The sequence below is a fragment of the Carcharodon carcharias genome, chromosome 1 (assembly GCF_017639515.1).
Source record: "Carcharodon carcharias isolate sCarCar2 chromosome 1, sCarCar2.pri, whole genome shotgun sequence".
Taxonomy (NCBI): Eukaryota; Metazoa; Chordata; class Chondrichthyes; order Lamniformes; family Lamnidae; genus Carcharodon; species Carcharodon carcharias.
The window spans coordinates 123,279,221-123,384,704 of NC_054467.1; the positions used below are offsets into that span (position 1 = coordinate 123,279,221).

Below are 105,484 nucleotides of genomic sequence, written 5' to 3' on the forward strand. Positions count from 1 at the left end.
CGTGTCATTTTCCCCTTGGTGAGCAGGCCCCACCCCCAAATCGCCGAGGGGAAAATCATTCTGCAAGTTTTTGCCCCAAACCTTTACAAAACCCTCAGACCAATATCACTACGATTTGGCTGAAACTTGCAATCCTCAATATAGCTGGTCTGTCTGGCGTTGACTGTAGACCTGAGTCAAGGTGACAAAACTCGAACACTCTTCCAAGTGCAGCCCAAAACCTTAGATCTGCTCTTCATTTATAATAATTTAACTCAGACATGACAAAACATATTTCCTGTTGTTTCAATGTCCATTTAGTTGATTCCACGCAAAGTCCAGACAAATGTCATCAGCTCCTGATGGTTGAAACAATACAGGGTTTTCAACAAAAGACGTATCCAGACGAATATTATCAGTTCTCAGTGTATGAGCAATTCTCCTGCTGTTTGAGGTGGCACAGTAACAGCACCTGGCTCCAAAGTTAATGAGGGTTAGAATAACTCTACTTCCAGTATGATTGTCTGTGGTGGTTGAATAATTCCTTGAGTGTATTGTGTTGATAATATGTCCTTTGTGCCATTGTATTGGGTAATCAGACTCCTTGATTGCGTTAGTCAAAGTCCAAACCCTTTTGAAGAGTCAGTGTTTTCACTAAATGTCTGAATTAACCCCTTGCTGCCCAGCCCTATACTGCTGACTGCAGCTTATCTTTTTGAAATTTATGGTTCCAATCATGAGGTCAAAACATGTCTATGAGTTTGAAATTATGTTCCATAAATTTCCCAATTGAAGGGGATTTTGATGCCACACTGCTTTGTTTTGGCAACAAGTAACATATCAGCTATATATGCCACCACAAGGATGACTTCATAGCTGCAAATGATGGTTTCAACAAATTTGTGAACACAAAGTCCTAAGTTCAGCCCATTTGTTGATGCTTTAAATTGCCATAGTATCCCTTTCCATCTGAACTTTAGTTATTTTCTATGTTGTCTTGTACAGTGTAGCATGCATCTTTGAGATCTCCTTAGAGGCCATAAATCAGTCCTAGGTGAGGAATTGTACACCGACATCGAAAGTGTCCATTTTAAAATGGTAGTACTTTCTATGTGCCCTCTATCCCCTCCCAAGACTTTTCATACAATTTTATGTTGACATGGAATTGCATTGAACTACATTCCAGGTCTATATGTTTTCAAATACATCTCGTTACTGATTACATGTGCCACTCTTCACGCCAAGTACAAAAGGGAATTTCAGTAGTTGGCACTGAGAGTTCATAAACTCTGCCCTCACTTTTAAGACTGGTTGTGTATGAGCGAACAGGATCTCATATTATCAAGATCAAACATCGAACAGGTAAGTTCTCAATTAATCTTTCCATTTTGCTCTAGATTTCTTAGCTATCCCTTTTCGTATTACAATGTACATGTTGTTCATATGTACATACATGTTCATATGTAATGAAGTGATAGGCCTTGGCAAAGCTTCAATTGTAGCTGAGGCTTTGTTCCTATAATTTCACTCAACTACTTTATTAGTTATAGTGTTATTTTTCTTTTGGGGCTTTGAACATGTATGCAATATATAGAGTAACCATCTACTTAACTACTTTCATCATTTTTTTTTGTCCAAACAGTGAAGATCTTTTCAGACTAACTGGGTTTCTGCAACGCAATTAGAATTAAAAAAAAATATTTTAAGCTTTTTTTAAAAAAAACTACAAAAGACATCTATGCTGTAGGCTAAAAATCAGCAACTTAGCCTGTGTGCAGTTGAGCCCCAAGTAGGCTCAAGTCTCTGGTCTATAATCCAGTTGCGGAATGGTAACTTACTTTGAAGATATTAACTCTGTCCGTATTGCCTGTTAAGGGTCTCAAGTGAAATGATATCTGGCTTTTTTCCATGTATTTATAGTGGATTTGATTTGACAAGCATCTGAAGAGCGGAGGCCCTATACTACCTAGTGCAAAGGAGAAAAGTGGTTTCTTAAGGTCATGCTGGGCTACCAAGTAAACCCTCAGATACAAGGCAATGCATTGTACATAACCTCCAACCCTCACCTTAAAAAGGAGAAAAATGGGTAATTCCCACGTACCACTGTACAAGTGTTATTCATATTTACAAGTTTTACTTTTACACACATTTATTGTGACAGCTAATAATTAACAAAGAAAACAGTGCAATGTCAAATGCAATACACACCATCAAAAATGCTTAGGACAAAACAGTTATAAAACAATCTTGCAGTGCAAGAGCAAATTCAAATATTTTCAATTATTTTCCTAAGCCACATTTTTATTTTTAATAAACCCAATCTAAACTCCATCTGCATTCAAAATATATATTGTAGGCTAATGTACCCCATTTGCAACTGTTGCTTAATTGTAGATGGTCAAATTATTGTTTTCATCATTCTCATGAAAATAATCATGACATTAGCTCCTCAGATGTGCCTCAGAGTCATAACATAATTCCCTTTTAAAAGTATCCAGATGATCAACAATCATCCTTACAAAGAAAACTAAAAGAAAAAAAGTGAGAATAATGAAAGTTTTCAACATATTTGTCATGCACTTCTGCTAGTCACCTCTGAATTGAGCGAGCTTGCCCAATTTAAGGGGTGTCAGAAAGGGTGATTTACCACATCTGTCATGACCTTTAGTCCATTTTGACACTTTCTGACAAATCAGCTGTAACAACACCTTCACATTTTGCCAACATTTCCATTTCAGTTCCTGCAATTCCTTTCTCTTTCAGTAAGGTCTTGAGACACTTGTCCAGTTTCTTAATAAAAAGGTCCACATCTTGTTTTTTAATTCCAATAGATGATGCAGCATTCAGATAAGGGCATGGATAGCAATTCGTGTGTGACATAAATCCTTGGAAAGCGTATCCATTTATAATTTGTTCTGAGCCGACAGGAACAACTCTGAGACAAGAGAGAGAAACAATGTGGATCTGGCCCAAGCAAACATACATGTTTTGTTTGACTGAAAAAAAGCTGCACTGCAGACTGACTCCAAAAGCATAAGTAATTAAATTCAAAATTTAAATGATATAGCAATGAAGCACAAAAGAATGTAGAATAATTTTTTTAAAAGCCTTCTGCATTTGGGAAGGAGAGGAGGGTTTTTAAAATGACAAGCCTCAGTGTATGCAGCTCACATACCCCATACAGGCATTCATGATCCTTATATGAAAAAGAAGACAAAGCACAAGTCAATCAATAAGTGCATTAAGGGTGCCAATTACTCAGCAACTCACCTGGCTCCAGATACCAGTCTGGTGAAAAGCATAGATCCAAGCTGAGTGACAGCCTTATCATTGTGCTCATGAAATCTTTTCAAGGACATTGCTGAAATAAGTGGAAAAGCACGGAACAATATGAGGTGGTTGCATAGTAGGAGATACACATAAAGCAGACAATTTGTGTTTCAATACAAAACATACAGGTTAAAAAATATGCTACAAAAGAACAGAGAGTGGGCTTAAACTGACAATCAATGTCCTGCACACGTTGAGCTTTCAATCACAGCCTCTGGGAGGGACTGAATGAAAGTAACGCAATTTTCTCCAAACAATTGGTGAAATCAAATAATAAGTGAGAAAGAGTGTCATTGAAGAGCACTCTCATGGACCTGTTGGTTACAGTGCAACAAGAAACAGTACCTTGGCTCCAAGGAATATGTCTGATAAAGAAATTAGGAAATCTTCTGACTTAGTTAATTGAAAATCAGTGACCCAATCATGATATGTGCAACAATGATTTTTAACTACTGCTCGCTTATTACCCGCCTGAAAAATAAGTGAATGAAGATGGGGGTGGAAGAGGCACATTGGCTGCCTCACTGATGCAATTTTCAAGCAGGCCAGTAAATGGGTGAGCAGCTTTTATATCTGAATTAGATGGGACTCGAAATAATGTTCTGCTGAAAGAATTTGAACAGTTGAGAGCTAAATTAAAAAGCAGAACCCCCGAGATAATAATTTCGGGATTACTATCTGAGCCACGGGCAAACTGGCATAGGGTAAATAAAGTCAAGGGGTTAAATGCATGGCTCAAAGACTGGTGCGGGAGGAATGGAGTTCAGGTCATTGGACACTGGCACCAGTGGAGTAAAAGGGAGCTGTTACGATGGGACGGGTTCACTTGAACTGTGCTGGGACCAGCTGGTGAATTTAATCTTCATGTAGATTGGGAAAATCAAATCAGCAGAGGTGTATTCGGGACAGTTTCCTTGAACAATATGTTGTGGACCCAATGAGGGATCAGGCTATTTTAGATCTGGTAATGTGTAATGAGACAGGTTTAATAAATTATTTCAGAATAAAAGATCCCCAAGGAAACAATGCCTATAACATTGTAGAATTTAACATTTAGTTTGAGAGTGAGAAACTTGGGACAGAAACAATTGTGCTAAATTTAAATAAGGGTAATTACAATGGAATGAGGGCAGAGTTGGCGGGAGTGTACTGGGAAGGGGGTTTAGCAGAAAAGACGGTTAATGCACACTGGCAGATCTCTAAGAAAATAATTCATAACTCACAACATAGATAAATCCCAGTGAGGAAGGAGGATTCTAGGAAGGGGATAAACCAACCCTGGTTAACCAAGGAAGTTAAGGACAGTATCAAATTGAAAAAAAAAACATACAACATGGCAAATATTAGTGGTAAACCAGCAGATTGGGAAAGTTTTAAAAACCAATAGAAGATGACCAAAAAAAGTTATAAAGAGAGAGAAAATAAACTTTGAGGGTAAACTAGCAAGTAATATAAAAATGAACAAGAGCTTCTTTAAATGTATAAAAAGAGAGAGGCCAAAGTGAACGTAGGCCCCTTAAAGAATGCGGCTGGGGAAATAATAATGGGGAACAAGGAAATGGCAGAGGAGTTGAATGAATACTTTGCACCAGTTTTCATGGTAGAAGACACTAATAACATTCCAAAAATACTAAATAGTCAAAAGGCAAAAGGGGGTGGGGGGGGGGCGGGGGTTGGTTGAGGAAATAAATACAATAGCTATCATGAGAGAAAAAGTTTTTTTCCCATTCACAGGATGTGGGCTTCACTGGCTGGACTAGAATTTATTGCCCATCCCTGGTTGCCCTTGAGAAGGTGGTGATGAGCTGCGTTCCTGAACCGCTGTAGTCCATGTGGTGTAGGTACACCCACACTGCTGTTAAAAAGGGAGTTCCAAGATTTTGACCCAGCGAAAGTGAAGGAACTGCAATATATTTCCAAGTCAGGATGGTGAGTGATTTAGAGGGTAACTTCCAGGTGCTAGGGAAACTAATGGGGCTAAAGACCAATAAATCCCCTGGGCTTGATGGGTTGCATCCTAGGATATTAAAGGAAGTAACTACACAGATAGTGGATGCACTGGTAGTAATCTTCCAATTATCCTTAGATTCTGGAAAAGTCCCAGAGGATTGGAAAACTGCCAATGTAACACCCTTATTCAAAAAGGGAGGGAGACAAAAAAAAGGTAACTATAGGCTAGTTAATTTAACATCTGTCATTGGGAAAATATTAGAGTCTATTACAAAGGATGTAATAGCAGAGCATTTAGAAATACATGATATAACCAAGCAGAGTCAGCATGGCTTTATGAAGGGAAAATCACGCCCGGCAAATTTTTTTGAATTCTTTGAAGAGGTAACAAGCAAGATAGATAAAGGGGAACCAGTAGATGTAATATATTTGGATTTCCAAAAGGCATTCGATAAGGGACCGCACATAAGGCTACTTAATAAGATAAGACCCTATGGTGTTGGAGGTAGTATATTAGTATGTATAGAGGGTTGGCTAACTAATAGAAGACAGAGTTGGGATCATGGGGGACATTTTCAGGATGGCAATCTGTGACTAGTGGAGTGCCACAGGGATCAGTGCAGGGGCCGCAACTATTTACAATATATTTTAATGATTTGGATGATGGAAATGAATGCACTATCACCAAGTTTGTTGATGACACAGAAATAGGTGGGAAAGCAAGAGGTGAGGATGACACAAAGAATCTACAGGAGGATGTGGACAGGTTAAGTGATTGGGCAAAAACTTGGCAGGTGGAATATAATGTGGGAAAATGTGAAGATTTGCACTTTGACCGTAAGAATAGAGGAGCTGAATATTATTTAAATGGAGAAAGACTGCAGAAAGGGATTTGGAGGTTTTCGTGCATTTTTAAAAAATTCATACACGAGATGTGGACTTCGCTGGCTGGGCCAGCATTTATTGCCCATCCCTACTTGCCCTTGAGAAGGTGATGGTGAGCTGCCTTCTTGAACTGCTGAGGTCCATGTGGTGTAGGTACACCCACAGTGCTGTTAGGACGGAAGTTCCAGGATTTTGACCCAACAACAGTGAAGGAACGGCAATATACTTCCAAGTCAGGATGGTGAGTGACATGGAGGGGAACTTCTAGGTGGTGGCATTGAGTCACAAAAAGCTAGCATACAAGTTCAGCAAGTAAAAGGGCAGGCAAATGGAACATAGACCTTTATTTCAAAGTAAACCGAGTATAAAAATAGGGAACAAAAACAGAATTACCTGGAAAAACTCAGCAGGTCTGGCAGCATCGGCGGAGAAGAAAAGAGTTGACGTTTCGAGTCCTCATGACCCTTCGACAGAACTCTGTCGAAGGGTCATGAGGACTCGAAACGTCAACTCTTTTCTTCTCCGCCGATGCTGCCAGACCTGCTGAGTTTTTCCAGGTAATTCTGTTTTTGTTTTGGATTTCCAGCATCCGCAGTTTTTTTGTTTTTATAAAAATAGGGAAGCCTTGCTAAAACTATACAAGGCACTAGTTAGACCACACCTAGAATACTGTGAACAGGTTGATCCGGGTATGGAGGGATTTCCTTTTGAGGAAAGGTTGAGTAGGTTGGGTCTGCACTCATTGGAGTTTAGAAGAATGAGAGGTGACCTTATTGAAACATAGAAGATTCTTAGGGGTCTTGACAGGGTAGATGCTGAGTGGTTGTTTCCCCTTGTGGGAGAGTCTAGGACCAAAGGGCATAATCTCAGGGTAAGGGTTCACCCATTTAAGTCAGAGATGAGGAAGAATTTCTTCTCTCAGAGTGTAGTGATCTGTGGAATTCTTTACTGTGGAGGCTGGGTGGTTAAGTACATTCAAGGCTGAGATAGACAGATTTTTAATCAGTAAGGGAATCGAGAGTTATGGGGAAAAGGCAGGAAAGTGGAGTTGAGGATTATCAGGTCAGCCATGATCTCATTGAATGGCGGAGAAGACTTGATGGGCCTATTGGCCTACTTCTGCTCCTACGTCTTATGGATGTTGCTTAAATATGCAAATTGTTTCTGTGACCCCAGTGGCAATTTTCAGATGCAAATGAGTGGAGCATGTCCTCTTCATACCAGTCCTTAGAAGGCCGAACCAACAGTCCATAAAGTAACCCTGGAGTCTGCTCACACAACAGCCCAGGACCTCTGTTTATGTGCTGTGCCAGAAGGGGCCAGGTATGATATGAAATAAACACATAAAATGTTGGAAATACACAGCAGGTCTGACGGCATCCACGGAAAGAGAAACAGAGTTAACTTTCAGGTCATGATCTTTCATCAGAACTCAAATTTTGAAAAGATTACTCATGCCATTTGTGCATAACTATGAGCAGCAAGAACTCTTTCTTTTAAATTTTTGTTTTAAAGTCCCTTTACAGTAACATTTGTGTTTATATAGTGGGTTATTTCATTGAAAATGCTTTGTACAATGATTCAAACAATAATGTGCAGTGACTGTTGTTTTTTAGGCAAGTGTCTTTGGAGTCACCTCTTAGCAAACATTAAATATGTCTCTGTCATGAGTGTGCAAAGCTCTACCTTCCCCATATCTACGAGTGATTTGTAGATTGAGGGGAGGCGATGGCGTAGTGGTATTGTCACTGAACTAATAATCCAGAGACCCAGGGTAATGCTCTGGGGACCAGGATTCGAATCCCACCACAGCAGATGGTGTAATAAAAACCGGGAATTAAAAGTCTAATGATAACCATGAAACCATGGTCGATTTTTGTAAAAACCCATCTGGTTCACTAATGTCCTTCAGGGAAGGAAATCTGCTATCCTTACCTGGTCGGGCCTACATGTGACTCCAGACCCACAGCAATGTGGGTGACTTTTAAATGCCTTCTGAAATGGCACTCAGTTGTAACAAAGTCACAAAAAAGGAATGAAACCAGACGGACCACCCGGCATTGACCTAGGCATCAGAAACCACAACGGCAACCGCAGCCCTGTTGACCCTGCAAAGTCTTCCTTACTAACATCTGGGGTCTAGTGCTAAAATGGGAGAGCTGTCTCACAGGCTAGTCAAGCAACAGCCTGACATAGTCATCCTCACGCAATCATATCTTACAGATAATGTCCCAAACTCTACCATCATCATCCCTGGGTATGTCCTGTCCCAGACCCAGCAGAAGTGGCGGTACAGTGATATACAGTCAGAAGAGAGTTGCCCTGGAAATCCTCAACATCGACTCTGGACCCTATGAAGTCTCATGGCATCAGGTCAAAAATGGGCAAGGAAAACTCCTGCTGATTACCACATACTGCTCTCCCTCAGCTGATGAATCAGTGCTCCTCCATGTTGAACATTACTTGCAGGAAGCACTGATGGTGGAAAGGGCACAGAATGTCCTCTGGGTGGGGGACTTCAATGTCCATCACCAAGAGTAGCTCGGTAGCACCACTACTGACCGAGTCCTAAATAACATAGCTGCTAGACTGGGTCTGCAGCAGGTGGTGAGGGAACCAACAAGGGAAAAGGGAAAAACATATACCCTCCCAGAAACATGATTGGGTCCCCCTTGTCCTCACTTATCACCCCACCAGCCTCCGCATTCAAAGGATCATCCTCCGCCATTTCCACCAACTCCAGCATGATATCACCACCAAACACAACTTCCCTTCACCCCCCTTGGTGGCATTCCGTAGGGATCATTCCCTCCATGACACCCTGGTCCACTCCTCCATCAACCCCTACTCCTCAACCCCCTCCCACGGCACCTTCCCATGCGACTGCAGAAGATGCCCCTTCACTTCCTCTCTCCTCACTGTCAAAGGGCCCAAACACTCCTTTCAAGTGAAGCAGCTTTTCACTTGCACTTCTCTCAATTTAGTCTACTGCATTCGTTGCTCCCAATGCGGTTTCCTCTACATTGGAGAGACCAAACGCAGACTGGGTGACTGCTTTGCAGAACACCTTCGGTGTGTCCGCAAGCATTACCCAGACCTACCTGTCACTTGCCATTTCAACACTCCACCCTGCTCTCTTGCCCACATGTCTGTGCTTGGCCTGCTGCAATGTTCCAGTGAAGCTCAACGCAAACTGGAGGAACAGCACCTCATCTTCCGACAGACACTTTACAGCCTTCCGGACTGAATATTGGGTTCAACAATTTTAGATCTTGAACTCTCTCCTCCATCCCCACCCTCTTCCCGTTTCTTCCCCATCCTTTTTGTTTTTTCCAATAATTTATATAAATTTTTCTTTTCCCACCTATTTCCATTATTTTTAAATGTATTTCCACCCATTGTTTATTTCTACCTTTTAGTCTTTCCCCACCCCCATAGAGCTATCTGTACCTTATCTGTCCTGTCTTCTACTCTTAATTAGCACATTCGTTTAGATAATATCACCACCTTCAACACCTCTTTGTTCTTTTGTCTGTGACAGCTTTTGGTTATCTCCACCTATCACTGGCTGCTTGTCCCAACAACCCCTGCCCCCAACCCCCTTTAAACCAGCTTATATTTTACCCCTTTCCTATTTTTACTTAGTTCTGTAGAAGGGTCATGAGGACTCAAAATGTCAACTGTGCTCTCCTCTGCCGATGCTGCCAGACCTGCTGAGTTTTTCCAGGTATTTCTGTTTCTGTTTTTGTTTTGGATTTCCAGCATCCTCAGTTTTTTGCTTTTAAAACACATTTGGCCTCATCCTCACCAACCTGCCTGCCGCAAATGCATCTGTCCATGACAGTATCGGTGGGAGTGACCACCGCACAGCCTTCACATTGAGGATACCCTCCACTGTGTCATGTGGCACTACCACCATGCTAAATGGTCTAGCAACTCAAGACTGAGCAAACATGAGGCACTGTGGGCCATCAGCAGCAGCAGAATTGTAGTAGAACATGATCTGTAACTTCATGGCTCAACATATCCCCCACTCTACCATTACCATCAAGCCAGGGGGTCAACTCTGGTGCAATGAAGAGTGCAGGAGGGCATGCCAGGAGCAGCAGCAAGCATACCTAAAAATGAGGTGTCAATCTGATGAAGCTATATCAACACAGTACTACTTGCGTGCCAAACAGCATAAGCAGCAAGTGATAGACAGTGTGAAGCGATCCAACAACCAACTGATCAGATCTAAGCTCTGTACTCCCGCCACATCCAGTCATGAATGGCGGTGGACAATTAAACAACTCACTGGAGGAGGAGACTCCATAAATATCCCCATCCTCAATGATGGAGGAGCCCAGCACATCAGTGCAAAAGATAAGGCTGAAGCATTTGCTACAATTTTCAGCCAGAAGTGCCGAGTGGATGATCCATCTCTGCCTCCTCTGGAGGTCCCCAGCATCACAGATGCCAGTCTTCAGCCAATTCAATTTACTCCACGTGGCATCAAGAAATGGCTGAAGGCACTGGATACTGCAAAGGCTATGGGCCTTGACAATATTCCTGCAATAGTACTGAAGGCTTGTGCTCCAGAGTTTGTCGCGCCCCTAGCCAAGTTCCAGTACAGCTACAACACTGGCATCTACCCATCTATGTGGAAAATTGCCCAGGTATGTCCTGTACACAAAAAGCAGGGCAAATTCAACCTGGCCAATTACCACCCCATCAGTCTACTCTCCTTTATCAGTAAAGTAATGGAAGGGGGCATCAACAGTGCTATCAAGTTGTACTTGCTTAACAATAACCTGCTCATTTATGCCCAGTTTGTGTTCTGCGAGGGCCACTCAGCTCCTGAGCTCATTACCACCTTAGTTCAAACATGGACAAAAGAGCTAAACTCCCAAGGTGAGGTGAGAGTGACCAAGGTAGCATCTGACCAAGTGTGGCATCAAGGAGCCTTAGCACGACTGGAGTCAATGGGAATCAGGGGGAAAACTCTCCACTGGTTGGAGTCATACCTAGCACAAAGAAAGATAGTTCTGGATGTTGGAGGTCAATCAAGTCAGCTCCAGGACATCACTGCAGGAGTCCCTCAGGGTTATGTCCTCAGCCTAACCATCTTCAGTTGCTTCATCAATGACCTTCCTTCCATTATAAGGTCAGAAGTGGGGATGTTCACTGATGATTGCACAATGTTCAGCACCATTCGCAACTCCTCAGATACTGAAGATGTCCATATCCAAATGCAGCAAGACCTGGACAATATCCAGGCTTAGGCTGACAAGTGGTAAGTAACATTCGTGCCACAGAAGTGTCAGGCAATGACCATTTCCAACAAGAGAGGATCCAACCATCACTCTTTGATAGTCAATGGCATTACCGTCACTGAATTCCCAATATCAACATCCTGGGGGGTTACCATTGACCAGAAACTGATCTAGACTAGCCATATAAATACTTTGGCCACAAGAGTCGGTCCGAGCTTAGGAATCGTGCGACGAGTAACTCATCTCCTGACTCCCCAAAGCCTGTCCACCATATAGAGACACAAGTCAGGAGCGTGATGGAATACTCCCCACCTGCCTGGATGAGTGCAGCTCCTACACTGAAGAAGTTGGACACCATCCAGGACAAAGCAGCCCACTTGATTGGTACCACATCCACAAACATTCATTCCCTCCACCATTGACGCACAGTAGCAGCAGTGTGTACCATCTACAAATACACTGCAGGAATTCACCAAGGCTCCTTAGACAGCACCTTCCAAAACCAGAACCGCTACCCTAGAAGGACAAGGGCAGCAGTTAGCTGGGAACACCACCACCTGGAAGTTCCCCTCGAAGTCACTCACCATCCTGACTTGGAAATATATCACCGTTCCTTCCCTGTCGCTGGGTCAAAATCCTAGAATTCCCTTCCTAACAGCATTATGTGTGTACCTACACCACATGGACTGCAGCGATTCAAGAAGGCAGCTCACCACCACCTTCTCAAGGGCAACTAGGGATGAGCAATAAATGCTGGCCTTGCTCATGAAGCCCACATCCCGTGAATGAATAAAAAAAAGGTAGCTTAGAGCGGTATTTAGCATAGGTGACGGGAGTCTCACCGACTGGCTGCATAGCCAACAAGAGCCCTGGCAAGAATGCCAGTCAGGCACTTAGCTGGACAGTGAAGGGCCTTCAAGGATCAAGGACCCTGGAGGCCGAAATCTTGTCTCCAAGAGCTGCCAGTCAGAAGCTGGCAGCTGTGCATTGCTCAGCAGCGCTACCAGGAAGGCGGTGACTGCTGCTGATTATGCACCCCCGGGGTCCAGTCCACAGGTGAGTGATGGCGGGATGAGAGTCATGGCGTCAGATTCACAGGGAGGAGGAGGCAGTTTGAAAGAATGATCAGGAGCGTGGCTCTCAACAGCCCCCACCTTCCCAATACTGGGACACTCAATCAGCCACCGAGTGCCTGACAATGAGGGATTCTACCCCCCACCGCCCCCACCCCCACACCCACCGAAGAAGTCCACAAGCAGCCCCGACATTGTTTGCCTTTTGAGCTTCTGGCATAGCAAGTGCCCAGCCCACGATTGAGTGAATAACAGCGGCACCTGGATGAGGTCCTTAAATAAGCATTAATTGCTCAATTAAGAGCCTCAATGGCGGGAGTGCGGGAAGGCTGTCCACAAGCTATCCCACCCTGGACTTAATCTGGACAGAGGCAGGAAGATGGCGGGTCTCGACCCATCACGCTCCCACCTCATTAAATGCCCCCTTGCCAAAAGCACCCGGGGAGGGGGCGGCGGGGGGACATTTAATTCCAGCCTTAGCGTTGTCAGCACGCACCTCTCATAATTTTCCCAATCTAAAGTTAGTTGGCACAATGCAAGCGCACCAGTTAAGAATAACAAATGCCACTCAGTATTCAAGAGGGTTAATCAAATTAGTCATTAAATTAAATTGAGAGAACTAATCATGGTTAAGTTATAAATACAAAAACTATGTACTGCAATATTATGCTACAATGAATGTTTATATGGCAATTAAACTGGTATCTTGATATCATAAAACTATAATTACTTTGGGATAATGTTTATACAACCTAAAGCGAAAACAACATAGATGGAGCTTTTGTTCTATTATTGCTGTGTTTGGAAAAAAAATTAAATCAGTTTCTAGAAATGAATACTTGAAATAATAAAAATCAATGAAGGACTAGCAGCTGCAAAGCATCTCAAGTGTCTACTATAAAAAGGAACATTAGACCAGCAACATCCACTTCACCATCAATACTCTTGGTAACAGATGGAAATGCAAGGATATTTTGTGAGGAGTGGTGGGATGCCAACTACATACTAAAACTGAAAAAAAAAGTGAATTATAGTGAGCATCACGAGTGAGGAACAGACCAAAATCTCACAGCTCATCATGTTAATTCTGATCATACCAGTTAGACAATGTTCAAAAATTGAAAATATTTTCTGCTCACAGCTCCATTGAGGCAACATCTTCACCAAACATGGACATGTTTTACTGGCATGATGGCATCATAACTCTTCAAACAAATTTAGTGATCAATATTTAGAATTGGAAAATCTGGAGCTGAAAGAGTTACTTAAAAAGGGACAAGAGCCAGCTAAAATGCCTGCTCCCTGTGGTGTGGCTCCCACCTTCTTATTAAAATGACCAAGGAGAAAATGGGTTCAAAAAACAAATTTTCATGCAACATACTGTTAAAAAGCGGCAGATCCAGTCACATGATCCAATATACCCAATAATAGCATTTTCCTGCTTTACATTAGCACCGCTTTAACCTTCAAAAGCAGGAATTTAAGTCTTTATGTTGAATGACTGGGCTGCATCACAACACGAAGAACATCAGGTTCAAAACAAGTTCACTAATATTATATTTATCACTGATAATGCCTCATTGATTTAAGGTATAGATGAAGCCTTGGGGTTCAGGCAACATTCATAACTGTTGCCCAAATCCTTCAACTGCATTGCAATTATCTTGTAAGAATCACAATGAATAAATGAATGAAGGCCAATGACAGAGTGAAGCATCTGCTGAGCTAGGTTCTTGGGACTAGGTTTTTAGCCAGTCTGGTGGCCAAGAAAAGCACTATGTAAATGCAAGTCTTTCCTTTTCTAATCAAGGCTGCATGAAAATATGTGAAAATACTAACTGCTGTGTTTTACTGACCTCTAGTGCTGAAAGAAAAACAGAAAATGCTGAAAAACACTCAGCAGATCAGACTCGTTCTGCTGATTCTCAGGTTTCAAACCCAAGACTAAGGTCATGGTTTACCGGGCAGCAGTAATCCCTGCACTCCTATATGCTTCAGTGGCTTGGACAACCTACAGCAGGCATCTCAAAGCACTGGAGAAGTACTACTACCAGCGCCTTCACAAAATCCTCTAAATCTGGTGGCAAGAAAGGCGGTCTAACAGCAGTGTCCTCTCCCAAGCCAACTTGCCCAGCATTGAGGAGCTAATCACTCAAAACCAGCTCTGCTGGGCAGGATATGCCGTTCGTATGCCAGACTCCCAAAGTAGTTATTCTGCTCTGAGCTCGGTTGTAACAGGAGAGTCCCAGAAGTACAGCAGAAACCCTTTAGGGATGTCCTCAAAGCATCCCTGATGAAGTCAAACATATCTGCTGACTTATGGGAGATCCTGGCTTGTGACCGAACAAAATGGAGAAGTTCATTCGTGAAGGCACTGAACACATCGAGAGACTTGGTTGGGAACATGCAAAGGCAAGGTCAAGGCACTGGAGGGAGTGCACAAACCACTAAATAACCCACCTATCCAACCCTTCAAGCGCCACCTGCCCGACATGTGGCAGAGTCTGCAGATCACACATGAGAGATGCCAGCCATTTCAGAACCCATCAAATGGAATGGAAGAAATTGATCCCCGATCCTGAGGCACTGCCTAAGGAGGAAGGTTCCACTGAAAAATTATCGACATGAAACATTAATTCTGTTCATCTCTCCACAGATGCTGCCCAAACTGCTCACCATTCACCAGCATTTTCTGTTTTTATTTCTGATTCCCAGTATCCACAATATTTTTATTTTGTTCTGGTGCTAAAAGCTGTTCCTAAAATTCTGTCAGTACCTCCCTCAATAACTAGCTTAGCTTCCCAAAGGCTTAATTTTTCTTAAATCAAAGCTTATTGGTTTAGATCATCTGTTAATTTGAATTAAAATCATGCAAAATAAAGCTTTCTGAGCCGTTATGTTAAATTTGCTTAAGTTAAGTTATACAAAGGTTTTATTTTCTAAAAATGTTTAAAAAAACTTTTGAATTGACAGAGTTGGGTGAAAGTACACACAAATAATTACCTTTTTAAAAAACATATTTAAAAAAAATCAGATCTACCTAAAGATACAGGGTTATGCGATGTCTCCAGAAGCCTTTCACCATGAGCTTCAGACAACTTCTTTACTTCAGTAGAAAGGTAAGTGAACATTTCCTGCAATGATATAAATTACACCAGTGAGTAAACAAAAAGATTAACAATAATGACTGTTGAACATTTCTCATCTACATTAGTCGAGGGAATCAAAGGTTATCAGGGTTAGATGGGAATGTGGAAATCGAAACACAAGATGATCAGCCATGATCTTATTGAATGGTAGAGCAGGCTCAAGGGGCTGAATGGTCTACTCCTGTTCCAATTTCTTATGTTCTTATGAACTTCTATTCAATCACTCATATTGTGTACAATATCTTTTTCAGTTTGTATTCTTTTAATTTTTCAGCTTGGCAATAGAGACTGTGCTCATTGTGATCTCCAAGGTGAATGTAAAAAATACCATAGCATTATTTTGAAGAACAGCAGAGATGTTTCTCCTAGGTGTGCTGGCCAACATTTAGCCTTCAACCAGCATCAAAAACCACATTTCCCTGCATGACAACAGTGACTACAACCCAGAAATAATTATTTGACTGTAAAGCAATTTGGTAGAGCCCAAACCACTGTCTAAATGTTCTTTGAGTGGTTTTATTTTTCATTGGTCAAAGCACTGTACATTCACCTATTCCCAGAACTTACAGGTAAATTGTATCACTACAAACACATATACTATAGCTTTGTTCCCAGTGAGAGGACTCATATTAAACTGAAGAGCACATGGAGAGTTGGATTCCTTACAATTGTTGAGAGTTATTCATAACATAACTTTGCCAAAACTAGGGAACAGTATAAAGCACTAGCCAAATATCATGAAGCCTGGAAATTTACAAACAAAAATGCTGAAAACTACAATTTAGTGTTGATTAAAAAAACAGAAGAGTCAGCCATTTCGCAAACAGTTTACATACATAGCAACTATATTAGTAAGCTTAACATGTAGCAGAAGAAACTGAACAAAATTGTGTTGTAAAGTATGTATCCTTATTGATCCTCCCAACTTGTCAATACTGACATTTATTGCAATGTAAACTTAAGAGTTGCCTGTCTAACCTGATGTATCAATACATACATTTAAAAATAACTGGAAAAGGCTTGAAACCAGGCCTGTGTATCCATAGCTTACTGAATTGTCTAATTTCTGGACACCACATTTATAAATCTGAATACATTATTTATAACAATGCCACATAAATATATAGAAGTTATAAGAAAATATGCCATTTGGCCCATTAGCATTTAACTTTTTCCTAGACAATTTCATCCCCATTTCCTTCATCCACCATCATATTTGATGGGCCAAATGCCCTATTACTTTGCTGCAATATGCCATGATTCTATAATAGGGTGGCATTCATACATCATTAAATTGTTGAAAGATTGTCATTATCTTAATACATCTTTTCACTTGCCAATTCATATTATCTATATTCCCTTATTTCATATCTATGGATCTTGGTGACAAAGCAGTTTCAAAGACACATTGTTCTTATGACAGGATTCCCAGATACCACATTCGAGACTACAGTGCATCACAAAACAATCATAAATCTTTGCGTGCATAATCACCACTTCCATTGAAATATAGTCCAAGTACAGAATGCATATTAGACAGCTATGAAAATGAAAAAAAAATCCAATTCTGGAAAAGTTGTTGACTGTTTGCACTCGGTAATTATTTTTTGCAGAAGGTGGAATTTTGCCAAAGTCAAATGTTAGCTTCATTCAACTGGAACAAATGCCTTAACAGCTCTTGTACCACATATTTCAAGTGCAATTTTGAGTATTATTACAATTATTATTAGTAGCAATACCACTTGTCTGAGCTTCTCTACCATAATGCAGCTACTAAATATATTTAGTTAGCAGTTCCAAAACCAAGTATGCAAGATTGCAAATATTGTGCACAAAAAGAGTATATTTTTTCTTCTAATTGTTTGCCCAAAGTAGGGGCATATTGTACTAGTTTACACTAACTAGTTTAGTAATTTATATGAGTTGACCAAACTAAATGTCCACTTTGTTCAAATCTATAGAATGACAAAACCACCCTCCACTAACTGCCTTACACGCACTACAAAAACCAAAATATATGTTCTAGTAACTTTTATAACAAGATTAATCATAGCACTGGCCACGTCACATTCTCAAATTCACAGAATGTTAAAAACCTCAACTAAGGTACCATCCATACACTGAATGGTCTTTTCCTCTAGCTGGAATCATTCCTATGAATATATTTACTGCCAAGCCCATAAAAAAATCTTATCTTAATCAATCACTTTTTAGATTCATAAATCTTCTGCAGTATATTTCTAGCCAAGCATGTTCCTCACTGTAACTCTGTAACCAGTAATTATTTTTTTTTAATAAATATGCATTTCATTGCAACAGTTTATTGTTTCCACACTATTAAATCTCCATGAATTCTAAATAAAGAATGGTGGCTGTCTGACTACAGGACATCTGTGTAAATGACGTTGTTAATGAACATTTAATGAGACTTAGAAAATTAATCTAATTGTGCCATTTTATCTTAATAGGATCCCTCCACAAGCCAAACTGAATTGATCTAGTTTAAATAGGAGAAAGAAGATTGTTTATTATGGACAGTCTTTCCTGAATACAAATTAATTTAAATGCAAGGCCAACAAAAGAAAAACTCCCACAGTTCAATAAGAACGCAGAAAGCAAGCAAAGCAGGATGAGAAAAATAATACATAGATGTGCAAATATCATTGGATTTATCTTATAAAAATATATCTGCTGTGATGTACTGTTTTGCTGGAGTTTAGAACCTGCGTTCTGTGCTACAAGTTAATTGCAATTTAGAATTGCCAATTTCAATATCTCACGTAAAACAAAAGGTTTCCAGCGCTAACTTTTCAAAGGAATTGTGGGGAAAGGTTTCTGCTGTTCTGTGTAGAGAAATTGTAAACTTGCCTATAAAGAACATGTAATGAAACTATAAACAGAAACCTGTTGAAATCTTCCCGGCCAGTTTCTGATGAAAGGGGATCACTTTGTACAAATTTGGTAAAAACCTAAAGATGTCTTCAGTTGACTGAAGTCATAAGTCCACCTAAATGTAATTTCTAGCTCACCTGATGCTGAAAAGTCCTTTATCATTTTTGGTATTTTCAGGCTAGCAGCACTTCTAGTTCCTTCAGTTATGAAAGTTTGCTTAAGCGTGGCCCAAAGGATGTGTCTGTCCAGGTTTTGGAAAAGAATTAAGTGTTGGAAATCACTAGCAAGTCGGGGAAAATGAAAAATAAATGCTTTTTAGCACCTGCATAAGGAATGGGATAGCACTTATCCCTACCACACCAATAGATTTTCCATTCCCATAAAAGTAATGAAGTGGATATCAATGGAATGACACAGAATAAACGGATTCCTTTGCAAGCGCATCTGCTCACTAGCTCTGATCATAATGGCAACTGCATCTTCTCTCCTACCTCATCACTTATTGTATACACTGGGGTACAGTTTCAGAGATACAGTATAAAAGTAGTTAGAAATACACCTCAAAAGGTGTTAATTATTGTCACTATGGATCCCATTGGATCTTATCTGCCAATTATATTTAATATAATGTCGAAGTTATATAAAATGTCAGTTGCTGTGAAATGTTGACATATCCAGTTTCACCATTCATTAAGGAAAATTCTATTAATTGGTCATAAAATCTTAAAAATGGTATAAGGGATGATATTTGTACACCTAGTGGCGGCTACAGTGCCCCCAACCCATTACTGTGTCTACATTTGAACACGCCTGAACAGAGGCAGGCAGAGAGCAGTCAGCCAATGGCATTAAAAATGAGAAGCAGTGGATTACGGGAATATTCTTCCTTTGTGTCATCACTCAAATGAAACATCATGACATCAAAGCTGGAATTATTCCGCATACAAGGTCTACTCCCATCCTGCCTGCAATGAGTGCTTTTGAAGCATAAAAGCACAACAAAAGTGATAGATGTCCAGGTAGGTTTATGGGTCAAAGCAGTGAGCTTGCTTTTGACTCTGTTAAGCTTTGAAAATATGACACTGTATATGAGTCCATGTCCAAATGCAGCAAGACCTGGACAATATCCAGGCTTGGGCTGACAACTGGCAAGTAACAATCGCGCCACACAAGTGCTGAGCAATGGCCATCTCCAACACGAGAGAATCTAACCATCGCCCCTCGACATTCAAGGGCATTACCATTGCTGAATCCCCCATTATCAACATCCTGAGGGTTACCATTGATCAGAAACTGAACTGGAGTAGCCATTAAACTGTGGCTACAAGAGCAGGTCAGGGGCCAGAAATCCTGCGGCATGTAACTCACCTCCTGACTCCCCAGAGCCTGTTCACCATCAAGGCACAGGTCAGAACTGTGATGGAATACTCTCCACTTGCTTGGATGAGTGCAGCTCCAACAACACTCAAGGAGCTTGACACCATCCAGGACAACGCAGCCCGCTTGATTGCTACCCCATCCACAAACACTCACTCCCTCCACCACCGACAAACTGATGGCAGTGTGTACCATCTACAAAGTGCACTGCAGCAGCTCATATAAGGCTCCTTAGACAACACCCTCCAAACCCACAATCACTACCAACTAGAAGGACAAGGACTACAGATACATGGGAACACCACCACCTAGAAGTTCCCCTCCAAGACACTACACCACCCTGACTTGGAAATATATCACCGTTCGTTCACTGTAACTGGGTCAAAATCCTGGGACTCCCTCCCTAACAGCACCGTGGGTGTACCTAGACCACATAGACTGTAATGATTCAAGAAGGCAGCTCATCACCACGGGCAATTAGGAATGGGCAATAAATGGTGGCCTAGCCAGTAATGCCCACATCCCATGAATGAATAAAAAAAACAACAGCTGCAAAACTCAACAGAAACCTAATTAAAAAAGTCTCATTCAATTAGAATTCCTAAATAAAAATGAAGGGCGGAATCTTGTGACCTGCTCCATAGTGAGTTTGGAGGCGGGAGCATTTAATCAGGCGGGAGGGTGGCGGATGGGGACCTGTTGGATCCGGTGCCCTTGGTTTGCTGGGGCTAAAGGATCCAGGTTGCACACTTATTTCGGGGTGACCAAGTTGGTAGCAAGACAAAGATCTGTAGACCATTCTTAGAAGAAACACATTCTGTTTATTTACAAAAGGAACTCAGCAGCTACACTTGTGTGCTTACAACTCAAAACTCTGTCTTTCCTCTTCTGACTTGAACTCAAGACTACTCTGTTATTGGGCATCAAGATCATGTGATCTTACATTACAAGATTTGTCTTAAAGGTATATGACACATCAGATTACTACATCCCTCCCCTTTACTCAGAAACTCAATTTTTTTTTCCAAAATATTAAGTTATTTACACAGATCAAGAATTTACAAAGTCAGTCTTTCTGGGGGTTTCCTTATGCGTGTAGAACGTTTCAGCTCTACAGCTTCTGATGTTTGATCCAGGACTTCCTTAACTGTAGTCATCCAAGCATCTGGTTCTTCAGTAGGTACCTGTAAATCTGTTTCTTTGACTCTTTTCAGGTGCAGTTGGCCCTTCAGATGCATCTGTACCCGGTTGAATTCTTTCAACAGGAGATGTTGATTCAGTCACGAACACTGGTGGAATCATTTCTGGATATTTTGTTTCTCCTCTTCTTTTATGATCCATGTCTCCTTATGACTCGATCTTCGACTTTCACGTGGTAGGAAAGAGGTCCCATTAGTGCACTTATTTCACCAAACAACCATGCTGGTCCTTCTCTAAAATTTTTCGCTTTTTTACTTTCTCTCCTTTTTTAAACATTCTGTCACGACTGTGACAGTCATGTCCAATTTTCTGACTTCTCTGCCTTCTTTTGGCAATAATTAGGCTCAACCTCAATCGGAGATGGCGCTTCATCAACAATTCCGCAAGTCGTATGAAGGGTGGTTCTATAATGGAAAAGAAAACGTGCTAATTTAGTCACTATAGAATCTCCAGACAATTTCTTCATATCAGATTTGAAAATCTGAACTGCTCTCTCGGCCAGTCCATTCGAAGAAGGGTGGTATGGTGATGTTTTGACATGAATAATACTGTTGAGGCTTATAAATTGGTTAAATTCAGCACTCATTAATACTGTTCCACTGTCTGATATAAGCACTTCAGGTAGTCCATTGTTTGCAAAACTTTGTCATAGCTTCTCTATTGTAGAGAAAGATGTCAGTGACCTCACTTCATATATGGTCCGTCCATTTCAAATGTGCATCAACGATAAGCAGAAACATTGTTCCCATAAAAGGTCCCATATAGTCGATGTGTACTCGCACCCATGGCCTTCCTGGCCACTCCCAGGGGTGTAACGGAGCTATTGCAGGTAATTTTTGTGCTTATTGACACTGCATACAATTTCTCACTAAGTTTTCTATTTCTCCATCCATTCCCAGCCACCACATATAGCTATGAACTCTTGCCTTTATTTTGGAAATTCTGGGTTGTGCACTGTGAAGTTTAGATAACAATGGCTTTAGTCCTTTTGCAGCAACAATCACTTATACTCCCCATAATACCTTCCTGGCATTTATTTTGGTATCTTCTCTGGAAATGCGGTTTAATTTCATCAGATTCTTGTTTTTGTGGCCAACCATGAAGAACTTGATCCCGCACTTTGGATAAGACTGGGTCTCAAGTTGTCCAATCTTTAAGCTGTCCAGCAGATATCGGTGATGAGTCCAGGAAGTTCAATAATAAAATGAATTCTTGAGGAACTGGAACATTCTCATCTTTTACTTGCATGGGCAAACGACTGAGTGCATCTGCGTTTGCAATTTGACTTCCAGGTCTATGAATGAAAGCATACTCGTATGCTGCCAAGATCAACACCCATCTTTGCACTCTTGCTGAGGCCATAGGAGCAATAGCCTTGTCTTCACCGAATAATCCTAATAATGACTTGTGGTCCCCTATGATAGTAAAATGACGACTGTGTACATATTGGTGAAACTTAATGCCGAAAATGATTGACAGGCCTTCTTTTTCTATTTGCCAGCACTTTTTTTCTGCAGTGCTGAGTGTTCTTGATACATATCCTATAGATCGTTCTGATTCATCATCCATTCGATGGGGAAGTACTGCTCCCATTCCATAGGGAGATGTGTTACACGTTAATATCAACTCTTTTTTTGGGTCAAAATGTACTAGTAGTGTAGACGATTGTAACAACTGTTTCACTTCTGTGAAAGTTTCTTCTTGTGGCATTTGCCATGACCATCACTGGTTTTTCTTAAGCAGGTAATACAGTGGTGCCAGTTCTGTCGACAAATTAGACAACAAGTGTTCATAGTAATTGATCATCCTCAAGAATGGTTTCAGTTCGGATGTATTTCTTGGCACTGGGGTTTCTCTAATGGCTTTCACTTTTTATTCAACTAGATGTAGGCCTTGTGATTCCACCTTGTGACCTATGTAAGTTACCTCTTTCGCTTGGAATGTGCATTTATCTTTTTTCAACCTCACTCCAACCTGCGAAAAACATTTCAAAACTTCTTCCAAGTTCATCAAATGTTCATTTTCAGTGAGTCCAGTTACAAGAACATCATCCAAATAAACTACAATGTGGGGCAGTCCCTGTAATAAACTTTCCATGGTTCTTTGGAATATGGCACAAGCTGAAGGTGTGCCAAAATGTAAATGAGCGTATTGGTACCAACCATTTGTGTGCATTAATGATGACAAACTTCTGGGAGTCCTTCCCCAATTCCAACTGTTGATAGGCATGACTCATATCTAATTTTGTGTAGGCAGTTCCACCTGCCAGTTTAGCGTACAAGACTACAATTTTTGGTATGGTGTCTCAGTCCAATTTTGCCACTTTATTGACTGTTAACTTATAATCCCCACATATTCGAATGCTTTGGTCAGGTTTGAGAACAGGTACAATTGGAGCTGCCCACTCTGAAAACTGCTCTGGTTGTATCACTCCCAGTTTTACTAATCTGCCCATATTACATAAGGTGGAAGTTTGTCACCATTATGCACACAAGGGGTCTTGCCTTCATGAATTTTGGTGTTGCCTCTGGATCTACATGAACTTTTGCTTCTAGCCCCTCAATTTTTCCAAGCTCGTCCTTGAAAACTGAGACATATTTTTGTAGTAGCTCTGATAGCCCATTAGTTCTCAGCTGGAAGATTTCAGTCCATTCCAAATTAATTTCTTTCAGCCAGTTTTGTTCAAGGAGACTATGTCCCTTGTCTGCTACTACCATCAAGGGTAATTTCACTGTTTGAGCTCTGTAGTGTACTGTGACTTTACATATGCCCTTGACTTGTATGTTTTCTCCCATGTAAATTTTCAATTTGGCATCGGTTTCTTTCATATTTAGCTTACATTTCCCATGATTCAGGTATTTAAAAGTAAGCTCACCTATCCACCCTGGTGGCTGCACCAGTATCCACCTCCATTCTGATAGGTTCTGTCTGTTCTTCCTACCTTTAAATTATATAATGAATAGATATTAGAATCTAATACTTCAGGCTTTTCAAAGCTGTTAATCTCATTGGGTTTTTGCTTTTGTCTGGAAGTCTGCCTGATTCTATCTTTACAATGTCTCATGAGGCGTCCATTTCGATGACAGAAAAAACATTCAATCTTTTTAAACTGTGATTCACTACAAGGTTGTCTGCTTTCACTTCTGTTACCATTATGCCATGTTTTTGCTGCTAAGTTATCTCTTTTAATTTGTCTGCTAGCGGTGGCTGCTTCCTGCTTCTGAGTAAAGCTTTGCACTTTCGCACTCTTATTTGCTGAGGCTCCCTCCCCAACGTGGAGGATGGCACCATTTTGCACTCCTTGTATGGCTTCGCACTGCACCTTCCATGGCCAGTGCTATTTCTAGCACTGAAAATGCTACTTCTGAAAATGTAAATTTGTTCCAGACAATAATCTCTTATGAATCGCGTCTTCATTTATACTGCACACCAAACAATCTCTAAGCATATCATTGATAGATGTACCAAACTCACAATATTCAGTTAATAGTTTCAGACTTGCCACATAACAAGCAATTGTCTCCCCTGTGTTTCTATTCCTCGACTTAAATTTGAACAGTTGCATCACCACAGATGGCTTGGACTGGTAATGATCCTTTACGAGGTTCACTAAGCCATCAAAAGTTTGAGGCTGGAGTACTGGGTGCCAACCCATATTTTTCAATTAATCCATATGCCTTACTCTCACATGTGGACAAAAGGATCACGCGCCTCTTCTCCTACCCCGCAATGTCGTTCGCCTGGAAGAAGAATGTGAGGGGTTCAATAAATTGAGACCAGTCACCCGAAGTTGGATTGAAAGGCTCCACTCTTCCAAATTGCGGCATGCTTGTAGGGGATTACTTTGTCGATCGGAAAGGAAATTTTTCTTTACTTACAACTATCATGTGAGGTATGGCCCGATTTCAGTTCTTCTGATTTCCTTCGTTCTTTCTTGCTTTTTACCTTGTCTTTTTGTGTTTTTTCTTGCCTTTTTCTCCTGTTGCCAGTTCAGTGGATCCAGTGTCCTGGTTTGTTGGGGCTGAAGGATCTGGGTTGCATGCTTGTTTCGGGGTGACCGAGTTGGTACAGAGACAGAGAAGATCTGTAGACCGTTCTTAGAAGAAACAGATTCTGTTTATTTACAAAAGGAACTCAGCAGCTACACTTGTGTGCTAGCTGAAAACTCTTGTCTTTCCTCTTCAGAGTTTAACTCAAGACTACTCTACAGAGGTAGCCCATGCTACTCTGCTATTGGGCATCAAGATCATGTGATTTATAACATTTGTCTTAAAGATATATTACACATCAGGTTACTACAGGACCCGCCTTCCCGCCTGCACCTCAAAATGGTGGGAAAGCCCATGGATAACGTTCCCATCCTGCCGCCAATTGAGACCGTTAAGTGGGCAATTAATGGCCATTTAAGGGCCTCATCTGCCACTGCTGGTATTAAGCCAGCAGCAGGTGGGGAGCATGACAAGCAAACCAGGCATGCTTGTTTGTTGGCTCCTGCGAGGGGGTGGGTGGGAAATGGTGGTGTCCCTTGTTCAAAGGCACTGTGCCTGATCAAGGGACCTGACATTGGGAGGGGGGGGGGGGGGGTTTCCCGCTGAGAACCACCCCGCTGTCCTTGCTGCTACTGGCCTGTCAAGTGCCTGACTGGCATATGATGTGGCATGCCTTTCCTAGAAAAGGCACTGCAGGGCTGTCGCCTTCTCCAGCCAATGGCTAAGACCCCCATCGCTTCCATAAGATTTCGCCCAAAGAATGAAATCCCACATTTATCATTGATAGGTAAATTCATTGTTTAAATGTGTGCAGGGTATATGTTCACACAGATGCATATAACTGTCCAACATGGAAAGATATGGATTGCTCTGAGGCAATTAGTTGGCTTCTTGCCTTGCACAGTCACAAGTTACTTGGATATTATTATAAGCTTTCCTATATCTCTGACAGACCAAACTGGTCTAACTTGCACGTGTGTAGTGTTTTCTTTGTGCTATTTTCAGCATTTCGACCTGCAACTAGTCAGGCATCAGTGCACAGCTCGGAATGCTGTGAATGCAGTAAAGTGCTGTGACAGCTGCCATAAATCAGCAAACTTTGCAGTGCATTAATCTTTTTATTTGTGACAGTCATTTTTTATCGTGCAGAATTGAAGCTTATTTGCATCACATATACCATTATGCTTTTTGTTTTTAAAAAGGATCATTTAAACAGTTTACCAGAAATAAAGACTATTCAAATCTTTTAACGCTCCTCCTGACAGTTCTTCTCTTAAGGCTTAAGATGTTCATTCATTTGCCTTCTCATTTTCCTTTGAATTGGCTCCTGAAGGCAGAAGATCATGCTGCAAACAAGATACTGGTCCAAGTGGCTATCCTTCATGTCAGCTTGGTTAGTTAGAGACAAAAGCCATTTAATTATGAAGTAGGGAGGCTCACAACAAAGTACAATCCACCCCTTATTGAATGCAGACTTCCAGCTGGATAACAGTCAAGAGTTGGAATGCTGTACAGTTTCTTCAATCCTAGGCAAAACCAATTGCATGCCACAGTGTTGCCCCATAACCATATATTCTAGTCAGTCAAAATATCACTTCCTTTAAAACTTGGGTATAGGTATATGGTTTCACTGACTCTAATAGTGCTCTGAAGTGGCCATTTGTAAGACAGAAAACGAGATCCAGGTGGTTAGTAGATTGGGGAAGTAAATCAACACCTTCGGGGAGAAGGGGGAAAAGGTTATAAGCTGGTTAATTTCAAGATGGCCACCAAATGGTCTTATGAACACATTTAACATTTGAATTTGTACCATCATAATTTTGTAACTGGCTGTGGAATCCCCAATAGAATCTTATTGGAACTGCAAAAACTTGACATCTTGCACCTCACGTTTCTTTCCTTCCTTATTCCTCTTCTCATGAAGACACTAACTCCTTGTTTCCATGAGTCCCTTGGTTCAATGAGTCCGAGGTATTCTCAGTGCCACATCCAAGTGGCCATTTTGTATGTGACCCAGGACAGCACGTGTCGACAGGATAACCAACTGCACAACTTACAAGGGCGTTACAACTAAGCCTGACCCTGTCTTTGTCCCAACATCCACGCATGCCAGTAGAGGTTAGTGGAGAACTATGAGGGCAGGAAGCCTCAACATTGTTTTCCTCCTTAACCTAGAAGCAGTTATACCAATTGTAGTTCTCCTGCTGCCACTCTACCGAAGGTCAACCAGAACTAAGGGCCTTCCTCTTCTGTGTAGTTCAGTTGAGCCATCAGAGGAAGTTACCATTTAGTTCCCAACTGAACAGCTTGCAATCACTATCAATTGAGCATTTTGTTCTGTCTATTAATCTGAAACAGCTGCCAAGGACAATTTCTTTTCCCCAATAATGAATACTGATATGACAGAGCCATAGTGTTTCTGTAGGCACCTGTCTGGATTAATATATCAAAATAATTTCTGAATACAATTGAACATTCTTGCTAATATTTTTCCTGTAACAGTTCACAAATGCAACCACAAAATTTAAAAGGATTTATGGGATGACTAATCTGACTCAGCATTTCAATGCAATAAGACCTCTGCATTTGATGTAAATTTACCTGTTGGAACTGAAGTCTGATTTTAACGTGCAATACTCGTGCATTGTTCTAGAAACAAATGTTATACTACGTACCTCTATTGTGCTCATAGCAGGGAATAGGAATCAACCTGATGAATTGATTTCTATAAGCTTTTTCATGCAAAGCAGCCAAAGATATTTGAAAAGCCACCAATTAGTAAAGTTCAGATTAATGAGGTTACCTTCTACATAACACCCTGTAGTTGTTGTCGTAACTGTTTTTATAATTTAATTTTTACTGACAATGTTGCACTGATATAAAAGATAAGACATTCATAGTCAATTATTATTTAGCACGCAAAGACAAAAAGATTTCTTTTATATAAGTATTGAAGAAAGATTTTCTAAACTTTGAACAGGAAAAGAGATAGGAAATGGGAGATGCACAAGAATTTTATCATGTTTTTGTCTGATGCACTGACTTTCCAGAATGAATGTCCAAGGAAACAAGCATCACAGTTGCTCATGCTTATTTAACACCTATATGTGAATCAACCAGAAGATGATAGCAGTGGTGTATTGAGGTCTAGGTATCATGGCACTTTTCATAACCATTTCATGCAAGTTTCAGCTCAGAGTGTTCCCTTATAATCTGTGAAAACTCAGACTATAACCAGTTATGAATGATCAGAAACTGATCGAGTCAGACTCAACAGTACTAAATGGACAAAAGAAACACAACATCATCCACAAATTGATAATAATTATGCACAACGAGAAATCTATTTAAATACTGAAATACCATCATCATAATACCAGACAATGTATATTACTGTGGTTTGGTGAGTTATCGAATGCTACAGTACAGGAGAAGGCCATTCAGCCCAATGTGCCAGTGCAGCTCTTTGCTGGAGCTATCCAATTAATCCTTGCTCTTTCCCCTTAGCTGTGAATTTTTTTTCCCTTCATGTATTTATCCAATTATATTTTGAATGTCACTGTTGAATCTGCTCCACTACCCTTTCATACAGTGCATTCCGAATCACAACAACTTGCTGTGTAAAAAAAATTTTCTCATGTCATCTCTGCATTTTTTGCCAATCACCTGAAATTTGTATTCTCTAGTTCCAACTGTCCTGCCACTGGAAACATTTTTTCCTATTTACTCTATCAAAACCGTTCAAGATTTTGAATGCCTCTATCAAATCTCCTCTTAACTGTCTCTGTCTTAAGGAGGATAACTTCAGCTTCTCCAGTCTATCCACATAACTGAAGTCCTTTGTCCAAAGTACAGTTCTAGTAAATTGCTTCTGCGCTTTAAGGTCTTGAAATCTTTCTTAAAGAGAACTGGACAGGGTACTCAAGCTGAAGTCCAACTAACGTTTAATAAACATAATAAAATTTTTTTTTTTTTGGATTTCCAGCATCCGTAGTTTTTTGTTTTTATTTTTGTTTTTATCTAATGTTTAATAAGTGTTTAGCATAACTTCTAAAATAAAAGCAAAATACTGCACATACTGGAGATCCGAAATAAAAACAGAAAGTACTGGAAAATCTCAGCCGGTCTGGCAGCATCTGTCAAGAGAGAAAGAGAGTTAATGTTTCAAGTCCAATATGACTCTTCTTTGGAGAGAAGGCCTTAGCAGTCGCCTACAGACCCACCGGAACCCTACCAAACACTCCAGGTGATTAACATAGTCATTTTGCCTTGAAGGATGAACAAGACATGAGCTGATCTATTATCATATTTTCTCTTTACCCCGCTTTTCTCTTTTTCAGATTTCTTCTGCATTTTCTATATTCAGCTTGGTCCTCTACTATAGTATGAACCTTACATTTGTCGTAAGCCTTCCTTCGCTGTCTCATATTAACCTCTATTATTCAGTTTTCTAGGTAACTCTAGCTTTGGTTTCCTTGCTTTACCCCTGCAGTAACGTGTCTACTTTGTACCCGAATCGTCTCCTCTTTGAAGGTGTCTGATTGTTGTAAAATCTGTGTGCTAACTGTCAACACAAATGTTCATGTCCCCAAACATGTACATTCATCATTTTGATGAAGACAAAGCTTAGAAATTGATTTTCACTAGGCAGAGCCAAGGGAAAAAAGAGTTAAAGACCTATTACATAAAGGTTCTAAACTTGCTGCACAAGATGGACTCCCTCAACATAACATATATCAGTGGACCTGCACTGTAAAGCATTTTGAGGTGTCCTAATGTTGTGAAAGATGCTATATAAAAGCAATTCTTTCTTCCCTTCCTTCTTTATATAAACGTATGTTGTTGTTATACATTTTAAGATCCCCTCCCTCCGCCCCCCAAGATTCCTGAGGACCAGCCCAGTTTAGGCCCTTCTGCAGAATTTCTTTGGGTGCACCACAGTTGGAGATCCCTTTGGATGTAGGAAGAGTAAAATGATAAAACAGTCAAACTTGTTAATATGGTAATGTGGAACTACCATAATGTGGTAGTTCTACATTACCATGTTTGACTGTTTTATCATAAGGGAATCTTAAAATGTATAACAACAACTTGCGTTTACATAAAGAAGGGAGGGAAGAAAGATTTGCTTTTATATAGCATCCTTCACAACATTAGGACAGCTCAAAATGCTTTACCGTCAATTAAGTACTTCTGAACTGTAGTCACTGTTGTAACATAGAATATGTCACCTTAAGCATGGAAAATATTGCAATACATATTGCAAATACATATCAGAAGTGTAATCAGACAAAAATGGACACCAAACCAAAAAATGCGATATTCGGAAGAGTGACAAAAGTGTGGTAAAAACGTGTGGATCTTGTGGGGTTCTTAAAGGAGGAGAGTGAATTGAAGAGGCAAGGGATGAGATTCTTCATTCAGAGGATTGTGACTCTTTGGAATTCCCTGCTTCAAAGGGCTTGGGAATTTCAGTCAGAGTATATTCAAGGCTGAAATTAATAGATTTTTAGTGTCCAGGGAATGAAGGGATATTGAGATTTGACAGGAAAGTGGAGTTGAAATCAAAGATCAGCCATGGTCTTAATGATTTGTGGAGTAGACTCCAGCGGCTGTGTGGCATGTTCTTGCTGCTATTTCTAATGTTCTTAGATGTTAAGAGAAGGAATTCCAAGAGGGGGCAGGTTTAGGCAGCTCAAGGCAATGGTCAAAGTTGGAGGAATGAAGGGTTCTTGTGGGGTGAGGAGGGGCTAATTAGCTGGGATTACAAAGATGGATTTAGACACAAAGATAAAGATTTTAAATAGGAGGCAAGTGGAAACCAATGTAGGTCAGAAAGTAAAGGTGAGCAGAATTTAATGTGGGATAGGATATGCGTAGCAGAGGTTTAGATGAGCGGTTCAAGGGGTACTGACATTGGGAGGCTACCCAGGAGAATTTTGGAATAGTCAAGTCTGGAGATCATAAGGATGGATAAGGGTTTCAGCAGGAAATGGAATGAGCAGGGGGCAGAACCAGATGACGTTACAGGCTGAAAGAAGGTGGTCTTTGTGATGAAATGCATATGGGGTTGGAAGTTCAGGTCAGGGTTGAATAGGAAGTTGGGGTTTCGCATCGTCTGGTTCAAACGAGAGAGGAGGGGTGTGGAAATTGAGGTCAGAGCTGAAGATGATGGTTTTAGCCTTCCTCACGTTTGCCTTATCCAAGACGGGGTGTCAGACAAGCAGTCAACAACACAGATGCAGAGATAATAGGAAGTGCAACTTGAGGGTGAGGAGGGATGATCAGAAATGCCTTATCTGTAGACGAGACCACAGGAGTAGATTACGTGACAAGGCAATATTTGGGGAAGCCAAGATTACGGTTTATGTGGAGAGAGTGCGTTAGAGTGGGCAAGGGGGCAGTGAATTAAGAAAAGAGAAGGTAAAGGTAATGGTGATAAAGATTGAAATCACAGAGCATGAAAAATCGCTCAGCGCTGAGGCTGAAGGGGGAAGAGGGAGGATATCTTGGGGTGAAACACATGGCGGGGCTTAGGGGGAGAATTTTAAAGGAGAGGCATAACAGCAAATTAAAGATAGCCCTCTCCCTTTAATCCTTGCTGCCTTCTAGCCACTGCTCTGCAACAGCAACTGCTGATCACAATGCCAGTCAACAGCTGGTGCAATGGGCAGGTAGTGGCAGATGAAGTTCAGGGCAGAGAAGTGTGAGGTGATCTATTTTGGTAGAAAGAACGTGGAAAGGCAATAAAAATAAAGGGTCCAATTCTAAAGGGGGTGCAGGAGCAGAGGGATCTGGGTGTATACGTGCATAAGGCATTTAAGGTGGCAGGACGGGTTGAGAGTGTAGCTAATAAAGTACACTATCCTAGACTTTAATAATAGGAACATTGAGTGCAGGGGCAATGAGTTCAAGTTAAACTTGTATATGACACTAGTTCAGTCTCAGCTGGAGTACTGCGTCCAGTTCTGGGCACCACACGTCAGGAAAGATGAAAGCATTAGAGAGAGTGCAGAAAAGATTCATGAGAATGGTTCCAGGGATGATGAACTTCAGTCACCTAGACAGATTGGAGAAGTTGGGATTGTTTTCCTTGGGAAGAGAGGGTTGAGAGGCAATGAGGGGTCGGGGCAGAATGGATTGAGAGAAATTGTTCCCACTGGTAGAAAGATCAAGAACGAGATGGCACAGATTTAAAGTAACTGGAGAAAGAAGCAATGGCAACATGAGGTGAAACATTTTCACACAGCGAGTGGTTAAGGTCTGGAATACACTGCCTGAGAATGTGGTGGAGGCAGGCTCAATTGAGGCATTTAAAAGGGAATTGGATTATTATCTGAAGGAAGAATTTGCAGGGTTACAGGAAGGCGGCTGTGAATGGCACTAGATGAATTGCTCAGATTGCTAGCACAGACATGACAGGCCAAATGGCCTCCTTCTGTGCTGTAACAATTCTGTGAACAGGAGCACAACTGCAGGTCTCTCAGGTGCCTCCAGTGACAGGCACAGTGCGTCCCAGGGGTGCTGTTCTCATCAGGCACCAGACACCCTTAGAAGAAAACTAGGCTCAGATACATACCATAGATTTCAGCATCAGGATCGACCTATGAAACCTCAAAATATCCCTCTAAAAATGAGAGGTCGACTTATACGCCATGTATAAAAGTGAACCATCAATGTGGATGTTGGTGGTCGCCATTTTGAACATATGAATTAGGAGCAGGAGTAAGCTACTGGGCCCCCTGAAGCTGGCTCTGGCATTCAATAAGATCATAGCTAATTTATAGATCTAATTTTAACCTCTATTCCACATTCCTGCCTACCCCAATAACTTTCACCCCCTTTGAAATGTAACTGGCATCTAATGCAAAGGGTGTGCATCTTCACAACACAGCCCAAATTGCTTGCTGCGTCCCTTGCATCCAGTGATAAGGTACTGGTAAGTACAACATGCATTTGTGGAGTGAAAAATTGAGTCTGACTACTAATGTGAGTATGGCATGTCGAGCCTGAGAAGTGGGGGTTAACTTATACACCAAGTATATAAAAAACATGACATTTGGGGCCAGAAAAATGATGTCGTCATATATGCCAGGTCAACTTATATGCTGTGACTTATCGTATTTTCTGTATTAAAAGCATAGTTTTGTAAAAGGAATACACAAACTCTCGGTTATTATACCTTGTTCAAATCAGAAGGAAGGGAATGTATGAAATATAATTGGTTTCACTCTGTACAAATTCTTTATACAAGACATCAAAAGAAAAGCACAAACTATAACAGTAAAGCAGATGCAAGTGTACTTGCAGGATCAACATTTTTAAAAATCCATTAATAATTCAACATAATTGAATTCCACAACATGATAGCCATTTGCAGAGAGCTAAAATAGAAACAGAAAAATATAAAGCATTATGGTGTATATATGGAACACCATGAACTCACCTTTCTTTCTTTTAAGAGGCACTTATAACCATTCACACCGAGCGATAGCAATGTAATAAGAACATCAGTCGAGGGCGATGCTGAAGCTCGACCTAGAAATATCAATGGGAAACATTTTTCATTCTTAACTATTTCTAAATTATACAACTGAAAGTCAAGGTCCACCAACGTTTCAGTTGTAGCACTTAGCCATACAAACCAGAAAGATTCCAACTTCAATTCCTGCACTGGCAAGTGTTGGCTAACCTAAGTCAGGGAAGCAAATGCTGATGCTATAAGTGGCTGCAACATCCCAGAGCTGGTGATTCAGGAGAGGGGTATCCCAGTTATGATCACTCTACAATGGTCACTGCTAAATGGTGAAAGGATTGAGCTCAACTGCGATGCCCCTCACAGTCAACTAACTCACTAATCTTGTAATGAGGGATAGACACTTGGGCAAGATATAGGGAGTGGAGAGGTGGAACTGGGTTGCGCAGTGGGGGAAGGGGGGTTTTGGTTGGTTGGTGGAGGCAACGGAGTTAGCAGGCTGATGAACTACCAGGCCTACTGAGCCTTAGTCCTTCATGACTTACTACCTTCAGAATAGGAGATAGGAGGGAGAATTTAAATATGTCTCCAGCCACTTCACAAAGTTGTATTTTACATAAAAATAATGAGGGTGAAAAGAAACTAATTACTTTAAAAACCTTCTGACTTGTAACTGAAAATATTTTTAAAACACTTCTGGCTTGGTTATTGTATGCTCAGTGAGTACACAAAGAAAAAAACTCGTGAATTGAGAATGCTCAGCATGAAGGTTACATTTCAGTATAGGAAGTTCTTGTGACTTTAAAGAAAATATTACAAAAAAAACCCCACAGAATTTTAGCTGAAACAGTTATTTCTTTTGTGGGTCGCTAAAGATTCAGTACAGCAGTACACAGTATAGTCACAGGATAAACAGGGCACAGTATTGGGAATACGCTGCATGAGAAAAAAAACAGCATTCTCTTACTCCTCAAAAGCTGTGGGTTTGAAAAACAATGCCTGAGATTTTTGCTGTACTAATAACAGCAAAGCTGTCAGCAAATGCAGTTATTATTGGGAAACTCATAACGGCTTTTGGCGTCTGCACATGTAGTTAGGCACAGAAATCTGGAAGTTGCTGTCCTGAACCCCTGCTTCTCCAAAGACTGTGCTATTGCAGCCTTTGCTGATGGAATCTATTAGGGGTTAATGATCCAATATTCCGGCTCTGAAAAAAGCTGCAAAAGTTAGGGCTTGTTCAATCAGGAGTTTAAGTGGCATAACATGTGATAATTACACCGATCAATCCTTCTAGCCCTGAAAAATTAATCTTATTCCCTCAGAAGAAAACGATGTTGCAGATTTTTTACACAAAATTCCTTTATGTAATATATAATTTTCATAATTTGTCCTTTTCTATATTTCCCTTAATATCATGTGAATACCCCAATCTTTATTTCAGTTCCCGTGCAATGATTTGTCTTTTGATGCAGTGGGTAGCATCCCTTCCTCTAAGCCAGAAGCTCCGGGTTCGAGTTCCACCCAGGGATTCCCAGGACTTAATGACCAAGGAAGGTGTGTTCATAACACCTGCAAATATCAGCCTGCAAATCCTTCCAACACATGCCAATGACAGGTGACAAGAGCAGGAGAGATTCCTGGTCAGCCATGTGATGAAAAGAAAGTTAGAGCCTCTAACATTACCATCTATAGCTCCAGATGACAACATACATATAAAAGTGCATGTTGCCACAGGGACTTCCTGAGTGAACTGTAACACACCACCAGCACAATGATTTATTTGTAATCTATATTGCCTAAGTTTTCACTTCCTGGTTTTCAGTCTGCATGTCTCAGTGAGGGTTCTTCAAACTGATTGGTTGAAAAACCTCTCGACTACTTGACCTGCTCACAGACATCACAGATCCCCTGTAGAAGGCACCAAAATCAAACAGACACACAGTTATGTGAAATCTTTGTCGATTAGTTTGCAAAAGCCATTCCTTTGCCGCTCATTGCAAATTGCGGGCCGTTGCTACGAAATGAACTTCTTTACAACGCAGTACAGAGCATTCAGCCTCAGAACAGCTTACTGATTTTATTCTGAGAGATCTACCGGCCATGGATGTAAATTCCACCCCTTCTAAATCCACTTTGTGTGGGAGACACCATTCAACAACTTTACCTCCTCCTGGTGTCACGGATACCCCACCATCTTCCAGTTGACTGTGCAGCCACTGGGATATTGCATTCATGTTCTACACAAGTTAATATCAGGTGGCTGCCTTACTAAAAATGCCCCAAACATCAAAGATGACTGAACAATTTTTGTACACAGACAATTGCAGGCTAAAAATAAATATTGGCACTGAACATTACACCTCAAATTTTTTAAATGGCATGAATAATATTCTGCTTTTCAGCCACAGCTAGCTCATGGGGGTAAAATTTCAGGGGGTTGGTATCCCCTATTCTCTCTATAATTTCAGTGGAAATCATAGAAGAACCTGCATAAATGACCATTTCTTCAGGGTTTTCACTGATTGTTCACCAATGTTACAGCAAGGGATCAGGAAATAATTGTGGAAATTTCTACAACATCTTTCTAAAAGATGTCCTTGCACGACCAATTTCCAAAATAGCAACAAGAAGTTTTTTTTTAAATAAAGCAGTTTAGAGAAACGGGAAAGGAAAAAGGAATTGTTATTTCGAGCTGGTTGATATTTTATAGCTCATCATTACATTTTTAAAAATTGAGTGTCATCCAACAGATAAATAAAGCTGAGAAAACATTAAAATAAAATTAAACTCTTGCACTTCTATTTATAGATTGATATCGAATTGAAAAAAAATCACGAATAGTTTTAAGGTAATTGTTGTTCATTTCATAAATATTGACCACAGTGAAATGACTGTTTTAAAGTTTAAGAACTTAATCTTGTTCTCAATGTAAATTACATTCCTTTTTTAGTCTGTGTTCAGAAGCGCCCTCAATCTAATGTAGGCTATGGAACCTTAACTAGAACTTTGCACCAACACTTTCTAACAGCCAATTTGGATATAAATGAAAGTTAAACCTGCAGCAAATCTCATTATTATAACTGAGATTTACTTTGTTAACACAAGGTGTATGGTAATGAAATACCTGGGTACATTTTGCTGATTTCATTTATGAAGGCATCATCGAAACCAGCAACTATGGCACCACCTACTGGAACCATGAAGTTCTTGTCCAAGCTTTGCACAAAAGCATCTATCCGGCCAACACGTGCTCCCTAATTAAAATGTGAAAACAGTTAAGGCAACAAAAATATATTATAACTACTCACTTTAAAAACATACACTATATTTGATGTGGTATCTATTCAGACTACGAGTTCTCCTCACTTGTATTTATCTAAAATTACAGACAGAATGACTTTTAACAGCTTTTTGTTTTGAGAGCGTTTTAACCTGCAACTAAGTTGACAGCATCATCCAACAGAGTTACACAGAGGAAGTATTGACCCAATAAATCGGAGGTAGTTAAATTCAGGACAATGATTGTATTCAATATTTCTCATACTTTTAATGCTCAACCGGGTTGTGTCACCTAAAGAAACAATCAACAGAAGGAGTCACGAAGGAAAAATAAAGTAAGGGTGATCAGAAATGAATATCTTTAACCTGTGGTAATTTATAAAATGGATAGTGATGGAATACTGTGATCATTAAAATGAAGAATGTTTAGTACAGGGTAATAAACTCTTTCCATTTCATGCACCTAATGTCAGCATCAAACTCTCCCGAGTCAGATATGGAATAGCAGAGTCATGTGGTAAAGTCTATGCTCTCCAGCAATGAGCTTCAGCCTTAACCTGAGTGGAACACATATTTTGCACCAGTGAGGCATCTTTCTCACTTCCCACACCATCCACCCTTAAGCCTGCCAATTATGTGTTGTGAGCTTCCCCGTGGCCATGAGGAACTGTACTGGGACTGCACAAACTCAGAGCCAGCAGAATGAGGAAATTTTCATTCCATTGTGCTGCCCTGAATTTGAGCCAAGGTTCAAGACAACTCCTTTAAAAATTGATAATTCCTTATGTGTCCAGTGAATGTCTGATCTACAGCCAAAATTTATTGAAGTATTTCTGACCTAGCTCCTAGACATATTAGCAAAAGCAATAAGAAATCCTGGCAGCACAGCTGGATCCTCACGAAAAAAACACTTGTTGGAACTGAATGCCACTACACAAAGTGCAGCTGACCTTCATCATAGGGATGTCTTTCACTGCATTTTCTTGTGTAAAGAAAGGTGTTTTTCTGATGTCTAATTTGCCTCAAGTTTTGCTTGGCAGCATCTGGAAGAGAACCTATGTATCTCCGCTCTGTAAATTTCTCATCACTTATTTTGATCGTAAAGTGCCTATATTTACATTTGCATGGTGACAATAAGTATCCCCTTTCACAGCTGTGCTGAGAAAATCACTGTAATCAGGCATGCTCTATGATTTTCCTTCACCTTATAGTTTTCACAACATGTTGTAGCCTGCTCAAACATTCTTGTTGTGTTGCCACACTTTCCCTCAAGTTTACCCATAATTGTTTCTCATCAAAAAAAACTGTACCAAATGGTGCAAACTTTAATGCGAGTACTGCAGAAGCAGCAAGGCTTTATACATGCTTAAGTTTTTTTGATCAAAAACAGAATTACCTGGAAAAACTCAGCAGGTCTGGCAGCATCGGCGGAGAAGAAAAGAGTTGACGTTTCGAGTCCTCATGACCCTTCGACAGAACTGTTCTGTCGAAGGGTCATGAGGACTCGAAACGTCAACTCTTTTCTTCTCCGCCGATGCTGCCAGACCTGCTGAGTTTTTCCAGGTAATTCTGTTTTTGTTTTGGATTTCCAGCATCCGCAGTTTTTTTGTTTTTATATTTTTAAGTTTTTTTGATGGCAGCTTAAAAAGGGGTCAGAGGTGGTGTAGTGGTATTGTTGCTGGATGAGTAATCCAGAAACCCAGGGTAATGCTCTTGGGACCCAGTTTCAAATCCCACCATGGTAGATGGTGGAGTTTGACTTCAATATCTGGAACTAAAAGTCTAAAGATGACAACCATGAAACCATTGCTGATTGTTGTAAAAAACCCATCTGGTTCACTAATAACTGTTAGCAAAGGAAATCTGCAGTCCCTACCTGATCTGGCTAACATGTGACACCAGGCCCACAGCAATATGGTTGACTCTTAAATGCCCTCTGAACAAGGGCAATTAGGGATGAGCAATAAATGCTGTTCTAGCCAGTGATGCCCACATCCAATGAATAAAAAATAATAATTTCAGACCAAATATCTATGAATCTGCTTACTTATTAACTCTTTCATTGGAACTGGGCACTGCTGTCTAGGCCAGCATTTATTGCCCATCCCTTATTGCCTGAGAAGGTGGCAGTGAGCTGTCTTCTTGAACCGGTGCAACCCATGTGGTATAGGTAAACCCACAGTGCTGTCAGGAAGGATGTTGCAGGACTTTGACCCAGCCACAGTGAAAGAACTGCAACATAGTTCCAAGTCAGGATGGTGGGTGGCTTGAAGGAGAACTTAAAGGTGGTGGTGCATCTGCTGTGCTTTTGCTTCCAGGTGGTAGAGGTGGAGGGTTTGGAAGGTGCTGTCTACAGAGCCTTGGGAGTTGCTGCAGTGCATCATGTAAATGGTACACACTGCTGTTACTGTGTGTCAGTGGTGGGGGGAACGAATATTGAAGGTGGTGGATGGGGTGCAAGTTAAGTGGGCTGCTTTGTCCTGGATGGCCTCAAGCTTCTTGCATATAGTTGGAGCTGCACTCACCCAGGCAAGTGGAGAATATTCCATCACACTCCTGATTTGAGCCTTGTGGACAGGCTTTGGGGAACTAGGAGGAGAGTTACTCTCCGCAGAATTCACAGCCTCTGATCTGCTATTGTAGCCACAGTATTTGTATGGCTAGTCCAGTCCAGTTTCTGGTCAAAGGTAACCCCAAGATGTTGATAGTGGGGGATTCAGTGATGGTAATGCCATTGACCATTAAGGGGCGATGGTTGAATTCTCTCTTGTTGGAGATGGTCATTGTCTGGCACTTCTGTGGCATAAATGTAATTTTTTAAAAATTCATTTTTGGCATGTGGGCTTGGCTGGCTGGGCCAGCATTTATTTCTCATCCCTGGTTGCCCTTGAGGGGGTGGTGGTGAGCTGCCACCTTGAACTGCTGCAGTCCATGTGGTGTCGGTACACCGACAGTGCTGTTAGGAAGGGAGTTCACAGATTTTGACTCAATAACACAGTGAAGGAACGGCGATATGTTTCCAAGTCAGGATGGTAAGTGACTTGGAGGGGAACTTCCAGGTGGTGCTGTTCCCACTTGTCTGCTGCCCTTGTCCTTCTAGATGGTAGTGGTCATAGGTTGGACGATGCTGTCTAAGGAGCCTTGGTGAATTCCTGCAGTGCATCCTGTAGGAGGTTCACACTGCTGCTACTGTGTGTTGGTGGTGGAGGGACTGAATATTTGTGATGTTTGTGGATGTGGTGCCAATCAAGCTGGTTGCTTTGTCCTAAATGGTGTCAATGTTCTTGAGTGTTATGGGAGCTACACTCATCCAGGCAAGTGGGAACTAGTCCATCACACACCTGACTTGCCATTTGTCAGTCCCATGCCTGAATGTTGTCCAGGTCTTACTGTATATAGAACGGACTGCTTTAGTATCTGAGGAATTGCTAATGGTGCTTATCATTGTGCAATCATCAGTGAATGTCCCCACTTTTGACCTTGTGATGGAAGGAAGGTCATTGATGAAGCAGCTGAAGATGGTGGGCCAAGGACTACCATGAGGAACTCCTGCAGTGTTGTCCTGGGACTGAGATGATTGACCTCCAACAAGCATGAACATCTTCCTTTGTGCTAGGTATGACTCCAACCAGCGGAGCATTTTCCCCGATTCCCATTCACTCCAGTTTTGCTAGGGCTCCTTGATGTCAAACTCAGTCAAATGCTGCCTTGGTGTCAAGGGCAGTCACTCTCCACTCACCTCTGGAGTTCAGCTCTTTTGTCCATGTTTGAACCAAGGCTGAAATGAGGTCAGCAGATGAGTGATCCTGGAAGAACCCAAACTATTAGCATTATTATTAGCATTAGTGATCCGGTTAATGCTGAGTAAGTGACACTTGATAGCACTGTCAACGACCACTTCTGTCATTTTGCTGATGATCGAGAATTTACTGATGGGGCAGTAATTGGCCGGGTCGGATTTGTCCTGCTTTTTATGTACAGGACATACCTGAGCAACTTTCCGCATCAACAGATAGATGCCAGTATTATGGCTGTATTGGAAGAGCTCGGCTAGGGATGCGGCAAGTACTGGAGAATAAGTCTGCAGTACTATTGCCAGAATATTGTCAGGGCCATACCTTTGCACTATCCAGTGCCTTGGGCTATTTACTGATATCATGTGGAGTGAATAGAATTTGCTGAAGACTGGCATCTGTGATGCTGAGAACCTCAGGAGGAAGGCGAGATGGATCATCCGCTAGGTACTACTGGCTGAAGATGGTTGCAGATGCTTCAGTCTTGTCTTTTGCACTGATGTGCTGGGCATCCCCATTATTGAGGATGAGGATATTTGTGGAACTTCCTCCTCCATTTAGTTATTTAATTGTCCACCGTCATTCACAACTGGATCTGGCAAAACTGCAGAGCTTAGATCTAATCCGTTGGTTGTGGGATCACTTAGCTCTATCAATTGCACACTGTTTTTGCTGCCTGGCATGCAAGTAGTCCTGTGTTGAAGCTTCACCAGGTTGACATCTCACTTTTAGGTATATGTGGTGCTGCTCCTGGCATGCCCTCCTGCACTCTTCACTGAACCAGGGTTGATCCTTCAGTTTGATTGGGCTAGTATAGTGGGGGGATATGCCAGACCATAAGATTACAGATTGGGGTTGTATATAATTCTGCTGCTGCTGATAGCCCACAGTGCCTCTTGGATGTCCAGTTTTGAGCTGCAATCTCTGTTCAAAATCTATCTCATTTAACACAGTGGTAGTGCCACACTGGGGTATCCTCAATGTCAAGACTCACTTTTAATTCCAAATTTATTAATTACATTTAAATTCCACTAGCTGCCATGGTGGAATTTGAATGCCTGTCCCCAGAGCATTAGCCTGGGCCTCTGGATGACTGGTATTATCAATACCACTACCCCACCACCTCCTGGCACAGTTAAAACATTGAAAGAAAGGACTAATGGCCATTTCAATAAAAATCATAAAGGGTTCTAAGACTCTCCACACTTCTTTACATCCCAACTCCCATGAAGCTGCACACCTTGTTGCCTGGTTCCTAAACAGTACATTTAAAAGGGGAATTTTGTGCATATAATCCTTCATAATTTATTTGTCTGTATCCTGATGGATGGGCTGAGCTGACAATATTCAGCATGCTTTGCAATCAAAATGCAATTGGGAAGATTACTTGGATTGCAAATTTATGACATCACATTTGTGCTTGTCTGAAATCTCACTGCCATTTGGGGCAGGTGGCTGAGTTTTCTTTTAAAACAGATCCCTGATGATCACAACACAAAACCTGTGTAATGTGATAAAAAAAACTTACATCTATAAGGTTCTTTAATCAGCTGACACTTTTTGGCTACTTACATTTTTAATCTGTACATTGACATTCCAAAAATAATTAGATGTATATCCCAAGTGTTTTTTTCTATTACTTTAATTCTCCATAGGTTTCATTAGTAATGCACTACACCAAACTATAAGGTATTGATTAGGGGAACTTGGTGGGACAGTAAGTTAGCACATTCTTCTGGGAGTTGTATTGAAATGCATGCCAGTGTGGTATGTATTATAACTATTTATTTAAAAAAGGTACAATTTTTAAAAGGTCAAAGTCAAACGTATCTATTAAGATTATGGTGGGGGGGGGGCAGTGAAGATCCCCCCCGCCCCCCCCAGTTGTCTGTAAACTGAGGAAATCTCAGTCCATTTCCTCAGCAATAAATGTGGCCATAATTTGCCAGAAATTAGCAAACACACGGACCATGCACAAGGATGACTTGTGTGAGAAAAATAAAAGATAATCATGCTGATCATCTCGGAGTGCTGATCTGATTTTGGGTCCCATTGTGCGCTCCTGAATGCATAGTTAACTTGGAGCAGCCACGTTCTCCTCCCAGGATGAGGTCAGATGGAAGGTGGGGGTGGGGGTGGTGGGGGCAACATAATCCATTAAAATGTGCAGTTCTCACATCATATAACAAAAACACTGCATCACAACTCAGGCTTCCTAATTATACCCAATCAGAACTCACTCATTTATCCATTCTCCAAGGATATTTATAACTAGTCAGTTACTAGGCACTAGCAAAATTTCACATGGTATCTGATTTAAAAGAAAGGACTGATGCTCATCAAGCTGACTTTCGCCATAATAATTACTTGTATTTAGACTTTCTTATTGCATATCCATAGGACATTCAGACCACTTCACAATCAATGCATTATTTACAATGACAGTGTAGGCACTATTGTTTTATGAACAAACGTGGAAGCTAATTTACACAAAGCAAGATCTCTCAGACAACAAACATGTTGAATGACCAAAACAAAAATAAAAATAAAAATACCTGGAAAAACTCAGCAGGTCTGGCAGAGGAGAGGAGAGGAACACAGTTAACGTTTCGAGTCCGTATGACTCTTCAACAGAGCTAAGTAAAAATAGAAGAGAGGTGAAATATAAGCTGGTTTAAGGGGGGTTGGGACAAGTAGAACTGAATAGAAGGTCAGTGATAGGTGGAGATTGCCAAAAGATGCCATAGACAAAAGGACAAAGAGGTGTTGAAGGTGGTGATATTATCTAAGGAACGTGCTAATTAAGGTTAGAAAGCAGGACAACTCAGGTACAGATAGCCCTAGTGGGGGTGGGGTGAAGGAATTGAAATAGGCTAAAGGGTAAAGATAAAACAATGGATGGAAATACATTTAAAAATAATGGAATAGGTGGGAAAACAAAAATCTATTTCAATTATTGGAAAAAAAGGGGGGATCGGAAAGGGGATGGGGATGGAGGAGAGAGTTCATGATCTAAAATTGTTGAACTCAATATTCAGTCTGGAAGGCTGTAAAGTGCCTAGTCGGAAGATGAGGTGCTGTACCTCCAGCTTGCGTTGAGCTTCACTGGAGCAATGCAGCAGGCCAAGGACAGACATGTGGGCATGAGAGCAGGGTGGAGTGTTGAAATGGCAAGCGACAGGGAGGTCTGGGTCATGCTTGCGGACAGACTGAAGGTGTTCTGCAAAGCGGTCACCCAGTCTGCATTTGAATGACCAGTTGAACCTGATTTCACGCTGTTGGCTGAGGTAGGGATCTTTACCCTGGCACCAAGGGAACCTCTCTGCTCTTTTCATGAAGCATCAGGGCTTCTTTTGCATCCACTTCAACGGGCAGATTGGACCTCAGTTTAACTCACATTCAAAAGCTAACACCTACAAAGTGCAGGGCTCCCTTAATATTGCAGTGTAAGCTTAGAACACGTGCTTAAAGAAAGGAAGAAAGACTTGCATTTATCTAGATCTTTTCACAACCACCAGACGTCTCAAAGCACTTTACAGCCAATGAAACACTTCTGGAGTGTAGTCGCTGTTGTAATGTGAGAAATTTGCACTCAGCAAACTCAGACAAACAGCAATTTGATAATGGCCAGCTAGCTAAACTGTTTTGTTAACTGAGGGATAAATATTAGCCAAGACACCAGGAATAACTCCCCAGCTCCTCCGAAAAATGCCAGATCTTACATACTAGAGTGAGACCGGAACAAATGTTTCTGCAGATGCTGGTTCATGGGCCTTTAGCGTCTGTGGACAGGGAAACCAGAGTTAACTTTTCGGGTCAATGACCTTTCATCAGGACTGGAAAAGTTGGAAATGTAATAGGTTTTAAGCAAGTGAAAAGAGGATGGTGGAAAAAGAACAAAAGGGAAGACCTATGATTGAATAGAAAACAGAAGCGATTAAATAACAAAAGAGTTGGTGTTGCAGGGTCAAAGGCGATAGTAATGTGACAAGTAAAGAAACAAAACATTATGTCTAGAGGAGATGTGAATGGTAGAATGATGAATAGCTGCCATCCAAAAGCAAAAACAAGAGAAAAAAAAGTGAGACCGAAACATGCAAAGAAAAGAAAACAAAATGGGGCAGAAATTGCAGCCTGAAATTGTTGAACTCAATGTTCAGGTTAGAAAGCTGTAAAATGCCTAATCAAAAGATGAGGTGTTGTTCCTTGAGCTTATGTTGAGCTGCATTAGAACACTGCAGTAGACTGAGGATACAGGGAGGTTCACAGATTTCAGATTTCCAGCATCCACATCAGCTTTTGTGCTAATTAAAGGAGTATCCTAATTTTAGAATTAATTTAATACTAGGCAGTGTTTAAAATGACTAAGAGTGGTCAGGATTAAGACTCTCTCAGCCATGGCTCAGTTGATAGCATTCTGAGTCAGAAAGTTGTGGGCTCAAGTCCCACTTCAGAGCCTAACCACAACAATTTAGGCTGATAGTTCCGAGGCAGAATGACCTACCGCAGGTGCCATCTTTCGGGTGAGGCATTAAACTGAGGCTCTGTCTGCCCTGTCAGGTGGATGCAAAAGATCCTGTGACACTATTTCAAAGAAGAGCAAGGGAGCTATTCCATGTCCTCGCCAATATTTACCCCTCAATCAACATCACAAAAACAGGTTATCTGGTTATTATCATACAACTATTTATCGGAGCTTGCTGTGTATAAATTGGCTGCTGCATTTCCCGCATTACAACAGTGACTAATACTTCAAAAGTGCTTCACTGTCTGTAAAGCGCTTTGGGACATCAGTGGTCGTAAAATGCGTAATATAAATGCAAGTCTTTTTTTTTCCCTATCTACACCCAGTAGAGAAGCCCAGAGTTTCTGTTCTTGATGACACAATTGAAATGTAGAACTTATTTTAGATCGTAAACTTGTGTTTAACAGTTTCATGAGTTTATTTTTCAGAATTGTTAAAGGTCACACAGTAAACAAAGGGCACACAGTGATCATGCTAAAATAAGAAAAGCAGGCTGTGCAAAAACCTTGACCTGCTACAGATATAACATTTGCTAACTTCATTTATCCTAGTGGGAAAGAAACACAGTGCACTTTCAGTTGAGATTTCAAAATATGCTATTCCAGGCTGTTTGACAAACCGACTCAGCACCTCACCCTTACAGTGAGGGTCAGTTTAATGCAACTGAAGGATGAGAAAACAGAGATGTAATAAGAATGTAATGCTCCTCATGGGAAGAACATTCTTTAATGTATAATTAGAAATAAAAAAGCAAATTTTCACCACTCCTCAATTTTAGCAACAAGGTAGCCATAAGTATAAAATAGGGAAATCCATGTTACACTTGTGTCGACGTTTACACTAACATCAATAAACAGCACAAAATATAGCCCAAAGTATTTAAAATATGTGGGCCAAGTTAATAGCAACTTATTTCCACTGAATATTTTCTTAGTTCTGAATAGTTTATTACCAATGGTCTTGCTACATACCTGTTGAATGAGGTGCATACACTTGGACAACTGCACTCCATAAGCGTTATTGACTATATGAGGGATATCATATTTTTCACAAATTTGAGCCAGTTCTTCCAGTCTGCAAAAAAACACCATTGGACTGAAGCCAACAAAAATCAACACAATATTTGTTGCAAAATATTACATGGAATATACAGCACAGAAACAGGTCATTCGACCCAACCAGTTCATGCATCACTCAAGTCTGCTCCCAACCTTCCTCATTTAACTCTATCTGCATAACCCTCATTTCACTTCTCCTTTGTATACTTATCTAGCTTCACCTTAAATGCATCTATACCATTTGTTAGCGAGTTTCACATTCTCATCACTCTCTGGATAAATAAGTTTCTTCTGAATTCCCTATCTGATTCCTTGGTGGCCATCTTACATTGGTGGTCTCTAGTTTTGCTCTTACAGACTAAATCTCTGTGTCTATTCTATCAAATTTCATAATTTTAAAGGCATCTATTAGGTCACCCCTCAGCCTTCTCTTTTCTAGAGAAAAAAAGACCCAGCCTACTCATCCTTTCCTGATAGGCATAACTAGGGTAATCAGATTTTCAAAAGTCAAAACCAGGACACATTGAACAGTCTTGAGAAGGTGGGGCTCCATGATGATGCACATGTTGGACAACCAATGGCACGAGCCTGGGAAAGGACACTTTAAGGTAGGAGGTCATGTGATGTCAGCTCCCAGAATATGTCCAGCCAGAGTTGGCAACCTTATTAAGACATTGATTGATTCTTGGATCTTATTGGTTGCATAGCTGTCTGTCATGGTACCATTACCCTCACAGCCAGTCACCTCCTTGGAGAGACAAGGTGGTCTCTAATAATTAAAGCACTGAAAAGGGTGCTTATCTTAAGAACAAGCCAGGTCTCTCATCACTACCAATTAAATTGGATGACAATGGAAGTGCTTAGGAGGGCTTGAAGTGCCAATAGACCAAACTTGACCTGCTTTGATTAGCAAGTTCAACGGCACCCAATTAACCCATGTTCACCTGGTGGGCAGGATGATGGCTGTCAGGCTTGGCCTGAATAGCCAAGTGGTTATGGTACTGGGTTTGTAACCCCAAGATCAAGAGTTCAAATCTCACAATGGCAAACTATGAAAGAATGTAACTTCATCTGAAACAGATGGAAACAGGTTTACTCAAAAGAGTATCAAGAGTTCAAATCTCACAGTGGCAAAACTATGATGGCTGTCAGGCTTGGCCTAAATAGCCAAGTGGTTATGGTACTGGGTTTGTAACCTCAAGATCAAGAGTTCAAATCTCACAATGGCAAACCATGAAACAATGTAACTTCATCTGAAAAACAGATGATGGCTGTCAGACATAGTTTTGGAGGGAGAGAAAGCAATTTGAGAAACTATTTTTTTCTTGTGGCGAAGATATACATAAGAGGCAGAGTGTAAAGTTAATGCAGCTAAAGATAGTGCCAGAAAGCAGACAGGAGAACACAAAAGTTTCACAGTTAGGGCTGTCCCATTGAGGATCATTTTGGGGAAAAAATAGTTGTTTCTGACTCTGGATGCCAATGAGAGGAATTTCTGCACATGAGGGAGCGCCCTGGTGCAGCCGCTTACCGGGTGGCAAGAGGAAGCCATTCCAATTTCCAGGGTGCAGCACAGTGCAAGAGGCTTTTTTGGGGGTTTGCCAACAGTAAATGGAGACTAATTGTCAGGACAGCAGAATGTTTAACGAAAAACCAAGACTGTCCCAGCAAAATGGTGACGTCTGGTCACTGTAGGCATAGCCTTAGCTTTTTGGCATCCACTCTTCCAAGTCTTTTTTGCACCTTCTCCATATCATTTTTTATATATAACAACCAGAACTGCGGACAATCCTGGAACTCCCTCCCTAACAGCACTGTGGGTATGCCTACACCACGTGGGCTGCAGCGGTTCAAGAAAGCAGCTCACCACCACCTTCTCAAGGGCAATAAGGGATGGACAATAAATCCTGGCCTAGCTAGTGACGCCCACATCCCATAAATGAATTTTTAAAAAATTCTCCAAGTGCAGCCAAACCAAGTTTGATTCAAGTTTCACATAACTTCTCTACTGTACAGGTCCATCCCTCTAGAAATAAACTCTATTGCTTTGTTTGCTTTTGTTATTGCCTTAGAGACCTGCATTGCAACTTTTAGCGATTATGGCTGGGATTTTCCAGTCCAGCCCACGGCGGGAATCGTCACAGGCAAAAGATATTGCAACAGAAGCGTAACATGGCAGCATGTTTGAAGGACCAGCCAAAGGTCCACTGGCTTCGGGCAGGACCAGAAAATCCCAGCCTATGTATTCCCGGTTTCTTTTCTCCCAGTTAGATTTTTATTTCCTAAGTAAAGTGAACTTTTTACCCTTTACCCACAATCTAACGCCTCAAGGTTATTGAAATTCATTTGCCAATTATATACCCATTCTTAAAGCTTTTTCATGTCTGCTTGTAATTTGTTGCCCTGTTGACAATTCCTCCTAATTTGAAGTTGTTCATTAATTTAGAAATTGTGTTTTTGATCCCAAAGTCCAAACTGTTACTATACATTGTGAACAACAGCGATCCCATCACTGATTCCTATGGAATCCCATCTCTCACTTTCTGCCACTCTGAATAGCTATCCTTTAACTCTATTTTCTGAATTGTAGCCAGCTAGCTATCCATTCTGCTATTTGTACATTGACTCTGCATGTTCTGACCTTGTTCATTCATCTATTGTGTGGTAGCTTCTCAAAGGTATTTTTGGAAAGCTTGGTATATTACATCTACTGCATTATCCTAATCTACTCTCTGTTACCCTTTTAACCAATTAAATGAGGTTAATCCAGCAAGACCTTCCCTTTTGAAATCCATGTTGACTATTCATTATTATACTTTTAGTTTCTTGATGTTTTTCTATTTTCTTCTTTGGTAGGGATTCCATTATTTTTCCTACTACCAATGTTAAACTGACTGGTTTACAGTTCCCCTCTCCAGGAATGTTCTATCTCCCTTCTTAAATATAGCTATTTCCCAGGTCTCTGACATCACACCATTTCCTAATAAATTATTTAAAATGTGCAACAGTGGCCTTGCCATCTCTTCTTTAGTTTCTTTTAGAATAAATGGATACAATCTGTCCAGGCCACGATTTTTATCCTCTGAGTTTGATTGGTTTTAATATTTCTTCTCTTTTTATCTTAAATGTGATGTTATTTCTAATCCCATCTTCTGATGCCATGTCCACTTGATCTGTCTCTCTGGTAAATACTGAAGCAAAATAATTATTTAATACTTCTACCTGCTTTTGCTGCCTTTGATTTTGCCCTGACCATGTTGTAATGATCCTATTCCCATCCTGGCTTTCCCTTCTTTATTGATATGCCTTAGAATAGATACTTTTACACAGCTACGATTAAAATAAGTAGAAGCTTATTAGAAATACTGATAAAGACTTAAAACTCAAAATCCTTTCAAAATATACTTTAGCCCAATTTTTTAAATCCATAATCTTTACATAAGTCATGAAACTTTGAAAAATTGGAAAGGAATAAGATTATATGTAAGAGAGGTGAGGCAAAAACAAATAATTGAGAAGCTCAAGCTGTACAATAGGTAAAGCGAGGCTTCGCCACAGCATATAAAGTACAAATGAGGAGGGAACTCAGTACAGCATATTTCTGCCACGTTGTGTTAACTGAACATTATTACAATTATGTGCTCTTCCTTAAGGCTTTACCCTTCCTGGTTGATGCTCTGTAATTAAAAAGCTGAAAAAGAAATATTTTTATTAAGAGCTTCCATCTCACTGAAAAGGCTTCAGGCCAATCCACATCCAGCAACTTACACTGAAAACCCTGCTCATATTTTGACAGCTACGACAAATTTCACCATAGCTGCTAAGATAATCCACAACATTCTGAAACAATCAATAACATTCTAAATAAAACAACCCACAACATTCTAAAAGAAAAAGTCAATTTGGTCTATCTCCCAATGTTAACCAATCCTTTAAAAAAAATTCCAGGAACCAGATCCTGATGTGCATCGCACCAAAAACTAAGCAGTTCTTCCTTGCGCCATATCGTGCCTCTGTACCAAATTTTGTTTACAAACAGACTAACAAGTGGCAGAGGTAATAACTGGCACAGCTATGGTATACCTGGAACATTACTACAAATTATTCCAGAAAATAGGACCACAGGAAGAGACAAAAACATTAGGCACATTAAAAATGCAGCAAGATATTGCAAAAGAAGCATAACATGGCAGAAGACTTGTCACGCTAACTATACCCATTCCCTAAAGATAGAATCACATCTGCAGTCTTATATTTCCTGACAGCTGATGCATTTCCCCACTATTGGATTATCATCTCTTCTTGTTTGTTGATGACGAACTTTACAGGCTTTCCAGTGGCACAGTTACTAAATACACTGCTTTGCATATTTAGGTTTCAGGGTTTGATGTTAATCTGTGGAATTAACTATCATCCAAATTCAGGGTTGGGGATTGGACCAGGAAGGGGAAAAATGGTAAGATATAGTACCCAGTCTTGATCACTATTCAGTAATTGGTATCATCATTGGTGTCAGTCCCTTGAGTCGAGGCTGACATATGCCAAGCTTCATGGTTTGTGTGTCCTTCGCTAACTCAGCAGGACAATCCTGGAGTTACAGGTCCTTGAGTAGAGAGAAAAAGAGTCGCACTGAGGAAAGGGGGGTTTCTTAAACCAGAGTTCTGCTCTCTTCTGCTTTCATTACTTGCAGCTGAGTTTGTGCAGTCAGTTTCCGATGTGTTTCAGCTTGTTGGATAAGATGCTGCCACATGATACTTTTTGGGGCAAGTTCCTCCCACGCACCTATATCAATTTATCCCCTTTTCGATCAGGCCTTTAGAGTTTTCTTAAAACTTTTTCTCTATCCTCCTTGGGATCTGGTGTCATTCTTAAGTTGTGAAAAGAGGATCTGCTTTGGAAGCTGATTATTTGGCATGTCGATGCAGGGTCTAGGCTGGCCCAGCAGATTTCGCACCATCATGGTTGCGATGATGGAGGAATTGGCTTTGGAGACAGTGGAGGAGTTTGTTCGCCTCTCTTTCGACTTGACTTTGTGTATCCTGCGGAGATAACTCTGTTGGAAATTCCCCAGTGCCTGGAGGTGCGTTAGGTAGGTAACCCAAGTCTCACTGCCATATAGAAGGGTAGTGACAATATCGTTGTGCCACTGTGGAAATCTCTGTTATCGAAGACCCAATTACACAATTTTTGAAAGGCTGCACTGGCACAGCTGATTCTGTGCTGGATCTCCTGTTTGATGGTGACTTTTTGAGAAATGTAGCTGTTGAGATACGGGAAGCGTTCACCAACTTCTGATGTCTCCCCAGTAACAGTAACTGGAGGTAGATGCCTGTCTGGGACACGGCTGGTGGAGAATTTTGGTCTTGTTGATGTTGAGTAAGAAACAAACCCTTTTGTATGCAGAGTTTAAGAGGTTGAGGGTGGTCTGAATATCGCTTGCAGTATGGGCCACAACTGCGCAGTTGTCAGCATATTGTAAGTCATGGATCTGCTGGAAGGTCACCTTAACCTTGGGTCTCAGCCTGTTGAGGTTGAAAAGCTTTCCATCGAGTTGTAATTCAATCATGACCCCTTCTGGAGATTGGTCATAAATGAGTTCCATGACCAGGCTCAGGCAGATAATGAAGAGAGTTGGCATAATCACACAACCATGCTCGACGACCATCTGGATACAAAAGGGCACTGGGTCTCCAATTCATTGCAAAGGACGATTGCTGTCATGCCGTTATGCAGGAATCGCAGGATAGTAACAAATATTGCTGAACATCCAAGTCTCTGGAGGATTTTCCAAAGGGCTTGGCAGTTGATGGAATCAAAGGCCATGTTGAGCTCTTTGCATTGTACCAGACACTTGCTGCAAGACCTATGTGTGAAGATAGAACCTGTCTCAACTATTATACCCTTATAACAAATAGCCTGCTGGTGTGCTTGGTCATAAAGCATATATGTAGATTGGCCAATAGAAGAGACTGACACCCATGAAACAGTGATCCAATATGAGGAAAGGGGAGAAAACAAAGAAAAATAAAGCAATGTCACTCATTATCCATTTTACACACCACAAACACAATGTTTTATGAGTGTGCATATGCAGCTTGTATGCTGCAAATTAATTTTAAAAAATACAAACACCAGCAGCTAACCAGTAGTCATAAACAGGTTAACTCTTTTCATTTAGCAGCATGGGTTAAATTGGTAGAATCGTTTGGCGTAGTTAACAAGTCAGAAGCAAGCAGAGAGAATTTACCTGTCAGGAGCTCTTGGGGCAAAGCAGGAGGTAGTGGAGTGAACACAAAGGACATTTTCTGCCCCAAGCTGTTGGATCTTGCTCTCAATAGTCTGCAAATCTGTGCGCAATTCATCTCCCTCAAGTAGGTTCTCAATCACTACAGGTTCAAAACCTGATCCAAAAATAAATGCAAGTGCAGAAATGAATCAATTCAATTATAAAACGGTAAGGAACATTTTACATCTCACAAAAAATTCAGTTTTTCAGTTAGCAAAATATTATAAATGAACAAGTGTCTCAGTTGATAAAAAACACGAAAATCATTTTGTCACAATGTCACAGAATAAAAAGCGCACAGACAAACTAATTGCATTACAAACTGAAATGTTAGCCTAGGGGAGATTATCAATCATACCCCCCTATTATAATGCTATGTCACAGTATTGGTTGATTATTTTGGAGTGGTTCATTTTGTTACTGTATATTTTATATAGTTATTGAGGGTTTGGGTGTCCTGTACATTGTGCAAATATGCAATTGTGCTTAGACCATAAATTGACACTACATTTGATCTTTGTGGTTACATTAACAGAACAGTTATGCTTTAATAACATCATTTGACAAGAGGCAGTATTATAGTTGTCAAAGTTTTGATGTGAATGATTAAACGTTTGAAGCTTCTGCCACTAGTGCAGAGTCCTTTTCGATAAGAGTAAGGATTGCAGAATGGGGCACAGACATCAGCACAGCCAATGTGCAGCTGTCTCAGTTTTCTAGTTAAGATTGGAAGCATCAAGAATTGAGCCCACTGACCTCCATGCTTGATTCTCTGATCCATTCTGGCAGCCGGGTCTATGAAATGTATCCAATAAAGTTAATAGCTGGCTGCTCCCTTGACCTCTTGGTGGGTGAATTCATCACATGACGTGATACTAATTTAGACAAACCAAAAAGTCCATGTTTGATTTTTGGTCTGTGCTGACTCTGACATTCCCAACCACAGCAGTAAAATCTGCAATTTGTCTCAGCGTGTCTGGAGTGCAGACAAGAGGCGAGATGTAATGCCCGCCATCTGGCGGGTTTTGTGGTGGTGGGGGCATTTAATCAGGCAGGAAGATGGCGAGTAGGACCCTGCAGCCTTCCCACCTCTGTCCTAATAAAGTCTGGGCAAGAAGTCTCATGGGCAGCATTCCTACCCTGCTGCCAACTGAGGCCCTTAAATAATGCCCACTTATGGGCCTTATTCTGCCACCACTGGTATTAAACTAGCAGCGGGTGGGGGACATGCCATTCAGGGACCCTGAAAAGCAGATCCCGTTGGGGTTGCTTGAAGGCTCCTGGGGGTGGCTCCTGGCTCAAAGACACCCAGTGCCTGATAAAGAAACACAGCATCAGAAAGTTGGGGATGTTACGAGCCACCCCCCTTCCATTCCTGACCCCTTGCCCTACCCTCCCCTGTGACCCCAACCCATGACACCCCCCCACCCCCCGCCATCGTTCAACTGTGGCCTGGGTCCATCAACAATCCTAGGACTTGGATGGGTGCATTATTGGCAGCAGCCACACCACGCCAGTGGTGCTGCTGAGCAATTCAAGCCTCTGATTGACCAGCAACTCTTTGCAGGGGGGGGGGGGGGGGGGGTTTTCCGCCCCAAGGGGGCAGGATCTTCTGGTCGGCGAGTGGGGGCGGGGCCCGCTCGCCGACACGTAAAATAACGCGGGATGACGTAGGATGACTCCCGACATCATTTCCATTTTCAGGTCGGCAGGGGTGCAGTCGATTCAGCTACAACCTATTGAGGCCATTGAAAAAGAATTAAGGTCGTTAATGGATCTGCCCGTCCAACCTTAAGGTTGGCGGGCAGGCCGGGAACCCTGACGGGCTTCATAAAAAGCATGAAACCTCATCCACAGGTGGGATGAGGTTTCATGAGGGTATTTAAATCTTTAAAAAAGGTTTCAACAAAACTCATGGACATGCCCCAACTCACGTGACAGTGTCACATGAGGGGACGTGGCAGGGAAAATTTTAAAACATGTTTAATGAAAGTTTTAAATCAAAGCTGATCTCCCTGTGGCAGTACTTAGTCTCAGGGAGATCTGTGCGCTCTGAGCGCACTCCCGGCTAAAGAAAACCGCCTCCCCCACCCCCCCAATTGCCCGCACAGGGGGCGCATAGCGCTTCCTGGTGGACGTCACGCTGGGCAGGCCTTAATTGGCCCGCCCACATGAAATAGTGGCGCGCCCCCAATCGGGGACGCCAATCGAAGGCACGTCCGCCCACGCCCGCTCTCACACAACAGGGGGAAAGCTTTTCCCCTAGGGTTCTTGATCCCAGGGAAGGTTTGCCACTGCCCAGTTAAGTACCTGATTGGCAGATAATGCGATGGGCCTTCGCAAAAGTAGGTGAGGATAGGCTCTCGCCAGCTTTCCAACCGGTGGCTGAGATTCCCATCACCTAGGTTAAACCCAGGTGCAGTTTTCTAAACATGATGCTGGAAAATACAAGTATCTGGATGTTGGGTAAAATATATACACAGTATTATGATAGCTATCATACTGCACTGACAACACATGGGGGGTAATTTTAAACAAATATACCCTCCAGAAACCCACAAAAATTTTAAAATTGACGCATTGGCAGACTGGGAGGCAATTAGCGAACATAGATGTGAATGAAAACTGGTGCAAGTTAGGAAATGGGCAGCAGAGTTTTAATGAGCATTAGTTTATGTAGCGTTGAAGATGGGAGTTCAGCCAGGAGATTGGAATAGTCACATTGAGAAGTAACAAAAGCATGGATGAGGGTTTCAGCAGATGAGCTGAGGCAGGGGCTGCACTGGGAAATATTACAGAAGTGGAAGTCGGCAGTTTTGGTGATGGAGAAGATATTAGTTCATGGGATGAGAGCATTTCTGGAAAGGCCAGCACTTATTACCCATTCCTAATTGCCCTTGAGAAGGTGGTGGTGAACTGCCTTCTTGAACCACTGCAGTCCATGTGGTGTAAGTACACCCACAGTGCTGTTAGGGAGGGAGCTCCAGGATTTTGACCCAGTGAGGATCGACAAGCCTGGGTGGACTGTGACTTGGAAGGGAACTTGTAGATTACAGTGTTCCAATGCATCTTCTGCCTTTGTCCTTCCAGGTGATACAGCTCCTGCCTTTGGAAGGTGCTATCAAAGAACTAGACAAGTTGCTGCAGTGCATCTTGTGGATAGTACCGGTCAATTCAACTAGCCCTGAAAATGGATAGAGCTGGATGCCGGGCCCATACCCAGTCGTTATCAGCACTGGAGCACATTTTTGGTAGAAAGCTTAATTTTGGGTCAAATACAACACCAAGATTGCTAACAGTTTGGTTCATCCTCACAACACAAGAGCAAATACTAGATACTGGAAACCTGAAATAAAAACAGAAAATAATGGAAATCCTCAGTAGGTCAGGCAGCATCTGCGAAGGGAAACAGAGTTAACATTTCAGGTTGATGACTGCAGAAAGATAGAAATGTAATAGGGTTTGAGCAAGTGAAAGGGGGAACGGGGGGAGAAGAAGAAAAAGGAAGGTCTTTGATAGGATAGAGGGCAGGAGAGATTAAATGACAAAAGGTTTCATGGTGCAAAAGCCAAAGGGAATGGTAATGCTGCTGCTTCTTGTAGCTACTCTTACCAGGAGATCTGCTGTCATGGTATATCACACTCGTTTGTCTTGCACCATTCCCACACACCCACTGTCGCTTTTCTGCAACCACTCTGTGACATTCGTCATCCAACTACGTCTAGATCGACCCCTCTTTCTGCTGTCCTCCACATCACAGATGCCAGGCTTCAGCCAATTCGATTCACTCCACATGACATCAAGAAACAGCTGAAGGCACTGGATACTGCAAAGGCTATGGGCCCTGACAATATTCTGACAATAGTACTGAGCGCTCCAGAACTCCAGAATTTGCCATGTCCCTAGCCAAGCTGTTCCAGTACAGCTACAACACTGGCATCTGCTCAGCAATGTGGAAAATTGCCCAGGTTTGTCCCATACACAAAAAGCAGGAAAAATCCAACCCGGCCAATTACCACCCCATCAGTCTGCCCTCCATCATTAGTAAAGTAACGGAAGGGGTCAGCAACAGTGCTTTCAAGTGGTACTTACCTAGAAATAATTTGCTCACTGATGATCAGTTTGGGTTCTTCCAGGATCATTCAGCTCCTGACATCATTACAGTTCAAAATGGACAAAAAAGCTGAACTCCAGAGATGAGGTGAGGTGAGGGTAACTGCCCTTGGCAGCATTTGACCGAGTGTGGCATCAAGGAGCCCTAGCAAAACTGGAGTCAATGGGAATCAGGGGGAAACCTAGGACAAAGAAAGATGGTTGTGGTTGTTGGAGGTCAGTCATCTCAACTCCAGGACATCACTGTTGGAATTCCTCAGTCTAGTGTCCTCGGCCCAACCATCTTCATCAATGGCATCCCTTCCATCATAAGGTCAGAAGTGGGGATGTTCACTGATGATTGCACAATGTTCAGCACCATTCACAACTCCTCAGATACTGAATCAGTCCATGTCCAAATGCAGCAAGACCTGGACTATATCTAGGCTTGGGCTGACAAGTGGCAAATAACATTTGCGCCACACAAGTACCAGGCAATGACCATCTCCAACAAGAGAGAATCTAACCATCGTCCCTTGACATTCAATGACATCAATACTGCTGAATCACCCACTAACATCCTGGGGGTTACCAGTGACCAGAAACTGAACTGGACTAGCCATATAAATATTGTGGCTACAAGAGCAGGTCAGAGGCCAGAAATCCTGCAGCGAGTAACTCACCTCCCAACTTCCCAAAGCCTGTCCACCATCGACAAGGCACAGATCCGGAGAATAATACAATACTCTCCATTTGCTTGGATAAGTGCAGCTCCAACAACACTCAAGAATCATCCAGGACAAAGCAGCCCACTTGATTGGCACCCCACCCACAAACATTCACTCCCTCCACCACCGACAAACAGTGGCAGCAGTGTGTACCACCTACAAGATGCACTCCAGGAACTCACCAAGCTTAATATGCAGGTACAGCAAGTAATTAAAAAGACTAATGGAATGCTGTCCTTTATTATGAGAGGGATTGATAATAAAAGTAAGGATGTTATGCTTCAGTTATACAGGGCATTGGTGAGACTGCACCTTGAATACTGTGTGCAGTTTTGGACTCCTTATTTAAGGAAGGGGGTTCAAAGGAGGTTTACTACATTGATACCTGGAATGAGTGAGTGGGTTGTCTTATGAGGAAAGGTTGGACAGACTGGGCTTGTTTGCACTGGAGTTTAGAAAAGTGAGGGGTGATTTGATCGAAATATACAAGATCCTGAACGGCCTTGACAAGGTAGATGTCGAAAGGACATTTCCTCTTGTGGGTGAGTCCAGAACTAGAGGGCAATGTCTTAAAATTAGGGGTCGCCCTTTTAGGACAGAGATATGGAGAAATATTTTCTCTCAGAGGATTGTACAACTTTGGAATTCTCTGCCATGGTGCAGGCAGGCTCATTGAATATTTTTAAGGCGGAGACAGATAGATTTTTGTTAGGCAAAGGAATCAAAGGTTATCGGGGTTAGGTGGGAATGTGCAAATCGAAACACAAGAAAATCAGCCACGATCTTATCAAATATCACCAGCAGGCTCGAGGGGCCAAATGGTCTGCTCTTAGTCCTATTTCTTATGTCTTTATGTTCTTACGTTCTCCTTAGACAGCGCCTTACAAACCCACAACCTCTATCATCTAGAAGGACAAGGGCAGCAGATGCACAAGAACACCGCCACCTGTAAGTTCCCCTCCAAGCCACACACCATCCTGACTTGGAAATTTATAGCCGTTCCTTCACTGTCGCTGGGTCAAAATCCTGGAACTCCCTCCCTACCAACACTGTGGATGTAACTACATCACAGGGCTGCAGGTGGTTCAAGAAGGCAGCCCACCGCCATCTTCTCAAGGGCAATTAGGGACAGGCAATAAATGCTGCCCTAGCCAGTGACACCCACATCCCATGAATGAATAAGAAAAAAATTGATTTTTAAGCATACATCTTAACATCTATAATTCAAAATCCTTTATTTACTTCCACAGATCTCTGTTTATTATCCAGGTTTCCGAGGTATACAGGAAAATGGATAGAATGTAGCACCTTATGAGTTTTTCCCTTGTTACAAGCTTGAGTTTTCTTGTTGTTAAAACATTCTTCATCTTCACAAAATTACTTCTGGCTATTCCTGTCCTTTTTCTGATGTTGGCATTACTTCTAACCTCTTCTGTTATCATTTGTCCTAAATAGACAAACTTATCTACTTGTTCCAGTGTCACACAATCCACTTCAATCTGGTTTCTTCCAATGTATTCTTTCTAACTACCATTTTTTTTGTCGTTACCACAGCGACACAGGAGCAGTGGCACTGATGCTGCACATGCATTGAGAATTTGAAATCAGTACAACTGCTCCTACTAATTCCCCTATCGCAAATTAAAAACTTAAAGTCACCATCAAGTTTAAACTGATGATTGTGACAAGTGTTCCTTGTAAAAGATACATGTATAATAAAGACTCTTTCAATCAATTGAAACATTTATTTAGAAGGGAGTTTCTCTCTGCCCTCCTCAATTCCCCCCTCCATTAACAAGCCTAAAAACTGGCTGAGCATTAATAGTAGCTGTAAATATGCATTATTAGTCTGGCATATTTAACTGTATCTTGTGAAGAAACAGTGAGCTCCAGACTAATTTTAAAAGTTATTTCAATAGTTTGCACACATTTTTCAAGTTCTGGTTCTTACACTCAAATATAGCCACATAACCAGGAGCTTCAAGGATGGAGCATTCAGTTAGAACAGCCCAGATGTCACTGAGTCTCGTCAGCCGTGGCATCACAATAGCTCAATCAGTCTGGCCAATTTGCTCCATCCCATCATGCATTAGTGAAGGTAAGTGGACATTCTTCTTCTGCCTTTCATACCCATGTGAGCTTTGATGAAAATAATCCCTGGGAAAGGTAATTTTTGACTAGCGGCTGGAGGATACATCAGTCATAAGGGTGCCGAGAAAGAAGAGGGCTCTACAAAGGGGCTCTGCGGTTTGCTCGAGGGCCCTTCTAGTTCCTAAATCACATAGCGAGCCAAACTCCAAGGATCTCAGTGAAGCTGAAGAAAAGTCTCATTCCACCCAGGATCCTCAGAGCCTGGCCAGAATGCGTCAGCATGACATTGCCACAAATTTTACAGGCTGCTTTACACAATGAATAATCAGTCACCTAGGTTGTAATATCCTCTGTGTCATTCATAAATCCACAGTAATTCAGCTGGTGTTCAAGATCTTGCCTGGTTGCATTTGACATTCTGTTCTGAATCACAAAAACCGGGAACAAAATAGCCATGTAAAAGAACAGCATGACCTGATAGTGACTGACTGATCCGGTAAGTCCAACAACAGCAGCAAGATGCAGGAAGACTCCCACAGCAATGACTCCATCAATGACGTTTATACTGGAAACAATGCCGCAACTTCTGCCCGGCGCTGCTACTCCGGTAAGTAACAGTTCACGGTCCAACATGTACACCACATTTAAAGTGATAAGTGCATTCTTGGAACAGGTGAAGCTGCAGCAAACTATTCTCACTGCCACCTGTATCTGCTCCTTCCTTCCCTCAGCCAGCCACCAGGCTCCCTCAAGCCCTAGTTACACCATTATCCATTGTCTTTTTCTGCTCATACTCAATCCATATTCTAAACTTCTAGATTTTATTTGATCTACAATATTTTGTAGGGCCTCTTCTGATTCTACAAGTAGTGCTGTGGTCATCAGCGTACCACAAGTTTCGTATATTCTTGCCTCCAATTTTTACCCCTGCAAGTACCTCTAATTCATGAATGAGAGAATACAACATTCTGCAAAGGGCATATTACCAAAACAGGAAAAAAAAAGAGATAAAGACTGGATAACAGATGAGATACTAACAATGATGCTAGAAAGGGGGAAAAAAAGAAACACTGGAGTATGATGAAATTGAAAAGAAAATAAAGAATGCATGTAGGAAGCCCAAAGAGAAATGGTATAACAAGATGTCTGATAAAGTACTAGAGCTGGAAAGAAAACACAAAAAGCGAGTTAGGCAGATGAAATCTTTGACGGTTAGAAAGAAAGGTATAATGACAGATAGTGGATGCATAAAAGACAAATATGGAATAGTATTGTTTGAAAGGGGTGCAGTAGGAAGAAGATGGACAGAATATATAAATGAATTGTACGATGATCCAAATCCAGGGAGTCCTCAACATACTGAGGCAAATGAAGACCAGACATTCTGATATCAGAGGTAAAGAACGCTTTGAAATTGCTGAGTACAGGAACAGCTCCAGACATAGATTAGGTAATAACAGAACATCTGACAGCCCTTGGAGAAACAAAAGTAGAAGTGATAACAGAAATTTGTGATCAAATATATACCAAAGGATACATTCCATGTGGCTTGAGACATTCATTATTCATTAAGTTATCTAAGAAGCCTAAAGCAATGGAGTGCAATCATTTTAGAACTATAAGCTTAATGAGTCATCTCACTAAAGTGATCTTGCAAATCATAATTGAAAGAAATAATAACACATTTGAAGCAGAAATTGGTGAAACACAGGCTGGATTTAGACCTGGCATAGGAACAAGAGAGAGAATATTTAACTTATGACCAACTTTTGATAAATATCTAGAAGTAAAAAAGAACATTACAGATGTTTCATAGAATATGAAAAAATGTTTGATCATGCTTATCACCAAAAGCTAACAGATGGGCTGCTGAAATTTGACATTGGCAGAAAAGATGTGAGGTTTATCCAGAGCCTATATTGGGACCAAATAGTGAACATCCGACTACAAGATGGACAATCAGACATGTTTCGAGAGAAGTACAACAAGGTTGTGTACTGTTGCCAAAATTGATGGTAATGATGTCCCCCCAGATAAAGTGTGAGTTGCTGGATAGCAGCTATCCAAATGTAACATGAAGGAATACAGAAAGAAACGAGAAAAAAAAACATTACAAACAATAAACAAAACAGATGCAAAGGTTGTGAACTAAAATTCCTGAACTCAGTGTTGAGTTCAGAAGGCTGTACTGTGCCAAGTAAAAAGATGAAGTGCTGTTCCTCATCCTCAGCTCAGCCTCAGACTATTGCCAGGGAGAGGGATAGAGTCAGTGATTTTTTTGGGAGGAACAGTGTTTGTGATGGGGTCCAAAGAACATGGCTTTGATCGTCCCAATATTTAGTAAAGGAATTTCTGTTCATCAAGTACTGGAGGTTGGACCAGCTGTGTGACAAATGAAGGAGGGTGCAGGGGTCAAGGAAATAAACATGTTGGATGTGGTTTAGAGGAGATTTACTAGATTGATACCTGGAATCAATGGGGTGTCTTATGAGGAAAGGTTAGACAGACTGGGCTTGTTTGCACTGGAGTTTAGAAGACTGAGGGGTGATTTGGCTGAAGAATACAAGATCCTGAACGGCCTTGACAAGGTGGACATGGAAAGGATGTTTCCTCATGTGGGTGAGTTCAGAACTGGGGGCACTATTATAAAATTAGGGGTGACCCTTATGAGAAAGAGATGAGGAGAAATTTTCTCTTAGAGGGTTGTGTGACTTTGGAATTCTCTGCCTCAGAAGGAGGTGGAGGCTGGGTCATTGAATATTTTTAAGGCAGAGGTAGATAGATTCTTGTTAAGCAAGGGAAGCAAAGGTTATCAGGGTTAGATGGGAATGTGGAACTTGAAACACAAGCAGATCAGCCATGGTATTATTGAACGGTGGAGCAGGCTCAAGGGGTCAAAAGGCCTGCTTCTGGTCCTATTTGTATATTTGTGTGTAAAGGTGGTGGTGAGGAGGAGGTAGTGGTGAGATGCAGCTGGGTGTCATCAGCGTACATGTGGAATCTGACATCATGTTTCCGGATGATTTCACCATGCTGAAGCATGAACACCATGCCATAGATTTAGTCTCACCGCCCCACCCTCCACTACATTGCAGTGCAAGGAAGGAGGCCCATGGTCCCGATATATGGTGAATATAAAAAAAAGCACAGATGAAGAACCTCTACTGGCCCACTTTAATACACTGCTGCAGAAAGCTTAGAGCTATAATGATGACATCCTGGGAACATTCCAAGAAACAGGAGTGTTTTTCCCGGTGACGAGAGGGGGGGTATAAATGTGATGTACGTCTTCAAGGAGGGTATGCAACCTCAACAAAGTTAATGAGGTGAAGTAAAATAGTACCAGAATATATATTATAGAAGAACTTGAGAATAGAACAGGAAAACAGTGACAGTAGGGACCAAAGTATATGTTCAGTTATCTTCTGATACCATAAGTTATAATTTTGTACCTGCAGTGATCATTGATTTGAAGCATGATTTCTGATCAATCCTTGGCCATATGATAAACTTTGCTTTAGGTCTCCTGTGTCGTAGTGCAAGAAAGCAAAGAGTCAGGCTCATTCCTGTTGCCATTGGAACCACAAAGCAGCTAGAAACAGTTCGAACACCTGGTAATACAAGAGGTTCACTGTCAGCATCTTCTAAAATGTAGACTATCAACAAAATCAAACAATATCCACATATTTGATGGTTATGAAGGATAGGATTTAAAAATCTAATTATTTGCACTGCTATTTTGTCTAAGAATGTCAGTTATAATTGTGTCCAGTATAGAAAGGCAAACAGTGTATAAAAGATTAACCAATTTGAAAAAAAACCAAACTGCAGAATCACTTGAGGAAAGGTAAATAGCAAGAATCTGTACCAGCAAAGATCAAGTTGATTCTGTATGATCAAGTATGATTCTGACAATTAATATATTAACTGAAAGCCAAATATATATTAACTGAAAAAAGGGAAGGTTTCGATAAAGCAAATAAGTAACAGTTCAGTTTGGTGGTAAACATTTCTATGTAAATCTAAAGGTGGAGCAATAAAGGAATCCCTAGACTTCTGAATTAACCAATTCATTATAGTCACAGAATATATTTTTGGATTACCAGCACCTGGCCTCTCACCTAACCATCTAAACTTACTTTTTTCCATATTACACACTGCTTGCTTTGAGTAATTCAGCATCTCAGCAACAGGGCACTAGGCTCTTCGGTAATATGTTGTCAAACAAAAGCTTATGTAGAATATCACTTCACTTCAAATCATGCTATTTAAGGACAATTGTCCATGAGATCTGCTGTCAGCAAAAAAGAAAATCATCCAGACAATTCTTCTCCAGCTCCACATATTGGCACCACTGGGGATGTGGTGGGCTGCCAAAAGTCCATTGCCTTGCAGCGGGACCGGAAGATCCCGGCCATTATAAAGAACAGGTTCTAGCACATTTTAAGGATGAACAAATTTTGGAATTTAGAAAATGGATATGCTTTCCTCTTATTTAAAACACTGTGGCTGGGAGATACAGCTCCTTAATGCTCACTTTCCTGGCTCCACGAGTATCATTAGTTCCAATATGGCGGTCACAATGTGCACACAATTCTGGTGAGGGCGTTAATGCAAATGGAGGGACTGAACATGGAAGTATGCAGAGTAGGTGCTCAGCAGCAGGATGGTCTCTCACCAGTGCTATTTAAAGGAATCATCAACTACTTACACGTTAGTTGCTGATTGATTTCTACTAGTTGTTGTTGCAATTGTAGAATTATTTGGTGATTATTATAGAGTTTTTTAAAGTTGCTGAAGTCTTGCAGGGAGTGGAGTGGCAGGTGCTGAAGGACTTTTTTCTGACTTCAAAACTTCTGCACAAACTACTTGCTCCCAGACATGGTTGCAACAGTAGGCATTTTTGTTGGAATATATTGTTGTGAATACCTAGTTCATGGCTCACATGTGTTAGAATTGAATATTTAGTATTAGGAATTAAAGTTTTAACTGTAGAAAATGCAGTGCTGGAGTAAAAGTAGTTAAAACAAGTTTGGAATCTCTTACACATAAAAGGTTAGGGCCATGCTGATTTAAGTGGTTAACAGCTGGAAAGGTAAGATCAGCAAATAGGTGGAGAAACTTAAACAACGCATGATCTAAGTGTGGGCCTTTTGATGGAGACATGGTGTCTGCAAACCTTGCGGGGAGGGTAGTACAGAGAGATGTTTTGTTTTGGAATTAGACCTAAATTAACTCAAAAGCATTCAGTAAACCCTGAAGGATTGTAAAATGCATTTTTTTCATCAGATCAAAGAAGGTATTTTAAATCAGGGATATTTAATCTAAAGGTCGATTCGAGGACATCCCAGAGCATGCTAGGTTGTCATGGAGATGGGTGGAGCTAATGGAATTCTCAGGCTTCAAATTATCAGGGTGTTTGCTGAGAGTGTTAGTTGCAGCTTGGGCTTGGTGTATGCAGTTTGCAGCTCACTGACAGAAGATAAGTGAATGACAGTTAGGTCTGCAGTGTAAGCAGAGAAAAAGCTAACTTCATCATTACCAGGTGAAATGAGGGCGAGGCTTAATCTCAGTTTGAATTTTGTGAGACAACAGAGTGGGAAGATTGCCTAATTTGAAACTACTGGAAGAATCTACAGTGATCCTCACAGAGTCTTGTTGCAAAAGAAAGTAATCAGCAGAATTAGCTGGGAAGTATTGAAATGGCAACCAGAACAAGGGATTGAGGCATCTTGAATGAAGAGGTGGTAAACTAAACTAGCTAGAAATGTAAGTGAGACCAGCTAGGACACTGAGGAGAATTAAAGTGTGAAGTTCCAAAGGACTGTGGCATACTTTGGGTGGTCCCAACAGAAGTAAATAATTCTAAGATGTCATAAATTGAAAGAGTGTTCCTGGGAGAAATAAGGAGTTAAACTGAGTACATAAGATATATAGTTATAACCTATTGTCTTAACATAATCATATTTGCATTGTTTAATTTGTTCTATAAAGTTTGTGTTTTTGTTTAAAAATATGAAATCTTGTGGCGTAGTTCAATTGGTTAAAACAAGATGTTGGAATATCTATTTAAATGTTAACAGTGATTATCAGGGCAGGTTTGAAGGGGCGTATGATCTACTCCTGCTCCTTTTTCTTATGCTCCTATGTCAATGCCCGGCATCCTGGCAACAGTCATGATGCCTTCATTCTGTGAAAATCTATTGTGCCATTGGCATTTGAAGGGCCACGACAACCAATCACTTGACGTGGCTCATGACTTGGGTTAGCAATCCGCACACGCATAGGCAGCATGCATATAACAAAAGCTAAGGCGCAACAAGAAAAGTGATAGAGCAGGCCATTGGTGTGCTAAAACAACCCTCTGCTGCCTGGACTGCTCTGAAGGAGTCCTGCTGTACTCAGCAGAGTGTGTGTCAAGATCCGTGAGGGTCTGCTACATGCTGCACAACCAGCCCTTGCCACAAGCTATATTTCAACCAGCAGAGGAGAAGGAAAGGGGACCCATTTGTGGCTGGAATGTCACTGAATGACTTATCCGACTGCAGTTCCAGTGAATGCTATCTCAAATTCCCATTCACCAAAAGTTCTGCACTGTACCTTCCCTCTTTAATAACCATCATCCCCTTGCCACAATGCAAAAATAAAACTCAATAGAAAATAAACATTCCACACCTAATTCATAAGACAATTTATGCCATATTGCATATAAACATTAACTAATGCCCTTTGTGAATTCTCTTAATGCCTTTCTTTCATGTGCCTTTGCCTGTCCTAGCGCTCCAACACAGTATTACCCCAGGGGCTACAGCATTGCGGTTGGAAGGGTGCTAATGGAAGGCTGCTGACATTCCAGGGAAGACTGCAGGTGGCCTGCAGGACAACCTTGAATATCTCTAGCCCTAGAAGACCCGGCTTCAGACTGCATCGTCTCGCCTTGGGCAGCAGTACTCTTGGCTGGCCTGCTGATGGGCAACAGCAAAGGTGGGGGTGGGAGGAGTAATGTTGTCATCCTGAGAGAGAATAGCAGGTCCGTGCTCCATGGAGCCACTGTCACTACCAAGGGGCTCAAAAATCTTAATACTCTTTTAGAGGACAGATTGCTGAACATCTGTGAGACCTTGCAAACCCTTTTGAATGTTGGTATTCACAACCATGACAGCAGAAATCTGAGCTTTCATGGCAGTAGCCAGACATTGGGTATCTGTTGCTTGTGCCGTAATGGAAGGTGAGACATCGAACAACATATGTTGCATCATGGTAGAGTCCACAAGTATGCTAATGGAGTTGGCTACCACTTCCACACTGGTAAGAATGGACTCCAAGCTCAGCAGAAAGCCTTGTGCCAGGTTAGTACCAAACTCCTCCATGCTCCTTGACATTGACTGGAGACTTTCTGGTAGGCTTCCCAATGCACCAGACATTTTGTTCTGCATACCTATCAGCCTCCTGCTGTAGCCCACCCTAAAGTGCTCACCTGAGTCTTCTGCAGCAGAACTCATGTATGACCTCACCTTCCTGCGATCTGACACCTCTGCTACCCTTTACCCTTGCTCTTAGTGAAGGTCACATATAGCCAATTTCTTACCACATGCAAATCCCATCTCTAATCTACACATTAAAGTATGCACAGTGTCAGTATCTAAACTGGTGGCTGCAAGTTTGAAAGCAAGTGCCTGTTTCTTATTCATCCCTCTCTTCCTCCTCATCCACATCTTGCTCTTCCACCACTGACCAGGTTGCAGCTCTTAAATATCTGAAAGGAGAAAGGATAAAGCAAAGGTACGGTTGTATGGGGCAGGTGGGGGGTGTGGAACAAAACAAGAGATGCCTGCTTAGACCACCTGCAGCTTGTGAATTAGAAGAGATTGTAGGATGATGGGGAAGTGAAGTGCAAGAAGGAGGATAAGGTATGAGGATAGTGACATCTTCAATGATTGCAGCCCTGCCAAGGCCACAATTTCCTCCATCAGACTAAGGATGCGCAGTCATGCCCTTCCCCTACCAGTTAGCTTTTTCTGCCTCTTGTTATGTATCACCTTGTCCTGCAAGAGAGAGGGAAGTGTGGCAGTAAGTGCGGTGCAACCTGTTTGGATAGGGGTGTGATGCACTGAACAGTGTCTGAGGCTAGTGGTTCAGTTGATAGGATATGACATTTGAAGATCCACTCACTGACTTTGACCACTTGCTTGAGGTCATTGAACTTTTTGTGCCACTGCATCCAGATCTTTGGGGCTTGACTCCTGGCATTGACTGTCATGGCTATCTGGCTCCACTGTCTTTTGCAAGGTTTGTCTATCCTCCTCTCACATCCTCCATCAAGGCATCGAGTATAGTGACAGAGAAACTTGGAGCATGCTCTCTCCCCTGAGGCGCCATAATTCCCTTTAAGAGGTACAAACTGGCTTTAAATACTACAGGCCAGTTTTAAGTGATGCTCGGCTCACGAACATGGACCCCTGCTGAGGCATGCAGCCACTTAACCTCATATTTTTATGCAGTCAGAAATAACATTTGGGTGAGGTGAGTTATTCTGGGAAGAAAAAATATGAGGGAATATACACTAAATAATAAATCTTTAAAAGATTTAGAGGAGCAGAGAAGCTTAAGGGCTCAGATAAATATATCATGACAATTGGGCAGGCAAATTTCTTTGACAGCACCTTCTAAACCCATGACCTCTACCACCTAGAAGGACAAGGGCAGCAGGTGCATGGAAACACCACCACCTGCAAGTTCCTTCCAATTCACACACCATTCTGACTTGGAACTATATCGCCATTCATTCATTGTCGCTAGGTCAAATTCCTGGAACTCCCTTCGTAACAGCACTGCAGGTGTACCTACACCACATGAACTGCAGTAGCTCAAGAAGGCAGCTCACCAGCACCTTCTCAAGAGCAATTAGGAATGGGCAATAAATGCTGGCCTAGCCAGCGACACCCACGTTCAGTGAAAGAATAAAAAAAAGTAAAGCTGTAAAAATAAAAGCATATGTGATCGTCAATAAATAGTAGCAGAGAGTACAAAAACAAAGAGATAATGCTAAATCTATTCAAATGAATGGTTAGGTCATTGTTAGCATACTGTGTGCAGTTTTGGGCACTTGAATGTCAAAGCCACGGACAGTGTGTAGAGGAGATTCACTGAAATGCCACCAGGGATGAAAGCTTTCGTTATGAGGGCAAGTGCAGAAATTGAGACTCCATTCATTAAAACAGAGAAGGTCTGATCAAGGTCTTCAGAATTATGAAGCATTTTGATAAAGTAAATAAGGAAAAATTATTTCCACTGGTCAGTGAGTGTTAACCGGGGGCATAAATTTAAGCTCATAATCAAAAGGACAAAGCGAAAAACTTTGCAAATTTTAAAATTTGTATTAACACATTGAACATTGTTAAGACATGGAATGTCTGACCATTCACTGGTGGAAGTGGAATCTATAAAGGTTTTTAAATGTGAAGTGGATAAATATCTGAAAACAAAGAATGGAAAAGGATGTGGGGAGAGGAGGGGGGAAATAGAACCATCAGAACAGCTCTTTCAAAGTGCCAGTATAGGCCCAATGGCTCGAATGGTCTTGGTTATCTTGTAAAAGTTTACAGTATGAAGTTTTAATCAATATATCTTCTAAATGTTGTTGTTATACATGGGGACTTTAAATTTTTAATGCGACCATGCACTCGCAATAACTTAAAGAGGCGAACAAGACTGTAGCCTGCGTGGCAACTTTCAGGTTACTGTGCTGCCGTGTGGCTGTGCAGCTAAAAGGGAACATTGATTCTAATCTTAGAATCAGGGAATGATACAGCACAAAGGAGGCTATTTTGCCCATCGTGCCTGTGCAGAACAAACTATCTTTGGGAATAAAGGAGAAACTTTGAACAACTTTCCTTTAGATGATTAATTAAGTGTGAGGGATTCCATAAAGCGAGCAGTACATAGTCTATGGAAGGTATATAATTGAAGGGTCAAGTTATCAGTTCTCATTCCAAGTATTATGTTATGTACAAAACAATGAGCCTTGTGTTCTTTCAGATGCTGGGGCAAATCGCTGACATAGCAGCCAAATTAGGAACATCACCCTCCTATTAGCTGTCGAGTGCTGTGTACTTGTGATAATTTAATAAGATTGCAGATCTTCCAAGTTCCATTTCTGTTCAGTGAGATTCACTAATTCCTGTGAAAAAACTCTTAATCTGTTTCTGTATGTGCATGAGTTTTCATATAGATAAAAATAACTATTAAAAACACAGCAAACTATCTCAATGCAAAAGCAGTTCATTTCACTGGATTACAAACTGTCTCAGACTTTCATAACCCCAAAAAATTCTTCCTGTTGAATGCTTCAAACTTGGCAAATAATATACAGAGAATTCAACTGATGGCTTCCCCTGAGATTCAACAACCACCCTGCTCTATGAATGGTTCATTATGGTTACAACATATGTTATTTACAGGATACACTTCAACAAGTCACCAAAGTTACAGAAGTTACATTACAGAACATTGAAATGTTAACCTGTTATGTATCTTTGAACCAGACTGGATTTTGATTGGTAAATATGTCAAGTATGTTGACATGTGAAAACTGTTTTTGTTGCAATGAAAACTGGATTTTCCTTCACACAACATAACACCAATTTGCACAACTTCCTCAATGTACACTTCCTCCTGTGAAACTGGCTTTGAAATTGCCTCAGATAATGTTATGGAGCTTGTCACAAAGGAAGTTACCACAATCGGTAATTATCAAAATTTCATCATTACTCGAAAATTGATGGAGACTGAGTTTGAACAGATCAACGTTGTTGGATCATTATCCTCTCATTCCTCAAATCATTTTACTGCTTCCTATTTAAGTCCTCAATGTCATATAACAATCACCATGAGTAGAACTGGCAGATGTAGCATATTTATTGTCCTCTGCCAAAACCACAGAAAAGTGTATGTGAATAACACTGCTTTATCCTGTCCTATGTCCTATTTTCTACAAATGACCAAGAGCTCAGAAATTCACTGCAGGGAAAACAGTAGGAAGAGACAAATCCATGTCCTAACACTTCATGGCAAAGCACGTCAGTGTGACTAAATCATAATGATTTAAGGCTAATTTTCCTAGAGCCCATGGAAATGTGTGCAACACGTGGGCACCGTTCTGGAATAGCACAGAGCCCGACATCGCTTCTCTGCGCCCTGATTTGCTGTTGGCGGTAGGCACTGAAACCTCCCTCCTCTTGAGCACAATCACAAGGGGACCGGAGACCAAAGGACCACTGCAACCCTCAAAAGGCCTGTGGCTGTTTAAAGGAACTAGTGGGTGTTAGGAACTTTGGAACAACCTGTAGGAGGAACAATGAGGTCTGTACTTAGTGTGGAAGCTTACAATTAGCAGTCAGATGCTCCCTAGGTTCTTTCGCCAGGAGGCTAAACTTGCAATCGGAAGGAGGATGATTTAGGGAGTTTAAAAAGAAAGATGTGCAATCCATTAGCCCATCAGTAATAAAGGAAATTCACCTAAAAGCAGTCTGCTTTGAGAACAATGCCATTGAGCAGCTGTCTCAAGAAACAGAGCAAAAGAGGGAAGCTCCGTCACTCAGCAATAGAAGGAAGGTCTTCGAATAGAGGACATGGCAGGAGACAACTGAGACATAAACAGCACTATACCAAGGTAACAGACAGTGAATGGAGAAAATGTGGTGAACATGGACATGGACTTCAGAAAACCTTCATAAGGTACCACACAAGAGAATATTGGAAAAGATTAAGTGATATGGAATTAGGGGAAGGGTAGAAAATGGATTAGAATCATCGAATGAGTTAAGCACAGGAGGCCCCTCATACCCATGCCTGCCCTCTGAAAGAGCACCTCACTAAGTCCTACTCAACCATCTTTTCCCTGTAGATCTGCAAATTTTTCCTCTTCAGATAATTGTCCTGTTTTCTTTTGAAGGTCTCAGTTGAACCTGCCTCCAAAACACTCTCATGCAGTGCATTTCAGATGTTAAGCACTCGCCGTTTAAAAAAGCTTTTCCCCATTTCATCATTGATTCTTTTGCAATTTACCTAAAATTGGTGCCCTCTGGTTCTCCATCCTTCTGCCAACAGCAACGGTATCTCCATACCTACTCTGTCTGACCCCTCATGAATTTGAACAGGTCAGTGGGAGGGAAAGCAAGCAGGGAGAGGGGGGACAAAGGAGGGAGTGTGGTGGGGACGGAGGAGACAGGGAAGGAGGGAGGAGACAGAGGGGGAGCGGAGGGGATACAGTGGGAGCAGGGGGACATGGGGGAGCAGGGGGAGCAGTGGGACAGGGGGAGCGGGGGGAGCAGAGGGGTGTGGGGGTGTAGGGAGGCAGAGCAGGAGTGGGGTAAAGGGGGCACGGGGGGGACAAAGGGGAAGTGCGGTGGGACAAAGGGGTGCAAACAGGAAGTAAACTGGGAGTGGGCTAAAGGGGGAAGAGGCAAAGATGTAAGTTGGATACTGGGAAATCTAACCGTGGCTGCAGTAGATACCTGCTGCATGAGTTACTCACCAAGTTAGTTTGAAAAGACCATCCTCCTATGTTACTTCTACCTCTGGAAAGGACAGGAGCAGCAATTGTGGAAACACTATCACCTCCACATTTCCATCAAAGTCATGCAGCATCCTGACCTGGGGCATACATTGCTGTGGAGGAGGATGTAATATTCTCCACTTGCTCCTTGATACCCCTCTCCTCCTTAACTAGCCCCCACCCCCACCCCCACTTCCTTTTCCCCCTTCTATTCTTCCTGTCCACACCCACCCGTCCACACCCACTACAATGATATTAGGTAGGGAATTCCAGGATATTGAACCACTGATGATGAAGGAACAGCAATGTATGTCCCAGATCAGGATCTTTTTTGCAGAGACTACAGTGGTTCAAGGAGCAAGTCCACCACCACCTTCTGCGAGCAATTAAAGGTGGGAAATATTTGCAGCATTGCCAGTATTACTTGCATTCAAGAATAAATATTTTAACAATAGACTGTTACAACGCTTCCATGAAATAGGAATGGAAATTGTGCTGCTTAAGAGAACATAGACGACTGCAGTCACTGCATTCTGACAGATCTTGGTTTTAAGTCCACAATGATTAGATGTTGAGAGCTAGCCCAGCAGAGCTGAGTATAGATATATTGAGGAATACTCAAATGCTTCAGATAAACTCATATTGCTTGAAAGTATCACACCTAGATGTTTTAGCTCACATGCAAAGTTTGTGAACTGCTACAAGTCTATCGCTCGGGGTATCTGTAAGAAACTGAAGCATGACTCTAGAGAGTTTTGTAGAGATGAAAACAAAAACAACTTCCAAATTCCCACAAGGTTGTTGCTGGAACAGCAATTTCTACCTTGGACAAGAGGAATAGTATGAATGCTTAAAGCCTATTCTTTGATCAGTCAGTATGTGTAGAAGCTAGGTCCTGAATGGACAGGACACTCAATAGCTGGATTCTCACAGTGGTAGTTATAAGAATACTATGACTGGGGTACTGCATTCTCAACTTTCCATAAGATTAGGAATAAGCTGAATAATCTTATTTACACACATGCTGACATTTAAAAAGCTGAACAATAAATGTAGGGCCTGGATAGCACATTGTCTTCTCACATCAGGGACATGGGGACACATTCAGCTCAGACGGTTAGGACACAACCCCTTAGTGTTCTGGCTGCAAAGATCCACAGCAAAAAACAAGCTTGAACAAAACAAGCTCCCAATGTACATGGTCACCACAAAATTACAATTCAGCTCAAAGCAACACTGGTCTCACTTACTAATGTCAGAAGAAATGACTGGTAAGGCAAGTGGAATGGCACAACAGTGGAACACTTTTCTGAGACTGCATTTTAAATTCATCATTAGGGCTGATTAACAGAAGCTTTCTTTTGCATCTGACTTTATTATTCTACAACCAGTTTTAGTCATATATTACAGTAATAAGAACTTCCATTCCTAAAGTGCTGTTAACATACTATAACATCTCAAGGCATTACACAAGAGTGTACTCAGAGAAAACACTGAAAATGAACCAAAGAAGGGGACAATAAGGCAGGTGATTTAAAGGCAGCTTTCAAAGACTGCCTTAAAGATGTAAAGAGGAGTGGGGCAGCAGAAAGGTTTATGAAGGGAATTCCAGAACTCAGAGCCCAGATGATTGAAAGCTCAGTCACAACACTGTGGGGTGAAGGAAATGGTGAATCGACAAGAGGCTAGAGTTGGAGGAATCAGATTTCTTCAACAGTTGGGGGGCTGGAGCAGGTTACAGAGACAGGCAGTGGTGAGGGTTTGGGGGGGATTTGAACATGAGGAAGAGAATTTTACAACTGAGATATTGGTGTACTGGCAGTCAATTTAGTTCAGTGAGCACAGAGGTGACGGGTGAACAGACGGTGCGATATAGAATACAGGCAGCAAGAGTTTTGGATCGGCTCAGGTTTATGGAGGGTGAAAGATGGGAGTCTGGCCACGAGTGCTTTGGAATATTGAAGTAACAAAAGATGTCAGAGAGCCATGTTAATGAATGTAGGCTATGTAAAATTATCTGCACTGTGACCGCAATCCCCTGATATGGATGAATGCCAGATTAGGCTTCCTATTGATGGCACACATTCACAAAAAGAGCCCTTAGAGGTCAAAAGTATTCGATCTTTCTATCGCTGACACACCTCAAACTTGATGAGCAGAACATTTCATCAAAAAAAATTGTACCTTTTTTTCTAAGCCTAAATTTTAGTTACTAAGCAGTATAATCTGTAATGTGTTTACAATAATACTGCTACACTATTGGGCAACTAATTTGAATTCTGACCACCCATTGAAACAAGCAAGATCCATTTCCACTCAAATTGTGGGAGTTAGTGGCAGGGAAACAAGTTATTTGCACAAATACATTCAAATGAAATCAGTGAGACACATTACTATTTGCTCAGACTAACAGGCTTGTAATAGGTTAAAGCTTCTGCCGAAATCAGCAAGTCTTATTAACAATATGTGACTTGACAAGTCTGAAACATTATTAAAATCTCACAGGTACACAAAGTTTAAGAACAGCACAATGTTATAAATCTAGCTGTTAACACAGGATAATTAGCAACCATGCATTATCTTATTTATTTATGCATTGCTGTCACATATCCACAGCTACAAGGAAAGAGAGAAAAAAAGAGGTGATTTGTCCTCTCTGTCCCTCATTGACATTATGTCACCCATCTTTCCTATCCCAAATTCCAGAATTGTCTCTCATGTCTGCCACAACTCTTGGTGGGTTGTTCCTCTGATTGGTCATATACAGCAATGTTAAAATGATTTTACCATTTTAATAATCGAAGCACAAGCAGTTGCAGCAGGAAATGTGGATTTTTCAGGAGCAAAGTTCTAACTCCGAAACTGCAAGGGAGGTTTTGTAATTTGGCAATTATTCTGGTGGGTTTATGGAGACCTTTACAAATTTGAGCCATCCTTTAGCTCGCAAGTTGAAAAATGCAAATCTAGAACTTCATTGCCTTGAATTCATTCCTCTGATTATTTTAATAGGGCCCAATACATTTTGATGGATTAATTTCATAACCTTCCACTTACTGATATGTTTAATTTACAGTTCATCTCACTCCAGCAAGAAGATTTGATAGAGGTGTTCAAAATCATGTGTGGGCTAGACATGTAATTAGACAGAGAATAGTGCTATGGTGAGGGTTCATAACCAGAGAAAACTGATTTAAAATAATTGGCAAAAGAACCAGATGTGACATGAGGAAAAATGATTTGATGCAGTGAGTGATTATGATCTGGAATGCACTGCCTGAAAGGATAGAGGAGGCAGGTTCAATTGCAGCTTTCAAAAGGGAATTGGATAAACATCTGAAGGAAAAAGAATTCCAGGACTTTTGGGAAAGAGTGAGGGAGTAGAACAGGATAAATTGTTCTTGCAGGGAGCCAGCACGGGCTCAATGGAATCCACTCGCCAATGGGAACATTTTTTCTCAAATTACCGTCTCACATTGAGTATGAAGTGGGCAAAGTTTACATCATGCATGCTCTACTCAGTTTTTCTGGGTCTACAGCAGCCTTTAGAGACTACTGGAAGCCACAAACAAATTGTAAGTTACACTTGCTTTTAAATTTACAGTTTTAGTTCCACAGCACCACTGTAAGCTGCTGTTGGCTCAGGACCTTCAGTTCACCTAAATCATCCCAAGACCTGCCTCGGCATTGTAGCCATCTGATTTCCCTACACCCTGACTGACAAGCTGTATTGGGAAATCCAAGGGCCAGCTACTGCTCAACAGTCTTATGAGGAGGAGGCCTGAGGCCCAATTTTCAGCAAGCCATGGGCCGACCCTTCATGACACCTATTTCGCACTGGTTTCTGGCAATGTTTTCTTGGCTTAATTTATATATTGAAACAATCTGGAAGTCAGGAACAAAGGCCAATTTCTAAAAGTCAGACAAACTGGAGCTGGGTAGCCATTTTAAACTTAAAATTTATAAAGAACACAAATTGTTTGTTTGTATTTATTTATACATGAGTGACAAGACATAGAACAAGCCATGAACACACCTTGTTTCTAATGAACAAAACAAAGCCTGCAATACAATGCTAATTTTGTCAAACCTGCAGCTCGAAGAATGTCCAGGACTACAGAGTTTGTAATTTTGTTCAGGAGACTGGATCCTGCTGCTTTGGGCTGAACAGCTGCAATGTCACCTGATCTTCCAATTCCATGCATAAATCTGAATAAATAGAGAGAAAACAAATCCAAAGCTTAAAACAAATGTCAGATATTACTGAAAGTTATGACTATGAACAAATAACATTACTTACTGTGCACACTTGGAAACAAATCCATTTCAATGTCAACCATGTCAGCAAGGTCAATTTGGCTCTCTACCTTTCCTCATTTAAGATGTTCCTTTAAACCGACAACTTTGATCAAGCTTTTCTGCCCCAATATCTCCTTATGTGGCTTGGTATCAAATTGTGTTTGATAACATTACTGAGCTTTACCACATTGACAAGCCATATGAATGCAAGTTGTTGTTGATAATATTCTTGCCTCTTGATCAGAGTCTGGGATTGAAACAGTTATATTTTGGGATCTTTTCTAGCTTTCTTAACCTAAATTATTTTGGCTCTCATTTCTTAGTTCACTCTTATTATCAAGTATTAATTTCCCCCTATATCAGGGCATCTGGTCCAAAGAAGTCATATTGGATTCAAAATGTTAACTCTGTTTCTCTCGCCATGGATGCTGCCAGACCTGCTGAATTTTTCCAGCATTTTCTGTTTTTATAACTGTTTGGGGCTACTGGATTTAACTTATACTTTCATAAGATCTGACTCTTGCCTTCGAAAGTCATAAAACAGGACAATGGATTTCACTTTAAATTAAAAAATCTTTATTCATCTCTCATAAAGTAAATTCACTAGCATATTAAAAAGTCACAAAAAATAGTTATATTTTTATATTAGACTATCTTCTATCTAACTCCTTGAATAGACAAGATAATAAAAAGATAGCAAACCTGCAACACAGCTAACCATTTGTAAAGATTTTTAATGTTACATTTTATAGGCAGAATAAGGGGGCCACATACTCCTTGGATAATAAGGGTCTAAATGGAGTAAAGGAACGAATAGAGCATGGAGTACAGATACATAAATCACAAAGTTGTGGCATATTTTACTAAGGCTATTTATAAAAAAAGCAAACCAAGCATTGACATTCATTTTTAGAGGGACAGAATATAAAAGGAGACACACTGTCTTAAACTTGTATAAAACCTTGGTTAGAACACCCTTGGAGTCCTGTGCACAGCTCTGGTCTCCATATTATAAAAAAGATATAGAGGCACTCGAGAAAGTGCAAAAAGGATTCACGAGAATTATGCCAGAACTGAGAGGAACTGCGAGACGTGGAATAGAACAACAAAAGTATCACGCAAGTTGGATGTCTTTCACCAGCGCTGCTTACATAAGAAGCTGGGCATCACATGGAGAGACAGCATCACCATGAAGAAGTGCTACAAAGGATTGGTCAGGGGCACCTGCGGTACGCCATAACGGACAGTCAACCGAGGCTGGCAGCACACATATTTTGTCTCCTGGACATATGTCCCACCAGTGGCAGTAGAATGGATACCACAAGATGTAAAGAAGACGTGGTGAAATATACTGAAGGAGGACTTTCAAGATCGGGACACCACCTGGGCTGCAGCAAAAGAGATTGTGATGGACCAGGGCTTGCGGTGGAGTCTTGCTTCCTATTGTCCTGCACAGGACCAGAGGAACTAGGTTTAAGTCTAAGCAAGAGAGGATATACTTATCAGGAAAGGCTAAACATGCTGGGGCTCTTCACTAGAAAAGAGAAAGCTGCGGCGTGATCTAATAGAGGTCTTTACAATTATAAAATGGTTTGATTGAGTAGATGTAGAGATGTTCCAACTTGTGGGGAAGACCAAACTAAGGGCCATAAATATAAGATGATCACGAAAAAATCGAAAAAAGGCTAAACACCTTTACTCAAAAAATTAGTCAAGGCAAATAGCATGGTAGCATTAATGCTTTTTAGAGGAGCCAGAAAAGCACATGAGAGGAGAAGGAATAGAAATACATGCTGATCATAGTATACTGGGTAGTGGGGTGAGGGTGTCATTGTTTTAGGTTGGGGGATGGTCATGGTGGGGATAACTATGTGGTGCGGGATGGTCAGGTCAGGTAGAGGGGTAATTGGGTTAGGTCAGGGTAGTTGGGTCGGGTAGGGATTGTAGTCAGTGGGGAGGAAGACTGGTTGTGTAGAGGGTACTCAGGTCGGGGGGGGGAAGTCAGATCGGGTCGGTGGGCTGGGTAGTCGGGTAGGCAGGATTGTCAGGTTGGGTCGGATTCGGTTGTGATGCTCAGTTCAGTTACACTGGCTAATCTCTTATTTAGGCCAAGTATCAACCAGTGTTATATTTCCTGGGTAAGTAGTATTCAGGTAAGTCCCGCATATCTGGCCCAAGTTTCTGACACTGAGCTCAGTGTCGGAGACATTTGCAGAGAGTCCCAGGCAGCTGAAACCAACTTCCCGGCAATTTACATTCGCAATTTACGTCCAGATTTCAACAAAATTGATACCAGCAAATTTAAGTCACAAGGTCTTCTCTTTAAGGCATATCAAACTGACTGGAACTGACTGATTGTATGGAACTTGAAGAAATAGTCTCCTCTCATGGGATTTTCTAACTGACCCAAACTTAAAGAAAACAGACTTCTTCCATACTTCAGAAAAGAGTTGCAAGATTTCCTGAAATTAATATTTGACCTCTCAAGTTCAAATAAATCACATGTAATTGCTTAAGTTTCAATTATCTTCTCTCAAGTAACCAATGACAGTTGCAAATTACATCTGGTTGGCTTGGTGCAGGACATCTCATATGTAAGTTATGGAAACAACCTGTAAGAAGAGTGTATAATAACTAATTGCTTGAACAAGCACTGTGCAATGAGCTCTGCACTTCAGCTAGAACCTTGTCAACTCTTTTGAAAATGCTCATCACTGAGCATATTGAAAATGCCAGACTAGGTGCCAAACATCAAATCTTATCCTTTCAGGCTCCAGATACCATGCAAATGGTGAGTCCAACTAAAGGGCTAATCTTTAAGGAGTAACATTTCAAATTATGTTGGTTAATTATTTTAGTGGACTAAGTAGAATGGGGGTGTGGGGTTTGCAGAGTCACTATGGTGATTTGTTGGTGTAATCGCCTGTCTTGAAATTGCCTCAATGGGGAAGTGGGTGGAAAAAGACTCAGTAGCCAGAATGACTCTGTCTAGTTTGAAAATACTCGTCAGTAGAAGGAATAGCGTTGGGGTGGGGCAAACAGAATGATAAAGATGACTGAATTTTTTTGTTGACAAATATTATTTGTGCAAATATATCCTTGTGTCCTCACAGTGACCAGCAAGTTTAAATCTGATCACTTTTACTTAACAAAACAATAAAGTAATGCACTCAACAACTTAAAATATGTATGCATCGTTATAAAACTATACCTATAATGTCTTCTAGCAACTAGGTTTGAGGCCACTCTTCCTTCCCTCTCACCAACTCCACAATTACCAAGGAAGTTGTTGCTGTCCATGATAGCCAGTTCATGTAGAAAAAGCTCAATTGTACTCTCATCCCATCCATCTTCTGGGCATTTACCCTAAGGAAATGATAGAACAGTGAGAAGTCTGTGTAGATCTTAATCTCTCACATTGACTGTGAGTGTCTATGATAGGACTGGGCACAATTGCGACAACCATGATTGCCACAACGTTAGCAGGATTTATACCTTAATTCAAAGAATGCAACATTCCAGCTTATTGTTGGAACTTAATTTTTGCATTCTTTACTTGGCACTAATTGTAATATTATTCCCTTTTATTCTAGATACCCCACCAGGGGAAACAGTTTCTGTACCTCTCCCATCAAATCACTATATTTTAAAAGCCTTTTTAGGCCGGCCCTCAACTTTTGAAATTCAAGGGAATTTGAGTAAAGTTTATGCAACCTGTCCTCAGGATTTAACACTTTTGCCCTGGTATCATTCTGGTGAATATGTACTATACCAAGGCTAATATATCTTTCCTAAGGTGTGATGTCCAAAATTGAAGAGTGCGTCAGCTGGGGTTTGACCAGGGCTCTAACAACTAAAGCTTAACTTCCACATTTCTGTATTCTAATTCCCTTGAGGTAAAGGCCACCATTCCATTATCCTCTTATTAGTTTTTATACTTTTACACCAGCATTTAATGATTTGTGTACGCGGTTATTCAAATCTCTTTACTCCTCCACAGTTTATATTGTCATGACCGGGATGGGAGAAGTGCGGGAATTATCAAGCCCCACTGCTCCACAGGCTGTACCATTAACTTAAATGTTTAATTTTTTCACCAAAATGGCCAAATGTTTACCCATACTTCCAGTACCCAGAAGAAAAGAGGCTCCGATCAGGCTTTTTTCAAAAAACTCAGAATGATTAATTTATTACAAAGCAAAACTCCTTTTAAACAAACTTCAAGAACTGGTTGATGCACGATTGTAATCTGGAAGTGTAACCAACTAACTCTTTTAAACCTCCTCAGCACACACTCAGACGCACATACATAGACAAACAAAAGACACACAAGTAGTCTCTGCAGAGTTGGGTGGATGAAAAAAAAACTTTCTTAGAGAGGGGAAAAAAATTTAATAATCACGGAGGTTCGATGCTGTCGGTCTAAAGTTCCCTCAGATGAAGACTTTCCCTCAGGTGAAAACTTATGGCCCTTTTAAAAGCTGGGCCCAGTAGATTGGGAAGTTCACCAATGATGCTTCAGCGTTGAGGAGAGTATAGCTGGACCAATTCTTCCTGTCTTAGCTAGAAAGTCCAAAACAATGCAGACAAACTACACTGAGGATCATCTGGCCACAGGTCAAGAACCACACACAGTTTCACAAAGAAGAGAGAAAGCGTGCAAGCTAGTCAGGATAGCCTTCTGTTCCCAGCCTTTCCCCAGCAAGACTGAAAGCACAACCACAGGTTCAAATATATAGTTTGCCACTGCCATGTGATTGCCTTTTTGTCTTCCATCTTTTCACTAATTAAAGTACTTCCCAGTTCAAACAAACAAACAACTCCTTCTCAAGTACCTTACAGTTCAGGTGATTGCTTGGAAGAAGCCTGCATGTTGACAGTTCCAAGGTGAGCTTATGACCCTTTAAAAAAAGCTCTCGGGCATCCTCCAAATGTCTAAATAATGCTATGTCCTTCCATATTTTTAAAAGAAAAATCCGGTTTCAAGAGAAATGATTCTAACACTATTCTGATGTCCTTCAGAAAATATTCCGTTTTGTCCTCGAAGATCCAAACTGCATCATCTCACACTTGCCAACACTGAACTCCATCTGCCCATAATTTTGCCCATTCACTTAGTCTGTCTATGGTCCTTTGTAAGATCCTGCTTTCATCCATACAATTTACTTAGTATTTTCTGAAAATTTGCATAACTTCCTGTTCCTTCATCCAAGTCACTGGCACATAGAATAAAAAGCTGAGGCAGCAGTACAAATCCCTGTGGAACATCACTTGTCACATTCTGTCAATCAGAGAACATCCCCTTTTATCTCTTCATCTATATTCTACCTCCCACCAATTCCAAACCAATGTCTCAAATTTGCCTGCAAATCCATGTACTCCCACTGTTGCTTTTCCTGTGTGGAACCTTATCAAATGCTTTGTTTAAGTCCAAATAGACGACATCCATTGGCATTTTTAAGAATTCATTTATGGGATGTGGGTATCACTGGCTAGGCCAGCATTTATTGCCCATTCCTAACTGCCCTTGAGAAAGTGGTGGTGAGCTGCCTTCTTAAACAGCTGCAGTCCCTGTGGTGTAGGTACACCCACAGTGCTGTCAGGGAGGGAGATCTAGGATTTTAAACCAGTGACAGTGAAGGAACAGCGATATATTTCCAAGTCAGGATGATGAGTGGCTTGGAAGAACTTCTAGATGGTGGTGTTCCCATCTACCTGCTGCCCTTGTCCTTTGAGATGTTGCAGTTGTGTGTTGGTCAGGTGCTGTCTATGGAGCCTTGGTGAGTTTCTGAAGTGCAGCTTCACTGTGCATTGGTGATGGAGGGAGTGAATGTTTGTGGAGGTGATGCCTGCCAATCAAGTGGGCTGCGTTGTCCTGGACTGTGTCAAGCTTCTTGAGTGTTGTTGGAGCTGCACTCATGCAGACAAGTGGGGAGTATTCCACCACACTCCTAACTTGTGCCTTATAGATGGTGGACGGGCTTTGGAGATTCAGGAGGTGAGTTACTTGCCGCAGGATTCCTAGCCTCTGACCTGGTCTTGTAGCCACAGTATTTATATGGCTAGTCCAGTTCAGTTTTTGGTCAATGGTAACCCCCAGATATTGACAGTGGGGGATTCAGCAGTGGTAATGCCATTGAATGTCAAGGGGCGATGGCTAGTTTCTCTCCTGTCGGAAATGGTCATTGCCTGGCACTTATGTAGCACGAATGTTACTTGCCACTTGTCAGCCCAAGCCTGGATATTATCCAGGACTTGCTGCATTTGGACATGGACTGCTTCAGTATCTGAGGAGTCGCGAATGATGCTGAACATTGTGCAATCATCAGCGAACATCCCCACTTCTGACCTTACGATGGAAGGAAAGTCATTGATGAAGCAGCTAAAGATGGTTGGGCCTAGGACATGCCCTAATGCATCATGTTAGTAACCTCCTCAAAAATTTAACTAGCACAATGAACTGCAGGCACCATCTGAAGAAGAAGCGGACAATGTATCTGTCTCAGTATGTAATCTATCCATTGGAACACATACATCACACCATACAATGAGATTTCAGTTTTACAGTATAGTGAAATTTGTCTTTCTTGAGATCTTGATCCTGAAACAGAGAAATTAGATATCAAAGTCATCAATGGAATTCCCACAGAAACTAAAAATTGGAAAATATGCACATGTTCTCAAATGGATTTCATTTGTATACTTGCAAATCTTTAAAGTTCCTTGTCCCCAATATAAATCTGGAATTAAAAATCTAGTCTCGGTAATAGTGACTATGAAACCATTTTCGAAGGTTGTAAAAACCCATTTGGTTCACTAATGTCCTTTAGGGAAGGAAATCTGCCGTCCTTACCTGGTCTGGCCTACACATGACTCTAGACCCACAGCAATGTAGTTAACTCTTAAATGCCCTCTGAAGTGGCCTAGCAGGCCGTTCAGTTGTATCAAACCATGACAAAGTCTCAAAAAGGAATGAAACCGGAAGGACCACCTGGCATCGACCTCGGCACCGGAAATGACAATGGCAACCTCAGCCCTGTCGACCCTGCAAAGTCCCCCTTATTAACATCAGGGGACTTGTGCCAAAATTGAGAGAGCTGTCCCACAGACTAGTCAAGCAACAGCCTGACATAGTCATCCTCACGGAATCATATCTTACAATGTCCCAGACACTACCATTACAATCCTGGGTTCCACCAAGAGGACAGACGCACCAGAGGTGGTGGCACATTGTTATATAGACAGGAGGGAGTTTTCCAGTGAATTCTTAACATTGACTCTGGACCACATGAAGTATATGGCATCAGGTCAAACATGGGTATGGAAGCTTCCTGCTGATCACCACCTACCTACGATTCACCCCACTTGATATGAAGAAATGGCTGAAGGCACTGGATACTGCAAAAGGCTATGGGACCTGACAACATTTCCAATAGTACTGAAGGCTTGTCCTCGAGAACTAGCTATACCCTTAACCAAGCTGTACCAGTACTGGCATCTACCGGGCAATGTGGAAAACTGCCCAGGTATGTCCTGTCCACAAAATGCAGGACAAATCCAACACAGCCAATTACCACCCCATCAGTCTACTCTTGATCATCAGCAAAGTAATGGAAAGGGTCATCGATAGTGCTATCAAGCAGCACTTGCTCAGCAATAACCTGCTCACTGACCCTCAGTTTGGGTTCTGCCAGAGCCACTCAGCTCAGCTCAATAAACAATCCTCTTTATTTAAACCCATGAAAAGCTTGCTGCTGGTTATCCAAATTGTCCACACACTCAGGGGGTTAAAAATACATACATCTTCCTCTTAAAAGCTTACTGAATGCAGACAGTTAGGAAAGGAACAGGGATTTTAGCAGTTCTCTCTCACTCTGTCCGTAACAGAACAATTATGAATACCTGAGCAGGTCTGGCAGCATCTGTGGAGAGAAAGACAGAGTTAACGTTTCGAGTCCATATGGCTTCTTCAGAACTAAAGAGAAGCAAAATTCTGGTGAAATATATACTGTTTAAGGGGGCTGGAGCAAGTGAAGCTGGATAGAATGCCAGTGATAGGTGGAGGCAAAGGAGAGATTCCTTACAGGAAGCGGGGTGTGAGGAGCTGTAGTCGAAGTAGCTGTAGGCTTGTAATGGATATTGGTGGACAATCTATCACCAGAAATTAAGACAGAGAGGTCAAGGAAGGGAAGGGAAGTGTAAGTGATGGAACATGTAAAAGTGATGAAAGGGTGGAAATTGAAAGAAAAATTAATAAATTTTTCCAGGTCCAGACGAGAGCATGAAACGGCACCGAAACCATCATCAATGTACTGGAGAAAGAGTTGTGGGAGGGGGCCTGATTAGGGCTGGAACAAAGAATGTTCCACATACCCCATAAAGAGACAGGCATAACTGGGGCCCGTACAGGTACCCATAACCACACTTTTTATTTGGAGGAAGTGAGACGAGTTTAAGGAGAAATTATTCAGTGAGAGAACAAGTCCAGCCAGATGGAGGAGGGTGGTGATGGATGGGGATTGTTCAGGCCTCTGTTCGAGGAAGAAGTGAAGAGCTCTCAGACTATCCTGGTGGTGGTTAGAGGTGTAGAGGGATTGGACGTCCATGGTGAAGAGGAGGCGGTTGGGGCCAGGGAACTGGAAATTGTTGGTATGATGTAGGGTATCAGGGGAATCACGGATGTAAGTGGTGTACCCAGAGCCACAACTTTTATTTGGAGGAAGTGAGACAAGTTTAAGGAGAAATTGTTCCCTGGTACCGCCGTGGGTGGGAAACCTCGGTTAAGGAAGAAGGAAGACATGTCAGAAGCACTGTTTTGGAAGGTAGCATCATCGGAACAGATGCGACGGAGGTGAAGGAACAGAGAGGATGGGATGGAGTCCTTACAAGAAGCAGGGTGTGAGGAGTTGTAGTCGAGGTAGCTATGGGAGTAAATTGGCTTGTAATGAATATTGGTGGACAGTCTATCATCAGAAATTGAGAGAGGGCCCCAGTTATGCCTGTCTTTTTTGGGTATGTGGAACATTCCTTGTTCCAGCCCTACTCAGGCCCCCTCCCACAACTCTTTCTCTGGTACATCGATGACTGTTTCGGTGCCACTTCATGCTCTCGTCTGGACCTGGAAAAATGTATTAATTTTGCTTCCAATTTCCACACCTCCATCACTTTCACATGATCCATCTCTGACACTTCCCTTCCCTTCCTTGACCTCTCTGTCTCAATTTCTAGTGATAGACTGTCCACAAATATTCATTACAAGCCTACCGACTCCCATAGCTACCTCAACTACAACTCCTCACATCCTGCTTCCTTTAAGGACTCCATTCCATTCTCTCAGTTCTTTCACCTCTGTCGCATCTGTTCTGATGATGCCACTTTCCAAAACAGTGCTTCTGACAGGTCTTCCTTCTTCCTTAACTAAGGTTTCCTACCCACAGTGGTTCACAGGGCCCTCAACCATGTCCGACCCATCTCCCGCGCATCCGCCCTCACACTTTCCTCTCCCTCCCAGAACCATGATAGGGTCCCCCTTGTCCTCACTTTTCACCCCATCAGCCTCCACATTCAAACGATCATCCTCTGCCATTTCCACCAACTCCAGCATGATGCCACCACCAAACACATCTTCCCTTCACCCCCACTGTCGGCATTCCGTAGGGACTGTTCCCTCTGGGACACCCTGGTCCACTCCTCCATCACCCCCTACACCTCAACCCTCTCCCACGGCACCTTCCCATGCAACTGCAGAAGGTGCAACACCTGCCCCTTTACTTGCCCCCTCCTCACCGTCCAAGGGCCCAAACACTCCTTTCAAGTGAAGCAGCATTTTACTTGCATTTCCCCCAACTTAGTCTACTGCATTCACTGCTCCCAATGCAGTTTCCTCTACATTGGAGAGACCAAATGCAGACTGGGTGACCGCTTTGCGGAACACCTTCTGTCTGTCCACAAGCATGACCCAGACCTTCCTGTCACTTGCCATTTCAACAACCCACCCTGCTCTCATGCCCACATGTCCGCCCTTGGCTTGCTTCAATGTTCCAGTGAAACTCAACACAAACTGGAGCAACAGCACCTCATCTTCCGATTAGGCACTTTACAGCCTTCCAGGCTTAACATGGAGTTTAACAACTTCAGATCATGAACTCTCTCCTCCATCCTCACCCCTTTTTGATACCCTTTTCTCAAATGTTTATTTTTTAATTTTTATATATATATATATTTTCCCACCTATTTCTATTGTTATTATTTTTGAATGTATTTCCATTCATTGTTTTTTCCCCACCTTTTGGCCTATTTCGATCTTTTCTCCCACACCGTCCCTTCCCCCCACCCCACCCCCACTAGGGCTATCTGTCACTTGCTCATTCTGCTTTCTACTCTTAATGTCACCATTAGCACCTCCTTTAGCCAGTATCGCCACCATTAACACCCCTTTGACCTTTTGTTTATGACATCTTTTGCAATCTCTCCTTTGCCTCCACCTATCACTAGCCTTCTATCCAGCTTCACCAGTCCCACCCCACTTAAACAGTATATATTTCACCACATTTTTACTTCTCTTTAGTTCTGAAGAAGAGTCATATGGACTCAAAACATTAACTCTGTCTTTCTCTCCACAGGTTCTGTCAGACCTGCTGAGTTTTTCCAGCAACTTTTGTTTTTGTTTCAGATTTCCAGCATCCGCAGTATTTTGTTTTTAACTTATGAATACCTGCGGGACATAATTCATAATCTGATATCTAATCAGCAGCAAAGTCAGTTTCAATACCAGGAAAATGTTCTGCCTTTTAAATACTCGACAGCATTCTAAAGAAACAGGTAATGGTTACAGTGTCAGCCCTGGCTCAGATGGTAGTAATCCTGCCTCTGAGTCACAAGGTTAAGGGTTCAAGTCGGGCACTAGGATTTCTGAGCACAAAAATCGAGTTGACACTCCAGTGCAGTACGGAGGGAGTGCTGCACAGGCAGAGCTGCTATTTTTCAAATGAGACGTTAAACCGAGGCCCTGTTTGCTTGCTCGGGTTTATGTAAAAGATTCCATGACAGTATTTCGAAGAAGAACACAGGAGTTATCCCCAATGTCCTGGCCAATATTTATCCCTCAATCAAGGTCATAAGAACAGATTATCTGGTCCTTATCATATTACAGTTTGTGGGAGCTTGTTGTGAACAAATTGGCTGCCACGTTTCCTACATTGTAACACTGATCACACTTCAAAAGTATTTAATTGGCTATAATGCACTTTCAGGCATCCAGTGGATTTGAAAGGTTCTATATAAATGTAAGCTTTTTTATCCCCATCTTGGGATAGCCTTTATAGTATTAAGCTATGGAGTTCTCTAAGAAAAGGAAATTGAAATTAAATCTTGCAAATCAGTTGCTGTCAATTCATAAGGAAATATTATGAACATTTTTTTGCAAGCATTCTCTTAAATAGGCCCTTAAGAGGGGATTGACTAGCTATCTGAAGAAATATCGATCAATAAGAGTCTAAGTAATTAAGACAAAGGTAAGAGAGAGAGAGAGTGAGAGAGAAAGGAGAGGAGAGTAGAAGAATTGATAGGTCCTGAGAATAGCTTTTAGGAACAAATTTTTTGTTCCTACTTATGCATAGGTAAAAGTAAAATACAATTTAAATGTTTCTACAAAACAAATTACATAGTGAACATCTTCACTAATTGGTATACTAATTTATTTTCATTACCTTTTCTATTAGCAGCCGAATTAAGTGCTCGTGTGTGCGACGGGCTTGTGAACCTTGCCGAATGTATGAAGGGGAGACAATCTGTTCACTTAAAGAGAAGTTTTCAGTATTCATTCTAACTGTTGAGATAAAAATGAAATTTAAATTTAATGCAACAGGAGTACTTCTGAAATTGGCAGATTTCATGTTGTACATTATCCAGTAGTTGCACATGAAGAATTAGTCTTCAAAACATTACATACCTTACTCAATCAATGATTCACAGACACTATTCATGTGATGGTTCAGGCATTCATTTCTCTCAAACATACTTAATTTGCTTTTAATATTCATCTTCATAAGGCTATTGTGAAAGCAGTGCTTTAATAAAGTTGCCTCTCTCTAATGATAGATTCCCATAAAAGGGAATTAAGCAAAATACAACCCAAGTAATCAGTAACTAGGAAAATTAGTCTTATAACTTGCTATTTAATAAATGGGAAGCATTTCATTTTCTCCACCAATTTCTTCCCTTCACCTCCCATCCGAAAATGTTGATTCCTTGGTTAGAATGGTTGACCCACAGTACTTCACATAACCAGCCATTATTCAAGTTTAACATCAATAGGGTATGTAATCAAACTGGGCGAAGGCAGGGAGGTTAGATGACAACCATAATGAATCCTACCCTCACTCAACATCCATATAGCCACACATCCAGCAGAGATCTCTCGTTGATGATTAGCTGTCTTCCAAATCCATCACCCTTCTTAACTCAGGACATTGATGCTAATTGTAGTAGTGTTACTGCTGACCCATCTGAAGCAATAGCTGAACTTTCTGATCTGTGTTGTTCAGTTATCCATGCGAGCCATCAGGGAAGCAAGAAACAGTAGGTTCTATTTATTATAAATGCCTTCTCTTCCCACTCCCACAGGTGGACAGAAACAAACCCATGTTTTGCACAAACCACTGTGATTAAATAAGCTATAGGTCTAACGGACATTCTCAATCATTTCCTTGTTAGCTTGAATTCAAGGTTTGTAAAAGTGATTGCTGAGTACGGTACAGATGTTGCAACTGTTTCACAACTGAATAAATTTTCATTTAGTTTGGCAATTTCCCCCATCTCATATCACGACAGCTCTACGCACAATCCTTTATATGTAATTTTACCTGTGTGATGTAACATAAAGATTTGTCTTAAGCACTAGGATTTCTTCTGGTTCTCCGTCTGTAATTGCAAAGGAGTCACAGACTTGTCACACCTCTCCAATGTGATACGCTAGGAATAACTAAGCTTTTTAATTGTGACCAAATGGATGCATGAAGCTTAAGTAAGCTTGTGAAATGTAAATCCATGTTCCAGTGCCATTCCTCTAAACCCAGGATATTCAAACAGGAGATCAGGACATAAGCATAAATAAGACTGAATTATCTTGGCTTTGAAAGCCACATCTCAAGGTCTTAGGACCTGCACTTTGCTCTTGGATCGCGGTTTGGACAGCTTTATCATTGGGATTTTTTTTTCCTGTACCTGCCAAACAGAACTAAGCTTATAACTTGGACCAACAATGAGGTTGTTGATGGGGACAAGTAAGGCCATGTTTTCTTCTGTGAGCTTTTGTAGATACTTTTGGCATTTGTTTCCTATGGGAAAATATGGAGCTGAAATGAGAAATGAAGAGAGTCTGTTATTTTACAGATGGATTAACAAAACTATGGCTACAGTCTCGTTCAGATATGCCATTGCTGAAGAAGGTAAGGCACCACATACCTACCAAAGGTCCAATTCCTTCTGCAGCTGCCCGAAATTCTTTCAAAAGAGCCCCAGAATTTGCTATCGAAATGAGGTTAACGGTGTTCTCCATTGTTTATGTATAAATGTTAAAGCAACTTCAGGCAAAGGCCAGGTGCTTGGTTAAACTCAAAAATCCAAACGTTGTTGCACCGCTCCAACATTAGATTGGCGATAATAATATTTTGCTGTCTGGCCTGAAGTTGTTGTATTTGTGTGGTGGATACAAACTAAACTCACCACAGAAAGTTAAATCTTGTCCATTTCAGTCTAAGTACACATATCAATGCAATAAGTGTTACTTAATGCCAGTAAAACTCTCTAGAATTGAAAATCAACTATTAATCTAATCTTTCTTTCCCTGTCTATTTCTCTTTCTGTGCCTGATATGGCATTGAATTCACTACTTTTATTTGCACTTCCTTCTTAGTCCTTTGTGCTTTTAACTTCTCAATCCTTCAGTCTGATTGGTTAAGGACATTTGTTTGCCCTGTTTACTCAGTCAGGTCCCAGATACCCTGTTTCCCTGACTGCAACACCATCTGCTTGCACTTTCAGCCATTTGTCATGCAAAAGATTTTAAAACTTAAACCAATACAAGACACCTTTAGGTGCCCTGCCACAGCAAATTATGGGCTGGAGACTTTAAGAACAAACTTGCCTTTCGGATCCTCAGAACATCCCAAAGAGATTCACAGACACTAAATTACTCTTAAAGTGTAGTCACGGTGATTTTGAATGTAAATACAACAGCCATGTAGCAAGGTTCCATAAACAATAATGAAATAAGTGAGCAGTTATCTGCTTTTTTTCAGTGGTGTTGGTTGAGGGACAGTGGGAGAATTACCCTGCTGTTCTTCTAATAGTATCATAAGACACTTTACAACACCCAAGAAAGATAATAGGGCCTCTGTTTTAACATTTAATTTGAAAGTAAATATCTCCAATATGCAGTACTTTCTTAGTGTCAGCCTAGATTATGGGGTCAAGTTTTAGACTGGGGATTTAATCCCAACCTTTTGCTGCGAGAATGCAACCACTGAGTTAAGGCTGATACTTAAGCATTCTTAGGGGACGAGAACGTCCATCAGACATGAATCAAAGAGATATCTCAAGTAAGGCTTTAAAGATTCCTTTGATCAATATGACACAAGTCATGATACTGTTTAGAGACCTATCTCACAAGGAACAACACAATCATTTCAACATAAACAGCGAATATAGTATGTTTTTTTTAAAAAGAGAATTAAGACGGACTACATGGGTCAGATTTTCATCTCAAAAAGCTGAACTTGTTTTTTTGTTGGCAAAAACAATTTCCCTCTGCCTTCCTGACCCCACACTATTTTCATATGGCCTTTTGGCAGGTCAGGAAGGCCTTGGCTGCAAACACACATACACACCTCTTCCAAGATTTGGGTTCCCACTGTGAGCACCACAAGAAAAATATTTCCACACTATTTTCATGTGCCAGTGTGGGTTGTATAAGCCATAAAAAAATGTACCTCCTTGGACAGTTCATGTCCAATGTGGGAAGCCTGTTGAGGAGTTGGGAACATACTGAAACTTAAGTGTAAAATGTTTTGGCACTTTCAAATATCACTATTAGATGCTGTCTTGTAATGTAGATGTGTTTTTAATGCAGTGATTTATCATAGGGATCTATCCTGCAGAGATATGTTAACCCATACATTGACCACCATTGTGTAAAAGCGTTGTCATGCACCACAGTACTTTTTCCATTGGAGAAAGTGCCATAATGCATTAAAAATGTATTTTGAGAAGTCCTGTCAGCCTCTGCTGCCATATTTTGTGCTATGAATTAAATCGGCTGATAACTCCGGCTGTTAAAGAAACACTGATTTTGAAAGATGAAAAGAAACCTCACACTTGCGCGCCACCATTGAATGACAGGCACTCTGCTTTGAAATGGAAATGGAACACCATTCTATTCTGTCAGTTTCAGGTCCTGTAGCTTGAAGCTTTTGTTACAACAACTGGAGCCATTCTGAATTTTTGGCTGCTTTTCAAAAGTTGCCAATGGCTTCAGCTCAGCAGGTTGTCTATTGATCAAAGAACCATTGAAACTTTTAAGAGGCTGTAATAATAGAATATGACATTGAAGTAGTTTCTTGTTTGTTTACAAACCTAACAGGCATGTAAAGGATTACAATTTTTTTTGCTCTGGAGTGGTTTTTGTATCCAGTAACAATAATAGTGTTTTAATTCATGACTTTATTAGATTGTTGGAGGTTTACTTTCTTTCCAATGATTTTAAAATAATACCCATTGCTATTGAATGGCTCCTGAGTACTGTATATAGTGCATACTGGGTGCGTGGCTATGGAGGGTACATGGTGAGGGGCATGGAGATAGTATGGCAATTTGCAGGGGATATGGGTGGCATGGAGGGGGCATGGGGAGCTGAGGGGCATGGGGTAGCATGAGGTGTGAGTGGGGGTGAGGAGATATGGGATGGCATGTGTGATTTGCGGGGACATTGTGTGGTATACTTGTGGGCATGGGGTGGATGGGGTGGGGGGGTGAGGGGTAAGGTTTAGGAGGTGACATTGGGAGCTGAGCTGCTCTGTTGGAGAAACGAGGCAGGCCTTCTAACCAGTCTGCCTCCAGACCCACATTCCTCACGTACTTCATCGCAGCTCACAAAATGCACTGTGAACTCGATCCGTGTGTGAAAAGACAAAAATTCCAGGCAAAGTCACAAATGGGCAGGTGTGCATCTTGGGAGGTGCAAAAAATGTGCAGGTCTGGTTTTCCTAAGCGCACAGGAAAATCCAGCCCTATGAGTCAAAATGTTATAACTCACAATGTTCTTCTACTGTTTAATTTTACTTCTCTTACTCCCTGAGTTGTTTTCACAACTTATCAAATCTGGTGACTTTACTAACACTTCTTTACAGATTAAATAACTTCCTGCATTTATGTAAAGTTTTTAAAAAAAAAACTTCAAAATGATCCTAGATCACAAAACTGGCTTGCTCATCAAATCGTTACTTCATCTTACTTTGCTCATTATCATCTCAATATCTTGTTGATATAGATAATTTCTGGCCTCATTTCACATCCTGCTGTCAGATGTTAAAAATTTCCAGACTCACTGAACCTGCCTCAGTAAAAAGTGCCCTGAATCACAAGACTTTTTCTCTGCAAGGGAGCACCAGCTGAATGAAGTCAGGCCCACCAGCCCTGGAAGCAGATGCTAAGAGGATACGGAAGAAGATGAGTGCCAAAGTCGGTTGGTTAGAAGGCCCACATTTGCTCTCTGGGACTGGGTCCCAGTTGTTTCAGAAGAGTTTAGATCCTGTAGCCTTCACAACTCCCCATCCAACACTTCCCATGCCCCCTCATACCCTCCATGCCAACTCATGCCCCCCACCCCCTATGGTCCCTCACACTCTCAATGCCAATTAAATACAAACTCATGGCCACACCAACACCCATTGCCTCTCACACTGCCATGCCAACTCACCCAAAGTATCCACCGAAGGCAAACTTCAGGGGCCATTCGGAAAAGAACTAAAAACAAACTTTTAAAAACCTCATACAGACTCACTATTGATATTGACACAGACTTGATATTGAGAAAGATTCCCATTCAGGGCAGCATCAAAACTTTTGAATCGCCTTAAGTAGTTAATCTCTTATAAAAAAACAAACTTATGTTCACACCCCTAATCCTTTAATAGCCTATTTAAGCTGTCAATCAAACTGTGAACTCTGAGCCCCTGCAGAGACAATTGTAGCTTTTGGAACTCAGCCAAGAATTCATAATGAATAACCCTTATGAAAATGTCAACAATATATATTTGGAATTGCTCAAACAGATGCTACACACATTGGCCTGTCAATCAAAGCAGTCGAGCAGAGTTTTTTTTTTAACAATCACTGATAGTTGCAACCAATTTTTTTTCAGTCCAAAGAGCAAGGGATTATAAAAACTTCCGAGCATGACACTTAAACAGCCCTTCAAATGAGTTTACGTCTACTACATCAATTCATGACTCCCGCACTCTGGTTTATGTTCCTTGCCACAGCCAAATAGGTTCTGTTTGAACTCAGCACTAAGTTCAAATGGCCCGGCTGAGTTTGGGTTTGCCTCCTATGTAATTCATGCTCTGTCCCCTTTCCCCTACTGGCAAAAAATGGGATCTGTCAGAAACAGGGGCAAGACTTCCACTTCTGGATCCCGCTCGTCATTTTAAAATGTCCGTGAATTCTGTCTCTAAATCCTTCTCTTAAACCTCTCCAATATGCGGACTAAATCAGTTCTTCCACCAGCCACAAAGTCCACGTCAGTTACATACATACAAACATATGAATTCAGAGCAGGAGTAGGCCACTCGGCCCCTCGAGCCACTCTGCCATTCAATAAGATCATGGCTGATCTGAATGTTACCTCAACCCCACATTCCTGCCTACCCCCAATAAACTTTCACCCCCTTGTTAATCAAGAATCTATCTAGCTCTGCATTAAAAATATTGAGCATATCTACTGCCTTTTGAGGAAGTGAGTTCCAAAGACTCAACCTTCAGAGGGAAAAAATTTATCCTCATCTGTCTTAATTGAGCGACCCCTTATTTTTAACAGACCCCCTAGTTCTAGATTCTCCCACAAGAGGAAACATCCTCTCCATATCCATCCTGTCAAGGCCCCTCAGGATCTTAAAGGTGTCAATCAAATTGTCTCTTACTCTTCTAAATTCCAGTGGATACAAGCTTTACCTATCCAACTCTTCCTCTTAAGACAACCCACCTATTTCTGATATTAGTTAGTAAACCTTCTCTGAACTGTTTCCGATGCAATTAAATATTTTTTAAATAAGGAGACCAGTACTGTACAGTTCTGACACCTGCCATCTGTTCAACATAATGCTGCAAGTAATGACAGTAGTGGATAACTGGCAACAGACTGTAAGATAGTAGTGTTCAAAACAACCAAATAATTACGGACTCTGATGCTGTCACAAAGTGAGTTACACTTGACTGATTCTTCAGCTGAACCCCCAAAGTAGGTTATCATCTGTCAGCTAAGAAATATTCAATACTACTCATGTTATATGAAGTTTTACTTGTAAAGCTAGATATTTCTGGTCTAAGTAACTCATTTATTCAAAAAGGCAGGAAGGCTGAAAGCAGGAAACTACAGGCCAGTTAGCTTAACATCTGTCATAGGGAAAATGTTAGAAACTATTATTAAAGACATTATAACAGAGCACTTGGAAAAATTCAAGGTAATCAGGCAGACACAACATGGTTTTGTGAAAGAGAAATCATGCTTAACCAATGACAACACAAACACAGAAAATGCTGGAAAAACTGCAGGAATAGCAGCATCTGTGGAGAGAGAAACAGAGTTAACGTTTCGAGTCCGTATGACCCTTCTTCAGACGCTTCAAGGGTCATAAGGGCTCAAAAAATTAACTCTGTTTCTCTCTCCACAGATGCTGCTAGACCTGCTGAGTTTTTCCAGCATTTTCTGTTTATGTTTCAGATTTCCAGCATTCGCAGCAATTTGCTTTTATCATGTTTAACCAATTCATTGGAGCTCTTTGAAGAAGTCAACATATGCTGTGGATAAGAGGGATGTACTGTACTTAGATTTCCAGAAAGCATTTGATAAAATGCCACTTCAAAGGTTATTGAGAGAAATAAAAGCTAATGGTGTTGGGGGTAACATATTGGCATGGATAGAAGGTTGGCTAGCTAACAGGAAACAGAGCATAAAACAGTGATTTTCTGGTTGACAAGATGTAACGAATGGTGTACCACGGGGATCAGTGCTGGGGCCTGAACTTTTTATAATTTATATAAATAACTTGGATGAAGGGACCGAAGATATGGTTGCCAAATTTGCTGATGACACAAAGATAGGTAGGAAAGTAAGTTTTGAAGAGGACATAAGGAGGCTACAAAGGGATATGGATAGGTTAAGTGAGTGGCAAAGATCTGGCAATTGGAGTGTAATATGGGAAAATGACAAATTGTTCATTTTGGCAGGAAAAATTTTAAAAAGCATACTATCTAAATGTTGAGAGATTGCAGAGCTCTGAGATGCAGAGGGATCTAGATGGTCTAGTGCATGAATCGCAAAAGGCTAGTATGCAGGTGCAGCATGCAATTAGGAAAACTAATAGAATGTTATTGTTTATTGCAAGGGGAATTGAATACAAAAATAGGGAGGTTATGCTTCAGTTGTACAGGGTACTGTTGAGACCACATCTGGAGTATTGTGTATAGTACTGGTCTCCTAATTTAAGGAAGGATGTAAAAACATTGGAAGCAAGTCAGAGAAGGTTTACTAGACTAATACCTGGAATAGGTGGGTTGTTTTATGAGGCAAGATTGGACAGACTAGGCTTGCAACCACTGGAGATTAGAAGAGTAAGAGGCGACTTGATCGAAACATATAAGATCTTGAGGGGTCTTGACAGGGTGGATGTGGATAGGATGTTTCCTCTTGTGGGAGAATCTAGTTCTTGGGGTCACTGTTTAAAAGTAAGAGGTCACCCATTTAAGACAGAGATGAGGAGAATTTATTTCTCTCAGAGGGTCATGATTCTTTGGAACTCTCTTCCTCAAAAGGTGGTAGAAGCAGAGTCTTTGAATATTTTTCAGGCACAGGTAGATAGACTCTCAATAAGCAAGGGGGTATGTGGGAATATGGAGTTGAGGTTACAATCAGATCAGCCATGATCTTATTGAATGGTGGAGCAAGCTCGAGGGAGCTACTCCTAATTCACATGCTCGTAAATGTTCCTGTGGTTATGACCATGCTATTAAGAATATGCAGGTAATTTTGGTTGATGAAATACAAGAAAATTCATCACCAATCGTATATAATATTCCATATTTAAATATAAATTCAAATTGATCAACCACAACCACTTTAAAAATAAGATTTCCAATTCTTTCTGGCAGACTAATTGTTTCTGCTCCTGTCCTTCTTCATGTTTGAGATTACAGGGGAGGGTGTTGCTGTCAGAATAACCTTGGTGAGTTGCTGCACTGCATCCTGTAGATAATACACAATGCAGTCACAGTACACCAGTGGTGAATACTGGACTCATTCCAATGACAGAGACACCAAGTAAGCACACTTTCGTGCCCTGGATGATTTGCACTCGATGTTGTGTTTACATCCGGAAAGGTGGCAAGTATTTCATTGCACTTCAGACTAGCCTTGTAGACAAGCGAGAGGCATTTTGTGGTCAGAAGATGAGCTACTTGTTGTGTAGTACGCAGCCCCTTCTCTGCTTTTGTTGCCAAGAATTTGACATACCAGTAGCTGGCCCAATTCAGCTCCTGGCCAGTGTTTACAATCCCCTCCCCTCCAACGCACCCACAAGATCTTGATAATGAAACACTCAAGTGGAGATGCCTGGACTTCCTATTGCTCAAAATAGCCATCAACTGGAACCTGGGAGGCAAGGTTACTTGCCATCTGTCACCCCAAATCTAAATATTTTACTGCTAAAAACAGGGATGATGGGAGTTGAGGCTTCCAAAGGTTTATGAGATGGGTAACACAATTTTATATAAACTGAAGTTTATGGAGGGTGTAAAATACGAGGTCAGCTATAACATTGTTGGAATATTTGACTCTGAAAGTGACCAAGGCATAAATGAAGGCTTCACTGACTGGTGGGCCAAGGGTGGCTATGTTACAAAAGATGGTGAGCATGTGGTTGAAAAGTCTTTGTAGGATCAAATAGACACAGTGGTTGAAGTCAGATTCAGCCTGAGACAGTGGTTAAGGCGGAGGATCAAATCAATGGCAGAGGTGCAGTGATTCCAACGCAAAAGACAATGGCTTCAATTTTGCCAATTGTTTAGCAAGAAAAAAATACAGATTATCTAAGACCGGACATCAGAAAAGGAATCTGATAACACAGAAGCAGTCAAAGAGCCAAGAGAGGAATGGAGATCAGAAAGTTAAGTGTGCAACCAAATGAAGACCGAGCCACTGAACTCGAAAATAGAGGAGAGGCATTGGAAAAAAATAGTACGATCGGCCACATTAAAGACGACAGAGAGGTTATTTTTATTTGTTCTTGGGATTTGGACTTCACTGGCAAGGCCAGCATCTACTGCCCATCCCAAATTCCCCTTGGGGAACTGGTGCTGAGCCACCTTCTTAAACTCATATGGTGTAGGTACACACCGGGTGCTTTCTTCTGTAGCAATTTGATACAACTGAGTGGCTTGCTAGGCCATTTCAGAGGGTGGTTACAAGACAACCATATTGCTGTGAATCGGGAGTCATGTGTTGCCAGACAGGGTAAGGATGGCAGGTTTCCTTCCCTGAAGTGAACCAGATGGGTTTTTACAACCACCTGGTAGTTTCCAGATTATTACTAATGAGACTAGCATTTTATTCCAGATTTATTAATTAGTTGAATTTAAATTCCCCCAGCTCCCATGATGTAATTTGAATTCATGTCTCCAAAGCGTTAGATGGACAACCAGGAGGCCGTGGTACGAGTCCAGTAACATTACCACCATGTTACCATCCCCAGTTAAGGAGAACAAGCAGGGATAACGATCTGAATTTTGAGGTCAGCACTGAAACAATGGCACACATCGCAAACCTTGAAGAAAGATGCTAAAAAAGATGTGTGTCCATTACTTCCCCTTTCTAAACAGCAGTGGCAAGTCAAGCGAAACTCTAACAAAAACAGAATTACCTGGAAAAATTCAGCAGGTCTGGCAACATCGGCGGAGAAGAACAAAGTTGACGTTTCGAGTTCTCATGACCCTTTAACAGAACTGAGTAAAAATAGGAGAGGGTGAAATAAAAGCTGGTTTAAGGTGGGGGGTGTGGGGGGAGAGAAGTGGGGGTGCTGGTTGTAGGGACAAACAAGCAGTGATAGGAGCAGATAATCAAAAGATGTCACAGACAAAAGAACCAAGAGGTGTTGAAGGTGGTGATATTATCTAAACGAATGTGTTAATTAAGAATGGATGGCAGGACACACAAGGTACAGCTCTAGTGGGGGTGGGGTGAAATAAGACTAACAGGGCATAAAAGATATAGATTTAAAAATAATGGAAATAGGTGGGAAAAGAAAAATCTATATAAATTATTGGAAAAAACAAAAGGGAGGGGGAAGAAGCGGAAAGGGGGTGGGGATGGAGGAAGGAGTTCAAGATCTAAAATTGTTGAATTCAATATTCAGTCCGGAAGGCTGTAAAGTGCCTAGTCGGAAGATGAGGTGCTGTTCCTCCAATTTGCGTTGAGCTTCACTGGAACAATGCAGCAAGCCAAGGACAGACATGTGGGCAAGAGAGCAGGGTGGAGCGTTAAAATGGCAAGTGACAGGGAGCTTTGGGTCATTCTTGCAGACAGACTGAAGGTGTTCTGCAAAGCGGTCGCCCAGTTTACATTTGGTCTCTCTAATGTAGAGGAGACCGCATTGGGAGCAACGAATGCATTAGACTAAGTTGGAGGAAATGCTGCTTCACTTGAAAGGAGTGTTTGGGCCCTTGGACAGTGAGGAGAGAGGAAGTGAAGGAGCAGGTGCTGCATCATTTGCGTATGCATGGGGAGGTGCCGTTAGTGGGAGTTGAGGAGTAGGGGGTGATAGAGGAGTGGACCAGGGTGTACCAGAGGGAACAATCCCTACAGAATGCCAACAGGGGGGGGTGAAGGGAAGATGTGTTTGGTGGTGGCATCATGCTGGAGTTGGCAGAAATGGCGGAGGACGATCCTTTGAATGCGGAGGCTGGTGGGATGATAAGTGAGGACAAGGGGGACCCTATCATGTTTCTGAGAGGGAGAAGAAGGCATGAGGGCGGATGCGTGGGAGATGGGCTGGACACAGTTGAGGGCCCTGTCAACAACCGTGGGTGGAAAACCTCGGTTAAGGAAGAAGGAGGACATGTCAGAGGAACTGTTTTTGAAGGTAGCATCATCAGAACAGATGCAACGGAGGTGAAGGAACTGAGAGAATGGGATGGAGTCCTTACAGGAAGCGAGGTGTGAGGCGCTGTAGTCGAGGTAGCTGTGGGAGTCGGTAGGCCTGTAATGAATATTGGTGGACAGTCTATCACCAGAAATTGAGACAGAGAGGTCAAGGAAGGGAAGGGAAGTGTCAGAGATGGACCACGTGAAAATGATGGAGGGGTGGTGATTGGAAGCAAAATTAATAAATTTTTCCAGGTCCCGACGAGAGCAAGAAGCAGCACCAAAGTAATCATCAATGTACCGGAGAAAGAGTTGTGGAAGGGGGCTGGAGTAGGACTGGAACAAGGAATGTTCCACATACCCCATGAAGAGACAGGCATAGCTGGGGCCCATGCGGGTACCCATAGCCACACCTTTTATTTGGAGGAAGTGAGAGGAGTTAAAGGAGAAATTGTTCAGTGTGAGAACAAGTTCAGCCAGACAGAGGAGAGTAGTAGTGGATGGGGATTGTTCGGGCCTCTGTTCGAGGAAGAAGCTAAAGGCCCTCAGACCATCCTGATGGGGGATGGAGGTGTAGAGGGATTGGATGTCCATGGTGAAGAGGAGGCGGTTGGGGCCAGGGAACTGGAAATTGTTGATGTGACGTAAGGTGTCAGAGGAATCACGGATGTAGGTGGGAAGGGACTGGACAAGGGGAGAGAGAAGGGAGTCAAGATAACGAGAAAAGAGTTCCATGGGACAGGAACAGGCTGACACAATCGGTCTGCTGGGACAGTCCTGTTTGTGGATTTTGGGTAGGAGGTAGAAGCGGGCCGTCCGAGGTTGGGCAACTATCAGGTTGGAAGCTGTGGGAGGAAGATCTCCAGAGGAGATGAGGTTAGTGACAGTCCTGGAAACAATGGCTTGATGTTCAGTAGTGGGGTCATGGTCCAGGGAGAGGTAGGAGGAAGTGTCTGCAAGTTGACGCTCAGCCTCCGCGAGGTAGAGGTCAGTGCGCTAGGCAACAACAGCACCACCCTTGTCAGTGGGTTTGATGACAATGTTAGGGTTGGACCTGAGAGAACGGAGTGCAGTAAGTTCAGAGAGAGGCAGGTTAGAATGGGTGAGAGGAGCAGAGAAATTGAGACGACTAATGTCACGCCGACAGTTCTCAATGAAAAGATCAAGAGAAGGTAAGAATCCAGAGGGAGGGGTCCAGGTGGAGGGAGAATATTGGAGGTGGGTAAAAGGATCCATTGAAGCGAATCTCTAGTTGTGCAGCAATACGGATATCAGGAAGCAGGCACGCAGGAAGTATTCTCATAGACAACAAACCAGGATGTTAAAAGCATTTTATCCCTCACTTCTAATTTAAATTTTCAGAAAGCGAAATAAATTATGATTGGATTAAGATAGAAGCTAAAGTAAAAGACAAACTTTGAGAAAGTATTAAGTTATTTTAAAAATACTTGGGATTTATCATAATGAAGACACCTGACATTCCACAAATATAAAATTACCTCTTCCAGATTAGTGACAGCATTTAGCAGTAATTCTGAAGTTAGTACACCAATTAAACATTCATCCTATGTGACTGTGACAAAGGTAAACTATCCTTCCTCATCCTTGCAAGGGATCATTTGCAAGGGCTTCCCTTCCTGATCCCTCACTGATAGCTCTGGTTTTTGACCCCCACCCCACCACTTCCCTCCCTCCCTCCCATGTCCAAGGATCTATCCTTGGCCCCTTCCTATTTCACATCTACAGGGTGCCCCTCAGTAACATCATCCAAAAACACAACATTAGTTTTCACATGTATGCTGACAACACCCAGTTTTACCTCACCACTGTCTCTCGACTCCTCTACTGTTGCTAAATTATCAGGTTGCTTAATCAACATCAGTACTGGAAGAGCAGAAATTTCCTCTATTGGAAAGACCGAAGCCATTATCTTCGAATCCCCCCAAAAACACCATTCCTTACCTACTGACTCTATCCCTATCACTAGCAAATGTCTGAGACTGAACCAAGCTATCTGCAGCCTTGATATTATATTTGAACCCGATACAAGCTTCTAACCAGCTATCCACACCATCACGAAAAGCATCTATTTCCATCTCCAAAATATCACCCAGCTTTGCCTTGCCTTGGTTCATCCATTGCCAAAACTCTTACTTATGCATTTGTTACCTCTAGACTTCAGTCTTCCAACACATTCCTAGCCAGCCACACACACTCTACCATCTGTAACCTGAGGTCATCGTAAACTCTGCTGTGCCTGTCCTAACTCCCATCAAGTTCCATACAGCTATCACTCGTGTCCTTGCTGATCTATACTGGTTCTCAGTCAAGGAACGCCTCAATTTTAAAATTCTCATTCTTGTTTTCAAATCCTTCCATGTCCTCACCCTTCCCTATGTCTATAAATTCATCCAGCCCTACAACCCTCCAAGGGACCTGCACTCCTCTAGTTCTGGCCTCTTAAGAATCCCTGATTTTAATTGCTGCACCAACAAGTCTATGCCTTCAGCTGCCTAGGCCTTAAGTTCTTAAACACTGTGTCTCCTGCCAGCGCAAGTTGGCCACCAACATCCATCTGTGCATGTGCACTTGACTGCGCATGTGCAGACACCATTGACATCATTGGCCGGACATGCCGGCAGCAAATAACTCCCTGTATAATGGGGATGCTGCCTTCTTTAAACCAGTCCCATGCAGGCCAGTAGCATTTGGGTCCTAGACAAGCCAGAGCCGAAGCAAATGCCGATTTAACGCTAAAAGTTAAATGGTGCAGTGATGGACTAACGGGAATGTCAGTGACATGGCTTGCCAATAACATAAACTCAAGTTGAAATTTGCTATTGTTTTGTGCGGATTACATTTTGCATGATTTCTAATATATCAGTCAACGCACAGGCACTACCAAACCAATATATCCACAGCACATTGATGCAGAAAAGAATGTGAGGGTGATCTGAATGCTAGAGAGAGAGGGAGGTGCATAATTGTGCATCTGAGGTGATTCACACCATATTTGGTACTGCCTGTTTGACCAAAAGGTTGGACGGAATATGCACTGCGGCAAATGAATGGGCTTCTTATGTGTAGAGAAATTAAGTTGTTTTGATTAACTGGTGCTTTAAATCACAGTTATGTCAATTGCTGCAGCCATAATCTCCATTCTGATCTCCGTTGCTCGCAGTGATGCCAAGGAGTGAAGCAGTACAACTGCACGTGTGCCACATTGGCAGCAAACACAGTCGTTCTGGAACTTCCTCCCTAAGCATCTGTATTTCTCTTTCCTCCTTTAAGACACTCCTAAAACTTTGACCAAACATTTGGTCATCTGTCCTAACATTGGCTAATGTTGCTCAGTGTCTAATTTTGCTTTACAACATTCCAGTGCAGCATTCTGGGATATTTTATGTTAAAGGAACACTATAAACGCAAATAGTTATTCTGGGCCATTTCGGTGCTAGGGTGGAAACTTGGTTCACTTAATGCTGTTTTAAGTCCACAAGTTTTAAGAGTTGAAAAAATACTATCTGTAATGCTGGAAATATGAAAAGTAGGTAAGGTAAGTATAATTCATTCACTGTTACCTTTGGTAATGATAAACTTTGATATAAACACTGGATTTTAGTGGAAGAGGCAATGAAATGTTAAGAATTCACAATAAATGGAACATATTCCTGGGGCTTGGGACAAGTGTGCAGTCAATGTAACAATTTCCTTGCAACTGCAGTGGTGGACGCACAGTCCACACTGACCCACACAGTCCAGAACCACATAGTCCAGACCCACACAGCTCACACCCACACAGCCCATGCTGACCCACACTGTCCAGGTCCACACTGACCCACACAGTTCAGATCCACACTCTGACCCATAGTCCATACTGACCCACACTGTCCAAATCCACACAGTCCACACTGACCCACAAAATCCAGATCCACATTGTCCAGACCCATAGTCCACACTGATCCACAGAGTCCAGACCCACACAGTCAACAACACTGACCCACACCAGGCAGTGAGCACCCCCTCCCCCCTCCCCCTCCCCCCTCTCCTCTCCTCTCCTCTCCAGTTCACTAGGCCCTAACTGAGACCTCGGAGGTAGAGTAATCTCTCAGCCCCTCTTCCGACGCACTTACACACATGCCCGGTCGGGAGATCGAACCTCGCGGCCCTTCTCTACTGAGGGATATTTACATCGAATAATAAATAGCACATGGGTTTCTAACACAGGGTGAGGGGTGTTAAAACTCCTACCCTGCACATTGCCTGAAAGAGCTCTGACGAAGTCTGAGCAAATGTGCAAATTTCACCCGCAATCCGGAGCATTTCTCAGCAACATCAATTATATCTCCCCTCCCCGCCCTCTCCCTCTCTCTCTCTCTGTCTCTATCCTGTCAGATTCTGCTGGCGGCCTCTACTCTGCCCCACCCCACCTCCACCTATATCTCACCGGGTTATAGGGTAGATTTCAGCGCCGCTCTCCGCTCAGATCCCTCCGGAAGTGTCTGTCTCAGCAGCAATGGGTACAGCTCCAGCACTAATGCCAATCTCCACAATGCTCTAACAGTCTCCAAATGAGCTGGAATAAACGCCAGGACAAAATGTAGTTTGCTGTACACCCCAAACAGGCATCAGTAACAGTACCTGGCAACTTTTTGACATTTTACGTTTTACTTCATTGTGTGACTCTTAGGGGTCTTAGGAACTTCTCCTACCCCCGCTGGGATCCCAGATGCGGGAAATCACCGTTCTATGCATATTGAATAAAGCGCCAGCAGAAAATAATTCTGGATCTATCGGTTGCCAGTTTTGTCCCGATGTTACCATCGCAAAACTCTTACTTCGTTTGTATATATCAGTGAGAAGGTTTCAAGTCAAGCTTCATCGTGCAGAACACCCACCCAACACGGTTGAAAAGAGTAAACAAAAGTAAATTAGGAAGTGGTAGCACACGAGTTGGGCTACAGATGTTTAGATGTTTTTGATAGAAAAAGAAACATTGATGAGGATAAGGATCTTCACAGTTGTGTTCTGGAAAATAGCGCATTGAAAGAGGACGCTATTATGAGTCTATTTCAACAACGTGTAGACAAAAGTGAGTTTATATTTGGAGCTGAAAGGAACAAAAGGTTAGATTGGAAGAATTTGGCTATAGAATGAATAAGAATAGTTGTAATAAAGACAGAGCTTCAAGAACAAGAGTGAAAAGATGTGCAAGCTTTTATTTCTTGCATCCTGTTCAGGAATGTGAGTTGCAAGAAGAGCATGCAAATACGAAGCCGAATGTGTATTTTATAGAGTTAAAAAGAGCTGTTGCAAGGAAAATTGTTTTCCACTAAAGAGAAAAAGAGCTCATTAGACAAAGTGTTAACAATTGAAGAAATTTAAAGTTTTATTTTAGATAAAAGGACCATGTGAACAGGAGCAGGCCATTCATCTCTCGTGTCTATTCTGTCATTCAATTAGATCTGTATCTTCACTTCATCTATCTGCCTTGATTCAATCTAAGTTTTAACATTTTCCATTGACCTAGCCTAAACACCATTTTTGGGGAGACAGTTGCAGATTTCCATTACTCTCTGAGTGAAGAAGGCACCACTGCTGATCAACCTAGTTCTAGTTTTTAAGGGTAATAAATAAAAACAGAAAGTGCTGGAAAAATTGAGCATGTCTTATAGCATCTATGGAGGGACAAGGTTAACGCTTTGAGTACAATTTGACTTTTCTTTGGAAGGGGGTATGTAGGAACAGTTAGCATATTTCTCTAATTTTTTTAAGTTACTTTGGTTTAGAAGTTATTTCATTTAAGAATAAATT

The 105,484-nt window shown here is 41.6% G+C and overlaps 1 protein-coding gene across 8 annotated transcripts; it reads right to left on the minus strand.

Moving 5' to 3' along the window:
- Positions 1-2,110: 2,110 nt before the first annotated feature.
- sepsecs (Sep (O-phosphoserine) tRNA:Sec (selenocysteine) tRNA synthase) lies at positions 2,111-104,527 on the minus strand. Of its 8 annotated transcripts, none has more exons than XM_041198555.1 (12): positions 104,509-104,527; positions 87,969-88,087; positions 79,472-79,626; positions 76,052-76,170; positions 62,861-63,019; positions 52,459-52,612; positions 46,125-46,227; positions 36,680-36,809; positions 33,526-33,617; positions 15,513-15,606; positions 3,250-3,340; positions 2,111-2,914 (listed from the first exon to the last, which is right to left on the minus strand). In XM_041198555.1, the coding sequence occupies exons 2-12, from the start codon at positions 88,080-88,082 to the stop codon at positions 2,644-2,646; spliced, it is 1,482 nt and encodes a 493-aa protein (XP_041054489.1). In that variant the 5' UTR covers positions 88,083-88,087; positions 104,509-104,527; the 3' UTR covers positions 2,111-2,643. The 8 variants fall into 8 exon arrangements, with proteins under 8 accessions (XP_041054489.1, XP_041054461.1, XP_041054498.1 ...); XM_041198527.1 differs by lacking the exon at positions 104,509-104,527 and adding an exon at positions 104,118-104,317; XM_041198564.1 differs by lacking the exon at positions 104,509-104,527 and adding an exon at positions 103,922-103,940.
- Between the last annotated feature and the right edge of the window lie 957 nt (positions 104,528-105,484).

Coding starts and splice junctions, on each gene's coding strand:
- sepsecs (XM_041198518.1), bottom strand. Junction 76,171..79,471: donor GTTGCTAGAAGACATTATAG/GTATAGTTTTAT, acceptor CTATTTATTCAG/ATTTATGCATGGAATTGGAA. Junction 63,020..76,051: donor GGACATTCTTCGAGCTGCAG/GTTTGACAAAAT, acceptor TTGTATTACCAG/GTGTTCGAACTGTTTCTAGC.